Source organism: Stegostoma tigrinum, chromosome 21, assembly GCF_030684315.1.
Source record: "Stegostoma tigrinum isolate sSteTig4 chromosome 21, sSteTig4.hap1, whole genome shotgun sequence".
In the NCBI taxonomy this organism is placed as follows: Eukaryota; Metazoa; Chordata; class Chondrichthyes; order Orectolobiformes; family Stegostomatidae; genus Stegostoma; species Stegostoma tigrinum.
The window spans coordinates 12147893-12292071 of NC_081374.1; the positions used below are offsets into that span (position 1 = coordinate 12147893).

Genomic DNA, 144179 nt, shown 5'->3' on the forward strand with positions numbered 1-144179 from the left:
ACAGATAGGGGATGGGGCAGTTGTCACCTTTGACAGTTACGTATCAAGTGGTCCGGGATGTTCAGTCCTTTTCTGGGGCAGATGTTTTGGTGGTAGTTTGGCAGCACCTTCTTGAGTTTGAGAGACAGTAGGAACTGCCGATGCTGGAGAATCTGAGATAACAAGGTGTAGAGCTGGATGAACACAGCAGGCCAAGCGGCATCAAAGGAGCAGGAAAGCTGACGTTTCGGGCCTAGACCCTTCTCTGCAATACCATGCACAAGTTGCATCCTACAGTTATTTCAGCGGTCATCAATTTTCCTGATTGAACATTGTGACACATGGGAGGGGCTCAGGAGAATGGGAGCTTCCACAGAGGTTCAATAGTAACAAGGATATGAATCAGTGGTGAGGGTGAATGGGGCAGAGAGGGTTAAAGGCCATGATGGAGCAGAAAAGGGATCCAAGGGAGGAGAGGGGTTGAAGTTAGGGGATGGGGTATGGCATGCCTTATATCCCTACAGGACTGGGGTGAATCAACTGCACTCATTAAAATCTGTAGGATCAACCAGTTCCATTTGCCAATCACAAAAGTTTTCGCTCTTTGAGCCTGCAGGTGAAGTATCACACAGACCAGCCCTTGTTTCACAGGGAGTCCCTCAAAACCATTACTTCCTGAAACTCACAGATCTCAGAACCTTGTGAGGACCCTGGCCAGTTCAAACCTGGCCTACAAGAGGTTTACCATAGCAAACATGGTTGATAACATCAGTCAGGCATCCCTGGGGAGCAGCTAAGGAGTGATTCCAGGTCATTTTCCAAATAGATTCATTATTAATGTTGCCATTGTCACATAAAAAATGAGCTTTCACTTCCTTGATCGCTTTGGAAGGGCTCTGCAGACCCTAACACAGAGGGGATCCCAAATCGCTGAGTTCTGCTATGTACTGCATGGTCCACCATGCAATTGGGACACCTTACAACAGGGCAAGCATACAGAACTCCACTCCTGCTCAGATGAGGCTGAATTGTATGGACCTGAGGCGGAGGCCACGAAAGTGAATGAACCAGGGTCACGGACAAATGTACTGGAATATCTGTGTCAATGTTATATTGGCATGATTTGCTCAAGAGTTCAGGCCTGAAGAAGGGTCAGTGGACCTGAGAAGTTAACTCTGCTTTCTCTCCACAGATGTTGGCCGACCTGCTGAGTTTTCTGGCTATTTTTGATTTTTTTTAACCCTTGTATTTTCATGGATTTGGCAGTTGCCAATTGCAACTCTTTACACTGGCTCTGCCAAAGTTTAACAGATCAAACTTGAGAAAGTCTTCATCTTCATTGTCTGAAGCATGAATATATCCATCTAGAGGAATATCTTGGGCTTTACCTGGGTAAGTTTTAATTCGATTAGGGTTAGAAACAGGGTTTCTGACTCTGATCAGAATATTTGGGCTAATGTGTTATAGTTGTTATTGGCTAACACAGTTGGCAGGAGTTCTGAAACAATAGTTGTCTTGCAAACAAGACACACTTAGACCTTTCCATGATGGATTCAGTTTGAGAATCACCATTCTGGAGTCATGGCATGACATAAGGCAAGATTTTGTTGATGGGGCCTGCCAGGGGAATCAAAGGCTCGTTAGCAAACATTTTTCCACAGAAAATCAATCATGATTTAGTTGGGACTGAACTGCTTTATTTGTACCCATATCCAATGAATGTAAAATGCATTTTATAGAATAGGTTACACAATTTAAACGATTTTACAAGGATTGTTGAGGTTGTATGGTTTTAACAAAGCTTGCAACAGTAACCCTATTACTAACAATTAAATAGTTGATCCAATTCTTCAAACAACACTAAGTAGGAAAACAATTAGGCTTTTATATAGCATCAGAGTGTTGTACCATGAATGTGTTGGTACTTATTTATTCAAACGAAACATTCTGTAAGGCCTGAGGGTGTCGTAACTGAAAACTGTCCTTTCAGTCCTCATATGTGGTAATTCTAAGCTCACAGTGTTAAAGGGAAGGAAATGACTAGTTAGAGACTGCATTCCAGTAGCAGGGCCGCTGAAGTAAAGACCTGAGTGTGGAACGTGGAGCCGTTAGAACAATGAGTATCACCTTCCTCTTGCCCATTGTTTTCCTATCAGGTAAGAAACTAATGGTGTTTGGAATTTTGGGAGGTTTGGAATTGTCTTGCTGCATCAGTCTCCCAGAAATGTCATCAGCTGAAGTCCATGTGACATTGAGACAGCCGTTAAGAAATGTATTTATGCTATCAAAGTGGTTCCCTTTTAAGATCAATAAATGAGTGTTTTTAAAGAAAAAGTTTAAAATGTCTCCTATTTTGTGTACAAACATTACAATGGAATCTTATTTTCACAAACTTAAATCTCCTGCTTTGTGACTTAATTACTTTTAGTTTTTGTTAGTGTGCAACCAGAACTTTAAAACAGGATGAGGCGAATTTTCTGGGCAGACAGATTATTTTACTGCTTGCGCTGAATTTGTAATAATGCGTTTCAACACAGGATTTAATTTCCGGGTTTGAAGCAATTTATATTGACTGATTTGTGCAATTGGTCATAAGGTTTTAGTTCGTATGAGAGATACCAACTAAATTTGAATTTGACTTTAGTGCAAAGAGTTGTTTGACATCAAAGTCAATGTAGGGGAGAAAAAACTAAGATGCGTTGTATTCATCATTTGAACGTCTCAAGTCCTGTGACATTCATCAAAAACAAATCAAAGCAACAAAATATCTTGCTGTATTTTTGAATGTCAGCTAATGACATTGAGATTTTATCCTGAAACCTTTGAATAAACTTGCTTGGTGACAACGTCTAACATGGAAGCAAATCAGTGACTTTGGCAATTTGCATGAATGTCTACTTCACAAACTACTAAAACAGCTTTGTATTCATATTAACTAAAAGTCTATACTTTGTGCACTAAATCAGTAGAATCATACAACTAATTGTTTGCATAAATTGCAAATCTCTGACTTTATAATCTGTAGCTGCTGTCGATTTATTTAGCAGCTTTTTTTTATAAAATGCAATTGATAGTAGGCCGCATTTGTTCACACTTTTTACCACTAGTAAATAGATTATTCATTTTGGTTCCATTTACATTGTCTTTCTGACTAGGGAAAAATTCTATATTCTTCCACTTCTAACCTAAACCCCCAACAAAACCTTGCTGAACCCAATCGTTCCAAGGTAATATTCCAAGGCTTCTGTCACACATAGAATTCTTACATTTGCAAAACAAAACACTTACGAGACATCTTGAGCTGATTGCTTTCTCTGCACACCTTCGTAAACAAGTTAGGAAGCCTCCCCCACCAGAAGATATTAGATGCAATTCTGGTTTTTTAAGGAATGGTGCTCAGATTTATTGTGTCATCATAATCCTTTCTCCATTATTCCTAGTAATTTCATGTCAATGTAAATGGGATCAATTCTACTGTGCTCAAAGAACTAGGGCTCTACAGAACCAATGTAAGTAAGGCTGGGACCATTTCAAGGGCCTGCAAAAAAGAGCTTTGCATCAAAATATGTAGAAATGCAATTCTGTGCTTTGGTTGTAGAAGTTATAACAACATGAACAAGACGTTCTCATCCTAGAATCCCAACAGTGTGGGGACAGGCCCTTTGGCCCAACTAGTCTACACCAACTCTCAAAGCAGCCACCCAGACCCATCCCCCATAACCCACCTAATCTCCACATCCCTGAACACCACAGACAATTTAGCATGGCCAATCCAACTACCCTGCACATCTTTGGACTATGGGAGGAAACTGGAGCACCTGGAGGAAACCCACATAGACACGGGGAGAATGTGCAAACGCCACACTGTCACCCAAGACTGGAATTGAACCCAGGTCCCTGGTGCTGTGAGGCAGCAGTGCTAGCCACTGAGCCACCGGGCCGCCCCACTTTTAGCTAATGTGAATACACAGCTGTTTTATTAATTCTTAAGGTAAGACATTCACACAAATCCCCAAAGTCACTGATTTGCTTCAATGTTAGACATTGTCACCAAGCAAGTTTATTCAAAGATTGCAGGATAAAATCTCAATGTCATTAGCAGACATTCAAAAATATAACAAGATATTTTGTTTCTTTGATTTGTTTTTGATGAAAACCTGGGACATTATTCAAAATGTTGAATAAATTATTATTGTTACGTAAGAACCTGAAGTTCTTTTATTATAAACAGTCTTTGAATTACTGTAAACCAAAACAGCTGATAATATGTACAAATGTCAAAACTGGTTACACAGGCAACTTCAATTCCTGTTTCTTGAACACAATAAGAGGAACTATGAGGATGATTAAGAAGGAACAAACCGCTCTGCAGACACACCACAATCTCATTCCTGTTCTTTTAAACTATGTCGAGTCCTTATGTCAGGCAAAGTGCTCCAGGTGCAAAGCATGTCTAGACTGTTACCAACTCTATCTGTCCCAGCTCTGAGTCTCTTCCCTCCCCGAAACTAATTCACTCAGTTTAGAACAAAAACAGAAGTTGCTAGAAAAGCTCAACAGGTCTGGCAGCACCTGTGAAGAAAATCAAAGTTAATGTTTTGGGTCCAGTGATGCTTCCTCAGGACCTGAAGCATTATCTCTGATTTTTCTTCGCAGATGTTGCCAGACCCGCTGAGCTTTTCCAGCATCTTCTGTTTTAGTTCGTGATTTACGGCATCCACAGTTCTTTCAGTTATATTCACTCATTCTCGGTGTCTCTATTCCATCTCTTCCACCAAATTCTGCATCCACTGTTCAGTGCCACTTCCTTCTTCACAGTAAGATGACTTCAGTTCTACTCTTCTACTTATCTGAAGCTTTTCTGCTGCTACAACATACCTTCTTATTTACATCTCAGCCGCACATCAGCCTGCCTGTGAAGATAAGGCCCATGAAAGGCAAGACAGTTTGGCAACATAGGTATTGCATAGTTGAGTGACATTGTACACAGCAGTGCGACTGGTGAACTGTCACTTCTCAGGCTGCAGGCAATTAAACACCAGGGTTCCTCATTGCTACGCACTAGGATCACTGCCGTTCTTGATCCATGTTAATGATCTAGTCATGGACATACAGGGCACAATTTCAAAATGTGCGGATGACACAATATATTCAGAATTGTGAAAAGGATAGTGATAGGCATCAAGAAGGCATTCGCAATGGAATGAGCAGACAGGTGGTATCTAAAATTTAATGCAGAAAGTGTGAAGAGATTTGTTTTGGTATGAAAACTGCAGAGACAATTGTTGACTATGTCAGGATAACTTGTGGAACTGATTAGTAGATGTTTCAGAATCCTTGGCTTTATAAATATAATAAAGAGTATACTAAAAGGAAGGAAACGCTAGTGAACCATTTATAAAACATTAGTTGAGAATCAATTGGAGCATCATCTACAATTCTTAGGAAGGTTGCAAAGATGTTAGATACAGTGCAGAGAAAATGCACAAAAATAACTGTAATTTAGACATGTTGGTGTTATTCTCTTTCAACGAGTTTGAGAAGAGATTAGATAGAGATATTCAAGATCATGAAGGATGATAACGCTATAGACACAGAGAAACTGTACACATTGGCACAAGCATTGAGAACCATAAAGCATCAATTTAATAAGAATGGCAAAAGAACCAAAGGTAGACTTGATGTAAAACAGCTCAAGTAGTCAGAACCTGGAGCGCACTGCAAGAGAACATAGAACTGGAGGATTCGTTCATAGCATTTCCAAAGATCATTACCCAAAAAGAAATAAATTGCTAGGCTATGAGGCAAGTGCAAGGGAGTAAGAGCGGAGCTGCATGGGCCCAGCAGGGAAGTAATGAGCCAAATGGCCTTCTTTTGAGCAATGCACTCTATGATTTAGTGAAGATACCACAACCTCACATTGTAAGTCTCATGTGGCAGTGGATTGGAGATAAAGATTTGGAAGGTGAAGAGGATGAACTCATTATATTTTGGAGCCATTTGGTTTGCTGCTGCCGGTACATCTCAAAACTTTAGGAAAGTAACGGCAGGATCAATACTAAAGGAGGAGGACAGCTTTTCTCACAAACATGTGCTCCATTTTAGCTCTCACATTGAGGAGCCACCATGCACGCAATGATACACCCATTTCACTCAGAATTTTTCTCTATCACAATAACTCTTCCTTTCACCCTGCAGACAAACTTTGTGCTCTCGACAATTTTCCGATGTCTGTCCCATTCTCAAAATACATGGGTTTACTGTAATACAGTCAAGCGTCACACTCCTGTGCCCAAATTTATGTTCCCTGTTTAGGTGTCACCCACCTATGTTGTGTATGTCTGTGTGGGGCATGTTCACAAATCTAGACCCATCAACTTCAATTGGTCTTAGAGCATGATATTGGATGTCATAATCAAAACTGTCCTCATAAATTCTGACTTGGCTCTTAACCCAGTTTCTAAGAAATCCATGTGCAAGTTAGAACCTTTCTGGAAGTTTTCCTTCCCAGCCTGGTGTTTTCTACCTGCCCCAAATCCATTTGTTAATCTTGGTCATTTTTGTTTCTTGCAGCGCATTTGTCACTTAAAATACAAAAGTAACAAACTCAGTGTATTGCCAGCAGTCATACGGATACATTAGGAAATATTGTAACAAGAGGGGAGCCAGTGAACAAAAAGAACATTGAAGCAGAGAGTTAGAGGAAGGACAAAGAGGAGGGCAACCACTAAGAATTAAGGAGAGGAAAGCTGACAACGTGGAAGAGGTCACAGAAAAATAGTGTGGAACACAAGAGAGAAGAGAACATCAATGTTAATGTCCTTTTGTCTCTGAAACATAAAATATTATGTTTTAAAGTTTACTGTGTTTTTTTATTTACAGCTACACACGCTTCAATTAGTGGACCAGAAGAAAAAACTGCACAAATGGGAGGATCAGTCGAAATCAAATGCAGATATGACACATATTTTAGAGATTATCAGAAATACTGGTGCAAAGGCTACTACAGGAAACACTGTACTGTTTTAGTACAAACTAATGGCCCTGAAAGGAAAAGTCATGACAACAGAATAAAAATTACAGCTGATAATGCAAAAGGACAACTTACAGTACATATGAACCAGATAACAGCAAACGATAAGGGATGGTACTGGTGTGGAATAGATAGACCTCATCTTCTGGATCCAATGTCTCCCGTACAACTTAAAGTTTATGAAAGTAAGGCATAAATATATGTTTATTTGCTGCATTTTCAGTGATATTTTCATGTTCAATGCAGATTCACATAATTTGTGTATATATATTTGTTACGTGTTTGCAAAATCTCTGGGATCCTGCTTTCTCAGTAAAGTATTAGAATTATAATTTTGTTAAGAGTCAAACAGGGCAACATTATAAAAACCATGTACTGCATTTTGATTGTTCTAATCAAAATTTCATTCATTGTACCTTGTACATGTACCTTGACACAGTTAACATGAGGCTAATGAATGATCAAATAATATTTCCATACATCATTTTGAACAGGTCGAAAGGGTTATACTAAGGACAAGGAAAGACTAAGGTAAATGACCAATTTATTTGAGCAATGCACATTGCAGATGGTACAAACAAAAATCACCTCTGTACAGAAAGCACAGTCAATGCTCAGTCCTGAAATTTTAGCTCTATTTTCTGTCCATAGATGCTGCCAGAGCAACTGAGTTTCTCCAGCAATTTCTGTTTTTCATTGTTTCAGACCTCCAGCATCCACAGTTCTTTAGTATGTTGTAGATGGTGCAACCTGCTGCCAGTATGTGCCAGTGGTGGAGGGATCATTTTGGGTTGTGAATGGGGTGCCAACATGCAAGCTGTTTTCTCCCAGATGTGTCGAGATACCGATGTGTTATATATGTGAGCTCCACCAATCTAGACAAATGAATGAAATACCATCATACTCCTGATTTGTGCCTTGTACAGTTTAGATTCTGATCAATGGTAACACCCAGGCTGGTGATAAAATTTGATGATACACAGATAAAAGTGGCCCTATTTCCCATTGGACCACATACAGCTTCATCAAGGATAAAACAATTTTTCTTTCATACAATATCTCTGTCCAGTATGTTACATACAGCAATAATACCTAAATAAATACATAAGCTTGAATTTATTTGGTTTTGAGTCCAGTGTTGGTATCAGTAGCAATATATGTGTGAACTAGTTTAACTACTTTTTCTAGTCTGTCTTCCATTATGAATGGAGTGTAGCAAAGATAACTAGAAAGCGAAATTAATGTCTCTTTTTCTGTCATAATTTTAAGATCATTTCTGCTTCTGAGTTTAGATCAAGTTGTAGAAGGTGACAGATGTGGCACAATATAGATGAAGGCCAGTTGGCCTATTGTCTTCATGGTGCTGACGACTGGCCTTTTATCTAGCAATCTATATTGTTGTCTCTTTACTATTCTGCAGGCCTGGTTAAAACAAAATTGCATATGTTGGAAATTAAAATTATAAGTTGGAATAGAGTGTGCAGTGCCAACCCAAGTTTTCAATATGTGCTTCAAGTAGGTGAAGCTGTTTGCCAGGAGCATGAAGTAGTTATAACTTTCCCCATTACTACCAGTAACCCAGGAGAGAAGTAAAGTCACCATAGCCTACTCTGTCATTAGAGAGAGACATCTAGTGGTGGTTTATCCTGAGGGATACCTTCCTTCCCACAAGGGCAGATATTGAGAAGGACAGTCCTTCATGGCCTCCTCAGAAATTGAACCCATGCTGTTGGCATCTCTGCAATTGGAAAAAAATCATCTGTCCAGTCAACTGATCTAAACCAAATACTATTCAACAGGATTAACAAGCAATATGATTTAACCCATCACAGTGTCCTCAAATGAGCATCACTACATTAAAATGAGTTTGCATTTAAATAGAACCTCTAATGTAACAAAGTATCCAAACATGCTTTGTACCAACGTTATCAAATTAAATGTGACTCTGAGTTGTACAAGAAGGGATTAGTGCATGGGACCAGGAGTTTAGTAAGAGAGATAAGTTTTAAGAGAAAAGCGAGGTAGCAAGGTGGAAAACTCTACAGAGGGAATTCCTGGGCATCTGAAGGCATGGTCATCAATACAGGAACAATTGAAATCAGAGACACTCAGCAGCCAGATTATAAAGAATGCTATTATCTTAAGTTGCAGGGCAGGAGAGTATTACAGAGATGTGGAGGTTTGATACCATAGAAAGATTTGAAAAGAAGGATGAGTATTTAAAAAACCCAGCAAAATAACTTCCACAATTACATCAGAGATAATGGGAACTGCAGATGCTGAAGAATCCGAGATAACAAAGTGTGGAGAAGGATGAACACAGCAGGCCAAACAGCATCTTAGGAGCACAAAAGCTGATGTTTCGGGCCTAGACCCTTCTAGGCCTGAAACGTCAGCTTTTGTGCTCTGAAGATGCTGCTTAGCCCACTGTGTTCATCCAGCTCCACACTTTGTTATCCACAATTACAATGTTAACGTATATATGCTACTAGTTTAATTATGAGATTTAAGAAAGTGTAGCCTTCACACAATACTTGTAGTTCAGTATTTTAGAAGTTAGCCACCCTCTAGAACCAAAGAAAAGTGTAATATTCACCGTAACTCTCCCTAAAAACACATCAACTCAGTTTGAAATGGGAAGACAATTTTGTGATTTAACAGCTATGTGCTGATTTAGTGTATTCCCCTGGGTTGCCGAGTGATCTAATACTTATGTGATGAATGCTTTCCTCTGCATGGTTCAGGAATAACCAAGTGTGCCTGCCAACTGCAATTCATTGCAGTTCTGCACTTACAATGGTTAAGCGACAAAGTAAATTGATTTAAAGCTCTTAGTTGTCTTACAGATGCGGAAGAAAGTCTATACTGGGACGTGCCTGATACTTACCAGAATTGATTAAGTAACCGTTTAGTCATGCACAGTCAGTTTAAATCATATTAATCAGAAAGTCATGTTATGTAGTCTGATGTTGAGTTTAAGGCCATGGGGATTGCTAGGCAAAAGAAACAGCAAGATTCACCACTCTCTATCATCTTGACAATCATGCACAGTGATGATAATGGAGTTACTGACCTATTCTAATATTCAATCACCATCAGTTACCAATGGACATGATGAGCAGCAAATCCCAAATAGAGAAAAATATGAGAATGTCTAACCCCTCCTTTTAAATCAATGTTAGAAAAGCATGTTGAGAGCTGCTTGGTAATACAGCATTTTCCAGTCATTTTTGAAATCCAACCATTTGTAAAATACAGAGATATCTTTTCATTGATATAAATCAGATTTGTACCTACTGAATGGTGGGACCAAAAACACTCATAAGTTTTGGTAAATTAAAGATTATTTTTAGAAGGGAGTTACCCTGTTTCTCTGGTGTTTCCTCTGTTCACTTACTAAGGGAACAGACTGGCAGGAGTTTAAATTCATAAGGCATCGGAAAATAATGCAACATAATTAGAATGTTAAAAATAGGAGCCAGAGGGAAGTAGCAGAAAAACTTAGGGTAGGAAGGTTTAACAGGGAAAAATAGTAGTTTAATGGTTTATGCGATTTGGCTTTCATAAAAACAACATTTTGTATTGATATAGCACCTTCAATGTAGTAAAGTTGCCATAGTTCAGGAAGACCAGAAGTCTGTTCTTTCATTAGAGATGACTGATGGTGGTGATTAACCTGAGAGGTCAACATGCCTCAGGCAAGGGCAGGGATTGAGAGTGAGGAACTTTCATGGTTCTTCGTCTGGTATGTATAATGTTTCCAGGCATTTAAGAGGAGTATTGTCAGATAAAATATGGCACAGCCATATTATGAGATATGAGGCATTATTCATTCATGTTATTCACTTATGGGATGTGGGCACTGCTGTCTAGACCAGAGTTTATTGCCCATCCCTAGGTGCTCTTAAGAAGGTGGTGGTCAGCTCCCTTCTTAAACCACTACAGCCCTTGTGTTGTATGAGCCCTAAAATGCCCTTAAGGAGGGAATTCCAGAACTTTGCCCCAGCAACAGTGAAGGAGCAACAATATATTTCCAAGTAAGGATGATGAGTGCTTCAGAGGGGAACTATGAAATATGGTTCACAACTTAGAGGTGAAGAGCCGTAGAGATACAGAGAATTTTAATATTAATGCTAAGATCAATGTTATAATACCAAATTTAGTTCTAGTAACAATTGTAATTTAGATATTTATTTCACCATCACAGCATAAATTAATACTAAGTATTAAACAATGACAAAATTGAAACAGAAAATGCTGGGAAACACTCAGCAGGTCAGGCAACATCTATGGAAAGAGAAACAGCATTAACCTTTCAGGTGAATAACTTTTCGTCAATTGATGAACAACAATTTGTTGTGAAAACTGTAGTAGTTGGACCATTAATTCAGTAGCATTTAGTAATAGTCCACTTGATTACCCTATGATATCATCAGAAATGTTTGTTTTATTTCCTTTATTCATTCACGGGATGAGGGTATCGCTGGCCAGGCAGCCTCTATTGCCCATCCCTAATTGCCCAGAGGGCAGTAAATAGTCAATCACATTACTGTGGGTCTGGAGTCACATGTAGATCAGACAAGGTAAGGATGGCGGTTTCCTTCCCCAGAGGCCTTTAGTGAACCAGATGGATTTTTCCCAACAATTGGCATTGGACTCATGGTCATCATTAGACTCTTAATTCCAGATATTTATTGAATTCAAATTCCACTATCTGCCAATGCAGGATTTGAACCCCAGTCCCCAGAACATTATCTGGTCTCTGAATTGACAGTCTAGCAAACCACAAGGCCATCGCCTCCCGTTTTGGTAGGTATTACAAAGTGTTGCACTATTGTACATCATTATATGTTATGGTACATATGTGGATGATTACATTTCTCCTCAAACTCATACCATTTCTCTCTGCTTTTATGCAAACCACCAAGACTTTTCCTAACGCTCGGAATAATCTTTGGAATTCTGATGGTGATGTTTCTCGGGCTTGTGATACTAGTTGTCAAAAAAATAAGAAAGCACAAAGATGATGGTAAGGTCTAAAGTAAAAAAAATTATATCTCTCAAACAAAAGTCTCTTGACTTGGAACATGCTTTAATGATTGTGTCTTGATTTACTACTGAGATTGTACCTACATCTGCATTTCAACAGAACATACATTTTGTTAGGACAGAAATCGCCTTGTATTTACACTTCAACCTGGCACCAAGTTCAGTGAAGCACTGAGCCAAAAATGACGGTACTTCCTTTATCTCTTTGGAAGAATAGGAACTCTGTTGCAATACCCATTCAGTACAATATAATGGTGACAGGATTGCCAGTAACATTGTGGCAATTTGTGTGTAGTGCATAGCAACATGTTTTGTTTCTTGCTCATGATTCTAAAATGTTTGGGAGTCATTTTAGCAACACAAAAGGTGATTTTATTTCTTAATTAAAAGGACCACTTGTTTGCACTTTCTTTATTTGTTGTGTACTGGGAAGCAAAACCACGGTCCAGTTTGGTACTGGATAAAGACTGAAACAATTATAATTTCTCAAACAAGTATGAAAAGGCAGATGTCTGAATGAGCTATCAAATGACCCTTTTGTAAATGGAATTATCATTATTTAGTCAGCTGATAGGTAATCACATGCAGAATTGAAATTAATTTACCCAATTGTTACAGCATCAAGTTCGATTCGTTTAAAATAATTGAATAAGGTAGATATTCCTCAATCTCAAAGATGTATAGAAAACAAAAAGAAGTTCTGTTTCTAAAACTTCCTCAGAGCATCCTGAGATACTTCCCAACCATTGAATTACTTATAAAATGTTGTTCTTATGGTTAAGTAGGGCCAGGTATGCAGCAAAGTCCTGCAAACTGCAAATGAAACAAATAACCAGGTAATGGTGATACTTATTAAAGAAATCAGAGCACAAGTGTAAATCATGCCATAATGGTAATCTGTTGATGACACAAAGTGCTGGAATAATTCAGCAGATCTGGAAGTATCTGTGGAGGGAAAAAAAAGTAAATAATTTGATACCAACATTACTCTTCATCAGAACTGAAACTGTTACGAAGAAAATTCATTCTAGACTCAAAATAGTAACTCTGTTTCTATCTCCATAGATACTTCTAGACCTCCTGAGTCTGCCCAGCACATTCTGATGACAGTTCAGATCTGTAGCATCCGTAGTATTTAGCTTTTATGTTAGTGTATTGATAGCACTAGCTCAGCTTTTGAGTTTAATTATTTAAAGCTCCAGGTGAAGATTTTGATTGGTGCAAGGTGAAATTTAGAGATTTGCAGTTGATTAAGGACATTATATTATGTCAAATTTTCTTCAAACCATTGGAAAGGCGTTAACAAAAACAGCATCTTAACCCATCAATTGTAATTACCAAGGAAACAGCTGAGACAAGATTGAAACATGTTATAAAATGTCAAAATAAGTAATCAAATTAAACTACAAATAAGTGATAGCTCAGCTTACACTGATTTCTTATTCTGGCTATTAAAATGAAGGTGAGATTGTATTAAGGTCGTCATAAGATGGCTACAACTGATTTAGATCAGCTTTGTAGCATGCCTGAGAGAAGCTGGTAGAAGGTCATAAAATGAAGACTGCAGTTTAATTTATGATGAGCTTGTGTGTTGTAAGGTCTGTATTTAAGTCTGTCAGTTTTTTCTTAGGAGTTTGAAGTCTATAAGTAGCCTTTTCAGATAATGCCAGTCAGTTTTATCTTGGTTCATTGCATTTTGTGCGAGCTGTCCAAGGGTTCAAATGAATGGCCAACTCCCCAGTGTAATTCAATAGGGGCAATAGTGAAGTACTGAGTGAGGTCTGAAAATCATTCTTTTCAGATGTGAAAAGAAACATCTACTTTCCCAATGAGAGGGACATAAAGCAAAGCATTAGAAGCAGGCAGAATGACAGCATGATAATTGTTTAGACATGTCTTATGTCGATTATACTAACTGCACATTGAAATAGAACAAAATAGGATAGAATAGAATAGTCTTTTTGTCATATCAGACCAGACTATATCAGGCTGTGGCTGTCTATACATGCGCAATCCATGAGCCTGTTTGCTCCTTAATACTAAGGAAGGGTCTTCAATTCCTTGTGTACTATAACACCCCTTTTTTATGTCTGCATATACTAGGATCTCAAATACACCTCTCTATTGTAGTGCTTAGGTCTCTCTCTTCACATACTCATTCTAGCCCTGGTGCCTTCAATCTCACTATTTCTCAACTCCCCAAGTTTCTCTACTTGATCTATTTTATTCCAGTGGTTTAGTTTTTAGTTATTTACATTGCCTTTGCAATCATCAACATTATTAATCATTTTCACTGTAACCACATCTCTCCCACCGTCTCAAGGTCCAAATATCGCAGGACAAAACAATCTAGAACTCTCAGTAGAGATCCCAATCTTCTCTTCCTGAGTTCAACACTAGGGTGATGGCGCTGGACCATGTCTGTAATGGTTTTACCAGTCTGTACCCTCTCTGAGGCAGAGGCGAATGTTCCACAGCTTGGAATAACTACACTCTATCTCAATTCTTTGCTCAAGTAAAATCAATGTGTACCTGTTCCTCCTAATTATACAGGAATTTGTTTCTGAAGAAAGGTCACTGGAGTCAAAATGTTAACTCTATTTTCTCTCCACAGATACTGCCAGACTTGCTGATTTTCTCCTGCAATTTTTGTTATCATACATTATTTCTCTGATGACAATGCCTTCTGACATCCTTTTCTTTAATCAGAATTTTTGACTTGGCTTTAGGGCTGATTGAATGGGTTTTCACCATGTTTCCCTTTGCTGTGGTTTCCTCCAGTTGGTTAACTTCCTGTACTCTTCAAGAGGTTATATTTGGCTTTGATTCTGTTCTAAAGTTAGTGCAGTTTTAACTGCTCTCCAATAACAATTCCAGTAGCAAATAACTAATGTTCAGTAGATAGCTTCTTGATCTGTAAGGATGGCAAGGGTTCCGGGACAGGACAAGAAAAAGGATGTTAGGATGATGCATCATATTGAATGGTGGAGCAGTCTTGCGGGGCCAAATGGCCTATTTTTATTTCTTGCAGTTTTACAGCCTTAGTGGTGTTGCTATCTTGTTGAGTAGAGCTCATTTTCAATCTAGGTTCTTGTATATGATTGACTTCAGTCTTGACTGATCTTTCTGCCCCTCCCTTTGATGAAGGACAGAGTAGAGAACTTGTCAGCTGGTTGATGTCTGTCTCCAAAGTGAGCCTCCAAATCAAGGCCCATTGTCGAATACAGGTTGTTCTAATAAACCACGCATCATAAAGATATTAATTGAGGTTTCTTGTCTTCCTTGGACCACGATAGTGTCTTCTTCTTGGATAATGTGTCCTAGAAATGTAAATAATCTTGCATGCAATTGAAATTTTTCATTTACAGTGGTCAATTTAACACATCCCTAACCCTCTGGGCTTGTCTATTCTTCATGTCAACATACTCTAGGATGTCATCCAGGTGGTAAATGGTTCTTTGTTTCTCCTCCATGATCCTAGACTTCTGTCTTTGGAAAATCTTTGCTGCAGAGGAGATCCCAAACAATAGATGTTTGAAGCAATACCATGAGAATGATGTAACAAGAACAATTTTGACTCTTGTTGTCACCTAGTTTTGTGAATTTTTTTGCTCCCAATTTTACTCAGCTGTCACTGGCAGGCCATGTAGGATAACTTTCCCTCTAACCTCCTTTGTTTAACTGGGTGTGATTGATGCACAATCTTAATTCTCCATTTATCTTAAGAATAACTATTAGGCCTGCGCGCCATTGTGTCAGTTTTGTCACTGCCAATGTGACCCCACTTTCAATCATGCTGTCAAATTGAGATCCCACTTCTTCGATCAGAGAATGAGGAATGCTCCTGAAAGAGTACAGGGTAAAGTGAATAGCTTTGGAAATTCTGAAGTTCTCTCCCTTCTTCATTCTGAAGTAATGCATCCACTGTAAAAGACAGAGACAAATACATGCAATTTTACTCAATAATGGGGTATTCTGGTTCATCAGTGTATATTTAGGGTATATAGAGGGTTCATTGAGATTTTATTCTCTGTGATTAAGCTTCATGCTGACTTGCTCATTCACCTGAAAATCTAAGATTCCTGGACCTTGGATGTTTTATACCTGTTGGTCTGATTTGTATAGGCTTCAACCATAGCAAGCTGTCTGCCAGTATTGACATGGCTGCTCCCGTGTAAAGTTTAGTTTCATTTTTAAACATGTCCAACCTTACACTGATGGACCAGAATAAGTTTTGATTCTCTCTTTAACTTCCCCTTGAATATTGTCTTCAACTTTTGATCTACACTTTTAACTTCTTGAACCTTTGTTGCATGACTTCCATTTTTCTGGAAATGTTTCTTATTGCAGGACGCTTACTTTGAGTTTGATGTGGTGAGGGTGATGTTAATTGTTACCAAATTGGTTTTCCGAATACCCTACTGGAATTCATTGCACGTGTGAATCTGTTTAGAGTCACATCTTGAGCACCCTGTCGTGGTCAATGACATTGATTCCTACTCTTGATATTTTGACACAATCTTCCACATAATATGAATCAATATGCACAATATTAGATAATTTTGGGACTTAATTTCTGCCTGCTTCTGGATTGTTTGTTAGAACCTTAAATCTTTCTTGAATTAAAGAAGCTCTGATAATTTCTCATCCCTGACACCAACTACTGTATAAAAACTACGGATGCTGTAAATCAAGAACAAAAACGGAAGTTGCTGCAAAAGCTCACCAGGTCTGGCAGCATCTGTGAAGAAAAAAATCAGAGTTAACCTGTCGGATCCAGTGACCTTTCCTCTGGGGTCTGATTAACTCTGTCTTTTTCTTCACAGATGCCGCCAGACCCATTGAGCTTTTCCAGCAACTTCTGCTTTTGTTACCAACTACTATATGGTGTCCAATTAATCTATCTTACAAATTTCTGCATGCACAATATCTTTCCAAAATGTATAAATGTGTTTAAAAAGCTCCTATTGATTTTCCCAAACACTGAAATCACTGATTAAATTTCACCAACTACATCATATTTTTGTGTAGCAAAAGTACACACAAAATGTTTTAATCAAGGCATCAAATTGGGTAGTGCTTTGTCTTCCAAAGCATCGTCAGTGATTGGTCCTATGTCATATAAAAATGCACTAGTTTGTTTGCACTGTCCCTTTGTGTGTAATCCTGAAGCTATTCTATAGCATAGAAATTGCTGCTTCATGAGGACCCAATTGAGGCATGTGTGTCTTCCACATCACCAAATAGATGAGGTAACGGAAAGCTCTCTACCAGAGCTGTCAGCTCTATCCACTAGCATGGCTAATTGATCTGGGTGAACACTTGGAATTTTCCTCATTAATGTGAAGAATTCTAATTCTATGGTTTAGCACTTCAAAGTACTGCCAGTTCATAAATAGGCTTTGAGATCCTCCAAATTGATTTTTATTGCTCTTTGGAGTCTTCCCACATTGTTGCCCTATAATTGAGTCCTCTGAGGTCTCTTCGCTGCCTTCAGACTCTTCGATTTTCTGTTGCATCTCTTGGAAACTGTCTTAACTTTGGATCCTGGCTCTGGATGCCTATTCTCCTGCTGTCACTTTGCCTTATGGTGGGATTTCAAGTGAATACAGTTACTTGCACATTGAGATACTGTTCTGGAGTATCTAAGGCTGTGGATGTCTGCACATTTGCAATCTCTGAGCGACAAACGACTGCACGTCCGAGTCACAAATCACTTCAACTCTGTCTCCCACTCCTTGGATGACATGTCCATCCTGAACCTCCACCAGTGCCACAATGATACCACCCAAAGGTTGCAGGAACAGCACCTCATATTTTGTTTGGGAACCCTGCAGCCCAATGGTATCAATGTGGACTTCACAAGCTTCAAAATCTCCCCTCCCCCAACCCGCAGTCCAAAACCAGCCCAGCTCGTCCCCGCCTCCCTACCTGTCCGTCCTTTCTCCCACCTATCCACACCTCCCACCTCAAGCCCCACCCCTGCCCCCTACTTACCAACTTCATCCCCACCCCCTTGACCTGTCCATCTTCCCTGGGCTGACCAACCCCATCCCTAACTCCCCACCTACACTCTCATTTACTGGCTCCAACCCCACCTCCTTGACCTCTCCTCTCCACCTATTTGCTCCTTTATCCATCTTCCATCCACCTCCCCCACTCTCTATTTATTTCAGAATTCGCCTCCCCTCCCCCCCTTTCTGAAGAAGGGCCCAGCCCCGAAACGTCAGCTTTCCTGTTCCTCTGATGCTGCTTGGCCTGCTGTGTTCATCTAGCTTCACACTGTGTTATCTGCAGTCTCTGAGGTTGTCTGATCTTATCTCTACTCAAGGCTCTGCAACTCTTTATTTTCTGTCATACTCCTTTGTTTATGTCTTGATAACATGGCATGTTCTCAAATATAGCTCTCTTTACATGCTTATTCATCATTCTTACTGATGTCAGAGTCATTTGATCAGTGATGTCATCTTAATTTACACATGTCTCAAGATGCTAAAACAACAGTGAGGGCAGAATGTGAGACAGCCTCACGGTGAGAGGCAAAGGACACAAAGCAAACAAAATGACAATGGAGCAACCGAAATAATAAAGACAGTGGAAAACATTACACTTGTGCAAGAATCGTTTCTTTCAATGGCACAATACTTGTATACGATTTATGCACAATTGTGTTAACAATGAACAAAGCTATGCAGTAACATCCAGCCTGCTGCACAGCCCCATACATGATTTTAGAGGTAACATGCACTACAGAAAAACAGTTCTACTCACCAACCATATGTAGCAAGTAGTGATGCAGAGTTGTCATCCATTTCAGAGATCATGTACTTTCTATTTCCGTTGATTCCAGTGGAGTTGGAAATTGGTTAATTTCAATAACAGAACTAATCTTTCCAATGGGAATGTTTTAAATCTAGCCTTGGAAAATGAGCTGAGGCAAGCTGATAGAAAAAAACTAATATTTAAGAGAAATATAACATGTTAATGCAATCAGAAAAAAATTAAACACTTTAGCAAGAGCTAAATAGAAAATGAATTGTATTCAATTTTATATTAATTGAAAGTGATTGAACAGTGAAGCAATATCAGGATGTACAATAAGATTCAATACACGTGCCTGACATAGCTTGGAAATGTTTCACCTAACAACTAAATTTTCCAGTTTTCTTACGAAATTAATTATGAGATGATGTTTTCATGATTTCTTTCTGCAGCTTATGAAGTACTTAAGTTGCTTTTACAAAATTGCCTCAATACACTTATTTATCTCAGTGTTTCATCTAATGTTGAATTGGGAAATCAGCACATGCAATTTAGTTTTAAGAAGCAGCTACTTTTATAAATTGAAAATGGTACTTCCTTCCATTTTATTCATGAACCTTTATGTTTGCATTTTCTTTTAGATGGCAGAGAGAAGGAATCAACAATAGAAAATTCTATCCCAAAGTCAAACTCTGTGGTAAGGCTGCAACTTGTTGACAATGCTGTGTGTTTCAATACTTGTGGAACCCACCAGCCTAAGAAGTAGTGCGTGCACACGATAGATACGCATGTTTTGTGCATTCATCTGAAGATCCTTCGAGCCAGGTCTTTCAGAAGTCATGTTTAGAAATGTTGTTGGGGGAAATTTGGAAATCTCAGCCTGTGGTGATTAATGTTAGTTCAACTGATTTGTTGCTATGTTTTTGTTGATCAAAGGAATAGTAGGAGCGACAGCAATGTTGAGTGCACAGGGAAAGGTTTCAGATCTAGGGCTGAACTTTACACTCCTCAGCCAATGGGTTTTAGTGTACAGGGGTGTAGCCCTTGCCCCCACCATGGTTTACCAGTCAGAGGGAAGGCATCTCACAAGTTGCCAGCCCAGCAGCTGTTCCCTTATTAAATGAAAGATATGGTTTCATTAGAGGCAATTGAGAAAAGGTTCACTAGGATGATACCTGGTATGGAGTGATTTTCACGTGAGCAAAGGCTAAATAAATTATGACTCTACTTACTGGTGATCTCATTGAAACATATAGGATTCTAAGGGGCTTGACAGGGTTAATGCTGAGATGTTTCCCCTCATCATAGACTCTCTACTGAGGTGGTAGAGGCAAATTGGCCCATCAAGTCTGTACTGGCCATCCAAAGAGCATCCCACTCAGGCTAACACCACCCACGCTATCCCAGTACTCCATATTTGCCATGGCTCTTCCACCTAGCCTGCAAATCCCTGGACACTATGGACAATTTAGCATGGCCAAACCACCCTAACCTGCATATCTTTGGGCTGTGGGAGGAGACTGGAACAGCCGGTGGAAACCCACGTAGGTGCAAGAGAACATGTAAACTCCACACACTTAACCAAGCCTGGTGTTGCAGCCAGGTTTATAGCTCTGTGAGGAAACAGTGAAAAGCACTGTGCTACTACCAAGGGGCATAGTCTCAGAATAAAGGGGTGACAATTTAAAACTGAATGGGAAGGAATTTCTTCTAGAGGATTCTGAGTCTTTGGAATTCCTTGGCACAGAGATCAGTGGGGGCATTGTCCTTGTGCATATTTAAGGCTGAAGTAGATTCTAGATGAGTCGGGAATCAAGGGTTATGGGAAAATGGCAGGAAAGTGGACATGAGGAATGTTAAATCAACCATGATCCTATCGAATGTTGAAACAGGTTTGAATGGCCTGTTCCTATTCCTCATGGTCGTAATAGAGGACTTTAAATGCACAACTAGTAAAATTATGGTGCAAGCAAAGCAGGAGGCTCGAGAGAGAAAAAAGCAGTTAAAACAATTAATGCTGTCTGGATTTAACTGAGTGGGAGGGCGCACACCAGTGACCAGCTGGCATTTTACCCCTGGCTAGGTGGTAGCAAAAAAAAAGTGAAATGCTTCAGATGCCAGGAATCTGAAACAAACAGAGAATGCTGGACAAACTTAGCAGGTCTGGGAGCAACTGTGGAGGGAGAATAGAGTGGATGGTTCAAGGTGGCATGGCTCCTCCTCAGTAGTGGGCATCCCTCCTAGTGCTGCTTCAGGCCTTTCTCTGATACTTCTCTGGGTCACAAGCTGCTGAAACCTCCTGGACATTTATTGGCAAATATTAAGAGGATAATATAACCACTGCTTGTCAACTTACTCCGTTGACATTGAGAGTCCTGTAGGTGGAATGGTGGTTCATAATAATGGCGGAAAACTCTCTCTCTCTCTTCCCTACCTTCCACATTTAGGAGAGCTCTCAGCTTCAAGATTCCTCCCTTTATTTCTGATTCCACTATCTGTTGTGGAAGTTTTCAAGCTCAGCCTGATCTAAGTTTTGAAGCCTAGGCTCTTCTTAGTTGGAAACAACGTTGAAGCTAAGATATATGCCCTGTAGCACATGCAACCAGGTTAATCCCTAAGATTTGTTAATGGAGTCAAACTAAAATGAGGCCTTTCAAACCATCGAGTTCTCATATCTTAAACTGTGAAGGAAGTTGTGCCAATTACTGTCATTTTAATGAAATCTTTGGAGCATGTGAGTCAGGACGGCAGAAACAGGACATAAGATAGCTTTGGCAAGTAGAGTTAAGGAGAATCTAAAGAGATTCTAGAACAGCATTAGGAGCAAAAGTGTAACTAGAGAGAGAATAGAGCCCCATCAATATGGCCTTCTATAGGTGGAGCCACAGGTGGTGGGTGAGACTCTAAACAAATATTGTGCTTCAGTGTAATAAAATGTGAGGCTGGATGAACACAGCAGGCCAAGCAGCATCTCAGGAGCACAAAAGCTGACGTTTCGGGCCTAGACCCTTCATCAGAGAGGGGGATGGGGGGAGGGAACTGGAATAAATAGGGAGAGAGGGGGAGGCGGACCAAAGATGGAGAGTAAAGAAGATAGGTGGAGAGAGTGTAGGTGGGGAGGTAGGGAGGGGATAGGTCAGTCCAGGGAAGACGGACAGGTCAAGGAGGTGGGATGAGGTTAGTAGGTAGATGGGGGTGCGGCTTGGGGTGGGAGGAAGGGATGGGTGAGAGGAAGAACCGGTTAGGGAGGCCTCCTGAGATGCTGCTTGGCCTGCTGTGTTCATCCAGCCTCACATTTTATTATCTTGGAATCTCCAGCATCTGCAGTTCCCATTATCTCTTGTGCTTCAGTGTGTAGTGTGGAGCAGCAGATGGAAGTTACAGAACTTGGAGAAATAAAGAGAGATGTCTTGAAAAGAGTTCATCTTACAGAAGAGGTCCTGGATGTCTTAAAGTGCATAAAAGTCAATAAATCCCCATGAACTGATCAGTTCTAGAACTTTGTGAGAAGCTAGAGAAGAGATTGTTGGGTCCCTTGTTGTATCAGCGATACACAGGGGTGAGGTACCGGAAGTCTCAAGGTTGGCAAATGCAGTTCTATTGTTTGAGAAAGGCTGGAAGGAAAAGCCAGAGAACAATAGACTGGTGAGCTTGACATCAGTGGTGGGTAAGTTGTTGAGGCAATTCTGAGGGACAGGATTTATATGCATTTGGAAAGACAAGAACTGATTAGGGATAATTATTGTGTTTTGGTTGTGGGAAATCATGTCTCATTGACTTGATTGACTTTATCAGAGAGATGGCAAAGAAATTGAAGAAGACCAAGCAATAGATGTTGCCTACATGGACATCAGTAAATGTTCAACAAGGCATGGTAGACTGGTTAGCAAGGTTAGATCGCATGGGATCCTGGAGGTACTAACCAATTGGATGCAAAATTGGCCTGAAATTAGGAGACCAAGGGTGGTGATGGAGGGTGGCTTTTGGACTGGAGGCTTGTGACTATTAGGGAGCCATAGGGATCATTGCTGGATCCACTGATTTTTGTCATTAATGTATTTGATTTGAATGAGAATATCAGAGATATGGTTCGTAGATTTGCAGATGATACTAAAATAGGTTGTACAGTAGACAATAGAACATAGAACATAGAACAGTACAGCACAGAACAGGCCCTTCAGCCCACAATGTTGTGCCGACCATTGATCCTCATGTATGCACCCTCAAATCTCTGTGACCATATGCATGTCCAGCAGCCTCTTAAATGTCCCCAATGACATTGCTTCCACAACTGCTGCTGGCAACGCATTCCATGCTCTCACAACTCTCTGTGTAAAGAACCTGCCTCTGACATCCCCTCTATACTTTCCTCCAACCAGCTTAAAACTATGACCCCTCGTGTTAGCCTTTTCTGCCCTGGGAAATAGTCTCTGGCTATCAACTCTATCTATGCCTCTCATTATCTTGTATACCTCAATTAGGTCTCCTCTCCTCCTCCTTTTCTCCAATGAAAAAAGTCCGAGCTCAGTCATCCTCTCTTCATAAGATAAGCCCTCCAGTCCAGGCAGCATCCTGGTAAACCTCCTCTGAACCCTCTCCAAAGCATCCACATCTTTCCTGTAATAGGGCGGCCAGAACTAGACGCAGTATTCCAAGTGCGGTCTAACCAAAGTGTTATAGAGCTGCAACAAGATCTCACGACTCTTAAACTTAATCCCCCCGCTAATGAAAGCCAAAACACCATATGCTTTCTTAACAACCCTGTCCACTTGGGTGGCCATTTTAAGGGATCTATGTATCTGCACACCAAGATCCCTCTGTTCCTCCACACTGCCAAGAATCCTATCCTTAATCCTGTACTCAGCTTTCAAATTCAACCTTCCAAAATGCATCACCTCGCATTTATCCAGGTTGAACTCCATCTGCCACCTCTCAGCCCATCTCTGCATCCTGTCAATGTCCCGCTGCAGCCTACAACAGCCCTCTATACAGTCAACGACACCAACCTTTGTGTCGTCTGCAAACTTGCTGACCCATCCTTCAATCCCCTCATCCAAGTCATTAATAAAAATTACAAACAGTAGAGGCCCAAGGACAGAGCCCTGTGGAACACCACTCACCACTGACTTCCAGGCAGAATATTCTCCTTCTACTACCACTCGCTGTCTTCTGTTGGCCAGCCAATTCTGTATCCAGACAGCTAAGTTCCCCTGTATCCCATTCCTCCTGACCTTCTGAATGAGCCTACCATGGGAAACCTTATCAAATGCCTTACTGAAGTCCATATACACCACATCCACAGCTCGACCCTCATCGACTTTTCTAGTCACATCTAGTCACAATGAAAAAGGCTATCTCAGAGTACAATTGGGACCTTGATCAGACAGGCCAATAAGCTGAGGAGTGGCAGATGAAGCTTAATTTAGATAAATATGAGGCATTGCATTTTGATAAGGCAACCCTAGGCAGTAATTATACAGTCAACAGGTAGGGACCTGGTAGTGTTGCCAAACAAAGAGACCTAGGAATGCAGGTGCATTGTTCCTTGAAAGTGGTGATGAAGCAATTGTTTGGTACATTGGTCATATCATTGTGTAGAGGAGTTGGGATATAATTTTGCGGCTATACAGAACATTCATTTTTTGAATATCTCATACAATTCTGGTTGCCTTTGGGAAGATGTTGTTAAACTTGTAAGGGTGCAAAAAGGGTTTGCAAGGAAGTTGTCAGGACTGGAGGGTTTGAGTTATAGGGAGAGGCTGAATAGGCTAGGGCTATTTTCGCTGGAGTATCAGAAGCTGAGGGGCGACCTTATAGAGATTTATAGAATCATGAGGGGCATGGATAGGGCAATTAGCTGAGGTCTTTTTCCCAGGGTGGGGAGTCCAAACATAGAGGACATAAGTTTAAGGTGAGAAAGGAAAAGATTTAAAAAGGACCTAAGGGGTAACATTTCCATGCAGAGGGTGATGCATGTATGGAACAAGCTGTCAGAGGAAGTACACCTACAATATTTAAATTGTATCTGGATGAGTATGCGAATAGGAAGGGCTGAGAGGGATATGGGCTAAATGCTGGCAAATGGGACTAGATCAGATTGAAATGCTTGGTTGGCACCAACAAGTTGAACCAAAGCGTGGGTTCTTTATCCATTTTGTACAATTCTATGACTCTATACCCAGAGGCTGGGTACTAACAATGTATCCCCAGATCCCAATGAAGGAGAGTAACCCATCCTTTACCCGTACGTGGATGTCCAAGTTTTAACATGGTTTCTGACCAGTCTTTGAACCGGGGACCCTCCACGTGCAGATTGAACACACCTTGCCCAGGATCCCTTGAGTATTAACACTGAAATGGAATACTTTTCCCAGAAACAAAGTTAATAATTAACACAAGGAGCAGTTTCCCTGCTTAGTTACTGAGAGTTTTTTACAGCGAGCATATTATCTAAAATAGAAGAGGTCACTTTACACCTGACCTTTCCATTCATGTGCTTTTATAATGAATTGACTCATCCCTTTGTTTTCCTCAACCACATAATAAACTGTTTATCTTCAGTTGTCAAAGGAGTTGGAAGAAGGAGTTACCTATGCCAGTGTGACGATTCAGCCCAATAATCATCCTCAGGACGAATCTGCTGCCCTCGAAAAGCTGAAAACCTCCAACAGTCAGGACGCAATCAAGCCAGCTGTTGCCGAGCCTCCTGCTTCAGAACCAACAGAGTATTCAACAGTTGTATTCAAAAAGTAATGTTCTTCCATCAGAGCATCTGCAAGCTACCTTCCACCCATTTTCTGAAGAGTGATATTCCTGTAAATTGTAAATTGTTCCAATAGGGTATGAGTATAAGTTGCCTCCTTACATCCAGCTAGTGCATATTGGAAAAACCCCATGCAGTATTCCTGAATTTTTCTGATATTTGCCAATGGTGTGAATCCTTGTTGTCAGGTGTCCTTTTTTTGTCTCGCTGTCTACCCTATTTCCTCAAGTCAGAGGGACGGTTGGGAACAGGTCTTTTTTTTAGGGGGGGAGCGGTGTGGGAAGCCAGCTAGTAGGTGAGTTGTTGGCCAGGGCAAGGAAGCAGAATATTAAATTTAGAATTGGGAATTTCTGAGCAAATGTTTTTGATTTAGCTCTTTTCTTTAGTTACTTTTCAATGAATCAGTTATTTAAATGAAGTGGTGAGTGGGGTGGAAATATGGAATTATATCTTCCAAAAGGTATTGAGGTAGAGGTTAATCTAAACACTCACAATTGAGATTCACAATTTTTTTTATGCGGAACAATTATAAAGTTTGAATTCTACCCTGACTTATAAGTAGGCAAATGAATATTCTTTGAAATGTTTAACAATTTAGTTTAAGAAACATTGTTGTGAACTGGCAATGAACATGGTGAATCAGGTTAGTTCCTTATGCTGTTTTAATCAAAGAAAGAATGGGAAGTTGCTGGAGCTAAGAGTCATCAGCCATGATTCAATTGAACGGCACAGCCGGTTAGGGAGGTGAATGGCCTCTCATGTTTCCCTGAACGTATAACCTGCAACATTATACTCAGCATTACTGCCTACTGAACTTGCCAGCAATGTTCCCTCTAAAGTGTTCAAGCACATGGCTGCAGAGAAATGTCAAAGGGCTGCAAGCAACATTGAAAAATTAGAGAGAGCATTGATATGCAGTTATCCTCACTCTGGTAAAATGCTGGCCATTTTATCAAAGCCAGGAGAAAACTAAAAGGGCAAGTCTGCTTTTATCAGTGATGGATGGATGGGTGAACCACAGATGTTGATGGGCAAATCTTATATTCTTCTGTCCTGTGACTGTGATATTCAGACATTTACAGCACCAGAACAAGACAGGACAATGCATACAACTGTAATTCCTTCCTTTCTATTCACTATTCTTGGGTGAAATACTGCAAAGGTAGCCTTTAAAATTTTTTAAAATTCTGTGTGAAGTAGCAATAATTCTTTCTGTACAATTCATACAGAATTATTGCTGTCAAACAGCATTGCTTACAATAATGCTTTATCGCTTACCACCATTGAAACTACTGCTGTTTTGTCTGATTTTATTTAACACTGATAGCATGTAACAAATAGAATCCTGTTGTCAAGGTTACATTCTTTTTTAAAGACACCCAGAGTATTGAGCATAATGGAGCAATGATCAATTGCGCACGGCCCTTGTTCCACTCTATAATATTGTGTGACTAGGAGCAGTGCTAATGATTTCCAAGAATATTACAATTGGAACTGACTGATGTTAACTTCACTCTAGAATAGTGCAATTGGGACTGACTGGTGTTGAAACCAATCTAGAGTATTGTAATTGTGACTGTAAATCCACATTTGAACAGGAGAAGATGGAATAATTTATATTTTGAGCATAATAGGCATCTGCAAATAAAAACTTGAACATTTATGAGCTATTGAATGGTGAGAATATGAAATTTGTTAGCACATTAAGTGACTCAGATGAATTGCATGGATGTTTTTAAGGAGGTGCTAGTTAAATGAATGAACAGAAGGCTTGTTGATAGGATGCAATGCAAGTAAACAGAGTGGGACAAGATTCACATGGAGTGAAACTGCCTGTTTTGTTTCCTAAACCCCATGCAGTACTCACAGGTTTGTTGGCAAAAACAATATCCTAGTTTGCACCTGATTATTTTTACATTAAACAACATCTTCCAGATTAGTTTTAAGGTGTAAACCCTGCAAAATGTAACAATGTTAGATTTTCTTAATATATTTAGGGTAGAAAAGAATTTCCCCACGACTCAGCATCATGTCGTGTAGATACATTTGTCCAGCAACCATGAAGGATGAACCAGTTTAGGATTACCTTCGTGTAAGGTTAGTGATTAATCCAGATAACAATTGATGAGGATGCTTATGGTTTGAATTTTGCAGTAGTAATGTTGACAAATCTGTCAGCTTTCTTCATTGTTACTGCATTGAAACTTACAACAAATTTTGGAGTCCACGCAGGTAGAGGGCAACACGGAAATCCAGAAATCATTGTTAACGATTCTATGCTTCTCCATGAAGTGAGCTGCTCAGCTGCCCAGTGTATAATCCCAAAGCAAATGGTCAAATGAACAGCTTCACTTTTGAGATGTTGGGCTCTCTGTGAAAACCGAATAAAATTACATAACATCCGAAAGAACTGCAGATGCTGTAAATCAGCAACATCCACACTTTGTTCCTGACAAAATTACATTTTGGTTGGTGAGATGGGTTTTAAACAACCATACAAACTTTGTACTTCTTACTAAATACCATCAATCACCGGCCCTTTAAAGCCAATTTTAAATTTGTGGAATTACAAATTTTCAACAGAAAAAAAAACATAAGTTTTATAATAGTGACATTTAAACGTCTATCAAAATTCAATAATAATCATTTATTCCGCTGTCTAAACATTTGAAATTTTAAAAAATAGTTTCAGCAAAGATCTGTAGCTCGGGTTGTGGGTGAGGTTGCTGATTTGCTCGCTGAGCTGGCTTGTTTTCATTCAGATATTTCATCACCATACTGGGTGACATCATCAGTGAGTCCTCCAATGAAACGATGTTATTCTACTCTGCTTGGAATTTATTCTCTCAGGTCCGTTATGGTGCCATATACAAACCCATACAGAACAAAAACCAGAAATGACAATAGTCACCATAACAGACCCGACATACAAATTCCAAGAGGTGTAGAACAACATCGCTTCAGTGGAGGCCTCACTGATGATGTCCCCTCTCATGGTAATGAAATATCTGAACGAAAACAAGCCAGCTCGACGAGCAAGTCAACAGCCTTATTTGAAATAAAAGTTAAGCGGCTGAGTGCTTTTAAATTCCTGGGGGGTTTTTTTGTGTGAGAATACACCTAAAGGATTGGGTGCCTCCTCTGTTTCTGACACTGCTGCTGCATTCTTGGAGAACCCTTTGACCTGACATCGTGTTTAAATTGCCTTTGGAAAAAGGAAAACCCACAATATAAAGAGTGGGATAATAAAATGTGAGGCTGGATGAACACAGCAGGCCAAGCAGCATCTCAGGAGCACAAAAGCTGACGTTTCGGGCCTAGACCCTTCATCAGAGAGGGGGATGGGGGGAGGGAACTGGAATAAATAGGGAGAGAGGGGGAGGCGGACCGAAGATGGAGAGTAAAGAAGATAGGTGGAGAGGGTGTAGGTGGGGAGGTAGGGAGGGGATAGGTCAGTCCAGGGAAGACGGACAGGTCAAGGAGGTGGGATGAGGTTAGTAGGTAGCTGGGGGTGCGGCTTGGGGTGGGAGGAAGGGATGGGTGAGAGGAAGAACCGGTTAGGGAGGCAGAGACAGGTTGGACTGGTTTTGGGATGCAGTGGGTGGGGGGGAAGAGCTGGGCTGGTTGTGTGGTGCAGTGGGGGGAGGGGATGAACTGGGCTGGTTTAGGGATGCAGTGGGGGAAGGGGAGATTTTGAAACTGGTGAAGTCCACATTGATACCATATGGCTGCAGGGTTCCCAGGCGGAATATGAGTTGCTGTTCCTGCAACCTTCGGGTGGCATCATTGTGGCAGTGCAGGAGGCCCATGATGGACATGTCATCAAGAGAATGGGAGGGGGAGTGGAAATGGTTTGCGACTGGGAGGTGCAGTTGTTTGTTGCGAACTGAGCGGAGGTGTTCTGCAAAGCGGTCCCCAAGCCTCCGCTTGGTTTCCCCAATGTAGAGAAAGCCGCATCGGGTACAGTATAAAGAGTGGGAATTTGTTTCTTAGTGGTTAACCAATGTCTGGTTGCATGACTTTACACTGAATGCAAAATCTAGCTCAATGTCGTTAACACAATGAAAGCAATTGGCATAATTGGAGTGTGCCAACATTCAAGGATTCACAGCCTATTGGCATCTCTGTAAATCACTACTAAGTAGAATTTGCTTTACATTATGATCTTGGTCCTTGTTGTCAACAACCCTTCGCCCAACTGGTCAATAATTACTGAGCTGAACTTATTTCAAACCTTAAATGTGACTGTAGTACTGTGAAAAAGAAACAAGTACAGTGTCAAATACACAATCAACCAGAGGCTGAGAATTTATAATTTATAAATCTATAATTTATTATCCAGCAATACTAAGGCTGAACATATTCTTCACCTTTAACTCTGATCAATTTAACCGGATGGAAGACAGTAAAATGATGTGAAATTTTAGAGAAATGCTATGGGAGATAATGAAGTATGTGCTATAAACTTCAACTGAGTTGAAGTAATGAATAATTATTCCCAGACACTTAAACAAAATTACAGACTGCAACTGTATAAATGAAAGTTTGGAATCCTATTTGTTCTGCCAATCTTGAAGTAAAACTGTACAAATTCAAACGATTTGTTTAGAAATGTCTTGTATAACAATTTCTGACTTTTGAAGTAGGATGGTTAAATTCAACAAACTTAGTAAAGTATAAACAATTTAGCAGATGTGTTTACTGAGGTACTAATAGTATGCTAATACATTTTTTTTTATTTAAATATGTGGTTGGTGAAGGATTGCTAACTCCCAGATATCTGTTTCTTTATCATATTTGTGCGACGACTTTATTTCTTGTTGAAATTACTGCATTTTTTTTCTTTATTAAATTAAACCTTTACAAACACCCGCTCAGAATACGTGACTTTTAATTTTACTTTCCAAACGTGCTGAGATGTAACAGTGATTCAAATTATGCATGAACTTGAAGGCAGGTACTGGTTGTGATTGGGTCAGCAAAACACGGATATCAGATGTAAACGAGCAAATTTTAGAATATCACCTGATATGACAAAGTCTGAAATCACTAAAAACATGGCATGACATTTACAGCATTACCTTGTGTAATAGATAACCTCGCAAGCGCTTTTGCGCAACCTATGGCAAACATTTCATTATTGCTAAGTCCATGAATTCTGTCTTTCAGACAGGAAGGAGACCACAGATTCAGAGTAAAACCAGACCGCACATAAGGCATTCTGTCCACAATATTGGCCAGACCCTTTTAATCATGAAAGTAATTGAATTTATTATCATCCTCATTGCAGTTTCATTATCGGGTAAGCAAACAAGTGGACTGAATCCAAATTCGAGAGATTACTTTTTTATGTTTCTCTTCAGGCATTTGTTAAAAAAAGGTTCTGTTTTAAACGCTACTTGTATTTGACAGAATGTGCAATGTTTTATTGTGAATAGCTATATAGAGATGTGCTCTGAAAGCTTGATGCTTTCCGTAAAGTTTGATTTTCACAACGCCAGAAGATAATTAGTGTATATTCAATAGACGGGAGAATATTATTCATATAATCAGTTTGCAATTGAAGAAATTACAACAACATTGGACGGTTAATGATTAAGACATAATGAGTGTCTTCATTCAGCCAGTGGTGTTATGCGTTTGTTAAAATAACTATGAGAATGTGGTCAGCATTTGCCTGTTGCAAGTCAAAGATTCATGTCACAGGATCACAGAATTGTTACAGTACTGATGGGCTTTTTTTTCTGGCTTTCAAGCCAAGGATTTCTTGGCCTTTTATTTGTCAGCTTTATTCTGCATGTCACTTAGATTTTCTATGAAAAATCTGATTAACGTGATCATTACGAACTTTCTTAATCAGCTGCTATTAAATCAAAAAGCCTTCTCATTGTAATTTTTTAAATACTTTCTGCTTTTCAAGATTCCGCTGGTTCTTCCAGTTTCAAGAGACGTTTTGGAGGTTTTGTTTGCAGAAGTTGATATGTTCCCATGGTTTTTGGCTGCTACTGGAGCAGGCACAGTTGTAATTTGTGCCAGATTCATCATCTTCCAACGTTTGTTGCATCAGAGGGATGTCCAAACAAAGGGTCACTGGACCCCAAAATGTTAACTCTGACTTCTCTTCACAGATCCTGCCAGGCCTGCTGAGCTTTTCCAACAATTTCTGTTTCTCTTTAAGCAGCATGTTGAAGTTGTCAGGAGGGACTGCGGGTTGGGCAAATCCTGTGCCTGACCCTTCAAAGTGGGCCATCTCAGGTGAAGATGTTATTGGGGACATGAATACTCCTTTTACAGCATCTTCTAAACCCATGACCTCCACTATTTGGAGGGCAAGAGCAGTGGAGGCATGGGACACTACTACCTTTAAGTTCCTCTCCAAGCCACACATCATTCTGACTTGGAACATATCACTGTTCCTTCAGGTTTCTGGGTCAAATCCTGGAAGTCCCTTCCTATGTATCAGAGATAATAAGAACTGCAGATGCTGGAGAATCTGAGAAAACAAAATGTGGGGCTGGATGAACACAGCAGGCAAAGCAGCATCTTAGGAGCACAAAAGCTGCCGATTTAGGCCTAGGCCCTCCATCACAATTGGGGGAGGGGGAGAGGCTGCTGAAATAAATAGGAAGTGAGGGGGAGGCGGATCGAAAATGGATAGAGGAGAAGATAGGTGGAGAGGAGACAGACAAGTTAAAGAGGTGGGGATGGAGCTGGTAGAGGTGAGTATAGATGGGGAGGTAGGGAGGGGATAGGTCAGTCCGGGGAGGATGGACAGGTCAAGGGGGCAGGATGAGTTTAGTAGGAAGGAAATAGGGGTGCCATTTGAGGCGGGAGGAGGAGATAAGTGAGAAGAAGAATAGGTTAGGGAGGTGGGGATGAACTGGGCTGGTTTGAGGATGCATTTGGGAGAGGGGAGATTTTGAAGCTTGTGAAATCCACATTGATACCATTAGGCTGCAGGGTTCCCAAGCGGAATATGAGTTGCTGCTCCTGCAACCTTCGGGTGGCATTGTTGTGACACTGCAGGAGGCCCAGGATGGACATGTTGTATAAGGAATGGGAGGGGGAGTTAAAACGGTTCGCGACTGGGAGGTGCAGTTGTTTACTGCGAACCGAGCGTAGGTGTTCTGCAAAGTGGTCCCCAAGCCTCCGCTTGGTTTCCCCAATGTAGAGGAAGCCACAACAGGTAAAGTGGATGCAGTGTACCACATTGGCAGATGTGCAGGTGAATATCTGCTTGACATGGAAAGTCTTCTTGGGGCCTGGGATATGGGTGAGGGAGGAGGTGTGGGGACAAGTGTAGCACTTCCTGCAGTTGCAGGGGAAAGTGCCAGGTGTGGTGGGGTTGGAGGGGAGTGTGGAGCGGACAAGGGAGTCCCGGAGAGAGTGGTCCCTCCGGAAGGAGTCCTCTACACTTGGGAAAGCCAGCACAGTCTCCCCCCGTCCCTATTTATTTCAGAACCGTCTTCCCCTCCCCCATTTGTGATGGAGGGTCTAGGCTCGAAACATCAGCTTTTGTGCTCCTAAGATGCTGCTTGGCCTGCTGTGTTCATCCAGCTTCACACTTTGTTATCTTAGTCCCTTCCCTATGTGCTGTGTAGGCATACCAACTCCTGTGGACTGAAGCAGTTCAGGAAGGCAATTCAACACCACCAACTCAACAACAATTAGGCACAAGCAAGAAATGCTGCTCCAGCGAGCTACACCTACATCCAATCAAAGAATAATATAAAGAACTGACTACCTGGCACTGCAATATATTTTTTTGAAGCAGAGCTATTCATCTGGAGGGTAGGCAAGAGAGCCCTCAGTTGACTAAAGCTGTAGCAAGTAAGAATTTTTTTTAAACCTCCTTTCTGGGACCAGGAATGTACTCTGCAGATCAACAACAATGTCACAGTTTGCAGACTTGTGTCCAACAAGATACCTCAGTTGGTTTGATATAGACGCAGCACCTAACCTTTCTGAGTAGTGTTGCCGGCCCATGGAATTCCAATGGGATCAAATGTATCACTACAGGCTATTATACAGTGGAGAAATGAACCTACGTCTTTTCAGACCCAGCGATCTGGTACGCCGGGAAAATAAATAGTGCGGCACGGTGGCTCGGTGGTTAGCACTGCTGCCTCACAGCGCCAGGGCCCTGGGTTTGATTCCAGCCTCCAGTGACTGTCTATGTGGATATTGCACATTCTTCCCGTGTCTACATGGCTTTCCTCCAAGTACTCTGGTTTCCTTCCGCAGTCCAAAACTGTGCTGGTTAGGCAGATTGGCCAAGCTAAATTGTCCTAGTGTTCAGGGATGTGTAGATTAGGTGGGTTATGCAGAGATAGGTCTGGGTGGAATGCTGTGAGGGTTGGTGTGGACTTGTTGGGCTGAAGGACCTGTTTCCACAACATAGGGATTCTATGAAATTTGATGAAACTAACAACAGAGTATTGATAAATTTGCATATGTTAAGCAATCAATAATTTGCAATCTGAATCTGAATTGATCATATACTTGGATAGCACAGACAGAAATTGTTACAACCCACTTTCACAAAAAATTGTTCAATTAAGTGCCCATTGTCCACAAGGGACATAGACATCTCTTTCCATTGGACAGAGACAATTGGTTATACATAGCTAGAGCAGAGGAGACTGAAGGGAGACATAATTGAGATTTATAAAATTATTAGGGACATAGATGGAGTCAACAGGAAGGAATATTTCCCCTTGGTAGAGGAATCTGGGGCAAGGGGCTCAAAGTGAATGTGAGGAAAGTTTTTTCATACAGATCATGGTAGGAATCTCAACTCATTGCCTTTAAAGATAAAAGCAAAACCCTCATAACATTTAAGAAGAATTTAGACATGCACTTATGATGCCAAGGCATGGGAAATGGGGTTAGAATAGTTTGTGACTTGTGCAGACTCAATGGGCTGAAGCAAAATCAGAAAATGCTAGAAAATCTCAGCAGGCTTTGCAGCTTCTGTGGAGAGAGCAGAGTTAATGTTTTGGCTCCACTGACCCTTCTTCAGAACTGCAGAGGATCTGAAGAAGGGTCACTTGACCTGAAATGTTGTCTCTACTTTCTCTCCGCTGATGCTGCCCAATTTGCTGAGTTTTTCCAGCAATTTCTGATTTTGCGTCTCACTCCCAGATTCCACCGCTCCATGTTTTTGTTTCTTGTTTAATGGGCTAAAAGGTCTTTTCCTGTGCTGTAGACCTCTATGACTCTATAAAGTGAGGAGGAAGCAGGGCTGCTTGAACTGTGCAGCCATTACAAGGATTGAACATGCGCCATTGACATTGTACTGGACCACTTTATAGACATATGGCCAACTGAGCTAACTAACATCTCCGTCCTATCACCTACCACCTCCAGCCCCTGCAACTATAACTGAATCTATAACTGAAACCTATAACTGAATCTTCCATGCTTAGTGCAACAAACAGCAGGGAAAGTAGCAGGACTCCTTCCTGATGATATTTTTGCCTGTACATTTTGATAAATTATTTGTTTCAGGATGTTGACAACATCATAAATTTTGGATTCATCATCCAAGTGTAGGTGCCTTGAGAAATTTTCCTTGAATCTGGCAGAATTCATAGTAATCATCCTCCCACAGTGGTGGGGTGTAGGACGTTCAAGTTATTATCAATGTATGACCAAATGTCCAAGGCAAGGTGGTGCATGGTCTGTTGTTTCCATGAATTTTCTTGTAGTTGTTATGGTGCAAAGAGGTATTATCAAACTCACTTGGTGAGCTGTTACAGAACAAGCTGCAAATAGTGCCTGTGTTACTGGTAGAAAATATGGATATTGAACTTAGTGATAGAGAAAGGCAAAGTCACTATAATCCCAGCAGCAAAGTCACTATAATCAAAGCAGCAGCAACGTAGCAGCAAGATCTGCAATAATTAGCCTCTGATTAGCACAACTATTTTCTTGTGCCAGAATTAATTTTGGTCATCAGAGAATGTTTCTTTTTACCATCATTGAGCTGAGTTTTCTAGTGAGCCCTTGGTACTATATTCACCATAATGCAGCCCTGACGCCAAGGACAGCTCCCTGAGTATTTAGCTCTTCTGTTGATGTTTAGTGTCTGGCAGTCACAAAGTCAAGAGCTATATATTCAAGTGGCATTGTGGACAGCCTTGTTACAGCTAACTTGTGAATACACTCCAACTTTAAAGTAAAAAGGGCCAATGAGTTAAAGAATTCACATGAAATTGGATGCTGTTTGTTGGATTTTGTCAAGTGAGAGTTGGACCAGTTTCTGTCTGGAGATACCTCCTTGGAAAGACTAAGTTCTGTTTGCAATAGCAAAAACAGAAGTTGCAGTAAAAGCTCAGCAGTTCTGGCAGCATCTTGTGAAGGAAAAAATCAGTGACCATTTCGGCTTCCTCAGAACCATCCCGAGGAAGGGTGACCGGACCCTAGGTGTTAATTCTGACTTTGTTCTCAATAGACGTTGCCAGACCTGCTGAACCTTTGCAGCAATTTCTGTTTTTGTTCCTGATTTACAGCATCCGCAGTTCTTTTGGTTTTTATTCTATATGGAGGAATTTGCTCAGAGCAGCTTGTGGACTAGATTTGATCAGCAAAGAGGTTTGCAGACAATTGTGGCTTTGAGTGTTAAGCAGGAAGTATAAATTGTAAAACATAATTGTAAAAATAATTGTAATTAGTATAGATGGTAAATTATTGATCGTCTGGGACTGATGCTTGTGGCACTCCATTAATGACATCTTTCCAAACGGAACAAGTTCCTTAATCCCAACTCTATTAACAGAAATGTTAGAATTCAAAAAGATGGTACTAAAACTAGCTTAAAGGCACCTGAAAGTTACCTGAATGCTCGTAGCATTCAAAACAAGGTAGATTAGTCAACGGCACAAATCATCGCGAATGAGTATGATTTGATAGCTATTATGGAGACCTGGTTGCAAGATGGTCATAACTGGGAATTAAATATCCAGGAATATCAGATTATTCAGAAGGACAGACAGGAAGGTAAGGGAAGTAGTGTAGCTCTGATATTTAAGGATGACATCAGGGCAGTAGTGAGAGATGATATGGGTTCTATGAGAATAAGGTTGAATCTGTTTCGGTGTAAATTAGAAATTCTAAGGAGAAGAGGTCACTGATAGGCATAGGCTATAGGCCACCAAATAATAACATCACATTGGGGTGGGCATTAAACAAAGAAATAACTAATGCCTACAAAACTGGCATGGCAATTACCATGGGGGATTCTAATTTACATGTCAATTGGTCAAACCAGGTCAGTGGAAGAGTTAACTGAATGTAATCACGATCATTGTCTTGAACAGTATGGAATGGAACTGATGAGGGAGCAATCTGCCGTACACCTGGTGTACTGGGACAGGAATCATTTATGATCTCATAGTCAGGGATCTTCTTGGAAGGAGCAATCACAGTACGGTTGTTTCTTTACCAGGGTTCTATCCTTAAACAAAGGAGACCACAATAGGATGAGGGAGGAGTTGGCTGAAGTAGGCTGGAAGCAAAAACTTTACGACGGGACAGTTCAGAAACAGTGGAGGACTTTCAAAGCAATTTTTCAAAGTGCTCAGCAGAAGTATATACCAGTGAAAAGGAAGGAATGTCGGAAAAGGGGCAATCAGCCACGGATGAGTAACAAAATAAGGCAGGCTATCAAATTGAAAGGCAAGGCATACAAAATGGCAAAGGCCAGTGGGACAGTGGAAGATTGGGAAAACTGTCAACATCAACAGAAAAAAAACTATGAAGAAAAGTAAGTAGGTTATGAGAGTAAAATAGCTCAGAATATAAAGAGAGATAGCAAAAGTTTCTATAAATATGTAAAATGAAAAGAAATGGTTAAGGTAAACATTGGTCCTTTAGAGGGTGTGAAGGGGGATTTAATAAGGGGAATGAGGAAATAGCTGAGGCATTGGACAGGTTTTTTGTGTCAGTCTTCACCATGGAGGGCACAAATAATTTGCCAGTAATTGATGACAAAGATACTAAGGTAGGTGAGGACTGAGACACGATCATTATCCTAAAAGAGGTAGTGTTGGGCAGGCCAATGGAGCTAAAGCTAGACAAGTCTCCCGGACCTGATGGAATGCATCCCAGGCAAGGAGATGGTGAGAGTAATAGCAAAGGCACTTGTGCTAATTTTCAAAAATTCACTGGGCTCTGGGGCAGTTCCAGCATATTGAAAAACAGCCAATGTGACGCTGCTGTTCAAAAGAGGAGGCAGACAAACGATAGAGAATTATAAACCAGTTAGCTTAACTTTTGTAGTGGGGAGAATATTTGAATCTATCATCAAGGAAGAAATAGCAAGACATCTCAGTATAAATTGTCCCATTTGGGCGGACGCAGCATAGGTTCATGAAAGGCAGGTCGTGTTTAACTAGCTTACTGGAATTCTGTGGAGACATTATGAGCACAGTGGACAACAGGGATCCAGTAGCTGTGGTGTATCTAGATTTCCAAAAGGAATTCAGCAAGGTGCCACACAAAAGGCTGCTGTATAAGATGAAGGTGCTCTGTGTTACATGCAATGTATTAGCATGAATGGCGTCTTCTACATTGGGGAAACCAAGCAGGGTCTTGGGGACCGCTTTGCAGAACACCTCCGCTCGGTTCACAATAAACAACTGCACCTCCCAGTCATGAGCCATTTCAACTCCACCTCGCATTCCTTAGACAACATACCCATCCTGGGCCTCCTGCAGTGCCACAACGATGCCACCCGAAGGTTGCAGGAACAGTAACTCATATTCCACTTGGGAACTCTGCAGCCCAATGGTATCAATGTGGATTTCACAAGCTTCAAAATCTCCCCTTCCCCCACTGCATTTCAAAACCAGCCCAGCTCGTTCCCACCTCCCTACCCTGTTCTTCCTCTCAACTATCCCCTCCTCCCACCTCAAGCCGCACCTTCATTTCCTACCCACTAACCTTATCCCGCCACCATGACCTGTCCATCCTCCTTGGACTGGCCTATCCCCTCCCTACCTCCCCACCTATACTCTCCTCTACAGTCTCCATCCCCGCCTCTTTAACTTGTCTGTCTCCTCTCCACCTATCTTCTCCTCTAACCATCTTGGATCCACCTCCCATCTCTCCTTATTTATTTCAGAACCCTCTCCCCATTCCCCCTTTTCTGATGAAGGGTCTAGGCCCGAAGCGTTAGCTTTGGTGCTCCTAAGATGCTGCTTGGCCTGCTGTGTTCATCCAGCTCCACACCTGGCTTTCTCGGATTCTCCAGCATCTGCAGTTCCTATTATCTCTGTGAACTCCTCTTCTATCTCTCGAGATGCTGCCCAACCCATCACGAGTTTCCAGCGTTTTCTGATTTTAATTCAGACCTTCAGAATCCACAATATCCACTTTTAAATCATTTGCTAAAATGTTGGCATTATTTATTACAACGGAATTGTGTGGAGGATGCAAGTTAAGGTACTTCATTTTAAAAAGCCTTAGAATTCACTTGCAGCATTCAATCTAACAGCTATGGCCACTCATGAGGTAAGGTGTGTGTTGTATTGTTGCATATGTTTTATTTGTTGCAATGGTTGGTATTCACCAGCAGCAAAAAGACAAGAGAAAGATGCAAGATACTTTAGTTTAGAAAAACAGGTTAGAAGCTGAGAAAGACTCCAGTGAGCATCCAGCTGGTAGGAAGAAAACAGAAATGTTAGTTTGCAACTTAACTGCTTTCAGAAACTCTGGCTCAAAAAGCTCAAAGACGTAGCTGTGAATGAGAAATCAGTTGTAAGTGCTTTTATTTTTTCCAGAATGTGGACTGGGCCTGCATGCTGCAAGAACCATAAGTGGGCTGAGGCCAATACAGTTCAACACCTAAAAACAGGCCATAGTCAGTGGCCTGTAGATAATACAACTGCTTTGAGCTTAAGCCATTGCACAAAGGACATATTTAAATACGAGTTGTTCTTACTCAATTTATTCGATGATTTTCCATGACACAAGCAAAATTAGATCTTTTTTTAAACCTATAACATACTGAAAAGAGTAGTCAGGGAACCAACATTTTGAAGAGCGGGCAGATCCAGGCTATTTGTTATCAAATGGAACTTAATAAAAGTCAATGAACTTTGTGGCTTGTTTAATGTTCTGATTCATGGCCAGGAAATGGTCTGCCCGGAATGCACTCTGAATGATTTGCACAACAATAACTCACACTCTGCAAACAAACAAGCTATTTATTAAATCAGTTTTGGGTATAGAATGTAAATACATTGCTTTAGAGTATTTCATTTCTAAGAGCATTTTAGAACAAACTTTTTCCCACAGAACTTGCAGCATTATTTTCAAAACCCTAAACTTGTAATTTTATTAATTTCGTTTTTTGATATTTCATGAGTGGCAGACTTTCAAAGCGTACTGAAAGTTGCTTAGTGGGGAGAAGGAGAACCCTGCAGCCCAATGGTCTCAATGCGGACTTCACAAGCTTCAAAATCTCCCCACCCCCGACCTCATCCCAAGACCAGCCAGCTTGTCCCCGCCTCCTTGACCTGTCTGTCTTTTCTCCCACCAAGCCGCTCCTCCCACCTCACCGACAAACCCCCACTTCCACTTCTTACCTACTAGCCTCATCCCTCCCTCCTTGACCTGTCCATATTCTCTCCCATCTCCACCCCCGCAACCGACCACCTCCCATCCCAAATCCCTACCTACACTCACCTTTACTGGCTCCATTCCCACCTCTTTGACCTGTCCATCTGCTCTTCTTTCCTCCTTCCATCATCGCCTCTCCCTCTCTCTGTTTATTTGAGTCCCTTCCCTTTACCCATTTCTGAAGAAGGGACCTGACCCAAAACATCAGCTTTCTTGCTCCTCTAGTATTGCCTGGCCTGCTGTGTTCACCCAGCTCTACACCTTGTTATCTCAGACTCCAGCATCGGAAGTTCCTACTATCTCTAAGTGGCAGTTGCAGTTCTGAAGAAGCGTCAGTGGGCTTGAAATGTTAACTCTGTTTCTCTTCACAGATGCTGCTAAATCTGCTGAGTTTCTCCAGCGATTTCTGTTTTTGTTTCAGTTTTTTATTGATAACTGATAGGTAATAGTGTCTGCCAATGGATTGGGATGTCAGAATAGATTAGATTAGATTAGATTCCCTACAGTGTGGAAACAGGCCCTTTGGCCCAACAAGTCCACACCGCCCCTTGAAGCATCCCACCCAGGCCCATCCCCTTATAACCCACACACTCCTGAGCACTATGGGCAATTTAGCATGGCCAATCCACCTAGCCTGCACATCTTTGGACTGTGGGAGGAAACCAGAGCACCCGGACGAAACCCACGCAGACATGGGGAGAATGTGCAAACTCCACGCAAACAGTTACCCGAGGCTGGAATCGAACCCGGGTCCATGGCGCTATGAGGCTGCAGTGCTAACCACTGAGCCACTTTGCCACCCATCATTCAGCTGGCTAGAATGTGATGCAGAATAACAATGGTGTGGAATCAATCCCTGTACTGACAGTGGTAACTCATGGAATGGAGTTACGTCCCTCAAACCAGACGTAAACAGTATGCCCGTCTAATGGTTAAAAATGCCTATGCTCCTTTGTGGAATATAGTTAATTACAAGATATAAAAATGTTTAGGCAATGTCAGAATTATTTTTCCTTATTTTTCCAGTATGTTCACTTCTAGCTCTTTATTCAATAGGAAAGGGTTATGGAGACAGCGATCTGTGATGGATTCCCAATGCAATGCCTTGACAAATTAATTTATTATCGGCCATGTGGAGGTGCTGGTGTTGGCCTGTTGTCTACAATGTCAGAAGTCACATAACACCCGAAACATCAGCTTGCCTGCTCCTCTGATGCTGCTTGGCCTGCCGTGTTCATCCAGCTCTACACCATGTTATACCATGCTACAGTCCAAAAGGTTTATTTGAAATCACAAGCTTTTGAAACGCTGCCCCTTCATCACCTGACAATGGGGCAGTGCTAAAAAAGCTTGTGATTTCAAATAAACCTGTTGGACTGTTGTGTGACGTCTGATCTTGTCATCAGCTAAGATTAACAATTAACAGTTCCTGTCCCTCCATGCCAACCATGACCCAAGCAATCAACACCCACTCTCTTACTGTGTAAAGTATCACCCCCTTTCAAGATTTGCAAACTTACATTCCAGTCCTTCAATTTCGAGTCTCCAATGTTTCACTTCTAAACTACCAAGCAATTACTTGTATAATGCTTAATGTTTACTAATGATTTTGAAGACACTAATTTGAGAAGAGTAAAGTATCTAACAGCTTGGACAATCAGCTCCATAACAAATGATCAATAAGCTCACATGAATAATAACGTTCATTAAGCTTGATGTTAATTTACCATCAAATTCAGCAAGGCAGTCAAGCATATCACTGTAATGTATATGACAAGTAAACTTAGTATTCAAAGTGGCAAATAATTGTCAAATAATGCGTAGAATCCTTTGTTTCATTCTTGTCGGTGCGCTGTCATCCATTAGAATCACAAAATCCCTACAATATGGAAGCAGGCCATTCAGCCCATCACATCCACACCAACCCTCTGAAGAGAATCCCACTTAGACCCATCCCCCTGCCCTATCCCTGTAGCCTTGCATTTCCCATGGCTAATCCACCTAGCCTGCACATCCCTAGACACTATGGGTGATTTAGCAATCCACCTAACAGGCACATCTTTGCACTGTGGGAGGAAACCAGAGCACCCAGAGGAAACTCACACAGACACAGGGAGAATGTGCAAACTACACACAGACAGTTGTCCAAGGGTGGGTCAAACCCAGGTCTCTGTCGCTGTGAGGCAGCAGTGCTAACCACGGAACCACCTTGCTGCTTTATTTGAATGAGCCTCATCTATTTTTCATTCTGCTTCTATTCTTCTTTGGTTTTACCCATTTTTGTTTATTTCTCATTGTTGATCACATGAAAATTCCTTTATACCACTTATCTATTTTAGCTTTGATGAAGATTCCGCATCCAAAAATATTCAGCAGTGTTTTTATTGTCCATAGATGCTAATGAACTGGTTGATTATTTCCAGCATTTTCCCTTTAATTTCATTTTTTGTGAACTCTCGTTTCCTCAAAAGTCTAGCACTTTGCATCATCATTGCTGAGCCAATGTTATAACCAAACTTTCATAACAAGCAAATTAGCACTTTCAAATGATGGAGTCACATGTAAAATTTGCTGTCTGTCAGTTTAAGTTTCAGTTCACTTGTGCAACAAAGTAGATTCTTTATTGGTTGATTTCCCTGGGCAGGATGTAGGGGAGAGGTGGGTGGGAGTTGGGGAAAGGAATATTGTCTCCTGTCTGATGGAATTGGTCCAAAGCTTAGTGCATTTCTCGTGACTTCTCATGTGTTTTGAGCAGGTCATTGATGAGCAGGGTCAGGAGGCTTGACATCTCTATTGTAGAGCGCAGCCTGGTGGAGGTTATTTATACAGTGAAGGGCGGCTGGTTGGATCACTGAAGAATGTCAGCCAAGGAAGTGGTGGGTAAGAATTTGACAGACCTTTTTGACAGGGCTTTAATTCTCTACTTCATCTGAAAAGCAACATTTCAAATCCCCTTTCTCATTACTTTGAGTGGGTTGCATCATAAGACCATAAGACATAGGAGGGAAGTGGGCTGTTCGGCCCATCGAGTTTTCTCTGCAATGAGATTACAGCTGATTTGATAATCCCTGACTCCATTTTCCTGTCTTTTCCCTGTAATGCTTGATTCCATTACTGATTAACAACCTGTCTCTGTCTTGAATGTACTTAATGAACCCGGCTCTACAGCAAAGAATACCAAAGAGTCACTCCCCTTTGAAAGAAGAAATTTCGCCTCATCTCTCTCTTATGTGGGCCAATTCTTACTCTGAGATTATGCCATCTGGTCCTGGATTTGCCTAAAAGGAGAAGCAGACTCATGTCATCTATCCGATCAAGGGTGCAAAGAATAAAATTGCTGGAAAAACTCAGCAGCTCTGGGAGCACCTGTGAAGGAAAAAACAGTTAATGTTTCGGGTCCGGTGCCCTTTCATTTTTTTCCTTCCTTTTTTCATTCACAGATGCCGCCAGACCTGCTGAGCTTTTCCAGCAACTTTGTTTTTGCTCCTGATTTACAGCATCCGCAGTTCGTTCGGTTTTTATCATGTGTGCTAAGAACCTTGCATGTTTCAATACTGTCACTTTTCATTCTCCTCAACTCCAACACTATAGTATAAGCAAGGCCTACTCAATGTTTCCCCTTCTATACCTGGCATCAACCGAAGCCTCTTATCTGGACTATCTCCAATGCCAGAATATCTTTCTTTAGTTTAGTCCCTTTAAGAAGTGGTGGATGTGGGTACAATTACAACATTTAAAAGACATTTGGATAAGACCATGAATGGGAGAGGTTTGGCTGGATATAGGTCAGGAGTAGACAGGGGGACCAGTTTAGTTTGGGATGATGGTTGGCATGGACTGGTTGGATTGAAGGGTCTGTTTTCGTGCTGTATGACTCTATGATTACTCAATACCAAGTTCCAAACCAAAGAGGTAATTATGTGACAATTGTGCCACCCATTGGAAGTCTACAATTGCATTAGGGCCTTAGTGATATCAAGTTTCTGGCAGTCCATTTCAGAGCCTCAGGGAACACGGTGAAGACCCACTTGTCAATGGGAATGAGGCACAAAATTTTAATCCAGTCACTGCCTTTTTCACACCCAAAACAAATGAAAATTAGTTTGACAGAATACTCACCTATTCACATGTCTTTCCTCTACAAAACAAAATAGCTATTGAGTTCAATAGTAGAGTAAGATGTTGCTTGGCCTGCTGTGTTCATCCACCTCCACATTTTGTTATATCGAGCAAAGGCATGAGTCAATTTTAAAAAATAATTTGGCTTTCAATTTTCCATGTATATGGGAACAGAGCGTCTGGCTGAATGTAACCAAATTAATAAAGCTTTCAAATTGAATACTGCACCAAAAGAAAAACAAGTGAAACTTACAAATGATGCATACTGATCTGTGTTCCTCTGAATAATACAAACAATGCATTCACTTCAAGGTAAGAAATAAGCTGACTTAGAAATTCAACATGTAACAGGACCATTTCAGCAAGGCCAGTCAGGGAATTTCCACCATAGCCATTTAGAGATCTTGTCAAGCTCACCATAAATCAGATTATAAAAATGCAGTTGTGAATCAATCTGCTGGTACATGTGACAATACACCCCAGCAACAGGTGGGACATTTATTCACTGACAGGTTTTGGGCATTTCTGGCTAGAGCAGCATTTATTGCCCATTCCTAAGTGCCCAGAGGGCAGTTAAGTGTCAACCACCGTGATGCAGGTCTGGAGTCACATGAAGGCCAGACTAGGCAAGGATGATAGAGTTCCCTCCCTGAATGACGTTAATGAACCAGACAAGTGCTTTTTTTCCCCTGACAATAGTTTCATGGTCAACCTTATACATCTAGATTCATTACTGAATTCAATTCCACCATCTGCCATAAAGGAATTTGAACCCAGGTCCTTGGAAAATTAGCTGAGTTTCTGGATTAACAGTCTCATGATAATACCACTAGGCTATTGGCTCTGTGTTAACTTCAATATGGATCTCCCAGCACAGCGATAGGAACGTTACCATTGCTTCACAAGAGCCTCTGAGCTACATGACCAATGGTTGTGACATTCCATGAGCCATGCATTTTTCAAATTTTAGTGCAGCGTATTTCTTTCTGCCCTGTCAGGATCGCATGGACTCACGGCACCCAGCGAGGTGAACGGAAGGTTAGGAGGGACCATCACTGTGAACTGCCAGTACAACATAGCAAGTAACTGGAATTCTGAGAAGTATTGGTGTAAAGGAAATATGCGTATTTCATGCACCGTGTTGGCATCCACTACAGAAGTACAGCAGGAAAGATCCAGTAGACTGTTCATTATGGACAATCAAACCATTGGAATATTTTCAGTAAAAATGCAGCAATTAACACTGGAAGACGCAGGATGGTATTGGTGTGGGATAACAAGGGTGGGCAAAGATGAAATGACTTGTGTTAAATTGAATGTTCTCACAGGTAAGCTGGGTTATTAATCTCCATTTATTGACTTCAAGCACAATGTAAGAATTCCAATAAATGAACAATTCACTGTTGTAGCAACCTGTTTAAACAGAAAAAGTTCTCAGATTTGATGAATTTATAAAAAATGTTTAAAACAAACATGGAGAACGCTGGAGAAACTCAGCAGGTCTGGTAGCATCTGTGGAGAGAGAAACAGATTCTTCTTCAGAAAATAAAGATTTATTGGACCGAAATTATGTATGGAAGATAAATCAACACCCCACATATTTGACTGGTGGTGCTACATGATTAGAAAGCAGATATACAGTCAGGGTCTGTGCAGAGGAAACAGATAACGTTTTAGGTAGAACCTTCCACAGAATTGAACTTTGAAAGGTAAACAGGGAACAGTGTTATTGTTGCATGAAGAAAGACCAGGGTGAGAAAAGAACACAAAAATAGCAATGTACATAAAGGTTTACAGGATAGTTACGATAGAAAGAGGCTATTCAGCCCACCATAAATACACTGAATCTCTGAATGAGCAATTCATGTAGTACCATTCCCTTGCACCTTTTCTGTAATCCAGCACATTCTTCCTTTTTCAGATAATAATCCAATTCCCTCCTAAAAGCCTCAATTAAATCTGGATCCAACACACTTTCAGGCATCGCACTCCTGTTCTTTCATACTCATTGTGTGTGAAGATTCCTGTCCTTGTCCCCCATTGCATCTTTTCCCAATTACCTTGAACATGTGCCCCCTCATTCTCAATCCTGCCATGAGTGGGAACCATTTTTCTTTATCTACTCTGTCCAGAGCCCTTGTAATTGTGAACGCTTCTCTCAAATCTCCTCTCACTTTCTAGTCTCCAAGAATGACAGTGCCAATTTCTCACCTTTATCTCCATGCTAAAATGTTCATTCCTGAAGTCCATTTCATGAATTTTTTCTGCACGCTGTGTAATAAATTCACATAACGGTGGAAGAAGGATATTTATGGTTTGATGTGGGAGGTGGAGTCAGTCAGGCAAATGCAATAGAAATGATAAAAGCTGGAAAAAAGGGATGAAGCTCCTTCAGAAACTAAGAAGGGAAGTAACATACTTTAGACAGTTGCTGACATCTGCAAAAAGTCCATCAGAGAGAAAGAAATAGAGGAAAGAACATGATCAGGAAAGAATCACAAAATTGAAGGTGAGAGAAAATGGAATTATCGTCAAATTCTCAAATTCAACAAGAGAAAGAACAGAAAAAGAAGTAAAACTTGCAAACAATATATATTGGTCTGACTTGTACTGTGGACCTCAAAATGGAGTTCCAGTATATCCCGTACATTCATTTCCAGGTATTTACTCTTGTTTCCCTCTGGGAGAATACAGCAATAGTGTTGAGGTAGAATAAGTCTGGAGAAGGAAGATCAAAGTAGAAGAAAACCATATCATTCAAATGGCCAGGCAAAGCTGATCGTCATGCATGTCCCAAAGAAGAGAATGGACTTCATACTGAAGTTGAAAGAGGAGAACTATTTCAGGCAAACTTCCATTTACCAAGAGGGGTGGGTCATTTATTTGCCCTGGGTGGTGAAGATTTAAATCTACTCTGTCATTTTAAGGCTTTGTAATTGGAATGGGTGATAATGTAAAAAGATAATAAAAACATCAAACGCTGAAAGGAACGTCAAAATGCTGAAATAATTAAAATTGCTGAAGCAAAACAGAATGTGCTGGAGAAACTCAGCAGGTCTGCCTTCACCTGAGGAGAGAGAAACAGAATTAACATTTCAAGTCTGATAGAACTTTTCTTCAGGAGTGAGCTGGCCTGTCTGAAGAAGAGTGATCTCAGACTCGAAAGGTTAATTCTGCTTCTTTGATTTGATTTGATTGATTTATTGTCGCATGGACCAAAATAGAGTGAAAAGCTTTGTTAACAAGTGGTACAGACAGATCACAGCTAGCAAAGGATGTACAGATCAAAAAGGCTTTGAGGCATACAGGTTACATTGCAGGTTACATTATTTGAAGCTAGAGTCCGTTCAACAGTCTGATAATGGCCGGAAAGAAGCTGTTCCTGAAACTGCTTGTGCATGTGTTCAGTCTTCTGTATCTTCTGCCTGAAGGATGTTGTAGGCGATCATTACTGGGGTGCGATGGATCTTTGACAATTTTAAATGTCTTTCCACAGCAGCGAGTGTATAAATAGTCCATAGATGGAAGGTTGGCTTCTGCGATGGTCTGGGCTGTGCACACCACCTTCTGTAGTTTCTAAAGGTCCTGGGCAGAGAAATTGCCATACTAAGCCATTATGCGCCTAGACAGTATGCATTCATTTTTGTGTCAGTAGCAGTTGGTGAGGGACCTTATGGACATGCCAAATTTCCTGAGCTGCCTGAAGAAGAAGAGGCATTATTGTACCTTCTTAACTGTTGCATTTACATGGGAAGTCCAGGGCAGGTCGTCACTCTGAGGAACTTGATGGTCTTCATCCTCTCAACCTCAGTTCCATTGATGTAGATGGGGGCTTGTTCATCTCCTTTCTTTCTGAAGTTGATGATCAGTTCTTTAGTCTTTCTCCACAGGTGCTAGGCCTGCTGAGTTTCGTTGCCATTTTTCTGCTTTTATTTCAAATTGTCAGCATAAAGTTGGCGATTTAGTTTTAAAGTGGTGTTCAGTGGGGAATTTCTGTTGGAAAATGCTCACACAAACAAAAAGACTTTCAGCTATTGATCCACTCTTTAACTCTGTCCGTAGCTGCTCTCTGTGTGGACAGGTTTATGTTGACAACCTTCAGACCACATGGGGAAGCTGATATTTCTTGTGAAGGACAGATCAGCTGATACAGGTTCAATGAGCTGGCAGTTGTTGTGCTGCAAAGTTTTTAAAGCACAAAATATAAATAGATGGTACTAATAAAAAAAACAGACTAAAATAGAAATAATACACAAATGTTCTATGTTTCATTGTTCGAGAAGCTACAAGATGTGTGTGTATGTCTGAGTTAGCTTAGACCTGACATTTTGTGATTTTGACTTTATCACAATTCTTCTTTCCTCTTGCACTGATTTACCTGCTGCAGATTTTTGTGACATTTTGTTTGGTTACAAATGAAGCAAGAGATGGCCAAGATGTTTCAGTGTTCAAAGCTGAAGTGGAACATGGAATTGATTCGCTAACTGTCCAGAAATGGAAACAGGAGTTGGCCACTTGAACCCTCAAGTTTGTTCTGTCATTGAATAGGATCGTGGCTGATCTGATATTCATCACATTCACTTTCCTACTTTTTCCCTGCAACCCTCGATTCCCTTTTGAACCAAGAAACCTTCTACCTCAACTTTAAATGTGCACAAGTACTCTGCTCCCATGGGTCCCTGTGCCAAGGAATTTCAAAGACTCACAACCTTCTGAGAGAAGAAATTCTTCGCATCTCAGTCTCAAATTGGTGCCCACTTATGCTGAGACAATTCTGTCTGGTCCTAGACTCCCCCATGAGGAGAAGCATCTTCTCAGCATTTACCCTGTCAAGTCCTTTAAGAATTCTATATGTTTCAGGAGATCACCTCTCATTCTTCTAAATTCTAATGAATAGAATCCTAACCTGTTTAGCCTCTGCTCATAAGATAGTCCCTCCATACCAGGGATCATCCCAGTGAATCTTCTCTGATCTCCATTCAATGAAGTAATATCTTTCCTTAAAATCAGGAGACCAAAAGTGCTCAGAATGCTCCATATGTGGTCTCATCAGCACCTTGTACAATTGCAGTAAGGCTTCATTACTCTTATACTCCTCATATATTCTTTCTGCTGAGGTGAATTAAAAAGGGAAATACTGTTGATTCTAGAAATGTGGAATAAAAACTGAAAAAGTGATAATAGTCACAGCTCTGGCAACATCTGCAGAAGGTGAAATAAAGTTAACGTTTCAGATCTGCAGGCTTTCTTAATTCTGATGGTCATTAATCTGAAACATTATTCACTTGACTTCCATATGCTGTTGCCTGCTGACCATTTCTAGGATTCTCTGATTTCAGGAAAGAAGTGAACTGTTTTGAACAGAAGCGAAATAAATTATCTAATACAGTCAGTGTATAAGATCTTTGTTAACCGGTAAAGCAGTAAGAACCTGAGCATACTTGGAAAAAAAGAATGAATTAAAGGGGAAAATTTACTTTCAGATAACCAGAATGGAAATGATGGGCCAAATTAAACCATTTCTGTGCTATAAAATTCCTAGATTCTGCAATACTTGTCACTGTTTTACTATCGTGTATTTTGCTTGATGTTAAGCAGTTATATGTTGTTCTTTATTCTTGAAGCTGGATTAACTGGGCTAAGGCAAGTGCATGGGACCTTAGGAGACACTGTCACTGTACAATGTCAGTATCCAGTGTCATATTACAAGAACCATGAAAAATACCTGTGTAAGGGATCAGACCGCAAATCGTGTATTGTGATAACTGGAATGCAAAAACAGAATCCAAACAGCAGTGGAAGGATAATTGCTATGGATAACCAAACCACTGGGATGTTTGCAGTGACCATCACCCAACTATCTATGGAGGATGAGGGAATTTACTGGTGTGGAGTAACAACCTTTGGATATGACAGAATGGACCCTTTACAACTGATCATTTTTGAATGTAAGACAGATTTTACTTTCTTCTTCTTCTTAAGTAGCTTCGACATATTTAAATAAAATGCTAAATGTCCTGTTAAGAAGAACTGTTGGGACAGATATTATTTGTTTGCAATTCATCTGATTTGTTGGGATTTTGAGGCGAGTAAATGAATCTACTGAGGTCCATCTCAATCACTAGGAACTGCTACATGCTGTCTCGTGAGTCAGGCACTATACAGAAGCAGGGAAAGATTTATGGCAATGGAAGAAGCTAATGTTCTTCTCCCCACTCCAAAGGTTAGAGTGGGGAGAAGATGCTTTACACATCAGAAAAAGCTAGGCAGATTGTCTGGAATGTGTAAAAAAGCTTCTCCAGAAATTGCATTAGCTACATCTCCACAGAGGTCAGATGTTAATACAATTTTGAGTCCTATAATGCAGTGACCGATGGGTAAAGTGCTCCGGTGGTACCAAAAATCAAAAGGAGAACAGTAGGCCAAACAAATGTATTTATTTATTTATTCATGGCTTGTGGGCATCATTGGCAAGGTCAGCATTTACTACCCATCTAAAATTGCCCTGCTAGCGATTAGCCTCCCTGCACTGCGACAATCCAAGTGATGTAGGTGCACACACAGTGTCATTAGGGAGGGAATTCCAAAGGTTTGACTCAGTCACAGTCAAGGAATTGTGACCTACTTTCAAGTCAGGATGATGCGTGCCGGCAGTTAAGACTCAACCACTTTGTTGCAGGTCTGGACTCATATGTAGGCCAGACCAAATACACTCGGCAGATTTCCTTCCCTGAAGGAGGTTAGTGAACCCAACATGGCTACCATTATACCAGCATCCTGGCTTGGAAATATATCATCATTCCTTCACCGTCACTAGGTCAAATTCTGGGACTCCTTTCCTAATGGCATTGTGGGTCAACCTACAGCATATGGACTGTAGCAGTTCAAGGAAGCAGCTCACGTTCTCAAGAGCAAAAGGGATGGGGCAATATGTGCTGGTCAGCCAGTGGCACTCACACCCCACAAGTGAAAAAATGACTTTAAAAGAATACAGATAACACCTGCCATTATGGGATTATAAACTCATATCTCCAGAACATTAGATTTGGTTTCTGAACTATTAACCCAGCAATATTAGCACCTCTCCAATATCACAATAATTGATTATCTTAAAGATAGAAAAAGTGTCCCAAAGCTGTACAGAGGAACATAAACATAGAAACGTGGGTGGAATACAGACACTAGTCTGTATTGTTGACACAACTAAAGCAGAAGCAGATTTTGACATAAAACCCTATATTGTTCCATTAGAGTAAGTGGCCACAGGTTTGGTCAAAGAAGCAGATTTGAAGGAGCATCTTAAAGGAAGAGAGGAAAGTAGAGAAGTGGAGGTATTTATGGGTGGGATTTTAGGAGCGTAGGCTCTTGGCAGTTGAGGACACCATCACCAAAGGTGGAGTGGGAATAGTTCTCAGAGATTTTAGGAAAGGTTGAGGCATAATTATCCTACAGATGTTCTCTTAGGGCCACTGTTCAGATAGCTTGTTAGTACAGATGTGAACTAGGTTTACCCTGTTTCTTATGTTGATTTGGAAATGCTTGAAACCAAGATATTTGACAAGAGGGAGAGAGACGTAAAATTTCCACAATGGTTCGCTGTAGTTAGAAGTGTCTCTGCTGATGTAAACAAACTGGCAGGTGACATTATTTCTCAGACAGGCTTAATTGCAATTTCAGACAATCTCATTTTCTCAATTTATCTTCCTCAAAATTATATTGAAATGGCACAATGGTCACTTCTCTTGTTAGTTTGTGATAAATTCATTTGGTATGAATTTTGCTAACATGTATGTGTCATATTTAGTATCTAACATCATTGGGTTCTTACCCCTGTGCCAGAATGCAGCAGAGTGGGATGCAGGGTGACAATATCTGGATAATGATGTTTCTCCTAAATACTTTATTGTGTTTTTTTTCTGTCACCCTTAGGTTAATGGCCCTTATTTTTGGACTTTTCCACAAATGGAAACATTTTCTCCACATCTGTCTGATCAAACACTTTTGCAGTTTGAAAGAAAAGTTTAAATTGAGCAAATGCTTATATGGAAAATAGAATAGTCTGGGGATTTTTTTGATATTGTAAAGTTAGTACTTAAATTGAATTTATTCATTTCATTAATTTCAAGGTTCAAGCAAACTGTCTTAGCCATTCTGTTATTACAATCAGATGTACGATAATGTACAATTTACATCAGGATGTAGACATTATCAGATCCTCATGGGATCCATATCATTTCAGTATGAATTCTGCACAGACAGTTATCACAATCAAATCTGCAATGATTTACGGCTAAATTGTTAATTAATTTGGCTTCATTGATAATTGTCACTGTTACTCTTCAACTGGTTTTTATTTGAGCAATCCAATAAAGTGTACATGGTACATGGTTTCTTCAGTTTTCCTGAAGACAACATGATAAGGCAAAATTCAACTTAAATTAAAATTCAGGCACAACACTGCTACAAGCTAGATCAAGTAAGATTGACTTTTTCTCTAGCTTCTTGCTGGTAAGCACCACCATCAATGCAAAAATGGTTTTCAGAATGGCTTTCTCCTGCGTAATATATTTGGACTTAACCACCACCTTCTCAAGAGTAATTAAGGATTGGCAACAGCAAAGCCCAACAAAGAATAAATAAAAATGAATAGTTTCTCTACCCAAAATGTTTTGCTATTAGTTAAAAAAAAGACGTATAAACTATGGGAGAGATCAACAACTAGAGAAGGCAAACATGGAAGGGTTTAGCCTGAGGAGCATCACTGTGAATCACTAAGTCAGTGGGGCTGCTTTATTGCCCTCTTTGCATTCACAGGACATGGATGTCCCTGGCTAGATCAGCATTTGTTGCCCATCCCTAATTGCCCAAATGGCATTTAACAGTCAACCACATTGTTGTGTGTCTGGAGTCACATGTAGGCCAGACCAGGCGAGGATGATGATTCCCTTCACTAATGGACATTTGTGAACCAGATGTGCTTCCCCCCGACAATTGATTCACAGTCATCATGAGCTTCTTAATTCCAGATATTTATTGAAATATATTCAAATTCCACCATCTGCTGTGGTGGGATTCGAACCCGGTCCCCAGAATGTTATGTGCGTCTCTGGATTAACAGTCCATCAATAGTATCGCTGGGCCATTGCCTTCACCAGTGCTAACACATTGACATTCTGGCAGCTATGTTTGAAATACCAAAGAGAACCAAAAACTCGTTTTCGTGATTTGCTATGTGACAGGAAGGAGAAACAGATATATAACCAGCAATAACAGTTACATAAAACCTTTTAAACCAGGGCTGTAAAAGCACTTAAAAAGGCAATCTAATTTGATCTTATCAAAGCATAAAAGCAATGGAATACAATAAGCACTTAGAATGACAATTGACCTAATTTCAATCAATCCACTTGGTCATATAAACAGTTTACATGGTACTTACACTTGGGTCAGAAGACGAATGCAAACCACAACCACCATATACCACATGTTAGGAGGTCAATTTAGAGCAGTTGGCCAGACGGTTGGTTTGCAAAGCAGTGCGATGCACTCAGTATGGGTTCAATCCCCACACTAACTGAGATTACCACGAAAGGCTCTCCATCTGAACGCCTCCCCTTGCCTCAGGTCAAATCACCACCAGTTGTCTCTCCAATGGAAGAGCAGCCCTACAGTCAGGTAAGACTATGGTGACGTGACTTGATACCAAACAGGAACACCCAAAAAGGTGCCAACTAACAGGGCATTAATATGGAGACAGTAGGAACTGCTGATGCTGGAGAATCTGAGATAACAAGGTGTAGAGCTGGATGAACACAGCAGGCCAAGCAGCATCAGAGGAGCAGGAAGGCTGACGTTTCGGGCCTACATCCAGCACTACCCTTTGCTGCCTCAAAGCATTGATATGCCTTTGTCTGGAGGGAGAACAGTACTGGGGGGAACAAATGTATGTGCTAGAATTGAATGGGAATGATTTGAAAAGGACCTGAGGGGTAACTTTTTCACACAGATGTTGGTGTGTGTATGGAACAAGCTGCCAGAAGAAGTGGTAGAGGAGGGAGCAAATACAACATTTAAAAGGCATCTGGATGAGTACATAAATAGGAAGGGTTTAAAGGGATATTAAACAAATTCTGGCAATTGGGACAAGGTAAGATTGGAATGTCTGGTTGGTGTAGATGAGCTGAACTGAAGGGTCTAATTCCATGCTGTATGACTCTATAAAAGATTGTGACTCTGCAGGGTATCATGCACTTAAGCTCTAAAAGTCTGAGTTCTCTGTAACACTTGCTTTTCCCAAGATGAAGACTTCAAATATTGCAGCTATATGGCTCCTTTCTGGTCTGTTGAAGAATGGAGTCTAGAGGTTTTAGGAAGACTATTTCACTGTGGTACATTGCTTGGAGTAGCTGTTTTCTCTTGCTCCATTCCTATTGAGGGACAGCTACAGCAAATGTCTGTTTCAGTTCTTCAATAAAGGGTGATAAATATTCTTTCTCTTTTGAAGCTGAGAAATTTTTAATGCATTCTTTAGCTCTGAATAATAAAAAATTGAAGTCCATCACTCAGAGATGACGATCAAATATGTGGACTCCAACTCTACGAAATTCCATTTGTTTCGTGCCTGCACAAGCAGAGAGATATTTAAAAAGCTGATATCATTACTGTGGTGCGTAATAAATCTGACACAGACTTAAAATCCCAAAAGCTTCTTCATCAGTTACACCAAACTAGGACAACATTTCAAAATTTTAGCCACTTTGAAAAGGAAGATGGGGGACAGATTTACTCTGAAACGCAATTATTTCACTTCTTATCTGTTTCAGGCATTAACCATATTGCAGCAGGGCTAAGCTTTCTTTGTCTTAACTTACTGCAATGTAAAATTTGAATCTACACTTTCAGAATACATTGAAACAAGGGTACAAAGGAAAATCTGTAGTTACAAAGCTGTCTCTTTTATATCATGATCTGAAAATGACGTCAATTTTTCAGTTTCAACCTTGACCTAACGGAAACCACAGAACACTAAATCATCAAAAGGAAATTGACATTGGGGAAACCACTGAAATCATTGAGTACGTTAGGTTTGATGCGATATCTGTTACTTACTTACAAAGTGCTTCTATGACAGAAAGGATGGATGTAGATAAGATTTTTCCCTGGTTGATGGGTCTAAAACTAGGGACATAATCTCAGGTCAACAGACAGGCTATTTAACACTGAGATGAGGAAGAATTTCTTCACTTTGAGGACATTGAATCATTGGAATTCTCAACCTTGATGCGCTCAGTCAATGAGAATGTTCGAGATAAAAAGCAATAACATTCTGGAAACTAAGACATGAATGGAAAGGGAGATAATGCATGAAGGGGTCATTGGCGTAGATGATCAGCCATGATCTAATTGAAAGGTGGAGCAGTGTTGGCAGATTGAATAACCACTCCTGTCATTGTGTTAGCAACTTAGATTGTGCAATGTAAGACAGCAGGATACTGAGCAAGCTCAGTGCATTTTAATTGCAAATCCCAGGCAATTTCTGCTTTTGTTTCTACCAGTTTTGTGATGCTTATTGCCTGCTTCCCTTGCCAATTCTGGCATTCCTTGATCACATTTCGGCTCTGTTTTGAGGGTGCCAGGAGTGTCCCAGTGATAATGGGAACTGCAGATGCTGGAGAATCCAAGATAACTAAGTGTGGAGCTGGATGAACACAGCAGGCCAAGCAGCATCTCTTTTGTGCTCCTGAGATGCTGCTTGGCCTGCTGTGTTCATCCAGCTCCACACTTTGTTATCCAGGAGTGTCCCTTTGGGTCTAGACCCAAAACATCAGCCTTCCTGCTCCTCTGACGCTACTTGGCCTGCTGTGCTCATCCAGCTCTACACTTTGTTGTCTCAGGGCATTGATATGCCTTTGTTTGGAGAGAGAACAGCACTGAGGAGAACAAATGTAGGTGCTAGAATTCACAGAAGCTTGTAACTGATGAAGAAGCCTCTGGGATTTTAAGCCTGTGTCAGTTTTATTATGCACCACAATAACGAAATCATCTTTATCACCTATCAAAAAACAATAGGCATCCAACAAGCTAATTCTCTTCTGTCTGTGACAGGCGGCACAGTGGTTCAGTGGTTAGCACTGCAGCCTCACAGCGCCAGGGACCCAGGTTCGATTCCAGCCTTGGTTAACTGTCTGTGTGGAGTTTGCACATTCTCCCCGTGTCTGCGTGGATTTCCTCCGGGTGCTCCGGTTTCCTCCCACAGTCCAAAAATGTGCAGGCTAGGTGGATAGGCCATGGTAAATTGCTTGTAGCATTCAGGGGTGTGTGGGTTATAGGGGGATGAGGATGACCCTGCGTGGGATCTTCCAAGGGGCGGTGTGGACTTGTTGGGCCAAAGTGCCTGGTTCCACACTGTAGGGAATCTAATCTTGTCGTTAGGTTAAAAAACCTATGATGGGTAATGGGGATCAAGCTTCTTTAAAATGCAAAGCCCAGAGACACACGGGTTGGACTAAAGGATGTTTATGGGAAATATGTAGCTGAAGATCTGATATTCCAATGTTAATATTTGTTGTCGCTATTTTTACAGCTCCTACAACAACAGTACCGCCTGCTGAATCTCAGAGAACAATCACCTTCAAAAGTGAAAGGTATATTTATTAATCAATTAATAAACAAATTAAATTAATATTATTTCAAGGTTTACAGAAGAGTCTCGACCCTCTATGCTGATGAAAAGTTGCCTGTTCTAACATAAATGCAACAACTGGCTATTCTGTTTTCACACGGGTCGGGTCTGCACAGAAAGCACCTCTTGATTTTGTGACACCCTCAAAACAGAGCCGAAATGTGATTGAGAGATGCCAGAATTGGCAGGGGAAGCAGGCAATAAGCATCACAAAACTGGTAGAAACAAAAGCAGAAATTGCCTGGGATTTGCAATTAAAATGCACTGAGCTTGCTCAGTATCCTGCTGTCTTACATTGCACAATCTAAGTTGCTAACACAATGACAGGAATGGTTATTCAATCTGCCAACACTGCTCCACCTTTCAATTAGATCATGGCTGATCATCTACGCCAATGACCCCTTCATGCATTATCTCCCTTTCCATTCATGTCTTAGTTTCCAGAATGTTATCGCTTTTTATCTCATTGATTGAGCACATCAAGGTTGAGAATTCCAATGATTCAATGTCCTCAAAGTGAAGAAATTCTTCCTCATCTCAGTGTTAAATAGCCTGTCTGTTGACCTGAGATTATGTCCCTAATTTTAGACCCATCAACCAGGGAAAAATCTTATCTACATCCATCCTTTCTGTCATAGAAGCACTTTGTAAGTAAGTAACAGATATCGCATCAAACTTAACGTACTCAATGATTTCAGTGGTTTCCCCAATGTCAATTTCCTTTTGATGATTTAGTGTTCTGTGGTTTCCGTTAGGTCAAGGTTGAAACTGAAAAATTGACGTCATTTTCAGATCATGATATAAAAGAGACAGCTTTGTAACCACAGATTTTCCTTTGTACCCTTGTTTCAATGTATTCTGAAAGTGTAGATTCAAATTTTACATTGCAGTAAGTTAAGACAAAGAAAGCTTAGCCCTGCTGCAATATGGTTAATGCCTGAAACAGATAAGAAGTGAAATAATTGCGTCTCAGAGTAAATCTGTCCCCCATCTTCCTTTTCAAAGTGGCTAAAATTTTGAAATGTTGTCCTAGTTTGGTGTAACTGATGAAGAAGCTTTTGGGATTTTAAGTCTGTGTCAGATTTATTATACACCACAGTAATGATATCAGCTTTTTAAATATCTCTCTGCTTGTGCAGGCACGTAACAAATGGAATTTCGTAGAGTTGGAGTCCACATATTTGATCGTCATCTCTGAGTGATGGACTTCAATTTTTTATTATTCAGAGCTAAAGAATGCATTAAAAATTTAGCTGTTGGTTATGCTTCAACCAGAGGGAAATTGGCTCCCTTTTTAACAAACTCACTGGAAGATAATCTTATTGAACAATTATAAATAGCTCAACGGACAGCTTGGTAGCTCAGTGGTTAGCATTGCTGCCTCACAACACCAGGGACTGGGGTTCAATTCCAGCCTCAGGTAACTGTCTGTGTGGAGTTTGCACATTCTCTCCGTGTCTGCGTGATTTTCCTCCCACACTCTAAAGATGTACGGGCTTGGTGGACATTGGGAGGCAATGGCCTGTACAAATTATCACTGGATTGTTAATCCAGAACACCAACTAATGTTCTGGGGCTCCAGGTTTGAATCCTGACGCAGCAGATGGTAGATAACAGAGTGTGGGGCTGGATGAACCAAGCAAGCCAAGCAGCATCTTAGGAGCACAGAAGCTGATGTTTCTGGCCTAGACCCCATTTCAGATGAAGGGTCTAGGCCTGAAACGTCAGCTTTTGTGCTCCTAAGATGCTGCTTGGCTTGCTGTGTTCATCCAGCTCCACACTTTGTTATCTTGGATTCTCCAGCATCTGCAGTTCCCAATATCTCTGATCATAGCAGATGGTAGAATTTGAATTCTAATTAAAAACAAATCTGGAATTAAGAGTCTAATGAATCCATTGCCAATTGTTGAAAAGGCTCTTCAGAGAGTTGATGTGGACCTGTTAGGCCAAATGGCCTGTTTCCATACTGTCGGAATTCTACGAATAAAAGTCTGTACTACAAACAGGGGAGATGATAGCACGGATTTCCCCATTGCCACTTCTCAACTGAAGAAGACAGATGCGTTTTAAAACACAACGTATGATTTTTTTTACCCTGAGTACTGTTGCCAGCAAAAACTGTGATGGGTTTTCTTTGAAAAAGATAAATGTTTGTTACACAACACCTGAATACTTTTGCAAAAATACCCATCTCTCACTTCTACATAAATAGGCATTCATTCAAGAAAACCCTCCAAACCTGATCAGGAGTTCTCCAGAAATTTGTGGGAAGCTAGAGAAGAAATTACTGGGCTCCTTGCTGAAATATTTGTGTCATTGATAGCCACAGGTGAGGTATCAGAAGACTGGAGGTTGGCTAATGTTGTGCCATTATTTAAGAAAGATGGTAAGGAAATGTCAGAGAACTATAGACCTGAGAGCCTGACGTAATTGGTGGGTAATTTGCTGAAAGAGTTTCAGAAGGATAGAATTTACATGCATTTGGAAAGGCAAGGGCCAATTAAAGATAGTCAGCATGGATTTGTGTACGGGAAATCATGTCTCAGTAACTTGATTGAGTTGTTTGAAGAGATAACAAAGAAGATTGATGAAGGCAGAGCAGTAGACATTGTCTACATGGACTTCAGCACGTAGGTTCCATTCAACAAGGTTCCATAGGGTAGACTGGATAGTAAGGTTAGGTCACAAGGGATCCAGAGGGAGCCAGCCAATTGGATCAAAATTGACTTGAAGGTAGGAGACAGAAGTTGGTGACAAAGGGTTTTTGGACTGGAGGCCTGTGACCAGTGGTGTGCCACAGGGATCTGTGCTGGCTCCACTGCTTTTCATCGTTTGTCTAAATGATTTGGATGTGAATACAGGAGGTACAATTAATGAGTTTGCAGATGACACCAAAATAGTTGGTGCAATGGACAGTGAAGATGATCATCCCAGAGTACAACCAGACCTTGATGAGATGGGCTAATAGGCTGAGATGTAGCAAATGGAGTTTAATTTAGATAAATGTGAGGTGTTTATACTTTGGTAAGAGAAATCAGGGCAGGACTTATACAGTTAATGGTAGGGCCCTGGAGAGCGTTGCCAAACAAAGAGACCTAGAGGCCTAGACCCAAAACGTCAGCTTTTCTGCTCCTGAGATGCTGCTTGGCCTGCTGTGTTCATCCAGCTTCACACTTTGTTATCTTGGATTCTCCAGCATCTGCAATTCCCATTATCTCTGATCACAAAAGAGACCTAGGGATGCAGGTTCATAGTTCCTTGAAAGTGGATTCATCGTTAGACAGTGGAGCAGGTGTTTGACATGCTTGCCTTCACTGGTCAGAACAGTGAGTATAGGAGATCAGGTATCATATTGCAACTGTACTGGGCTTTGGTGAGGCTCCTTTTGGAATGCTGGAATACAGTTCTGGTCACCCTTCAATAGGAAGAATGTTATTAAACTTGAGATGGTGCAGAAAAGATATACAAGGGTGTTGCCAGGACTGGACAGTTTGAGTTATAGGGATAGGCTGTGTAGGCTGAGGCTTCTTTCCCTAGGGCATCAGAGACTTGAGGGATGACATTATAGAGGTTTATAAAATCATGTGGGGCATGGATAGGGTAGATAGACAAGGTCTTTTTCCTGGGGTGGGGGAGTCCAAAACTGGAGGGCATAGATTTAAGATGAGAGGGAATGATTTGAAAAGGACCTGAGGGGTAACTTTTTCACACAGACGTTGGTGTGTGTATGGAACAAGCTGCGAGAGGAAGTGGTGGAGGAGGGAGCAATTACAACATTTAAAAGGCATCTGGGTGAGTACATGAATAGGAAGGGTTCAGAGGGATATGGACCAAATTCTGGCAAATGGGACAAGGTCAGATTGGAATGTCTGGTTGGTGTAGATGAGCTGAACTGAAGGGTCTAATTCCATGTTGTATGACTCTATAAAAGATTGTGACTCTGCAGGGTATCATGCACTTAAGCCCTAAAAGTCTGAGTTCTCTGTAACGCTTGCTTTTCCCAAGATGAAGACTTCAAATATTGCAGCTATATGGCTTCCTTCTGGTCTGTTGAAGAAGGGAGTCAAGAGGTTTTAGGAAGATTAATTCACTGTGGTATATTGCTTACAGTAGCTGTTTTTCTTGCTCCATTCCTATTGAGCTACAACTGCAGCAAATGTCTGTTTCAGTTCTTCAATAAAGGACGATAAATATTCTCTTTCCCTTGAACGATCTTAGGTAGGATCCTGTTCCTTCCCCGGTCTGAGTCTGTCTCCTTCATCATTCATGAAAATGTGCCTCCTTAAATGTCCTTACCAAAAGCATCAGAGATAATGGGAACTGCAGGTGCTAGAGAATCTGGATAATAAAGCGTGGATCTGGATGAACACAGCAGGCCAAGCAGCATCTTAGGAGCACAGAAGCTGACTTTTCAGGCCTAGACCCTTCGTCAGAAAAGTGGTTGGGCAAAGAGTTCTGAAATAAATAGGGAGAGAGAAGGAGGCAGATCTAAGGTGGATAGAGGAGAGGATAGGTGGAGAGGAGACAGACAAGTTAAAGGGGCTGGGATAGAGCCTGTAGAGGAGAGTGTAGGTGGGGAGGTAGGGAGGAGATAGGTCAGTCCAGGGAGGACAGACAGGTCAAGGAGGCGGGATGAGGTTAGTAGGTAGGGAATGGAGGTGCAGCTCGAGGTGGGAGGAGGGGATAGGTGAGAGGAAGAACAGGTTAGGGAGGTGGGGACAAGCTGGACAGGTTTCTCTCCCTATTTATTTCAGAACCCTCTCCACATCCCCCTCTCTGATGAAGGGTCTAGGCCCAAAACATCAGCTATTGTGCTCCTGAGATGCTGCTTGGCCTGCTGTGTTCATCCAGCTCCACACTTTGTTGTCTTACCAAAAGCATAGTTTTTGTCCAGTGACCTGTTCATTTCCCTCACCTGATCTCTCAGCTTTGTTTTCGAACAGTCAATTTCATAGTCCTACTCCATATGCCCAAACGATACTTCAACTGCTGTGAAGTCTCATACCATAAGGGGGTGTTAAAAAAGAAGGCTGTGGTACTGCTAAGAAAACAAAAATAAGTTTCTGTTTGAGAAAATGAACTTTTGACCGTTTTCTTTCACAGCGCTTCAAATTTTTCCATCATAGCGATACCTGCGCTTGGAATTATGGTTGCACTGTCCCTTGTTGTCGCTGTCTTTGCCACAAGATACAGAAAGAAGACTGCAGTTGGTAAGTTAGAGAATTCAGAACCTTCCAATTTCAAATCAAAATGCAAACCTCTCAGCTTCTACTTGGACAAGGAGCAATGCTGAACATTTCCTCAGAGCTGGGCCCACTAAACTGGCCGAAACTTTGTCAAAAGAGGGAATCTTCAGGTCGGGGGGTTTCTGAGATAAACAGCCTTAGAATCTGAGAATCATACAGTGCAGAAGGCACTCTCGGCCAATTTAGTCTGCACCAAATTGAAGGAAACTCATAGTCTAACCAATGGTTACAAATTTTACTGAGGTAGTCTTCACCATGCCTTCCAGGTCAAAGCACAACCTCAAGGGAAGCTATTTTTTTTCTCTGTCTGCTTTAAGCGTATAAAATAAACAAAGTACACCCATTTAGTTTGTCACAGGCTCTTGAACAGCCTCAATGCTAGGGTCAATGGCTGTGAGGAACAGAGATTAATCCTAATACCAGATACAAAGAAAAAGAAAGAGTTAACATTTGTATAGCACCGTCTAGTTCTGAACATTCCAAAGTGCTTTACAGCTAATTGTCATAAATGTAGGAAATGTAACAAGGTCCAAAGAAAAACAGCTTCTCGTGAAGTTGTTTGAGGAAATGTTATTTGGCAGGATACTAGGAAACATTTACTCACTCATCTTGGGAATAGGTGAGCCTTAAAGGCAGACAGAGGTCTCAAATTTTCATCTCATCCAGAATGCAAATATCAAATGATGTTCCCCCACCCCCGCCTTAGTGGTGTATTGGAGTATCAGACTAGGCCTTTGTGCTTGACTTTATAAAGTGGGACTCGAATCTACAACCTACTGCCACAGAATGTTACCAACTGAGCCACAGCTGACACCTGCAGGAATCTCCACAGCAGTCACAGTAAAGCTGAACAATGAATAATAATATGCCTTGACCCCACAGATTTAAATAAAGCCTCAGAAAGAGAACAATATACAATGCAGCATGTACAAGAACCAAGTGTGCAAACAGCTAGTGCAAATATCATCTTCCAAACAGATGTGGGTGGAAACTTAAATGTGATGATAAGAATGAAATTCAAATACAGCATTTAATCATTACAGACATTACATTCAATGTTTTATTAACTAAATCAGTGAAATCGGTGTCATGAGTTCAAATCTCATTGCAATCAACAGTTTAATAGATAAGCTATTCCAAATGAAGTAGTTTCAGATTGTCGCCGGTTATATAATCTTTTAATTTGACTCCACTGGCATTAGGAGGAAATGAGTTAACTCAGTTGATTAGGCCAGTAGCTTACAATGCAGAGTGATACTAACAACAAGTAATAATAGCCACACCAATCAAGGTTAGTGTGAAGGAATATCCTTCTTAACCTTTCCCTTTGTCGAAGGTTTGTTGACTCTCAGGTTAAACTACAGCTGGTTGTATTTCTTTAATGGGAAAGTAGGATCCTGCTGACTTTGCCTCCATTGGAATTATCTAAGGATCTACTTTTATAAAACACAGTGGATCGGCTTACATAGAATGTTGCGATGACATAAATGTTCCTTGAGTGTTTAAAACAAGAGGGTTATAGGTTTCTCAAAATAACACACAGAGAAGTGCCATACACTGGTCTCAGTTTGTGTATACTGTCACTAAATATTGCAGAGAACAATTTCTGAACTTATGTGTCTGATTCGGTTTTTCCAATTTGACTCTTTATAGCAGGATATTTCATTTTAGTGAAAGTGTCTGCTACAAATACAAAACCATCAGGCAGATAATTAAAATATATAGGGATGGATTTTATAATACTTAATTCTTCAATCTATACCGTTCTTAGGTGAAAAAGAATTAAAACCTACCAAGGAAGATTCTAACCCCGTTTATACTGATCTGGTAAGAATTTCATACAGCACTTTATCTGACATTTCACATTTACTTATCCGCATTTCAAATGCCAGTTTATTTATGGATAGAAAACTAAATAAGATAATCCTCTAGATAGAAACCTAATTATTGTTCCTGCTGGCACTATAAAATAAAGAGAGAAAGTCCTTGAAATATTCAGCAGGTCTGGCAGTATCAGTTACAAAGAATCAGATTTTATAGACAGATTTATATTGTAGTCTAAGTGAGATGGCTGACAGTGAGATTCATGGGAGAATTAGACAACAAGGCCCATTTCATCATCAGGAATATCTTGCCCCATCTTGCATGCTTCTGAAAAGTTGACACAACAAGTTTCTCACCAGGCAGTGGTGAATTGCTAGTTAGACGGGATTATTGCTTATTGAACACTATGTTAGCAGTCTAATTAATAGCCTCAGAAACATTTGGCTTCCTATCTTGTCTAATGCTCCAAACAAGCTAGACTTTGAGAATTCTCCACATGAAGGCACCTGGTGACTTCAGCTTAACATTCGCTCCATTTTGAACACTGGGCACTGCCTCTTGAGCATATTCCATGGAGTCCAGTCTCACATATCCCTTTCTCCACAGACATTGGCATCCGATAAGTGCCAGTCTTCAGAACCCTCTTGGCAAATCGCTGATACGCTGACAGGTATTTCTTGCAGTTCAATGCTGTACCATGGGCTGTACCACCAACCATCATTGCAATGCTACAGCAAGGAAACTGTACTCTCAAGGATACGCAGCCAGCTCAGAGACTACACCAGGCTGCATCTCCAGGCTCTTCACTTGCTCCCATAATGCACACTCACTCTGAGCCAAACTGGATGCTCACACTTTGCATTGCTGTATCTTGTCTTTTTACATGCTACCCCGTCAGCCAGAGCTACCAGGCTCATCTTACTTCTGTCTTGCCGTACCATTGAGCACAGAAACAAAAGCAAGAGGTTTGTCATGATTGTCAAGTCAAGAGAGATAGCCTTTGGTCAGGGCTGTCCTGGCACAGTAAATCAAGTCCAGCTTCCGGTGCTAGTCCAGAGGCTTGGGTGCAGTCAGTCTCCTGCTCGGACGGTCAGAGCCAGGATCTTCTCCACATGGAGGGGTGAGGAGCTAAATGTCAAAAAGCTCACCAGTTTCCCTGCTGGATTGCGAGCTCTTTTCCTCCTGGAATGAGAAAGAGCCAGTTAAAGAAAACAAAAGGGGATAGCACAGTTACTACTTCAGCTGCTGGAGGGTAAGAATCTTTACTGAGTGATTGGGTCATGCAGAGGGTTACTGTTTGGGGGTTGAGATCGGTGAAAGCTAGTGAGGGAAGCTGTTGCAGACGGTATCTAACCTTGGCCTCCAGTGGCCCCTGATATCCCTGCTGCCTTCCTCTTGTCCCTTCCTCATTCATGTTTTGTTCTCAGTCACACTGACCCAGCCTTCTTCTGCCAACTTGTCACTCCACTATCTCTATGACCCACTGGTGCTTGAGCTGAACTAGGATTTACATTCTGACATAGCAGTTTGTAATGCCACAACCCCCAAAACAAGCTAACAGCTGCCGTGGGTAGAAGGCTTATAAAGAATGTGGATGAGTAGCTGAAGTGTCATAATATTCATGGCTATGGGTCAAGTGCTGAAAAATGAGACAAGTATACATATGTCAGTGCAGGCTCGAAGGGCTGAAGGGCCTCTTCTGTGCTGTATGATTGCATAGCTCAAAGATTGTAAAGCTGAGATCTTCTTAAGAGGTGTGAGGATGAGAAGCATTCAAAGGACAAAGGACAAACACTGAATGGACTTCAACATCCGATACCCCTGATATCATCTGTTCAGAAATTGAGTTCATGTCTTGGATGGGTTTCCAAACGTGACTTGACCCAAGCTTTCCACTTTCTTAAATTTCCAATCGAGATGTGATGGTTGCCTTCGAGCTTATTGTGTGAAGTGCTTCTTGGTTGTAACTGATTCCCTAATCCCAATGTGAGTGACAGCATCAATGGTTAGCATGGAGTAAAGTTAGAAAGCAGGTTTGACTGTCACATTCACACACTTCTACAGAAATAAGAAGCAGAGGGCTAACTGCTGTGACATTTTGGCTAAGTGCCAATTTTGTTGGGTTTCATGGAGGATTTCTATCCAGGATGGCTATGGAGTTCTCTCATGCTATCACATCAAACTTACCTCTTTAATTACCTGCTCCATGTCTATGGTCCCCTCTCATCCAATACTAGCCCAACTCCACCACTCACTGTAGCAATACTGACTGGCTACTACCTAGACATCCCACGAATGAACTGCCATCCCTGGTGTCAAGTGGTATTTCTGAAAAGATGCTGTGCATCTGGGCAAGTACAGCCTAGAGCTACCTTGCTTTGTCCACAACATTCAACCTGACATAGTAGATATGGAGAATTTGCTTCCCTACTTCACAGGGACTTAGAGATCCTAGGTGATAGGATACCATGGGAGAAGGGAGCCCTCTTTCCCCAAGACTGGTAGGCCATGGCACAACTCCAGAGCCTACCAACCTAGTCCCAGCTTACCACCCACCTCCCTGTAGGGACAAGATCAATGACATTCTCCACACTGTTAGGGTAAGTGCCACTATCTTCCCTCTGCCACCTCATCCCTCTGTCTCAGTTATCAGACCCACCTTCCACCAAGGCTCATACATTACCAAACTCACTATTGCATATAGCATCTTTCCTCATTCACTCTTATCCAGCCCAGTTCCCCCACACAACTAGCCCTGTATGCCTTTGAACTAACTACTCACGCACTCAGGACACCTTTCCCTCATTGCACCAGCACTACAGCGGTACCATCCAATTTCATCTCACTCAATCCTTCTCTTTTTCTCATTTCATGAGGGAACAGCTCAGAAGAGGTGTGAAAAAGGCAAGATGGTTGGGGGGGAGTTGCTTGACATTTGGCTTCTCAACCCCTATGAGGAGAGGAGTCTGGTTATAATTGCCCCAAGGGATGAACTGATCCTGCCCAAACCCTGGACTGACATTGGAAGCTGCCCATCTCTTACTGTGCCAAGACCCACTGACGAAACAGGGTCAACCTTGACATGACTGAGAACTACTCCCTTCTGATGTGGAGATATGGCCATGTAATTGAAACACTGTGGTAACTATGTTTGCTGTGTAGGCTGCTGGCACATAATGCAGGTATGAAATAGCATGGTGCCATACAGCAACATGTCCACTCACTTGTCTGATGACTCCTAACAACCATGACAAGTTGCCTGGCTTTGCGTCTGCACTAAAAGCCAAGGCAGGATATGGATGCTGTCAGTATCCAGGTAGGCTCAAAGTGCATGAGCACTAGGACAGCAAGTGAGAAACCGTGCAATTCAGCCTGCTCAAATCTTTAAGCTCCCTTCTGGTTCCATAGTGCAAAGTATCCTTGTGATAGCATTTCAATAATAGTTACCAGTGCACCGTAAAGTGCAGCATGACAGAGCAGCAGGGTACCTTAAGTTCGCCACAGAAGGTATGGTGAGGCTGACAGTTGTCAAATTCCAGTGTCTGTGGATGTGAGGTGCATGCGGTTGATGGACTGAAGAGTGTCCTTAGGCATTGATGCCAGGTGTCCACTGGGCTGTAGGGGCAAGCGACGAGCTTGAGTTGCCAGGCACTCACTCTGACTTCCTTGTCGGGAATTCTTGATCTCCAGTTTCCAACTGCAGGTGGCAGGATAGGATCCTGCGTAATAAGAGATGGAACTTGCAGTTAATGAGGGAATGAAAGATAAAATAATCCCCATTCGTAGGCTCATGCCACTCCTTAATGAGAATTTCGTTTCAATGTTTTGAAGTCTGCTGGAGAATGTGAGTTAGAATGATCCTGTACCAAAGAGGCATTTTGGCCCATTGAGTCCATACCAACAAAGCTACACTAAATCTACACTAGTCCTACTTTACAGTATTAAGCCCATAGCCTTGGTTGCTCTCAACATGATGGAGGGCTCATTCGATTTCTCTCAAGATTCCTTTAGATATCTCTTTGTAGCCCATGCCATTCAGGGCTGTATAAAATTCCACCCTCAGCTCACTTTTCCTATGTTTCAGTTTGCTAACCTTTCATTGAGGTTTAACAGGTCTTACTACAGAAAGCTCTTATTCACTCACCTAATTATTCCAAATTCTCATTAAATTATGGAAGAGGATAAAACACAAAGAAGTGTATAATTTAATAATTCTTTATCAATCACAAGTTTTGCATTTTGTTCTGTTTGAAATCAGGTCTGACAATGACAATTTTTTCATTTCTTAAAAGTCTTTCAGAGATTATGGTGAAGATATCACCTATGACATAGAAACAAGCAAATCCCTCAGTTGGACACAAGACTTTCCTACTTATATTTGTGAAAAGCAAAACTATGATCAGAAGGAGGCCATCTAATTAACAAGTACAGCTAATTCAGGAGAATGGGTTCAATGATCTACACTTGGATTTCAATATTGCTTGTCTTATCAATACTTTATGTTCTCATAACTAGCATCATAAAGACAGTCTGAAGGTTTCATTCTAATCAATGTTTTCATCCTCATCTACAGTTTCAGTTCTGTTGCCTGGGGGGGTCTGCAAGAAATGCTGAGATTGTTGCAGTCATTAACAGACTGTTGCCTCGCAGTCCTTTGTCTATTACTAGTAAATCCTTAATAAAATAGACTAAAGTCTATGCTCAAATTCCAGACAGAGAAATACCACATGGACAAATTGTATACTCATCCAGTGATACCCCTGACAGTGATTTCTATGTAAATTGTCTCCTCCTGCCTTTATAAATTCATTTTTATAAAACCATTGTGTTATGTCATCTTTATCGGATGTATCATGCCATTGATTATGTCTATTATATCAATTGTACACACGTCAGGTTAATTGCACATCCACAAATATAGTGTTAGGATGAGACGGAATGTCAACCTGTTAGATATTTTACCAATAAACTGTCACCTAAACATTGCAAGGTCAGATATTTGGTGACAATCTTTACGTGAATGTACATTGAATATACAGCGATGAAATGATACTCGGAAGGCATGTCAACTAATATGTTTTACATAGTCAGTTTTTATGGAAAGTTACTGTCTTAAAATGGACAATCATTGGGGTAAAGTCACAAAGTACTTGCAATTAGTATGATCACAGCTGATGTTGTAGCTGAACAAGTCAGATATCAGGTTGAAACCTGGCTTGCTAAATCATATTTAAGGTTTTTGTTTTGGTTCTAACAAGGTGGTCTTTCACTGGAGCAAGAACGTGCAATTCTGAAGATTTGATTTTAACAATAAAACAACTTTTTATGGACAGAATTGAAGATAAAATAAAATTGAACATAGTATTTAGATTTAACATGTGTTTAAAGATTTCAAAACACATGGCACAGCACAGTCTCATTTATCCCAACAGTACTCCCTTACAGCACTCAAACACCAGAGAGAATTCCTCTCTATTATACATACAGTTTAACTTATCTGTGGTCACTAACCCCAGTGTTGATGATTTGATAGCTTCTTCCTTGATTCTTCAAACAAATGAGCTTAGACTTTCTCAGCTTCATGTAAACCCTTCGGGGTTTTACTTGAACACTTCTGATCGGGAACTGTTAAACTCCTAACACTGAAGTAACCTATTTATTAACAATTCTAAAGCATCTTACGTTCTGAGGAGTAACTGTTTCATACATCCAGTTCCAGCCAAGACATTTGAAAACTGAAAAATCTGAAGCCCAATGGCTTTTTTCAAGCTATCAGCCTTTCCCCTAATCAAAAGAAAAAATAGTTGCCACAACTCAATAGGGCAAGTGTGCTGATACTTGAACCCCACTATTCCCAGAGTTGTCACAAAAATTAAAAGTTTAACCAAATAGACTCAGATTCACTGAAAACACTGATCAGGCCTCTCTACTTAACAAGAACTAAAATTTATTGCTAGTAAGTCAATTCCAAACATGGGCAAATAAAATTATTAATTACCAACATATAAATCTTACTAGCTAAAATTCTAACCCTGTATTTAATCCTTAAACACATATCCAGACAGACTCAATAAGCAAACAGGCAGAGAAGTTAAAGGTAGAGGAAAGAAATCTGGGAAAAAGCAGATCAATCCCAGGATTGAATGGGATATCCGTTTTGCTTCTTCCAAGTCCTTCAGTTCTCTGAATACTTTACCTCCATATCCTTTCAATTTTTGATGATGACGCAGAGCATTTAGCACATGAATTTTTCAGTCACTGCTTGGAGGCAACAGCTTTCAGTAACTGGTAGGAGAGAATAGCTAGCACTCTTTCAGGTTTTAGTTATTTCACTGCAAGTTGCTCACCTGCTTTGCAGCCAATCAGCGAATTAATGGCCTGCTGATAGTATCATGCCCCTGCAATGGGTCCCGATTGCAAAAATGAAGCTTACACCAATCTCCCAAAGCCATGGCATTCTAGGCTTCTACCTCCACTGCTTGAACAAAGCAACAGTGTAAACACAACTCAAAATGAATTCCAGTAAGAGACATTGGGAACTGCAGATGCTGGAGAATCCAAGATAATAAAGTGTGAAGCTGGATGAACTCAGCAGGCCAAGCAGCATCTCAGGAGCACAAAAGCTGACATTTTAGGCCTAGACCCATCTGAAGAAGGGTCTAGGCCCGAAACTTCAGCTTTTGTGCTCCTAAGATGCTGCTTGGCTTGCTGTGTTCACCCAGCTTCACACTTTGTTATCTCAAAATGAATTCCAGTAACTTGTTTTTAAAAGTGGAGCAGCTCCTTCTGCCAATTTTGTTTTAGAGAAGAATTTTCTTTTTGCTATTTTGGTCCTTAATCACAAATAAAGAAACAGAAAAAGATATGGTTTTTATATCAATATCTGACTGACTAAATTGAAAGCCCAATGTACACCTGTTTCCTTTGTCCTGTCACAGAAACTTCCCTAATGGAAACAAAAGCTCATTGCACAGCTCACTCTCTCTCTCTCTCTCTCTCTCTCTCTATCTCTATCTCCTGCTGCTGCTTTTAAAAGAAATCACCGAATCACCGAAGAAATCACAGAAATGCTGGCACTTTAATTCTTAAACCTCAGGCACACAGAAAACACATATTCCACAGGTTCAGAATCCAGACTCAAACATAAATTATTACAATATAGATAAATAACACATCTCATAATGCACAAGGTGTAATATAAGATGGTCCTGTAAACAGCCGCACTGAACAATGAAAGTACTCTATGACGGTAGAAGCACCCACCTTAATATTCACAATGGAGCTTTAAAGGAATTTTTTTTAACTTTACAGTTCCTCCACTATAGAAATAGTAGAACTCATGGTGAAAATTTTTAGCCTTCTGTAACAAACAACTTGTTGGTTCAAATTTTTTTTTGATTTCATGTGCTGTCGATCAGGTGGCCTTGTGGTGTTGGGCCAGAAACTCAGGGTTCAAGTCCGATGTCGGGAATTGTTAACTATAAAAGATGCAATTGTTACATGCCCATATGGGTTGATAGTCTTCCTGGAAATCCTTCCAATATGCCATTGGCAGCATTGCCTGGTTAACCATCCTGCAGAAGGCAATGCCAAACCACTGATGTATTTTGCCCATAAACATGGATCAATGCAACAAAAATCCCTGGCCCAAACTTTAGAAAATTGAGGACAAAAGAAAAGACAGCTCTTTGATCAAACAATATTTATCATGTGTGGTACGTATCTATTTGATCTGTAACTAGTATCGAGATGACTGTGGTACCCAATGATCAGCTCTGATAAACCTGACATAATTAAGGCTGATTATGAGCGCAGAGAAAGAAATTACCATCCTATACCCAACTATGTTCACATTTCCTCTATTAATGAAGTAGGCCATGCCAATCGACAACAAGATCTGAACGACAACCATTTGGTAACGTTAACACTACATAACCCTCATTCAATGAGGTAACCACACATAGCATGTCTTCCATGGTACTAACACTGCTAAATCCCCATCATCATAAATCAGTAGATTAACTACTTTTACAATCGAAGGCCATATGTTCAGCGTGGGTGAAAAGTTGATTATTCCTGAGCCTTGATGCTCCATTAAGCAGCTATAAATTTCAGCCTACAGGATACTCACAGCTTGTTCAGGCAAACAAAACTGCAACAAATACTAAAGAGGCTCAATGGACTCCAAATCAGAGCAGACTTTTTGATCAGTGCCTTGGTTACTTCAAAACCTTTTTTCTTTATACAGAAGATTTGGAACTTGATTTATGAGATAAATCTCAGCATTATATCTTAACAGAAAGCCACTTTGGCTAAGTTTAAACAGTTACAGATTTCAACCACCAAAGCAAACAGATCAACTCTTAATTGGATCAAGTACCAAAGACCTGCAATAAAGTTTGATGGGTCAAGTCACAAGGTGTGGTCACTCACAATCTGTGCCTGAGACAGTGAGAGTTTTTTGACCAGTTCAAGGTTAACTCGTTCTACCCTTGACTGATACTCATTTGGGAAGAGCAGAAAGTGGTTTTGAGATTATGAGAGAGGGAGAAGGACGCAAGATCAGACGGCCTGCGGGAGTCGGAGTGCATATTCATAAATTCCTTCATGTGGCAGGGCAAGGTAACAAGACAGCTATGAGATCCTTGAGTTGGCAAATTGGAGCATTAAATACAAAACACAGAGTTATACTGAAGCTTTACTAATCACTGATTCGGTTTCCAATTAAAGGGAGGAACTGGAATAGTGATATCATTGCTAGTTTATTAATTCAGAACTTAAATAATGTTCTAGAGTACCAGGCTTTGAACCTTGGCCATGGTGGCATTTGAATCCAAAATCTGGACTTAAGTGTCGAATGATGATCGTTAGCTGACCAGCTCTGATGAACAGTTACCCCGACTTGAAACGTTAGCTTGCTCTCTCTCTCTTTAGATGCCGCCTGACCCACCATGATTTACAGCTTTTTTGTTTTCAGTAATATTTCCGGTGGAGTTTTAAGCCTGTTAATTTCAATGTCTTGGATGTCAGTTTACTTGTATGGCATTTCGCTGCCCCCCCACCCCAACCCCACACCCCGCCTTCATTACAGTATGTAAGTATGATGTACAGCTCTACCTTCTACCTCTGACAAACAGTACGAAGAACAACAAATTGACACTGATGCAGCAGGAGCAACAGTTGCATTTGCCTTTTTCTCTACCGTAAGATACCTGATCAAGCAAAAGAGATAACAGAGAGGTCCAGCTCCGTGAGGGCAGGAGCTCAAACCATGGTCTACAGGCAGAGGATCATTGTCTCAATGCGTCAGAGCACTAATGCCTAAGGGAGTTCAGATTATCTCAGCATGCCATTGCTGTCATTCACAGCCGCCTGCAACAATCCCTTCTTCCCATTGGGCCAGATGGGCTGTTAAAATGGATCTCACTGAAGGAAAAGCACTCCCTAGCCACCACCTCACTCAGTTCTCTATCTGTCCCCGAACTTGTGGCTTCCTTTCTCCTGCAAAATTAGAGATAAATGAGGGCTAGGAATACTGGGTGTGAATAAGAGAGACGCTGGCAGAGAATCACAGTGAAGCATAAGTGCAAAAAGTTGTAGGATAGTTGGGGTGTTCAGGTGTGGAGATGAGATATCCAAACAAAGAGAAATGTATGATGCTGTAAACTGTGCTCTCCTGCAGAGGACAGCACAGGGAGTCCTGAGAATGTCAAGATGTGGCACTTGGCAATTGAAAGTGTTAGTCAAAGCAAATGACATTTAGGAAGGACAGAAAGCTGGGAAGAGTGGAGGAGTAGATCAGTTAATTAAGGGTGATTTTTGTGGAGTAAATGCATGGCCTTAAGGTCTGGAGATCAGGATGTAGGATCAGTTTTGACAGAGATGAGAAATAGTAAACACAAGGAATTTCATATGATAAAGGAGTAGCACTCTAACAGATCGTGAATTTCAATAAACCTGTTGGACTAAAACTTGCTGTTGTGTGATTTCTGAATAAAGATAAGAGGTTATTTTGGACAATAGTTTATAGGCCCCTGACTGTAACCATGCTCCAGGATGGAGTATACAGGATAAACATTATAGGTTCTGGAGAAGAAGATATGACAATAACTGTGACAATCACTTACTATGGATACCATAAATGACTTGTCTGAAGGGACTGACTGTAAAGATTTGTAGGAAAGTAATTACTAAGAGGACATAAGGAGTATGGAGAGAGAGCTAGGGATCAGTTCAGTGAGTGGGAAAACGTTTGGCAAATGGACTAACATGTGGAATAATGTGTACATATTCACTTTGCAAGGAACATTAGAAAAGCAGCGTCACATTCCAATGGAGAGAGCTCACAAGACTCTCAGGTACAGATGGATTGGGGATGTCCTGAGATATGAATGAGAAAAGGTTGGAATATGGATCCAGCAAGTGGTTATGAATTGAATGTTTTGATTTTTTCAAAGGGAAGCGGAATATCAAGGCAGGGATGGTTTGCCTTAGTTGTAAAGAATATAGCTGAGACCATGCCTGCAATATTGTGTTCAGTTTTTTTCTCTCTATTTAGTAAAGGATACGGATGTGCGACAAGCAGTTCAGAGAAAGCTCACTCAACTGATACCTGACATGTGGAAGTGTGGTTATCTTATGGGGAAATGCAGGACAGTTGGGATTCCAAACAGAAACAGACAGCTCACAGTATTGCCCCTCTCCTTCCAAAGAGCTCATGGATCTTTCAGCTCAGACAGTACAATTGAAAGGACCGATCTCTGGGTTTTGTTCAATTTACTAACTGTGAGAGATATTTCCCATGTTCTATTGTGTGTACAATGCTCAATAACTCTCAATCTGACCACAAAGTAAACAATCACACTATGCTCACACAACTCACATGAATTCAATACTTAGTTGGATGATTTTTTTGGAGAGGAGTAGAGTTCATTAAGCCCGGTATGACTATAATTTAAATTTATTCATTAGCTTCAAGTATAAATAATTTGGTACTGAATTAATTATAGTTCCTTGTTTAATCAGATACTTTCTAATGAGGGAATGAGCTATAATCCGTTAGCTGCTCTTTGCTGATCTGGCTGACCTCTGTATCAGTCACGTGCTACACTCGGTTTCAGGCCCAATCATTTAAACCTTTCTTTCATATGCTTACAAATATTTCACGTCAGTCCAAAAGCTCAAGGACTTTGCAAGTCGCCCAGAAAAGCAGCAACTAACCCACCCCAAAATGAAATGACTTACTCATAAACTGTTACTGAAAGAACCACTGGTGCCATTCCAGTGTGAGAACATTGGCTTTTGGGCTTCAGTTTATACTTGTCAACAGAATAGTTGGTTGGCCTGAAGATTTTTGGTTTAAATTGGAAATCTATGATTGGATGAATCAAATACTCAGTTCATGCAAAATATTTATATTCATTTAACAGTTATTTTATAACCTCATCCACAACTAAATTCACATGGGATTCGGGGAAGGCTGACTTGATGGATAAAAAAAACTGGCTTGGTCACAGAAAACAGAGGGTATCGATGGAATGGTGTTTTTCAGAATGGAGACCGGTAACTAGTGTTATTCCTCAGGTATAAGACTTAGGTCCTCTGTTGTTTGTAGTATGTATAAATGATCTGGAGGAAAATGTGAGTGGTATAATTAGTAAGTTTTCAGATAACCTGAAGATTGTTAGAGTTACTGAATTGTAAAAGGATATAACTGGATATGGATAGATTGGCAACTTGGGGACAGAAGTGAGAGATGGAGTTTAATCCAGACAAATGTGAGGTGATGAACTTTGGAGGATCAAATTTAGGTGTGCATAGTACTGTTAATGGCAGAACCCTTAGGAATATTAACATACAGACGGATCTGAGTGTATAGGCCAACATCCCTAAAATTGGCAACACAGATGGCCAAGGTGATTAAGAAGGCATATGGCTTCATTGGCTAGGACATGGGGTATAAGAGTTGCCAAACCATGTTACTGCTATATAAAACCGTTGGTAGGCTGCTTTTGGAGTATTGCATGCAGTTTTGGTTGTCACATTACCAGAAGGATGTGGAAGCTTTGGAGAGATGCAGAGAAGGTTCACCTGGATGTTGCCTGGTCTCGAGGGCACTGGCATTGAGGAAAGGTTAAAAAGACTAGGATTGTTTTCACTGGAAATATGACAGCTGAGAGGACACATGGTAGAGGTCTACATAATTATGAGAGGCATAGATAGGGTTGATAGTCAGTGCCATTATTTTAGAGATGAAGTTTCAATGACAAGGGGGCACAGGTTGAAAGTGAGTGGGCAAAAGTTTAAGGCAGATGTGCGAGGGAAGTTTTTTACACAGACAGTGGTAGGACTCTAGAATGCACTGCCAGAGGAGGTGGTGGATGCTGGCACATTAGCAACATTTAAGAGGCATCTGGATGGTTACATGAATAGGGAGGGAACAGAGGGATACAGACTGAATAAAGTCGGAAGGCTAGCTTTTTAGTTTAGTCAGGGCATGATGATCGGCACAGGCTTGGAGGGCCGAAGGGCCTGTTCCCATGCCGTACTTCTCTTCTGTTTCCAAATGTCACATTGAACTGAGGTGTGGGAGGTGGCACCTAAAAGTGTCTGAGCTTAGCCAAAGTGTGTTGTATTGTACAATCTGAAGCATTAGACCTGTTGACTTGGATGTACACGCGTGAAATTGAATCTCCCCTGAATCTAGGAACATGAAACAATTTGAGAGAAGCCAAAATCTCACCATTTAAACCAGGCTAACTCCACCCATCCACACAGATGTGGGTTTTTGACAAGTATCTCTTGAAGTGCCTCACCTTTGAAGGACGCTCAATTCATTCATCCTCATCGGTTCCAGTGCTTTAGATTCATTTCTAAATCTGTTCTCCAGCCAAATAAGGGAAGGATCAACTGGATACTTTGGACACAGAATGGAAATGAAGCCAATTTCCACGTTAAGATGGGTCAGAAGATTCATTAAGTCATGCAAGAAAGTCCAAAATATTTCACCTTGTATTTAGAAGTTATTTCACGATATTTTACGATTTCACATTTTAATACAATCTGAAAGGCTTTGTAAACTCTCCATTAGAGTCACTTCTCAATATTTTTACAACTGAGGTTGGAGAGGTCACAGTCACTCTCGTCCTAATACTGCACAACTCACAGGACAAAATAAAAATAAATTTTCCAGTTCCCATGACATCTAGTTATCCATATCAGTCAAAGATCAATCAAGTTTCTTAATAAACACAATCGTTGATCTTTTGTGAAATGAAACTTATTCAACAATGATGCAATAATTGGTTAACATTCACAGTCAGTACAACAGATATACATGCTTAACTCTCTAAATATCCCCTAACTACAGACACAACATACTCACACTCATACAGATACACTCACACTCTGGAAAATAGAAAATAAAACAGATTTCTCTGCGAGGGATTGGTTCACTGAAAACTAAACACTTTGGCCAAAGGATTATTCGAAGGGAAAAGCTCAGGATGCTTCAGAGTCTGTTGTTCTGATATTCTGGCAAGTGTGCTCATGTCATTAATCACATATAATTGTAACAGAGATAATGGGAACTGCAGATGCTGGAGAATCCAAGATAATAAAGTGTGGAGCTGGATGAACACAGCAGCCCAAGCAGCATCTCAGGAGCACGTCAGCTTTTTGGCTCCTGAGATGCTGCTTGGGCTGCTGTGTTCATCCAGCTTCACACTTTATTATCATTAATCACATATGGTTGTCTCAGGGTCCTTGCAGCAACTGCATGCCCAAGAAATACAATGTTCAGATGATTTTTTTTAAATCGTTCTTTCAAAAGTACAATCATGCTACATCATGATCTGAAATAGAGATTTGTTATTCAGAAATTAGAGTCGTCAAGTCTTACTGCATGGAACCAGACTCTTCAGTCCAACTAGCCCATGTCAACCATGTTCCAAAACTAAGCTAGACCCACCTGCCTGTATATGGTCCATATCCCCCCAAACCTTTCCTCTTCATTTATTTTCCAAGCTTCTTTTAAATGTTGTAACTACAGCTGCATCCAGCATTTCCTCTAGCAGTTAATTCCACGCACTAGACATGTCTGTGAAAAACATTTGCCCCTCATGTCCTTTTTAAATCTTCTTCCTCTCACCTGAAAAATACACCACCAAGTTTTGATCTCACCATCTCACTACCAATGGATGTTTGCTATTCATCTTATCGATGCCACTCATGATTTCATAAATCTTTTTCTGGTCACCCCTCAAACTCTTATGCTCCAGTGAAAAAAGTGCCAGCCTATTTTTATAAATCAAACCATCCATTCCTGGCAACATCATGTTAAATCTCTTCTGTACCACCTCCAGGTTAATTATATCTTTCCCATATCAGGCTGACCAGAACTGCGCGCAATATTCTCCAGAACAGGCCTCACCAATGTCTTGTACAACCACAACATTATGTCCCAAATTCTATATTCAAAGGTCTGAGCAATGAAGGTGGGGAGACCAGCTGGGCTGCTTTATCTTTGTAAGCTTTCCTCCAAACTAGCTGGTTCTCATCAAGCTTCCCATCATGTCGATTTGCTTTTTTGCAGGCTTCTCTCTAATTAAGCCAGATAAAATAAGCATCTCTCCTAGTCAGTCACTGATCAAAACAGCCCAGCAGGGTAAACTGCAATGCACACCATTATCAACAGTCTTGTTATTACTTGGGAGCCTTATTGAAAGAAATCTCCAATGTCAAGTGTGCTATCCATGTCCTATTTTCCAGAAGCCACTTTCAAGTGAGACCACAAAACTTAAAATAAGTTACATTTTCACAATACTCGAAAATTTTGAACATCTGAATAAGCCTAAATATAAAGCAACTTCATGACAATAAGATGATACCTTATTCTTTTTTACAATTTGAAAATATTAGTAATGTTTCCAAAAATTGTATCAATTATTTCTGTAACAAAAGGTAATTAGCTTTTACTTGTATATTCAGGAGCAAGTTGTATTCTTTGCAATTGTCACAAATTACACAATTCAAGAAAATAACTCAATCCTAGTTTGCATTAACCAGCAATAACTCCTGTAAAAATATGTTTCATTCTGCTTTTGAAATATAATATAGTAATTGGGTTAATTCCCATAAATATGTGGAGGCGGGTTCGGGTGCATGTGGAAAGTTCCATCATGGAAATTCCAAATCACAGCCACATTCTGCCTACCAACAACTGTCACCGGGACTGATTGCCTGTGAACTGGGAACTGTCACGCAGCTATCTGATGAGTCATGTAAATTTTCAACTTGACAATTAAATTTTGTTCCAATGAATGATTCAGCTTTTAAGCACCAGCCGACCTATTTCCTAGATTGTGTGGAGGCTGCGGCCCTCACGCAGGTATGTGCACAAAACATCTTCAGTGAACTTAACAGGCTGGGAAACCTTCGAAAATGGAACAGAAGTCATGGCCAGGTAAGAAACTACTGTTCACAGCACTGCATATCACAGAGGGTCTCAGTGAATGACAGATGATTACCAACACCTTTGAAAGAACCGACTTCCTGTATGATCATAGGGCTTAAAATTAGCCCATTTGGTTTTCGGCATGGAGAACTTCATGAATGCTTGTATCTTTGCTGTTTTTCTCAGTGCTTCGCCTTATCCTACTGCATACCTGAGGTAGGTTACTCAAACCTTTGCATATTCACATTATGGTGGTAACCACCAAATCAACTGAATGTAGTCTCCTGAACAACATTTCCAGTTGTTACAAGTAGTCCTCCCAAGTATCATGGTACACTACCTGGCTATTGCCTGGTTCATCATCCTCTAGAAAGTTGCTGAAGGATTTTTTTTTGACAGAACGACGTCAATCAGCATTGGAAAAGGCCATCTCGAATGTTAAAAGCTAATATTGTTTAGTACTGGCTGTTAAATATAGTTACTGGTATCACCTGAGCAAATCTGTTTTTGTCGGAAATTTGGCATGGTCAACCCTATCAATACTATCTGCCAAGTGAGGAATTGGGTGGAACTGTATTTTCAGAATCCCTACAGTGTGGAAACAGGCCCTTCAGCCCAACAACCCCACACCAACCCTTGGAGCATCCCAACCAGACCCATCGCCCTATAACCCACCTGAGCTACACATCCGTGAACACTCTGGGCAATTTAGCATTGCAAGTCCACCCAGCCTGCACATCTTTGGACTGTGGGAGGAAACCAGAGCACCCAAAGGAAACCCACACAGACACAGGGAGAACGTGCAAACTCCACACAGACAGTCACCTGAGGGTGGAATCAAACCCGGGTTCCTGGCGCTGTGAGGCAGCAGTGTTAACCACTGAGCCACCGTGCCGCCACAACTGTGCCTTTGTTACTGCATTGGCCTTTGCATATTTGATATAAATCTGTTGAACAATCAGCATTAGGTACTAACGGTACAGATGCTTTGACTGGATTCAGTTGGATTCTGTGATTATAGAAACATACCAAGCATCATGAAAAGAACTGTTTGAACAGGCAGTAATTGATGTTCAGGTTGCAGATGATTGAGAGCTCAGGGTGTGTCCTGATACAGCTTTTGTTGGCAACAAGAAGTTGATTGGTCTATTGTGACGATCCTGTCACTTTGAAAAGATTATTTTGTCCTGGGTGTTTTTGAAGAGAAGTTGTAAAGGCAGAGGTGTCAAAGCGGTTAGGAAGCGATACAATGGAAGGGAATAGTCAGTTCTCCCAGTTCAAGCTTCCTAGCTTTTCTTTTGGCTATAGCAGTCACAAGATGTTTAAGTACTACAGGGTTGCCAGCTTCAGTAAAGGATTCCTAACTGACTTCCTCGGAGATCTCTCTGGATGTTGTTCCTTCCTGCCTGTAAGAATCTGTTTGAATTCACTCCCTTCCCAAGGGGTGTGTTAATGGGATGTTACAATATTGGAAAAGTTAATTAGTTAATTATTTGGTTAAGTTTTGCAATAGTTACGCTATTCTAAATTCTGTTTTATTTTGCTCATATTCCAGCTGTAGTGTTTAAATAAATTCTGTTTTGCTTAAAGCTGAGTATTTTGGCCAGTTGCATCACACCTGGAGCAGCTACTTCGCATCAACCTTTAAAAATAAAACAAAAGTTAGTGTCTGGACTATCTTCTTAGAGTCATAGAGTCACAGAGATATACAGCACAGAAACTGACCCTTCGGTCCAACTTGCCCATGCCGACCAGATACCTTACATAAATCTAGTCCCACTTGCTAGCATTTGGCCCATATCCCTCTAAACCCTTTCTATTTAAGTACCCATCCAGATGCCTTTTAAATGTTGTAATTGTGCCAGCCACCCCACTTCCTCTGGCAGCCCATTCCATACACACACTACCCTCTCCATGAAAACCTTAACCCTTAGACACATTTTAAATATTTCCTCTCTCAACATTAACCTGTGCCCTATAGTTTTGGACTCCCCCACCCTGTGTAAAAAGCCCTTGTCTATTTACCTTAACCAAGCCTCTTATGAATTTATAAACTTCTATAAAGTCACCCCTCAGCTTCTGATGCTGCAGGGAAAATAGCCCCAGCCTATTCAGACTCTCCCTATAACTCAAACCCTCCACCCCTGGAAACATCCTTGTAAATCTTTTCTAAACCCTTTCTAGTTTCACAACATCCTTCTTGAGAGCAGGGGTCCAGAATTGCATGCAATACTCCAAAAATGGCTGAGCCATGTCTTTCCAACTCCTATGTTTGTATATTTGATATAAATCTATTGAACAATCAGCATTAGGTACTAATGGTACAATGGAAGTACAGATATTTTGACTGGATTCAGTTGGATTCTGTGATTAAAGAAACATACCAAGCGTCATGAAAAGATGCTGACCAGTAAAGACAAGTGTGCCAAAAATATTTTGAGGAGATCTGACCTGACCCATAACATTATGGGCTAGTGACCAATTGCCAGTAACACAGGTTGTTTTGACCTGCCAACAATTGTTAGATTGGTTTTCAAGTTGCTCATTAGCTTGAGGCTGTGAACAGTTACAGAGAGAAACAGGAGTAGTCAATTCTTCCCCAGCTTGAGAGGGGTCTCTCTGTACTCTTCAGTCAAATCTCATTGCATACCAGAAGAAAATCAGCTCTTGTTTTTTTTGCCAGTCATTGGCACAAGCTGAAACTTTTAACCGATAGAGATATTTTGAGAATGAACAGACCACCTTGTGCGTCTTATCAACCAATGGTATCAATGAGAGAACTGAAGCAACATGCTGGCCAGGAGAAGAGTCATAAACATCATCTTGATGACAAAACTCAGGTTAAAAACTATGGATAATAAAATGTGAGGCTGGATGAACACAGCAGGTCAAGCAGCATCTCAGGAGCACAAAAGCTGACGTTTCAGGCCAAGACCCTTCATCAGAGAGGGGGATGGGGTGAGGGAACTGGAATAAATAGGGAGAGAGGGGGAGGCGGACCGAAGATGGAGAGAAAAGATGATAGGTGGAGAGGAGAGTATAGGTGGGGAGGTAGGGAGGGGATGGGTCAGTCCAGGGAAGACGGACAGGTCAAGGAGGTGGGATGAGGTTAGTAGGTAGGAGATGGAGGTGCGTCTTGGGGTGGGAGGAAGGGATGGGTGAGAGGAAGAACAGGTTAGGGAGGCAGAGACAGGTTGGACTGGTTTTGGGATGCAGTGGGTGGAGGGGATGAACTGGGCTGGCTTTGGGATGCAGTGGCGGAAGGGGAGATTTTGAAGCTGGTGAAGTCCACATTGATGCCATTGGGCTGCAGGGTTCCCAAGTGGAATATGAGTTGCTGTTCCTGCAACCTTCGGGTGGCATCATTGTGGCACTGCAGGAGGCCCATGATGGACATGTCATCTAAAGAATGGGAGGGGTAGTGGAAATGGTTTATGACTGGGAGGTGCAGTTGCTTATTGCGAACCGAGCGGAGGTGTTCTGCAAAACGGTCCCCAAGCCTCCGCTTGGTTTCCCCAATGTAGAGGAAGCCACACCGGGTACAATGGATGCAGTATACCACATTGGCAGATGTGCAGGTGAACCTCTGCTTAAAATGGAAAGTCATCCTGGGGCCTGGGATAGGGGTGAGGGAGGAGGTGTGGGGGCAAGTGTAGCATTTCCTGCGATTGCAGGGGAAGGTGCCGGGTGCGGTGGCGTTGGAGGGCAGCGTGGAGCGGACAAGGGAGTCACGGAGAGAGTGGTCTCTCCGGAAAGCTGACAAGGGTGGGGATGGAAAAATGTCTTGGGTGGTGGGGTTGGATTGTAGATGGCGGAAGTGTCGGAGGATGATGCGTTGTGTCCAGAGGTTGATGGGGTGGTATGTGAGGACTAAGGGGATTCTCTTAGGGTGGTTATTGAGGGGGCGGGGTGTGAGGGATGAGATGCGGGAAATGTGGGAGACACGGTCAAGGGCGTTCTCGACCACTGCAGGGGGGAAGTTGTGGTCCTTGAAGAACGTGGACATCTGGGATGTGCAAGAGTGGAATGCCTCTTCCTGGGAGCAGATGCGACGGAGGCAAAGGTATTGGGAATAGAGAATGGAATTTTTGCAGGGGGGTGGGTGGGAGGAGGCGTATTCGAGGCAGCTGTGGGGGTCAGTGGGCTTGAAGTGGACATCGGTTTCTCGGCAGTAGCCTAAAATGGAGACAGAGATGTCTACTGTGGTTGAGATCAGCCACACTTCACTTCACTGTTGTCGTGACGACGAATTCAGTATGTGATTTGTGATCTAATAATGACTGAGGAAGCACCTACAAACATAATGAGGAACGCTGTAGATGACCAATGAATCCTTCCAGATTGCCAAAGAGGAACTGGTGAACCTTAGTTTGAAGCAGGAAATGATAGTTATAAATGGGTCTCAACTGATTCAAACACAGCCTTCCTGGCAGACAATATCGGGACAGCGAAATTTCACCCAACAGAAACATCCGAAGCATTGACAGCAATTGTGTTTTTCATTCTTATCTCTGTATCATGTAAGTTTTCATTAAGACCACAACCTTTACTATGATGAAAATGTACTTTGGTAATCAGAGCTGAGAAAGGCCAGAAATGGTTCCTGACACAGTCATCAGTCGGATTGTTGAGATGAATTAATGCAAAATCACCGACAAATTCTTTAGAAAGTTGTTACTGTGGTTGAGATCAGCCTGCTTCTCCAGCACCGCCAGCCTGGTTTTGCCTGGTTTGCTTCTTTCTGTGGGACCCCATTGCACCCGAATGTTTCTGTCCTGTCTGAAAGGAGAGTTCTTTGTCAGTGCAAACACAGGAAAACACACTGCACGCTGTTTTAGAGACAAAATAAGCTCCAGATGCTGGAATCCAAGGTACACAAAGAGGAAGCTGGAAGAACCCACAGGCCAGGTAGCATCTGGAGGAAAGGAGCAATAAATGTTTCAGATATTACTCTTCAGGGGGATCCAATTGTGTTTGTCACTGAAATAAACAATTTGTAGCGTGGGTTAATCCCAAAAGGTTGACTGCACCTTTCACCTAGATGCTGTCTGTCCTGCTGTGTTCTTCCAGCCTGCTCTTTCTCTACCTTGAACTGCAAGCTTTTCTTTGAAGTAGCACCTAAAACCACCCAAAGTGCTTCAGAGAAGGGAGGGCTAGAGTGCAACAGTGTTATTCTTCAGTGTGCTATCCAAAGGCTCAGGCTCAAACCCCACAATGGTGGATGGAGTCATTTGAACTTTACAAATCTGAATATCTATCACACCCTTCAGGGAAGGAAATCTGCCAGCCGATATGTGATTCCAGACCTACAGCAATCCAGTTGATGCACGATTGCTTTAGAAACTCTCAATGTACTCAGCTCAGGAATAGTTACAGAGGAGCAACATGGGTGTCAGTGGGGGGTGCATTCCTGGAAAGAATTTATGAAATAATATTTCAAAATGTAAAATTTGGCACAGGATCCATTCCATCCAATATCATGCCTTATTCAAAATTAGGCACCATGACATGATGCCTAATTGTATTCTCAGAGACAAGGATTGATTTGAAATAAGCAGCATGGTTTTGTGGTGGGAAATTCTGTTTCATGAACTTGATTTGAGTTTTTTTAGTGGAAGAAACATAGAAGATTAAGGGCAGAGTAATAGACATTTTTTATATGGACTTCAGTAAAGCTTTTGATAAAGATTTGCACAGTTGGCTAGTTAGCAAAGTTGGACCACAAGAAATGGGGCTGGGGGGAGATTGCCAATTTCACATGGAATTGGCTTTATTGGAAGAAACAGAGTCAGTGGTAGAAGGTTGTTTTTCAGACTGGAGGCCTGTGAACAATGATATTCCACACGGATCTGTACTGGGTCCACTTCTGTTTGTCATTTCTGCAAAAAATTTGGATTTACATACTGGAACATGGTTAGTAAGCTTACGGATGACACCAAGATTGGTGGTATAGTCGTCAGTGAAAAATGTTAACTAAGAATTCAATCTTGATCAATCAGGTCACTCAGCTGGGCAGTGGCAGATGGAGTTTCATTTGGATAAATGCAACTTATTGCATTTTGGGAAAACAAACAAGGGCTGGACTCATACAATTAATGGTAGAGCCTTGGGTAGTGTTGTGGAACGGAAAGACTGAGGGGTTCCGGAACATAATTCTTTGAAATTTGCACCATACGTATACAGGGTGGTTAAGAGGATGCTTCGCAAGCAAGTCTCCATTGCGCAGACTTTGGAATACAACAGTTGGGATGTCATGTTCAGGTACACAGGATGTTGGTGAGGCCTCTTCTGGAATACTGTGTGCACTTTAGGTCACCCTGGTATAGGAAGAATATTATGAAAATGGAGAAGTTTCACAAAAAATTCACAGGATGTTGCCGGAAATGGTGGGTTTGAGTTATGGATATCAGCTGGATATACTGGAACTCTTTTCCACTGGAAAGTAAAAGGTTGAGGGGTGACCTTATCAAGATATATAAAATCATGAAAGCCATAGAGAAGATGAATAACAATGACCATTTCCCTCAGTTGGGGGCATTCAAATCTCAGGGGGCCATATTTTTAAAGTGAGAGGTGAACGATTTACAAAGTACATGAGGGGTAAAATCTTTACACTGAGAGTGGTCGTGTGTGGAATGATTTACCGGAGAAAGTGTGGTGTATGCAGGGTCAGCTATGACACTTAAAAGACATTTGGATGAGCACATGACTAGGAAAGGTTTGGAGAGTAATGAGAAAAATACAGGCAACTGGCATTAATTTAGTTTGGCTGCATGGTCGGTGTGGAAATGTTGGAATGAAGGATCTGTCACATGCTGAATAATGCTACGACTCAAGGAAACTAAAAAGCAACTTCAATCAAAGTCACTGATTACCTCCACGTAAACAAACTACTCAATGTTAGTAAGGATAGAATACCAGAGTATGGCCCATCAATCCACAGTCTCACTTGCTCAGGAAATGTGACAACAGGCTCCAACAAGGTCAACTGTCTGTCTTCTTTCACAAGGAATAATTGATTGGAGGAACAATTAAACATGTCAATATTTTTGTGAAAGCCATTGACAAGCCAGGGGCTGTGTTTTCCTTTGGCACCTTGAGTGAGTGCTCAGGGGATCCAGCAAACAGAACGCATGTGTGTCCAGAAACCTCTGTTTGCCAGGCCCACCCTAACACCCACAATTCTCTGTGCACTTAGAAATGGGCAGACTGAGAGACGAGTGAGAAGGAATGGAGGAATTCACCTCGAGTGAGCTTCGTTCATCTTCTCAATACCAAGGATCAGTGTAAATGGAGAAGATAAATCAATCATATCATCAACAATCTTCCCATAAAGCACTGACATGGAGAATCTGGAACAAAAGATAATCACTTGCTCGTTTTTCACACTGTTGGTTTAAAACTTGGATTTACACAGTAATGTAGGTGACAGTTTCGGTGAATGTCACTCACTATGAGGAAAACTCAGTATTGAAAAGGCGATGTTTCTTCAGAAGGCAAGAAGAAGGGTCCCGAACCAAAAGGTCAGCTGTCCTGTTCCTCTGACGCTGCCTGGTCTGCTGTGTTCATCCAGCTCCACACTGTGTTGCCTCTGATTCCAGTGTTGTCAGTCCTTACTATCTCTGTGTTGAAAATCTAGTTTGACATCTAAATATAAGGGAGGGTGCTACAACAACGAAACAGGAGTTCTTGTTTTATTAAATATTCTGTTTCCTGACTCTCTGACAGGTATTAATAATCGTTCATTGTTATATCACAATAGGTTCACATCAATTAACTGGGCCCGGGGATGTTCATGGAGAAGTAGGAGGATCAGTCACTGCTGAGTGCAAATATCATCAGAGCTACAAGGGAGATGTGAAATACTGGTGTAAAGGTTATCATTACATCCATTGTTCTATTATTGTTTCAACTGATAACCCACAAAGTGGAAGAGTATCAATGACCGATGACAAAAAGCACAACATATTGTCCATAACCATGGACAACCTGATGAAGAGTGATGAAGGATGATACTGGTGTGTTATAGAAAGATTTTTCTCAAATGAGAGGGTTTCGTTCGAATTAGAAGTTTTTGAAGGTAAGATGAATCTGTATTTCTAATTTGTCTGCTTTGCCCAAAATGGAACATTTGAAATCAGAGATACCCTCAACTCTGCACTGGGAGTGACCCCCTGTGACAAGTCCTGAGCTCCCCACAGAGGTGGACACTCATATACTCAAATGTCCAAATCCTGGGAATACTGACGTCTCACAGCAGGATCCTCCCACTCCATTGGGAAAGAAAGACAGGAAATAGATTGGGAAAACCTTTCACACATGGGAGCTTAAGCAGGCAGCTGTTCTGTTCATGGCCAAAATGTTCTCACCTCATGTTTTTGACCAGCTGCCAGGACTGAAGCAGGGCCGTACCCCAAGGCTATCAGCTGGAGACCTCTCCAATGGGACGGACACTCAGAGAAAGTCAGACTATGTACTACACAGCCCCTAATCCCCTGTCGCTCATCAGCCTTTACCCTCATTTCTCCCGCATTCCCGTGGTCGCAATGTGGAGACCGGCTCAGACATTACCCTTGTAACAGTTCGGCACGACCTTGGGTGGCATTTTGCCTTAGAAGGCCTTTTACTTGCCTGTCACTGGGGTCATTGTCTAATTGAGAAGGACAGTACCATGGATAGAGATGGCCATTGGTGAGGCTACAAGGAGGTTTGGAATATACAATCCAAGCCTGAAGCATTCTCAACAGCAAGGTCAACTATTGCTGCTGAGATGTAGTGGGGGCTGCAGGAGCCTCATGTGTCTCAAATTGACTGTAATGGAGTGTCCACTGAAGGCTCAGGTGTTTATCTTGATGGGTTCTCATCTCAACAGTTCACCCTCCCGATGTCATTTGATTTCATACAGATTGTAATATCCCAAATCTGGGCAAGTTATTGGTTTAGTTATCTATTGGCTGCTCAGGGTCCTGCTGCTGGCGTTATCCCAAGGCATTTAGTTTGTCAATAAAATTCTACTTTATACTTTCAACCAATTCTGAACCATTATGTGCAGATGTGCTATGAGTACTGTACAAAAGCTGTTGCTTCTATTTTCAACAGGAAATTCTTGGAATTCACGGTGTTAGGCTTTTGCTGTATGCTTTAACATCTTTGTATTATAAGCCAATAGTTTTGTTTGATCTACTTTATCTTCATTTAGTTTGTTAATAACATTCTACTTAACAGTTAAAACAAATCTGCTACATTGTGTGCATCTGTTTCAGTTAATGAATGCATTGTTACACTCAAACAGAACAAAATATGATCCATGAAGCCAGATTTCTGTCTGGGATCTGACCTGAGCTTTAAAAACATGAAGAGGATTCATAACACTGCCCCATTGCCAGTCAATTACTGTGTGAGCAAATTGTTAACTCACTCACGCAGGAATGGCTGAAACATTGATGCATCTCGTGCTGTAATGTCTCACCTCACACTCAGTTTGTGTCTATTTTGTTGCAGTTGCTTCTGAATTTACCCAACTGTATAATCGTCTAATACTGGTAATGCAATCATTTCATTTAACTCCAGAATGATCTAGTCATTTTCAACAAAAGCAAGATAATGTGGAAATGTAATGTTGAAGGAATGATTAACTATGACTTTTAAGTGGTTCCATTGAGGGGAGTCAACTCAGTGGGGAACATAATTTCAACCATTTTCAACAAGTTGCTCCTTTATAGTGCCTACATGGAGCTCGACAATGGGACCAACCAGCAGCATCGCAGGAACTACTCAGTCTCATGTTACAATGGATCTGACCACATCCTCCGCCATCATCAGCTCAAACAGGTTCGTCTCTGAAACGATGAAATCTATGAAGTACATCTTTACCATGATATGAACATATCGTCTTTAAAATGCTCAGGGAGAGGCAAATACAATCAATAGTTAAGTTCAGGTCATCAAGCACGCACTAGAATAAAGTGGGGCTGGAAAATCAAAAACACAGAAAAGCCAGTGGTTAGTGATTGAGCTGGAAGAGAGACGGTGCGGCCAGGTTTTATCACTGGTTGTAAATATTCCAAATAAACGCACCAATGTCATGACAGACTGACATCCTCAATGCAGAAATCCAGTTAGAACAAAGAGTGGAATCTTCCAGACCTGCAGGCGCTGAGAGGAACAGTGAGAGGCGAGAGTCAAAACTTCAGATTCTTTCTGGCAGGGGAAAGTTTAGGGAGTAAATTGTCTAACAGCAAGAAACACAGGGTCAATTTCCCAACTACAGGCATCAGGAAGCCTATCATCATCCATCAGCATCTCAGTCAAAGCTCAACTCATGGAAATTAAGTGCTCCTTTCCAGTTAACTGTATTGGTTATTAGCAAGAGCTCGAGAGGTGAACTGAAGTCAGGTTCAACTCTGAACAGGCTAATTGGGAAAATTGACAACAGGAAAAGTGTCTATTCCCTTAGTGTGCAGTTCATTCACTAAGTTTCCAAATGAGAGACTGACAGAAAAAAATACAAGCCCATGGGATCCAGGCAAATTTGGGAAATTGGATCCATGGTTGCCGGGCGCGAGTTAACACAGGATGATGCTGGAGAGCTGTTTTTCTGACTGACTGGAACTCTGTATCCCATGAAGTCTCAGAAGCGACAAGTGTTGCAGCATTTACTCTTTGTGGTTTGTATCAAAGATATTGGCTTGCATATAGGAAGGTGGATCCGTAAGCTGTTCAGGTATTATAAAAATTGGTGAGCTGGGGAATAGTGAGAACAGAGATAATGGGAACTGCAGATGCTATAGCTTTAAACTAGAAGAAGATATCGACGGCCTGGGCAAATTGGCTGTTTACTAGCAAATCGAAAAATAGGAAGTGATGGAACTGCACAGGACACAATGCAACAAGAGAGTACATGATGAACAGTAAAACCTTGGGAAGCACCAAGAATCAGAGAAACCTTGGGATGTATGTACACTGTTCCCTTAAGATAGGAGTATAGGCGGGTAAAGTGGGTGAGAAAGTATGTGTGATGCTTGCATATAACAGCCTAGGCATAGAGATTCAGAGCCTATGAAACTCTATGGCAAAAAATGTTGATTAGGCCGCAGCTAGAGTATCGTGTGCATCTCTGGAAATCCAATGATTGAACGGATATGATTACTCTTAAGATGGCACAGAAGAGATTTACCAGGATGTTGCCTGAGCTCATGAGTTTCAGTTCTAACGAGGCTGAGCAGGCTAGGATTGTTTTCATTGGAGCAGAGGAGATCGACAGGGGTTATCATTGAGACATATAAAGCCATGGGGCGGGGTGCGGGGCGACATAGACTGGACTGACAGGAGGAACTTTTCCCTTTGGAGGGATCATTGATATAGAAACATAGAAAACACATGCAGGAGTTTTCCATTCATCACTTCAATGCATTCAATATGATCATGCCTGGTCATGCAATTTCAGTTTCCCACTCCCACTTTCTCTCTGTATACATTGATCGCTTGAGCTGTGAGGGTCACAACCATCTTCCTCTTGAATGTGTCGAACATACTGGCCCAAACAGCTGCCAGAGATTTCCACAGGCTCATAAATGTCAGAGTGAAGAACTTCTTCCTCATCTCAGTCCTGAATGGCTTACCCCTGTTTCTTAGACTGTGATCCCTCAGACTAGACTGACTTCGGGGACATTCGTCCTGCATCTAGCCTGTCCAGTATTATCAGGACTCTATGATTCTGTGACATTCCTGACACCCCCTCATTCCTCTAAATTCCAATGAGTACAAGCCCAGTCAATCCAATCTTTCCTCATTTGCCAGTCCTATGATCCAAGGAATCAGTCTGGTGAATCTTCACTGCACTCCCTCAATCATAAGAATGTCCTTCCTCAGACTAGGAGAACAAAACTGCACACAGTGCTCAAGGTGTGACTTCATCAAGGCCCAGTATAACTGCAGTAAGATGTCCTACTCCTAAACTCCATTCATCTCGCAGTGAAGGCCAGCATGCTGTTAATTTTCCACACTGCCTGCTGCACCTGCACACCAAACTGCACGACTGTTCCGAGAGAATGCCCAGATCTCATTGCACCTCACCTTTTCCTAAGCTGCCACCACTTACGCAAATTGCTTTCCTGTTTTCATCACCAAAGCAAATAACTGAGAGGGCACAGGTTTTAAATAAGTGCAGGAGGCTTACAGGAGATGAGAGCAGAACATCTTCCACCCAAAGGGTAGTGTGGATCTGGAACTCACAACCTGGAAGGGTGCGAGAGGCAGAAACCCTCATCACATTTAAGACATATTTAGAAGTGCACTTGCAATGCCAAGGTATGGAAAACTAATGGCCATGTGCTGGAATGTGGGATTGGAATACTTCCATGTTGTTTTTCCCCTGTGCAAATATGATGGGCCAAAGGGCCTGTTTCTTTGCAACATGTTTCGATGACTCTGTGACTCCTTTTGTGACAGTTCAGACCAAAAGCTCCAGCTGTTCCCACAACACCAAGGAATCTGTCACAGCTGTGACGTTCTGCAGCATTCACACAAATCTGCACTTTGTAATGGCCATCACAGAAGCTAGGACTGACTCTTGGAGGACAAGGACTCATTCTCAACAACAGGCTGATGGCACCTGCCACAAATCCTCACATTGCTGATGGGGAACAGAAGTCTGTGAGGCTAAGATGAGCCAGAAAGTCCCTCACAGACAGGAACAAACTGGGGAAATGATTCCCAAGTCGGTCGGGTCTTTTGCATGGTGGAGACACAACAGTGGATGACTTCCATCCTTCACTCACGCCTAGAGAGGTCCCCTAGCATCACTGCCTCTCATTTCCCTCTCTGTCTGCACTCCTGTAACATGTTGTTGTTAGCCAATTACACAAGTATGTCATGCACATGGAGCTCAGCAGGGGAGTGATCTCCAGAAATCATCCGGTGTCAAAGATCCTGCAACAGCTGCAGTCCAGTGTCGGTCATGTGCCCAGCAGTGTGTGACACCCCTCCCTATCTATTGTCGTCAGCACAGGCACCAGGGTGAATGTCTCTCTGATGCTGGGAGATACAGAGCCCAGTGTAGACAGACGTGTGACACAGCTGCATGTCTGAGAACAGTGTGATCCAGGTTTCCTGTCTGGCTCTTTGTGATATTCCAGTCTCCCTTTCAGGCTTCAAACTACACTAAATTGTGTGGATGAAGGATCAAAATTAAAACATTCTGATAAGTTATGTTGAAAACTTAAGGCAAGATAGCAATGTAGCAATAATTGAAACGATGCTCACCCCAAGTGACACAAACGAACAGACTGGACAGGTCTAAGAGTGCACAAACAGATAAGACTAGTGCTTACAACAATAGCATGAAGACCGAACTGAAGGCTCTGTATCTGAATGTGCATATCATTCATAACAAAGCAGACGATTTGATAGCACTAAATACCATAAATAGATAGAACATTGTTGATAGTTCACAGATGTGGCAATAAGATGGCAAAAGCAAGGACTTGAATGGTCAAAGCAAATGTCCTTCATGAAGAACAGAAGGCTAGGATAAGTAGAGGTGTCGCTCCGTTAATTAAGGGTGATTTTCGTAGAATAGGTACATGGCCTTAAGGTCTGGAGATTAGGATGTTTTTGACAGAGATGAGAAATTGTAAAGGTGAGGTCATTTGTAGCACTATATTATAAGTCCAGAACTGTAAGCACGCTGCAGAGTGGAGTATACAGGACAAACGTAATGGGTGCTGGTGAAGCATAACTGTAGTGATCATGACATAAAAGATCTGTGGGAAGGTATTTTCTAAGAGGACATAAGGAGTATGGATAGGGAGATAGGGATCAGTTCAGTGACTGGGAAAATGTTTGGCAAAGGGACTATCATGTGGAATAATGTGTAAGTTTCACTCGGAAATGGTACAACAGAAAAGCAGCATCGTATTCCAATGGATACAGCTTGTCAGGCTCTCAAGTGCAGAGGGATTGGGGATGTCCTTGGATATGAATCAGAAAAAGTTGCAATATTGATCCAACAACTGATCATAGATTGAAGGTTTTTACTTGTTGCAAGGGAATGTAAAAGTAGTGATGGTTTGCCTCAGTTGTAAAGAGTATTGCTGAGAACACATCTGGTTCATTCGATACTATTTACATCTCTCCAGTAAAGGATACAAATGTGTGACCAGCAGTTCAGACAAAGCTCACCTGACTGATGCCTGACATGGGGAAGTGTGGTTATCTTATGGGGAAATGCAGGGCAGTTGGGTTTCCAAACAGAAACATACAGCTTTATAGTATTGCCCCTGCTGCCCCTCTCCTTCCAAACGCATGGATCTCATGGATCCTTTGGCTCAGACACTACATTCGAAAGGACTGATTTCTGGATTTTAATCAATTTACTAACTGTGAGAGAGATTTCCCATCTTCTATTGTGTGTTCAAAGCTCAATAACTCTCGGGCTGACCACACACTAAACAACCACACAGCACTGACACATCTCGCTCATGAATTCAATGTTTTGTTGCAACATTTCAGGAGGTGTGGAGGATCATGAAGTCCGGCATGGCAGTAATTTAATTTTTTTTATTAGCTTCAAGTATAACTAATTTGGTACTGTAATAATTTTAGTTCCTTGTTTAATCAGAGACGTTCTAATGAGGGAATGGACGATAATCCGTTGGCTGCTCTGTGCTGCTCTGGTTGTTTGCTCTGTCTCAATCACGTGCTACACTCGGTTTCAGACCTTCCAGGTACAATCATTACAACCTTTCTTCCTAACATCGCAACGGTCTCACCTCAGCCCAAAAGCTCAAGCACTTCTAAGGTTGCCTCTAAAGGCAGCAAATAATCCACAAAGAAATGATTCACACATAAACTGTTCCTGAATGAATCACTGTCACCATTCCAGTGTCAATACAATGGCTTTGGAGTTCCAGTTTAAACTTATCAGCAAAACGGTTGATTTGTCTGCAGATTTTAGTTTTCAATTTGAAATCTGAGTTTGGGTCAATCAAATAAACAATTCATACAAAACAATTCTTTGACTTGAATTGTTATTTTATAATCTTGTCAACATACAAGTGCGACTGAGGGGTGCAAAACAGCATCTAAAATGTATCCAAACTCAGCCTTAATGTTAATAAAATGTGAGGCTGGACGAACACAGCAGGCCAAGCAGCATCTCAGGAGCACATTATCTTGGAATCTCCAGCATCTGCAGTTCCCATTATCTCAGCCTTAATGTTTCCCATTCTATCAGCTGGAACATCAGACGTATTGAGATGGACATGTACCTGTGAAATAGAATCTCCCCTGGGCCAGTCAGTAGAAATACGGCAGACAAAACTTCACCACTTAAACCAGGCCCTCTCCACCCAGCCTTGCAGCTCTGGACTTTTCACCAGTATCTGTTGAAGGGTCACACCTATGAATGAGGCTCAATTCATTCATATTCGTCAGTTCCAGTGCTTTAAGTTATTTCTTATTCTGTTCTCCAGCCAAATAAGAGAAGGATCAACTGGAAACATCAGCCACAGAATGCAAATGAAACAGAACTCCACTTGAAGATGGATCAGAAGATATATTGATTCATGCAAGAATGTCCACAATATGTTGTTCTTGTATTTAGAAGTTAGTTTGCAGTATTCCGATATTTCACACTTTAATTCGATCTGAAAGGCTTTGTAAACTCACCATGAAAGAAAGTACTTCTCGATATGTTTACAATTGAACCAGGAGAGAGCGTAGTCATTCAGGTCTTAACACTGCACAGCTCAAAGCGCAAAGTCAAAATACATCTTCCAGTTTCCATGACAACCAATTACCCATATCAATCGAAGATCAATACAGTTTCTTGTGAATCAGGTCATTGGTTTGTGATGAAAAGAAACTTATTCAACACATAATCAGTAATTGGCTAGCACGCACAATTAGTCAGATAGGAGAGTATAGATTACCAGCTTCTGACAATGACTCCAGGCCTTCAACAGCTGCCAGCCTCAGTGCAAGCACCATGAGGGCCCTCCCGAACTGGTATGGCAGCACCCGTGGCATCGCAACCTCTCAGCCTAGCATTGGTGGTCTGGAGCAAACTCCAAGCCGCATGAACCTCAAGGTGAAGCCTGCTACAGTCTGAAGCCAAGGCGGGCTGGAGGCTTGCTGCCAGCTCAGTATGGGTTTGAGGACCAGTGTTCTGGGTTTTATTTTCGTGATGCTTGACATTTCATTTCTCGATTTTCTGAGACTGTACAACTGAAGAAGCTGTACCCAGGTACATTGGACCCATGATGGCACTGTAACTGGCGATGTAGCAATTTTTCAGTGTACTTATTCAGTATAAGTGACAATAAAGCTAGCTCTAATTCTAAGAAGTGTTAACGTTTAACACAGCAAATATCCCCTGACTACACATACAAACATATTCACATACATACACATACACTCACATTCTGCAAAATAGAAAACAAAGCAGATTCCTTTGCAGGGACTGAGTCGCTCACATACAAGCACTTTGGCCAGTGGGTTGTTCAAAGGGAAAAGTATAGGATGCTTCAGAGTCCATTGTTCTGATGTTCTGGCAAGTGTGGTCAAGTAACTAATCACATACTGGCGTCCTCTCAGGAGTCTTGTACCAGCAGGATGCTCAAGAAATACAATGTTCAGAAGGTCTTTTCATCATTCTTTCAAAAGCACAGTCATGTCTCATCATGTACTGACGTTAAGGTTTGATGTTCAGAAATTATACTGTCACAGTCACGCAACATGGGGAAAGGCCCTTCAATCCAAACGGTTTACACTGTCTACCTTCCCAACTAAACAGTGCCACCTGGTGGCATTTGGCCCATATCCCTCCATACTTTTTCTCTTCATGTCCTTACCCAAATCTCTTTTAAATGTTGTAACTGTACCTGCATCTACCTCTTTCTCTCGTAGTTCATTCCACACAAAAAACTCTCCGGGTAAAAATCGTGCTCCTCATCCCTTTCGCCATCATTCTCCACCCTCCTTAAAAATATACCCCCTAGTTTTGAACTTCCCCATGACAGGGAAAAAACCTTTGCTATTTACCTAAAGTGTGCCTGTTGTGATTTTATAAACTTCTCTAAAGTCACCACTCACCCTGCTATGCTCCAGTGGGAAAGAATTACCAGCATATCCAAGCTACTTTTATAACTCAGACCCTGCTTTGTTGTTAATTAAAAGGCATTTCAGCCCTTGTTTGGTCATTATGGACAATTAAGTTGAGAAAAGAAATTAGAAAAAGGATACATTGTCAAACCCAGGCCTATGCTTAGCGCAATCTTGACCAAACAAATCACCCTCACAGTCAGCAAATAGAGAACAATCATCTTCACTTTCGTATGGAGTTACATGCTGGGAATTAGGGGAGTAATGGACAAAGATCTGTGGGAGTTTTAATTTTGTGGTTATATTCCTGTTTTTGTAAAGTATTTCCCTGGTTGAAAGAACATTACAGCAGAAGGACAGGTCCTTCGGCCCACCAAGACTGCACTGACATGTGACACCTTCTAAGCTACAAACCTTTCGCAGCTTTATGGTTCATATCCCTCTCATCCCTGCCTAATGATAGATCTGTGAAGATGTTTCTTAAACATTGCTATTGTACCCATTTCTACCATCTCCTCTGGCAGCGCAATCCACATGCTTCTCTAAAATACTTGCATCTCATATCTCCTTAAATCTTTCCCACTTGTACTTTAAATCAAAGTCCCCTCATAACTAATATTTCTACTTGGGGGAAGAAACTCTGAAGATCCATTTGGTCCGAGCGTTTCAAATTTTGGAAACTTCTATCAGGTCTCCCCTTAGCCTCCAACACTGAAGTGAAAGCAAATTGCATGTCTCAAATCTCTCCTCATAGCTAATTCCCTCCAAACCAGACAACATCCTGCACATTCTCCAAACGCACCACATCCTTCTGGTCATGTGCCAATCAGAACTGTACACAATATTCCAAATTTGCCTCCACTGAAACCCTATACATCCGAAACATATCTTCCCAAATTTTTTACTTTAGGCTCCAACAAAAAAAGACAAGCATGTCATACGCATTCTTAATCACCTGATCCACTTCCATTGCCATTTTCAGGGAATTCTGGTCCTGTATGCCGAGATACCTCTGTACGTTAATGCTTCTAAGAGTTCAGCGATTTACTGTGTTCTTCCCCATTGCAGTCGACCTTCCAAAATGCATCACAGCACGTTTGTTCAGATTGACATCCATCAGCTATTTCTCCAACCGAGTCTCCAGACTATCTACGTCCTCTTGGCAATCTTCTTCACCTGTTGCCCCTTCGTGATCTTTCTGTCATCTGCATGTCACTTAATCAGAAGCCCTCCATCCTCCACCAATCACTTATATACAGACTACAAGCAACATCGATCCTTGCAGTACACCACTGGTCACAGATCTCCAGTCAGACATGGTGGAACGATACCTGCATCAGTGCAGTTGTTTCAATTATGAAAGCAACGCAAACTGAAGGTAACAGAAAGACAATCACCTGATCACTACGCACCAATCAGGGGCTTTCTGTCCAACATGTCCCTTTGCAACATGTGATGTGACAAAGTGCAGCTTCCAGCTCAGCAGCATTCACCTCACTGTTGTCGTGACGATGAATTCAGTATGTGATTTGTGATCTAATAATGACTGAGGAAGCACCTACAAACATAATGAGGAACGCTGTAGTTGACCAATGAATCCTTCCAGATTGCCAAATAGGAACTGGTGAAACTCAATTTTAAGCAGGAAATGACAGTTTTAAATGGGTGTCAACTGATTCAAACACAGACTTCCTGGCAGACAATATCGGGACAGCGAAAATTCACCCAACAGAAACATCCGAAGCAATGACAGCAATTGTGTTTTTCATTCTTATCTCTATATCATGTAAGTTTTCATTAAGACCAGAATCTTTATTATGATTAAAATGTACTTTGGTAATCAGAGCTGAGAAAGGCCAGAAATGGTTCCTGACACAGTCATCAGTCGGATTGTTGAGATGAATTAATGCAAAATCACCGACAAGTTCTTTAGAAAGTTGTTACTGTGGTTGAGATCAGCCTGCTTCTCCAGCACCGCCAGCCTGGTTTTGCCTGGTTTGCTTCTTTCTGTGGGACCCCATTGCACCCGAATGTTTCTGTCCTGTCTGAAAGGAGAGTTCTTTGTCAGTGCAAACACAGGAAAACACACTGCACGCTGTTTTAGAGACAAAATAAGATCCAGAATGTGGAATCCAAGGTACACAAAGAGGAAGCTGGAAGAACCCACAGGCCAGGTAGCATCTGGAGGAAAGGAGCAATAAATGTTTCAGATATTACTCTTCAGGGGGATCCAATTGTGTTTGTCACTAAAATAAACAATTTGTAGCGTGGGTTAATCCCAAAAGGTTGACTGCACCTTTCACCCAGATGCTGTCTGTCCTGCTGTGCTCTTCCAGCCTGCTCTTTCTCTACCTTAAACTGCAAGCTTTTCTTTGAAGTAGCACCTAATGCCACGCAAAGTGCTTCAGAGAAGGGAGGGCTAGAGTGCAATGGTGTTCTTCTTCAGTGTGCTATGCAAAGGCTCAGGCTCAAACCCCACAATGGTGGATGGAGTCATTTGAACTTTACAAATCTGAATATCTATCACACCCTTCAGGGAAGGAAATCTGCCAGCCGATATGTGATTCCAGACCTACAGCAATCCAGTTGATGCACAATTGCTTTAGAAACTCTCAACGTACTCAGCCCAGGGATAATTACAGAGGAACAACATGGGTGTCAGTGAGGGCTGCATTCCTGGAAAGAATTTATGAAATATTTCAAAATGTAAAATTTGGCACAGGATCCATTCCATCCAATATCATGCCTTATTCAAAATTAGGCACCATGACATGATGCCTAACTGTATTCTCAGGGACAAGGATTGATTTGAAATAAGCAGCATGGATTTGTGGTGGGAAATTCTGTTTCATGAACTTGATTGAGTTTTTTTAGTGGAAGAAACATAGAAGATTGAGGGCAGAGTAATAGACATTGTTTATATGGACTTCAGTAAAGCTTTTGACAAAGATTTGCACAGTTGGCTAATTAGCAAAGTTGGACCACAAGAAACGGGGCTGGGGGGAGATTGCCAATTTCACATGGAATTGGCTTTATTGGAAGAAACAGAGTGCGGTGGTAGAAGGTTGTTTTTCAGACTGGAGGCCTGTGAACAATGATATTCCACACGGATCTGTACTGGGTCCACTTCTGTTTGTCATTTCTGCAAAAAATTTGGATTTACATACTGGAACGTGGTTAGCAAGCTTACGGATGACACCAAGATTGGTGGTATAGTCGTCAGTGAAAAGGGTTAACTAAGAATTCAATCTTGATCAATCAGGTCACTCAGCTGGGCAGTGGCAGATGGAGTTTCATTTGGATAAACGCAACTTATTGCATTTTGGGAAAACAAACAAGGGCTGGACTCATACAATTAATGGTAGAGCCTTGGGTAGTGTTGTGGAACGGAAAGACTGAGGGGTTCCGGAACATAATTCTTTGAAATTTGCGCCATACGTAGACAGGGTGGTTAAGAGGATGTTTCGCAAGCAAGTCTTCATTGCGCAGACTTTGGAATACAACAGTTGGGATGTCATGTTCAGGTATACAGGATGTTGGTGAGGCCTCTTCTGGAATACTGTGTGCAGTTTGGGTCCCCCTGTTGTAGGAAGAATATTATGAAAATGGAGGAGGTTTAGAAAAAATTCACAGGATGTTGCCGGAAATGGTGGGTTTGTGTTATGGATGCAAATTGGATATACTGGGACTCTTTCCCACTGGAAAGTAAGAGGTTAAGGGGTGACCTTCAATTCATGAAAGGCATAGATAAGATGAATAGCAATGGCCATTTCTGTTGGGTGAGGTCATTCAAAACTATGGGGACAATATTTTTAAGGTGAGAGGTAAAACATTTAAAAAGAACGTGAGGGATCAGTTTTTTCAACAGAGAATGGTCCGTGTGTGGAATGATTCCCCAGAGAAAAAGTGGTGTATGCAGGGTCAGTTATTTCTCTTAAAAGACATTTGGATGAGCACATGACTAGGAAAGGTTTGGAAGAATATGAGCTAAATACAGGCAACTGGCATTAATTTAGTTTGGCTGCATGGCCGGTGTGGAAATGTTGGAATGAAGGATCTGTCACATGCTGAATAATGCTACGACTCAAGGAAACTAAAAAGCAACTTCAATCAAAGTCACTGATTACCTCCACATAAACAAACTACTCAATGTTAGTAAGGATAGAATACCAGAGTATGGCCCATCAGTCCACAGTCTCACTTGCTCAGGAAATGTGACAACAGGCTCCAACAAGGTCAACTGTCTGTCTTCTTTCACAAGGAATAATTGATTGGAGGAACAATTAAACATGTCAATATTTTTGTGAAAGCCATTGACAAGCCAGGGGCTGTGTTTTCCATTGGCACCTTGAGTGAGTGTTCAGGGGATCCAGCAAACAGAACGCATGTGTGTCCAGAAACCTCTGTTTGCCAGGCCCACCCTAACACCCACAATTCTCTGTGCACTTAGAAATGGGCAGACTGAGAGACGAGTGAGAAGGAATGGAGGAATTCACCTCGAGTGAGCTTCGTTCATCTTCTCAATACCAAGGATCAGTGTAAATGGAGAAGATAAATCAATCATATCATCAACAATCTTCCCATAAAGCACTGACATGGAGAATCTGGCACAAAAGATAATCACTTGCTCGTTTTTCACACTGTTGGTTTACAACTTGGATTTACACAGTAATGTAGGTGACAGTTTCGGTGAATGTCACTCACTATGAGGAAAACTCAGTATTGAAAAGGCGATGTTTCTTCAGAAGGCATGAAGAAGGGTCCCGAACCAAAAGGTCAACTGTCCTGTTCCTCTGACGCTGCCTGGTCTGCTGTGTTCATCCAGCACTACCCTGTATTATCTCTGATTCCAGTGTTGTCAGTCCTTACTATCTCTGTGTTGAAAATCTAGTTTGACATCTAAATATAAGGGAGGGTGCTACAACAATGAAACAGGAGTTCTTATTTTATTAAATATTCTGTTTCCTGACTCTCTGACAGGTATTAATAATCGTTCATTGTTATATCACAATAGGTTCACATCAATTAACTGGCCCCGGGGATGTTCATGGAGAAGTAGGAGGATCAGTCACTGCTGAGTGCAAATATCATCAGAGCTGCAAGGAAAATGTGAAATACTGGTGTAAAGGTTATCATTACATCCGTTGTTCTATTATTGTTTCAACTGATAACCCACAAAGTGGAAGAGTATCAATGACCGATGACAAAAAGCACAACATATTGTCCATAACCATGGACAACCTGATGAAGAGTGATGAAGGACGATACTGGTGTGTTATAGAAAGATTTTTCCCAAATGAGAGGGTTTCGTTCAAATTAGAAGTTTTTGAAGGTAAGATGAATCTGTATTTCTACTTTGTCTGCTTTGCCCAAAATGGAACATTTGAAATCAGAGATACCCTCAACTCTGCACTGGGAGTGATCCCCTGTGACAAGTCCTGAGCTCCCCACGGGGTTGGACTCTCATATACTCAAATGTCCAAATCCTGGGAATACTGACGTCTCACAGCAAGATCCACCCACTCCATTGGGAAAGAAAGAGGGGAAATAGATTGGGAAAACCTTTCGCAAATGGGAAGCTTAAGCAGGCAGCTGTTCTGTTCATGGCCAAAATGTTCTCACCTCATGTTTTTGACCAGCTGCCAGGACTGAAGCAGGGCCGTACCCCAAGGTTATCAGCTGGAGACCTCTCCAACGGGATGGAAACCAGGAAAAAGTCAGACTATGTGCTACACAGCCCCTAATCCCCTGTCGCTCATCAGCCTTTACCCTCATTTCTCCCGCATTCCCGTGGTCGCAATGTGGAGACCGGCTCAGACATTACCCTTGTAACAGTTCGGCACGACCTTAGGTGCATTTTGCCTTAGAAGGCCTTTTACTTGCCTGTCATTGGGGTCATTGTCTAATTGAGAAGGACAGTACCATGGATAGAGATGGCCATTGGTGAGGCTACAAGGAGGGTTGGAATATACAATCCAAGCCTGAAGCATTCTCAACATCAAGGTCAACCATTGCTGCTGAGATGTAGTGGGGGCTGCGGGAGCCCCAAGTGTCTCGGACTGACTGGAATGGAGTGTCCACTGAAGGCTCAGGTGTTTATCTTGATGGGTTCCCAATTCACCAGTTCACCCTCCTGATGTCATCTGATTTCATATGGATTGTAATATCCCAAATCTGAGCAAGTTATTGGTTTAGTTATCTATTGGCTGCTCAGGGTCCTGCTGCTGGCGTTATCCCTAAGCAATGGGAAATTCCATACCGTCACCTTGCCTGTGATTTTCCAAACTCTCCACCTCCCAGCCCAACTCCAGAAGACTGGTAACATCAAACCCATTGTTACTGTGCAACTTCCTGTCATATTACTGTCTGATTCATTTATATTTTTCATATCATTGATTTTAAGTTTGAGTTTTGCTTTTACTTTGACTTTTGGGCAGCCCTGGGAGGGTCTTCCAGGAAGTTGGTTGTGTAGACCAATGCTCCTGAAAGGCAAGGATGCAGTGAAACTAGATTGTCTCAGAGTAAAGAGTTGATGTTTGCCGCAGACCAGTAGCATGAAGCGAAAACCCTCAAGAGGTTATGTAAAGCTGGGTGCTTTTGAACTCCCGTATCTAATAGCTCCAAGAAGAATCTATCTGCGTAGAGATAGTGACTGTAGCAGGAGTACTGTATTTGTTGTTAGATAATAAAATGTGAGGCTGGATGAACACAGCAGGCCAAGCAGCATCTCGCCTGCTGTGTTCATCCAGCCTCACATTTTATTATCTTGGAATTCTCCAGCATCTGCAGTTCCCATTATCACTGTATTTGTTGTGTTTTGATGACTGAACTAGATGTGCTTTTACACTGGAAGAGAGCTGTTACTTTCCTTTCCAATTTGAAACAAATGTTGTTCTACTGTTACTGCGTGCGGTAATATGTTTCCATTTGTTTTGTAAGCTGATAGTTTGGATTATTCTACTTTCTCTTCATTTGGTTTGTTAATAAAATTCTACTTTATAGTTTCAACCAATTCTGCAACATTATGTGCAGATGTGCTTTGAGTACTGCACAAAAGCTGTTGTTTCTATTTCCAATTTAAACAGGAAATTCTTGGAATTCATGGTGTTAAACTTTTGCTGCATGCTTTAATATCTTTGTATTATAAGCCGATATTTGTTTAATCTACTTTATCTTCATTTAGTTTGTTAATAACGTTCTACTTTATAGTTAAAACAAGATCTGCTGCATTGTGTATATCTGTTTCAGTTATTGAATACGTCGTTACACTCAAACAGAACAAAATATGATCCATGAAGCCAGATTTCGGTCTGGGATCTGAGCTGTGCTTTCAAAACATGAAGAGGATTCATAACACTGCCCCATTGCCAGTCAATTACTGTGTGAGCAAATTGTTAACTCACTCACGCAGGAATGGCTGAAACATTGATGCATCTCGTGCTGTAATGTCTCACCTCACACTCAGTTTGTGTCTATTTTGTTGCAGTTGCTTCTGAATTTACCCAACTGTATAATCGTCTAATACTGGTAATGCAATCATTTCATTTAACTCCAGAATGATCTAGTCATTTGCAACAAAAGCAAGATAATGTGGAAATGTAATGTTGAAGGAATGATTAACTATGACTTTTAAGTGGTTCCATTGAGGGGAGTCAACTCAGTGGGGAACATAATTTCAACCATTTTCAACAAGTTGCTCCTTTATAGTGCCTACATGGAGCTCGACAATGGGACCAACCAGCAGCATCGCAGGAACTACTCAGTCTCATGTTACAATGGATCTGACCACATCCTCTGCCACCATCAGCTCAACCAGGTTCGTCTGTGAAACGATGAAATCTATGAAGTACATCTTTACCATGATATGAACGTATCATGGTTAAAATGCTCAGGGAGAGCCCAACACAATCTATAGTAAATCTCAGGTCATCAAGCACGCACTAGAATAAAGTGGGGCTGGAAAATCAAAAACACAGAAAAGCCAGTGGTTAGTGATTGAGCTGGAGGGGAGGCGGGTTGACATAGGTATCCTTATTATCCTGCTGTCATAAGATTGAAAACTGCCTGCTGGGCCACTTCATGAGTTATCACTTTATTTTATTCAACCCAGAAATTTGTGGAAAATTAGGGAAAAAATTGCAGGGCCCCTTGCAGTAATACTTGCATCGTCTGTAGCTATGAGTGAGATGCCTGAGGACTGAGAGTGGCTAATCTTATGCCCTTGTTTAAGAAAGGATGTAAGGAGCAACCTGGGAACCACAGATCTATGAGCCTAAGTTGTTGGAAGCGATTCTGAAAGATAGCATTTGTATGCATTTGGGGAGCCAAGGAATGATTAGGCATAAACAACACAGTTTTGTGCAAGGAAAATGGTGTCTTAAAAACTTGATTGAAATTTTTGAGTAAGTACCAAAAAAGACTGAAGGGTAGAGCAGTAGACATTGTTTATTTGGACTTTAATAAAGCCTTTGCCAAGGTTCCACATGGCAGGCTAACGAGTAAAGTTAGATCATATGGGTTTCAGGGTGAACTTGCCAATTGGACACAAAATTGGCTTAACAGCAGGAGACAGAGTGATAGTGGAGGGTTTTTTTTGGAGGCCTGTTACCAACGGTGTTCCAAAAGGATCAGTGCTGTGACCCCTTTTATTTATCATTTATATAAAAGATTTCGATGAGAGTATATGAGGCATGTTTAGTAAGCTTGTGGTTGACACGAAGATTAGTCGCATGGTGGGCAGTGAGGAAGGTAATCACAGATTACAGAGAGATCTTCATCAATTAGGTAAATGGGCTGAAGAGTGACAGGTGGATTTTAGTTCCAATAAGTGCAAGATCTTGCATTTTGTAAAACAAATAAGGGCAGTGCTTATACAATTAAAAGCAAGGCCTTGGGTAGTTGTAGAACAGAGAGACCAAGGGATTCAGGCACATAATTCTTTGAAGTTTGCATCACATTTGGATAGGGTAGTTAATAAGTATTTAGTATGCTTGCCTTCTTTGCTCAGATCTTTGAATATAAGACTTAGACTGTTATGTTGATGCTTCACAGGACGTTGGTGAGGCATTTTCTGGTGTGTTATATCCAGTTCTGGTCTCTCTGTTATAGGAAGGACATTATTAAGCTGGAAAAGTTTCAGAAGACATTTACCAGATTATTACTGGGAATGGAAGATTTGACTTGTAAGTAGAGGCTGGATAGACTGGGATGTTTTCACTGAAGCATAGGAGGTTGAGGGGTGACGTTGTAGAGGTTTATAAAATCATGAGGAGTATAGAGAAAGTGAATAGCAGGTATCCTTTCCACAAGGCAGGGCATTTCAAGACCAGAGGGAATATTTTTAAGGTGAGAAGAAAGATTTTAAAAAGACACCTTGGGCTACTTTTTTACGCAGAGTGTGGTTTGTGTGTGTAGTAAGCTTCCAGAGGAAGTGATGGATATGGGTACAGTTACAAAGTTTAAAAGAACCTCTTGTTAAGTGCATGAATAAGAAATGTTTTGAGGGATATGAGCCAGGAGCAGGCAGGTGGGGTTTGTTCAGTTTGGATTATGGTCAGCATGGATTGGCTGGACTGAAGTGACTGTTTCCACGCTGTATGACTCGATGGCTCAATAATATGTTGTTACCAATATACATTGAGCCTATGGAGTCATACAGACTGGCTGAAACTCCAGCTCGGTTCAGCTGCTCAGGGCCATATAGTAAAGCCGTATGTGTTTTTTAATGATCAACAGATCACCCACATATTGGGTCACTGTACCGTCTCTTAAACATTATGTAAATTTCCCATTTTGAAATAGTAATTGTATCAAGGTATATATTAATAGAACATAGAACATAGAACAGTACAGCACAGAACAGGCCCTTCAGCCCACAATGTTGTGCCGACCATTGATCCTCATGTATGCACCCTCAAATTTCTGTGACCATATACATGTCCAGCAGTCTCTTAAATGACCCCAATGACCTTGCTTCCACAACTGCTGCTGGCAACGCATTCCATGCTCTCACAACTCTCTGCGTAAAGAACCTGCCTCTGACATCCCCTCTATACTTTCCTCCAACCAGCTTAAAACTATGACCCCTCGTGCTAGCCATTTCTGCCCTGGGAAATAGTCTCTGGCTATCAACTCTATCTATGCCTCTCATTATCTTGTATACCTCAATTAGGTCCCCTCTCCTCCTCCTTTTCTCCAATGAAAAGAGACCGAGCTCAGTCAACCTCTCTTCATAAGATAAGCCCTCCAGTCCAGGCAGCATCCTGGTAAACCTCCTCTGAACCCTCTCCAAAGCATCCACATCTTTCCTATAATAGGGCGCCCAGAACTGGACGCAGTATTCCAAGTGCGGTCTAACCAAAGTTTTATAGAGCTGCAACAAGATCTCACGACTCTTAAACTCAATCCCCCTGTTAATGAAAGCCAAAACACCATATGCTTTCTTAACAACCCTGTCCACTTGGGTGGCCATTTTAAGGGATCTATGTATCTGCACACCACGCTGCCAAGAATCCTATCCTTAATCCTGTACTCAGCTTTCAATTTCAACCTTCCAAAATGCATCACCTCGCATTTATCCAGGTTGAACTCCATCTGCCACCTCTCAGCCCATCTCTGCATCCTGTCAATGTCCCGCTGCAGCCTACAACAGCCCTCTACATTGTCAACGACACCTCCGACCTTTGTGTCGTCTGCAAACTTGCTGACCCATCCTTCAATCCCAACATCCAAGTCATTAATAAAAATTACAAACAGTAGAGGCCCAAGGACAGAGCCTTGTGGAACCCCACTCACCACTGACTTCCAGGCAGAATATTTTCCTTCTACTACCACTCGCTGTCTTCTGTTGGCCAGCCAATTCTGTATCCAAGCCGCTAAGTTCCCCTGTATCCCATTCCTCCTGACCTTCTGAATGAGCCTACCATGGGGAACCTTATCAAATGCCTTACTGAAGTCCATATACACCACATCCACAGCTCAACCCTAATCAACTCTTCTAGTCACATCCTCAAAAAACTCGATAAGGTTTGTAAGGCATGACCTACCCCTCACAAAGCCGTGTTGACTGTATTTGATCAAGCCATGCTCTTCCAGATGGTCATAAATCTTAACCCTCAGAATCCTTTCTAACACCTTGCAGATGACAGACGTGAGACTTACCGGTCTATAATTGCCGGGGATTTCCCTATTTCCTTTCTTGAAGAGAGGAATTACATTTGCCTCTCTCCAGTCCTCAGGTACGACTCCAGTGGAGAGCGAGGATGCAAAGATCTTCGCAAGTGGCGAAGCAATTGCATTTCTCGCTTCCCAAAGCAGCCGAGGACAAATCTGGTCCGGGCCTGGCGACTTGTCAATCTTAATGTTTGACAAAATTTTCAGCACATCAGCTTCCTCTATCTCTATCCATTCCAGCATGCACACCTGCTCTTCAAAGGTTTCATTCACTACAAAGTTCGTTTCTTTCGTAAAGACAGAAGCAAGAAACTCATTTAGGGCTTCCCCTACCTCCTCAGGCTCCACACACAAGTTCCCTTTGCTATCCCTGATCGGCCCTACTCTTTCTTTGATCATTCTCTTATTCCTCACGTAAGTGTAAAATGCCTTTGTGTTTTCCCGGATTCCTTCTGCCAAGCCTTTCTCGTGCCCCCTCCTGGCTCTCCTCAGACCATATTTGAGCTCCTTCCTTGCCTGCATGTAATCCTCTCTAGCTGAACTTGACCCTAGCTTCCTCCACCTTATGTAAGCTACCTTCTTCCTTTTCACTAGAAGCTCCACCGCTCTCGTCATCCAAGGTTCCTTAATCTTACCCCTTCTTGCCTGTCTCAGAGGGACATATTTACTCATCACTCCCAACAACTGTTCCTTAAACCGTCTCCACATGTCTATAGTTCCCTTACCATGGAACAACTGCTCCCAGTCCATGCTTCCTAACTCATGTCTAATCGCGTCATAGTTTCCTCTTCCCCAATTAAATATCCTCCCATTCTGCCTAATCCTCTCCTTCTCCATAGCTATGTAGAATGTGAGGCAGTTATGGTCACTATCACCAAAATGCTCTCCCACCACAAGATCTGATACCTGCCCCGGCTTGTTTCCGAGCACCAAGTCTAGAATGGCCTCTCCCCTCGTCGGCCTGTCAACGTACTGCGTTAGGAAACCCTCCTGAACACACCTTACAAATACAGCTCCATTCAAATCTTCTGCTCGAAGGAGGTTCCAATCAATATTAGGAAAGTTAAAGTCACCCATTACAACAACCCTACTGCGTGCACACTTTTCCAAAATCTGTCGACCTATGCTTTCTTCAATCTCCCTGCTGCTATTGGGGAGCCTGTAGTAAACCCCTAACGAGGTGACTACTCCCTTGCTGTTCCTAATTTCCACCCACACTGACTCGGTAGGCAGATCTTCCTCGACAATGGAAGCTTCTGTAGCTGTGATACCCTCTCTGATTAGTAGTGCTACACCCCCTCCTCTTTTTCCCCCCTCCCTATTCTTTTTAAATGTTCTAAACCCTGGAACATCCAGCAACCATTCCTGCCCATGAGAAACCCATGTCTCTGTTATGGCCACAACATCATAGCACCAGGTACTGATCCATGCTCTAAGTTCATCACTTTTATTCCTGAGACTTATTGACTTATCATCCTAAATTTAGAAACAATTATTCCCAGACTTGGTGGATTGAAAGGGTGTTTTTAATATCAGAGACACAAGCCTTTGATTGCAGTCAAATGGTCTGCTGGTTCAACACCAGGCCTCTGAAAGGCAAGGCCGTTAATCCAAATTTAATGCCTGTACATTTCTAAAGCCACACATATAGCAATATTGAAGGCATATGTTGAAATTGAAAGAGGTAGTAAGAACTGCAAATGCAGGAGTCAGAGATAACTCAGCAGGCCAGGAAGCATCAGAGGAGCAGTGAAGTTGATGTTTCGGATTGAGATCCAACGTGAAACATCAGCTTTCCCGCTCCTCTGATGCTACCTGGCCTGCTCTGTTCTTCCAGTTCCACATTGTGTCATATGTGGTGAAATTAAAAGGCAAGCTGACAGCAGAAACAGTTATTTCTCTGTCTCTGAAGGAGGAAGGGCCAAAGTCACCATTTGAGGTCATCTCATAATTATGTGCAGTTTGTTTAAAGGAAGTCTTGAAATCTCCCCCTGTAAGTTCAAGCTGATTCCTTCAATTCTTATTGTCCTTTCTTTGACTTTATTTAAACATTCCAATTTTCTTAAAAATGTTTCTGGTTTTTTTTGTAAAACCAACTTCAGAAACAATTAATGCATACGACAAGATTCTGAGTTCGAACTGCACATTTGTAAATTGGAAGAGGGGATTGTTTAATGAGACCCAATTGTCCTCGTGCACCAGTCACTGAAAGTAAACACACCAGTGCAACAGGCAATAGAGAATGCAAACAGTATGATGGCCTTCATAGTGAGGGGATTCAAGAACAGGAACAATAATGCCTTGCTACAATTATACAGGGCATTGGTGAGGCCACACCTGGAATATTGTGTGCCATTTTGGTCTCCTTATCTGAGGGAGGATGTTCTTCTACGACAGAGTTCAGGTATGATATAGCAACTCGAATTCTGGAATGGCAGGACTGACGTATGATGAGAAATTAAAATCAGTTAGATTGTGTTCACTGAAGTTCAGAAGAAATAGGGAGTGGATCTCGTGGAAACCTGTAAATTTCTAAAAAGACTAGACAGATTAAATACAGAAAGGCTGTTCCCAATGGTGGGGGAGTCCAGAGCCAAGTATTATAGTTTAAAGATAAGGGGTAAACCTTTCAGACCGAGATGTGAAGAACCTCCTTCACCCTCAAAGGGTTGAGCCTGTGGAATTCATTACCAATGAAAGTGGTTGAAGCCAAACCTTTGTGTTTTCATGAAGGAGATAGATAGAGCTCTTGTCACTCAAGGTGGGATGAGGGTTTTGAGCTTGAAGATCAGCCACAATCGTATTAAATGGTGGGGCAGGTTCGAGGGGTTGAAAGAGACAAAAAAACTGCTGGAATCTAAGGTAGACAAACAGGAGGCTAGAAGAACACAGCTGGCCAGGCAGCATCTGGAGGAAAGGAGCAGTCAACATTTCAGGTATTACCCTTCTTCCGTACTGGGTGTGGGGGCAGGGGAAGCTGCAGATAAAAAGAGGCGGGGAAAGGGGGAGGTGGAATGGTGGTGATAAGTGGACGCTGGTGGTAGGTATGGCCTGGTTGGTCGGTGGGAGGGATGAATCCAGTTGGTGGCTGGAAGGGATGGTCAGAGGTGGAATGGATGGGATGAGGTGAGGCTGGAAGGGGAGCCAGAGGATGGATGGAAAGGTTATTTGAAATTGAAGAACTCAATGTTGAGTCCTCCAGGCTGTAGAGTGCCCAGGCAGAAGATGAGGTGTTGTTCTTCAAATTTGCGGTCCAACATACTGCAACACTGGAGGAGGCCGAGGATGGACGTGTTGGAGGGGGAGTGGGGAGGGGAGGTGAAATTGTCAGTGATTGGGAGGTTAAGTTGCCCATAATGAGCCAGGCAGAGATGCTCGGTGAAACAATCACTAGTCCATGTTAGGCCTCACAGACGTAGACCAGACAACATCTGGAGCACCGGATGTAATTGACTAGGTTGGAGGAGATGCAGATGAAGCTCTGTCTCACCTGGAAGGACTGTTTACAGCCTTGAATGGAGGTGGTCTGCGGGCAGCTGTTGCATCTTTTACGGTTCCAGGGCAAGGCACTGGACGGGTTGGAGTGGTCGGTGGGGAATGTGGCGCGAACTAAGGAGTGGTGAAGGGAATGGTCCTTGCAGAATGTAGAGAGGGGTGGGGAGTAGAAGATGTTCCAGGTGGTGGGGTCTGATTGGAGTTGGCAGAAGTGTTTGAGGATGATATGTTGGACGCAGAGGCTGGTGGAGAGGAAAGTGAAGGCAAGGGGTGCCTATCTTTATTAAGTTTATTAACCTTCATTAAGGTTGCCCGTGGGCATTCGCACTGCCCCCAGCTAAGCCTGCCTGTTTGTAAGTTATGTCGAACAGTCCCTCTTCAGTACATATACCAGTACTGCTCCCCAGCTCTTCCACCGATACATCAATGACTGCATCGGAGCTGCATCTCCGTTTCCATTTCTGGTGACAGCTTGCATACCAACATTTACTATAAACCCACAGACACCCATAGCTACCTAGACCACACCTCTTCCCACCCTGTATCCTTCAAATACTCCATCCCGTTTTCCCAATTCCTCCATTTCCATTGCATCTGCTCTGACGAGGAGATGTTCCACTCTCAAGCATCCCAGATGTCTGCCTTTTTCAAACAACACTCTTTACCCCCATCTGTAATCTAGACAGTCCTCCACCACACCTCTTCCATTTCCCACTCCACAGATCTTAACCACAGACACTCACCCCTCACGTTCACTTTCCACCCCACCAACCTCCACATCCAACATATCATCCACAAACACTTCTGCCAACTCCAATTAGACCCCGCCACCTAGAACATCTACCACCCCTAGCCCTCTCTGCCAACCACGAGAACCATTCCCTTCGCCACTCCTTAGTTTGCACCCATCTCCAACCCGCCCAGTACCTTCCCCTGTAACCGTACAATCTGCAACACCCACCCACAGACCACCTCCCTCACCTCCATTCAAGGCCCTAAACGGCCCTTCCAGGTGAGTCAGAGCTTCACCTGCATGTCCTCCAACCCTAATCTATTGCATCCGGTGCTCCTGATGTGGTCTTCTCTACATGGGTGGGATCAAATGTACACTAGATGATCATTTTGCTGAGCCTGGCCTGCAAAAGCTGACTTAACCTCCCGGTCACCACCTATTTCAGCTCCCTGTCCCACTCGCCATCTGACAGTTCCATTCTTGGCCTCCTCTAGTGTCGCAGTGACTCAATGCAAATTTGAAGAACAAGACATTATCTTCTGCCTGGGTACCCTACAGCTTGAAGGACTCAATATTGAATTCTCCAATTTCAAATAGACTTCCCACTCATCTCGTGCCTCCCCTTCCAGCCCCACCTCCTCCCTTCCATTCCACTTACTGACCCTCCCTTCCAGCCACCAACTGGAGTCATCCCTCCCACAGACCAACCACCAGTGTCCATTTATCACCATCATTCTACCTCCACCCTTTCCCCTTCTCTCTTTATCTGTAGCTTCCCCTACCCCCACCTCCAGTCCTAAAGAAGGGTAATACCTGAAACATTGACTGCCTGGCCTGTTGTGTTCTTGCACCCTCCTGTTTGTCGATCAAGGGTTGTAACGGCCTACTCCTGCTACTATCTTCTATGTTCCTACAGTCTATGTCAGCTAAGCTTCAGCTCATCTGTCAGTTTTTGGAATAATTTGAGTTTCTCACAGCATAGAAAGCTTGTTTTTAAGTTAAAACTGAAAAATAAAGTTAACACCATTCGCAAACATTTTAACTTCCTGTTTTACTTGAGAATTACTCAACACATCCAAAACTATGTCTCTCAACTTCTCAAAGTCAAACCCAGCAGACAGGAAACATGTGAATACGATTTCAAGCCTTACCAAAACTGCTTCCTCATAGAATTATAGAACCCCTACACTGCAGAAAGAGGCCAATCAGCCCATCGAGTCTGCAAACAGCCTTCCAAGGAGCATCCCACCCAAACCCAGCCCCAACCTTATCCCCGTAACTCCACATTTGCTATGGCTAGTCCACCCAGCCTGCACATCCCTAAATGCCATGAACAATTTAGCATGAACAATCCACCTCGTGCACATTTTTGGACTGTGGGAGTAAACCCAGCAGAAGCCCACAGAGACACGGTGTAAACATGCAAACTCCACACAGATAGTCACCCAAGGCTAGAAGCAATGAGTTGAACAAACTGCCCCTTTTTTTAAATGCTATGAGATCATTGATTCATTATTGTCAGTGGGCATCACTCTTAGAACTTCTGGGAGGCCACAGCACTCTATCTACAATGACGCTTGAATTTACAAGCTGCTACCTCAAAGATATTATCAACTATACCTGGATATTCACTTGGACTGTGGTCATCCCAAGATCAAATTTCCTGAATCCACTGTGTGTGCTGGTTAACAAGAATTTAACCTGTTTATGTGAAATTCCTATTTTAACAAAAGTATGCATTTGCTTTTGCAAAACATTTGTTCACAAGACAGGCAAAGATATTTAGTGGGAACATGCTAACTGCTCATGTAATCATTCTTGCATCATATAATAAATGTCATAGCATTCCCTTAAATGCTGTAATAACGAATAGATGCTTACTCCTTATTCTATTTAGGGCTGCAGATGTGGTAATGTTAAAATGTGTTTCTCATTATGCTCCATGTATCTTGATTGTATTTTGCAGTGAAGAAAATCTCCCATTGGATCTTATGGCGTCATGGCAAGTTATTCTAGTCGTTGTGGTACTGATCATCATCGTTCTGCTCGCTGCTGCTGTTATTCTTTACGTAAAATTAAAACAGCAGAAGAAAAGTGGTATGTTCAGTCTGGCAGAAAATCTAAAAGATTTGTTTAAAACATCCATGAAAATGAATTTGCATTTCTTTATTTAAAAGCAGCAAAGTTACAGTTTGAGGCCAGAGATTGCTGCTTCCTGACAGACCTGTGCTATTCCCTGCATCACCATTTAAACTAAATTGTTCATGGTGTTTAGGGATGTGCAGTTAAACTGTATAAACACAAGGGAATGAAACTCAAAGGTCAGGCAACATAGACAATTAGCATTATTAGCTAAATGCCTGTTTCACAAATAGAAGCCAGACTTGGACCCCCAAAATTATTTATAAAGTTTGTAAAGTTTGGAGTATAGACAGATGAGGGAGGATCGAATTGAAACTTTTAGAATACTGAATGGCCTGGACAGAGTGGATGTTGGGAAGATGCTTCCATTGGTAGGAGAGTCTAAGGCCCGAGGGCACAGCTTTAGAGTAAACGGAAGACGTTTTAGAACAGAGATAAGGAGAAATTTCTTCAGCCAGTTAGTGGTGAATCCATGGGATTCACTGCCACAGAAGGTTGTGGAGGCCAGGTCATTGAGTACAGTGAAGACTGAAATAGATAAATAGGCTCTGGATTATTAAAGGGATTAAGGGTTGCTGGGAGAAAGCAGGAGAATGGGGTTGAGGAACTTATCAGCCATGATTGAATGGCAGAGCAGACTCAATGGGCCGAATAGCCTAATTTCTGCTCCTGTGTCTTATGGACTTAAAGTGGGGAAATCAAATGACTTATCACTGTAATCTCGGCTAATATAGGTGTTCTTGTCTGGAGCAGCAAATTGATCTCAATGGTTTAAGGATATTACAAGGAAAGCATACGTTGGCAAGGTAGCAGATGATAGGATTGGGCCTTCAGTTCTGAGGAAGGGTCACCGGACCCAAAACATTAACACTGATTTTTTACTTCACAGATGCTGCCAGACCTGCTGAGCTTTTCCAGCAACTTTGTTTCTGGTCCTTACTCTGATGCCTTCAACAACTGAATTACTTGATTTGATTTGATTTTTTTGAATTATTGTAGTAACATGTACCTAAGTACAGTGAAAAGCTTTGTTTTGCAAGAAGTATAGGCAGATCATAGCAAACAAGGACGTACAGAGCATAGGATGCTTAAACAGAGAGAGGCGTACAAGGTTATGGTTACATAGGAGGAGCAAAAAGCAAGATCAACATTAGCAAGATCGACTATTATTCGAAGTTACAGAAGTCTATTCAACAGTCTAATAACAGCAGGGCAAAGCTGTTCTTGAACCTGTTGGTACATGTGTTCAAGCTTTTGTATCTTCTGCCTGACAGAAGAGGTTGCAGGAGAGCATTACCGGGATGGGATGGGTCTTTGATGATGTTGGCAGCCTTTCCACAACAACAAGAAGTGTAAATGGAGTCCATGGATGGGAAGTCAGCAAACTGTACATTCAGTGCCAGAAACTGAGTATTTGAGCCAGATATTGAAGGCAGCTGGGAAAAGAGAAGTGGCATGTCAGCAATAGCCAACAATCGACAGAAGACAAGGGAGATTGGCGAGCAAATTAACAAATGAGAATGTCTGCCTAACAGGAGAAGGAAAATCAGCTATGCACAAATAAAAATAGTTGGGCTACTTCCAACAACATTTTACCTTTGACTGATACCAGCGAGGAAACCATAGCATTTGTTTTACATTGTTTTAATTCAAAAGATGATCTGGATTTTGTAGACAGTAGTGAAGTGATGATATCACTGCTGACATTCAAAAAAGCTGCCCGGATCTCATTATCTCATTGCTAATTTCATTCTGATACCAACTCTTCAGGTAATCCAATATCTGGTATGCATAATTCTATCACAGCAGCACGGTGGCTCAGTGGTTAGCACTGCAGCCTCACAGCGCCAGGGACCCTGGTTCGATTCCAGCCTCGGGCAACTGTCTGCGTGGGTTTCCTCCGGGTGCTCCGGTTTCCTCCCACAGTCCAAAGATGTGCAGGCTAGGTGGATTGGCCATGCTAAATTGCCCATAGTGTTCAGGGGTGTGTGGGTTATTGGGGGATGGGTCGGGGTGGGAGGCTTCAAGGGGTGGTCTGGACTTGTTGGGCCGAAGGGCCTGTTTCCACACTGTAGGGAATCTTATCAGACAGCCTAAAAAATTTAAAGGTTTCTCATAGATGGCAAAAAATGTATTTTATCATTTACTTTCTATAATTTTATAGAAAAAAAATACTTGGACATGTGCATGTGATTAAGTCAGAACCTGAAAATTGATAAAATGTTGTATTTTAAAAATCTATGGACTCTTTAAAATAGAATGCAGAAAGTTCACATGCCATAAATATAAAATTGTTCTTTCAGGGCTAGAAAGATTGATCAACAATAGTTATTTAATGTGCTGTTAAAAATTCTTCTTTCATAAAGGCATAATTTTTCAAGATACTTATTGTAATTAATTGTATGAGATATGAAAATTGGCATCAATCAGTGTTGTCTAATTGATTTCCATTTATCAGGGCCTCAATAGCGCACCCTGTGGAAGAACAGATCATAAGCGGCATGGTGCCTCACAGCTTCAGGGACCCGGTTTCGATTCTACCCTCAGGCAACTGTCTGTGTGGAGTTTGCACATTCTCCTCATGTCTGCATGGGTTTCCTCTGTGTGCTCTGGTTTCCTCCCACAGTCCAAAAATGTGCAGGGTAGGTGGATTGGTCATGCTAAATTTTTGCCCATAGTGCCCAGGGATGTTTAGGTTAGATTGGTTAGACATGGGAAATTAGGGGAATGGGCCTGGGGGGGATGCTCTTCAGAGGGACAGTGTGGATTTGTTGGGTTAAATGGCCTGTTTCCACACTGTAGGGATTCTTTGATCTTCTATGATTATCACTACGAGCAACTCTATAAATTTCCACGTTTAACACATTTGTTCAGATAATAGAGGCTGCTGTCATTTTCACACAGCAATGTTGATGCCTTCACTGAAATAACAACTGAATACTGTAGGCCCGTACAAGGAGCTTCAAAGCTGACGGAGAAGCAGGGAGAGAGGGAGATGGACAATGATATTTTGCACGAGTATTACTAATATCTCACAAGTGACTAATTAATGAATCAATTACAATACATTTGAAACCAATGAATTCTGTAACTGAACACAGCCTCCGGATGGCATGATAAGAAACTATAATTCTTTAAGCTATCTTACAGAGGAATAAAATCTCTGCGGAGCCCGGTAGCTGGTGAAGCATAAATTCAGTGAATTAACAAACTGGAATTGAAACATGGATTGTTGTAAAAATGTATCTAGTCACTGATGTCCTTTGGGCCTGGTCAATATGTGCCCTCCAGAGTGGCCAGGTAAACCATACAGTTCAATGCATTGTCAGCAACACCCACATCTAGAGAGGAAAAAAAATGTAAAATGCTCCTATTATAATTTTATTTTTCAGTCACAGTTGAACGGAATGCAGCTGGCTTTGGTAGTCTTGCTTCCTCCGTCACGGTAAGAAGATTCTATGTCAAGCTCACATGATGACAAAAGGTCCAAGGCAACATTTGATAACTCTGATTGGATACAGCATGGCATGACAATCTGACTACATGACACTCGCACACGTGACCACTGATCACATGATGCTTAATTGCAAACATTAGTGCATTTACTTCAAAAAGGTCAGGTCACCTAGAGTTGCTCCTGGATGAGCCACTGTCTCACAGAGAGAACTGAAAGGTCACAAGTGCACTGATGGTAAGGAAACATAGGGGTCAAAGATGAAGAAGCAATTTGTGGAGGGGAATCCAAATGGGAGGACCTGTTGTTTCAACATTAGCTAGAAGCGAATCATTGGAGAAGTGTTGGTAACTCATATTAATGTTCTGATGAAGAGTCATCTGGACTCGAAACTTAGCTTGCTTTCTCCCCATGGCCCACTGTCATTTCCGGTAACAAGGTGTAGCGCTGGATGAACACAGCAGGCCACGCAGCATCAGAGGAGCAGAAAAGCTGACGTTTCGGGCCTAGAGCCTTCTGAAAAAGTGATCTCCAGCATTTTTTTCTGTTCTCAGTTAATGCTAGTAACATTCAGGTTCCCCTTGTAAGTGAAAGCCATAAAATAATCATTGATAGTCCTAAAATAATTGGCATTATTAGGTGTGACACCATAATATCTTGGCTATGACTAGTCATAATCCTCAACCCACCAATATTCACCCTGAAACCACAGATGGATTCCTGTTGTTGAAAAAGATGCAGCCAGGCTCCCGCTTTTAACAGACATGCTCTGTCCCATAGGAACATAGAAACACTGGAACAGGAGTGGCCTATTCAGCTACCATTCAATACAATCATGGCTGATTAATTTTTTAATATCTTGTCTGTATAACCCTACATGTTGTTGGTAAGCAGAAATCTGTCAATCTCTACCTTAAACATTAGACAATAGACAATACGTGCAGGAGTAGGCCATTCTGCTCTTTGAGCTAGCACCACCATTCGTTACGATCATGGCTGATTATCCACAATCAGTATCCTGTTCAAATATTGTCAAATATTGAACTCCCACAGTCCCATGTTGTAGAGAATTCCAAAGGGTAAAAACCCTCTGAGTAAACCCTTCACCCAGAGATTTGTGAGCGTATGGAATAGTTTACCAGTGGTAGTCGTGGAAGTGGAGTCATTAGTGACACTTAAGCGACTGCTGGACAAGCACATGGACTGCAGTGAATTGAGGGGAATGTAGGTGAGGTTATTTTATTTTTGGATTAGGATTATTCCATGGCACAACATCATGGGCCGAAGGGCCTGTACTGTGCTGTACTTTTCTATGTTCTAAAATCATTTCTCCTTGTATTGGACCTAAATGTATTTCTCCTTATTTTTAATTTGTTTCCTTTGGTTTTGGACCGCCAGGCCAGAGGAAACATTTGACCTGCATCTACTCAGTCTATCCATTCAAGTATTTTATCAGTTTCAAAGAGATCATATCTCATTCTTTGAAACTTTTGGGAATATGGGCACAGTATGCCCAATCTCTCTTCATAGGATATTCCTGCCATCCCAGAAGCAAATCCAGTGAACTGTCACTGCACTCCCTTTATAGAGTTAAGGAGAGGGAAATGACACAAAGTACTCTGGGTGTACTTAACCAAGTTCCCATACAATTGAATTAAGACTTTACTACTCCCGTGCTCAAATCCTCTTGCAATAAAGGCTAACATTTGATTAGCCTTTCTAATAAATTGCTGTAGTCTTCTTAGAACTTGGTTCAATTTTTCTAGCTCCTTGTCAAGGAATTAAGAATGAGCTGTATACATCAGTCAGAGCTGACCTTTAGTTAGGCTTCACATAACAAAACCAACCATATCAAATTCACCTGAAGTGAGCAGAGAGATTGCAAATGGGAAAAGGAGGTTAACACAATCCTCACAGGATGGCCAAATTATCAGGTTTATTCAAGAGGTTCCATAAATGCACAGGGAAAAGCTAGAGCATCTGCGCAGCCCCCAGCCATCTGCATTGCCACACACTCCCAGGGCTGGGTTTGAGCAATTAGCTGTCATGAAGGAGCGAGTGACTTCTGAGTTTACTTATTTGGAATCTTAGAATTTTGCAATATAGAGGGAGGTCATTGGGCCCATTGTGTCTGTACCAGCTCCTGGAAGAGCTATCCAGCTAGTCCGAATTTCCAGCCCTATCCCTGCAGCCCTCTGAATTCATCACTTTCAAATATATATCCAGTATATGTAGTGAGTGCACATTCCTGGGAGCCAATAAATGGCATCCTTATTGGCTGAGTTTAAGGTGATTAGTCTGTCACTTAGTCTGTAGAGGGACACCCCTCGATAAGGTACAGCCTTGTTAATTTTTCTGTCCACAAGCGCATGCAGGGTTTCTTCTGAGGGCCCAATGGTGGAGATTGACTGGCTGTCCAGGGCCTCATCTTCTCCTGAACCTGTTGAACAAGGATCATGGTGACGTTAATAGTTCAAAGCCTACCATGTGATTGATGTAGTGAAAGACACAGGGGCCATGAAGAATGGATGCTTGAAACAGGGTTGTAAGAAGTGAAGACCATCATTGATTTGGTGCAGGAGTCTGAGTCCAGGAGGGGAGGGAGTTTGGGGTGCATGTGTCAGTTTACAATAAAATCTGAGTGGAATTTATCCCTGTTCTGTGGTGAGTTTGATGGTGGGGGGGGCACTTAACCATGAAGGAGAGAGGGAGGTGGGGACTGCCATTTTCCTGCCTCCCCTCCTTGATGAAATGCATGGTAGTCAGTCCCAAGGTTGACGCCATCACCAGGCAATGTCACTCTCAGGGTTTAAGCCAACAATGGGCCATGCATGGCTCTCTCAGGCCCCCAGAGAGGGCCCTCAGTTAAAGACAATCAGTGTCTTTGAGGACCTGATACAGGCAGTGGTGGAAGGGCAGCTGTGACCCACTGCACACCCACACTCTGCACTGCACCCCTTCCTCGCCATAGCTCCAAGCCCCGTTCTCCATGAACCTTCGCTCTCTAGTTGCCTGGGTGCAAAGACCTTACTGGACCTGGTGTGTCATACCACCACCTCCCAGCCGACGCTGCTGCTCACAGGAGCTGCCAGTCCACGATGACCCCCCAAAGTAAGTACCTGAGTGGTACTTAATGATTTTTCTGAAGAAGGGTCTTGACCCGAAACGTCAGCTTTCCTGCTCCTCTAATGCTGCTTTGCCTGCTGTGTTTATCCATGTTATCTCAGATTCTCCAGCATCGGCAGTTCCTACCATCTCAGTACTTAATGCAGCTGGCTTTGCCTAAAAGACAGGTGGAGGGGGCACTCTTGTGGCACAGTGGTAATGCCCCTACCCCTAGACCAGAAGGCTAAGTCCCCAACCTGCCCCAGAGTTGTGTAATAACATCTCTGAGCACAGAGATAGAAACACAGATTAAATAGGGGGTGGCCTAGCTGGCTAATTAGCCTTTGGGCAAGACCACTGTCCCCACATTTAAATACCCCTCTAGGATCTGATTAACATTGTTCCATTATTGCATTAACAGTTTCCCTTTTGTCTTGGTTTCCTCAGGAGGATACAACTGTGATGTATTCCACTGTGAAAGTGGTACCCAAAGCTGACTTGGAAAGTACTTACATTAACCTGCAGGATCTTCAATGTCAAGGAACAGCTAAAGACCAAAGTTCTTCAGACTCTGTAGAATATTCCACGATTGTCTTCAGATCACAACGAAATAATCCAAAAGAGGAGCCACGTGTGCTTTCTCCAGGCAATGTCAACAATATGTCGTAACTTCGAATTCAAACGAACCCCACTATACAATTTCTCAATAAGTTCGTACATATGAACTTACTGTTGTTTTAAAGCTATTTTTTGATAGATCTATTGAGTCATTCTGTTGAAAGATTACAGCATTGGCCCTCAACACAGACTTGACTTCATTATTTCCCTTTTGAAATTTGCCATTATCATCTAAAATAAATACATCGTGCAGCCATAAAACACAAACATTCTCTTGCAAAGAGTCAGCCTGACTTGAGGCTTTGTTTGAAGTATACTTAGCCATGTCAGTTAAGAGGCTGTAGATATTCTAACGCTGGTTTCTTATGTTACTGAAGACTTTCCCTGTCTATTCCAGAAGTGCTCTCATTTCCTTATACTTTTGTTAACTTTGATGCTTGAAGTGTGGCAGCTAGCAAACAGAAACATTTAAAGACATGAGACATATAGTTTTATTCTTTTATCAGTTGTAACTTTGGTGGAAATTATTTGACCACATCTGTTTTGTTTCATGGATGTGTAAATAAGTTGTCTATAGAATTAAAATAAATACCGATACTGACTGCAAATGTGAAACCAGATATAAAGTATTGACACAAAAATAATTGTCTACTTCTGTGCACATCATTTGGGAGGTATTTCCCATTAACCTCTTCAAACATGTTATTGAATAACTCTGGAACAGACGTGACTTGAACCTGAACCTTCTGGTTCAAAGGTATAGGCATTACAATTTTGCTACAAGAATCTCCATACTTACAGATCTCAGCTCCAACAGATGAGCTATCGACGGGGAGTCACCACAAGTCCACTTTAGTGTTGGGTCTTCTACAATATTAAATAAGAAACTGACCCAATAGCCTTTATTGCCACATGCACTCGAGTGAATGCAGTGAAATGTTTGTAATGCCACCTATTTGGCGCTATCTTACACACACGGTTCCTAGGTACAGATAGCTTAATGTTGTTAGAGTTGAAAGAGTAAAAGAAAGACTGGCACGGGAATACAAAATTTAAGAAGTCCGCAATGGGAATAAAAGGTATCTTTGAAATACTCAATTTATTCTCCTTCTCACTGACGCTGTCTACACCAGGCTTCACTGCCTTCACGTGCCGTCCTTCCTCCCGGACTCGTCTCCCCCACCGGCCTGGGCTCAATCTGCTCCCTATCGGGCCCCAATCCCCAACTCGGATCCCAGCTGAGCCCGTGCTCCGGCCGCAACTCGCTCCCAGGACTCGCCTCCCTAGTGCGCCCAGGCTTGGTCTGCTCCCACTCCGGGCTCTGGCTGTGACTCACTTGCCATGCTGGCCTGGTCTCGGACTTGACTCCCACTCTGGGCTGGACTCAGACTCGCGACCAACCTCCATTCCCGCCAGGTAAGGTCGTTTAAGAAGTTAAAATTTGTTGGGGGAGGTCGAGGAGAAAAACTGCAGTAAATGACAAGAAAAGGAATTGGCAGGTAGAGGAGTTCCAGCTGATGTGTTTTACTCTGCTCCTGATGAGAACAGTCCCACTTTTTCCAAAAAAGTATTTCTGTATAACTTTGCATTCATATTTCTAACGTCTTATAGACAGCACATTATTCCTTGGGTAAAGATAATGAACTGTGCACTGAGTGCCAATCACACTATGAAAACATAGATAATAAAATGTGAGGCTGGATGAACACAGCAGGCCAAGCAGCATCTCAGGAGCACAAAAACTGACGTTTCGGGCCTAGACCCTTCATCAGAGAGGGGGATGGGGGGAGGGAACTGGAATAAATAGGGAGAGAGGGGGAGGCAGACCGAAGATGGAGAGTAAAGAAGATAGGTGGAGAGAGTGTAGGTGGGGAGGTAGGGAGGGGATAGGTCAGTCCAGGGAAGACGGACAGGTCAAGGTGGTGGGATGAGGTTAGTACGTAGATGGGGGTGCGGCTTGGGGTGGGAGGAAGGGATGGGTGAGAGGAAGAACCGGTTAGGGAGGCAGAGACAGGTCGGACTGGTTTTGGGATGCAGTGGGTGGGGTGGAAGAGCTGGGCTGGTTGTGTGGTGCAGTGGGGGGAGGGGACGAACTGGGCTGGTTTAGGGATGCAGTAGGGGAAGGGGAGATTTTGAAACTGGTGAAGTCCACATTGATACCATTGGGCTGCAGGGTTCCCAGGCGGAATATGAGTTGCTGATCCTGCAACCTTCGGGTGGCATCATTGTGGCAGTGCAGGAGGCCCATGATGGACATGTCATCTAAAGAATGGGAGGGGGAGTGGAAATGGTTTGCGACTGGGAGGTGCAGTTGTGTGTTGTGAACTGAGCGGAGGTGTTCTGCAAAGTGGCCCCCAAGCCTCCGCTTGGTTTCCCCAATGTAGAGGAAGCCGCACCGGGTACAGTGGATGCAGTATACCACATTGGCAGATGTGCAGGTGAACCTCTGCTTAATGTGGAATGTCATCTTGGGGCCTGGGATAGGGGTGAGGGAGGAGGTGTGGGGGCAAGTGTAGCATTTCCTGCGGTTGCAGGGGAAGGTGCCGGGTGTGGTGGGGTTGGAGGGCAGTGTGGAGCGAACAAGGGAGTCACGGAGAGAGTGGTCTCTCCGGAAAGCAGACCGGGGTGGGGATGGAAAAATGTCTTGGGTGGTGGGGTCGGATTGTAAATGGCGGAAGTGTCGGAGGATGATGCGTTGTATCCGGAGGTTAGTAGGGTGGTGTGTGAGAACGAGGGGGATCCTCTTAGGGCGGTTGTGGCGGGGGCGGGGTGTGAGGGATGTGTTGCGGGAAATGCGGGAAACAATGTGTTTAACAAGGGGATAGGAGCAGCAGATTGATAATCTCTGCCCATCTTCTGATGGGAATATGCACACCATACCATTAGTTATTTTCGTATTTCTGTTCCTTTCTGGAATTGGATATCCAGATACAACAATCTTAACTGTGGCCTAACCCCACTGTCTGTGAGAACGGTCACTGTAACAGTTTCCATCAGAGACTCCCTTGTCCGCTCCACACTGCCCTCCAACCCCACCACACCCAGCACCTTCCCCTGCAACCGCAGGAAGTGCTACACTTGTCCCCACACCTCCTCCCTCACCCCCATCCCAGCCCCAAGATGACATTCCACATTAAGCAGAGGTTCACCTGCACATCTGCCAATGTGGTATACTGCATCCACTGTACCCGGTGCGGCTTCCTCTACATTGGGGAAACCAAGCGGAGGCTTGGGGACTGCTTTGTAGAACACCTCCACTCGGTTCACAACAAACAACTGCACCTCCCAGTCGCAAATCATTTCCACTCCCCCTCGCATTCCTTAGACGTCATGTCCATCCTGGGTCTCCTGCAGTGCCACAATGATGCCACCTGAAAGTTGCAGGAACAGCAACTCATATTCCACTTGGGAACTCTGCAGCCCAATGGTATCAATGTGGATTTCACAAACTTCAAAATCTCCCCTTTCCCCACTGCATCCCAAAACCAGCCCAGCTCGTTCCTGACTCCCTAATCTGTTCTTCCTCCCTCCTCAAGCTGCACATCCATTTCCTACCTACTAACCTCAACCTGCACCCATGACCTGTCTATCGTCCCTGGACTGACCTATCCCCTCCGTACCTCTCCACCTACACTCACCTCTACAGGCTCCATCCCCGCCCCTTTAACTTGTTTGTCTCTCTCCACCTATTTTCTCCTCTATCTACCTTCGATCCGCCTCCCCCTCTCTCACTATTTATTTCAGAACCCTCTCGTCATCCCCCTTTTCTGATGAAGGGTCTAAGCCCGAAACGTCAGCTTTTGTACTCCTAAGATGTTGCTTGGCCTGCTGTGGTCATCCAGCTCCACACCTTCTTATCTCCATCAATAGAACTTTTTTTGTGGTCCATTGTGCCATCTAGTGATTATTTGAGAAACTGTCCAAAAAGCATGTCTTGAATGCTTTGACAACTTTAACATGTAAGTTTCTGATTAGAAAAGATTAAAGCATTTAATTGCTGAACAGGTCTCTGAAAAATATTATCTTATTTTTTAATAACAATGATTCAGACTCACACTTCCTCCATCTTTATTTTGTATCCCACATGAACAGACCTCTAAAGGGGAGAGGATGGCCAAAGATGTACAGGGTCTCCCTTCATCTAACAGTTACTTACCAGCTCAGTGGGTAAGAAACCTGAATCTCACTCGGTCAGTTAAGCACTTTAGTTACTATTAATGTTTTTTTAGGATTAATTTTCCAAGATCGAAGCAAGTTAACTGCAGAAGGCCATCAGGAGCTGATTTCCCAGCATTACATTAACTCATTAGGGTACGAGTCCATAGCTCCCTGAGAGTAGCCACGCAAGTAGATAGGGGGGGTAAAAAGGATGTACGGCTTCTTGCCCTTATTGGTCGGGGATTTGAGTACAAGAGTCAGGATGTAATGTTGCTTTATAAAAGTTTGGTTAGGCCACACGTAAAGTATTGCATTCAATTCTGATTGCCACATTACAGGAAGGATGTGGAGGTTTGGGAGAAGGTGCAGAAAAGGTTTATCAGGATGTTGCCTGGATTAGAGGGTATGAGCTATAAGGAGAGGCCAGGAAATCTCACAATGTTTTCTCTTGAGTGGCAGAGGCTGGGAGGAGACTTTGAAGAAGTTTAAAAAATGGAGATACATAGGCACAGTTGATGATTGGAATCTTCTTCCCAGGGCTGAAGACGTCTAATACGCGTGCATTTAGACTGTGAGGGGAAAGTTCAAATGAGACATGGGGGCAATTTCTTTTACCACAGAGCGTGGTAGAAGTTTGAAACGTGCTGCCAGGGGACGATGGTGGAGGCAGGCACAATAGGGGCGTTTAAGGGACTTTTAAATAAGCACACGAATATGCAAGGAATGGACGGATATTGACCAATGGCAGGCAAAAGGGATTAGTTTCATTTGATATCATGTTTGGCACAATATCGTGGGACAAAGGGCCTGTTTCTGTGCTGTACTCTTCTAAGTTCTGTGACCAGATCACCCCAACACAGTTGTTTTCCTTCAGGCTGTAAGCAGTTTTGGAGAGTGTACTTTATTTTAATAATAAATTGCTTGATGCTTATGAACATGCACCAATAAAATTTAACGATGCATCTTCTCATTTGGAGCAACAGAGGAATTGAACCGATTAAAAATTAGTTCAAGTTCCACGTAGAATGCCCTCTCCAGCATGATAAATCATAGATCTGTATGTAATAAATGAACAACATGGTTTACTGATTTCAATAAAAAGCTAATCAATGGAGGGTCTTGCAGTGTAGTGATAGTGTACCTACCTCTGAGCCAGGAGGCCCTGGCTAAAGCCCCATCTGTACCTGAGATGTTTAACTACATCTCTGAGCAGGTGCTTTAAAAGTATGTAAAATGTTGAACATCTAATACAGCACCAGAATAAGTGGCACCTGTGGAGACAACTAAAAGTCAACATTTCGACAAATCTGATGTCATGCTGCAACTGTACAAAACGCTAGTGCGGCCTCATTTGGAATATTGCGTGCAGTTCTGGACGCCCCATTACAGGAAGGATGTGGAAGCATTGGAAAAGGTGCAGAGGAGATTTACCAGGATGTTGCCTGGTCTGGAGCGCAGGCCCTATGCAGAAAGGCTGAGGGACCTGGGTCTGTTCTCATTGGAGAGAAGGAGGCTAAGAGGGGATCTAATCGACACATTCAAGATGACCAGAGGATTAGAAAGGGTGGACAATGAGAGTCTTTTTCTAAGGATGATGACTTCAGCTTGTACAAGGGGGCATAGCTACAAATTGAAGGGTGATAGATTTAAGACAGATGTCAGAGGCAGGTTCTTTACTCAGAGAGTGGTAACGGCATGGAACGCCCTGCCTGCCAATGTAGTTAACTCAGCCACGTGAGGGGCATTTAAACAGTCCTTGGATAAGCATATAGATAATGATGGGATAGTGTAGGGGGAGGGGCTTAGATTAGTTCACAGGCCGGTGCAACGTCGAGGGCCGAAGGGCCTGTTCTGCGCTGTATTGTTCTATGTTCTATGTGCTAAATCATTAATATACTCGAACAGTTGTAGATTCTCCTACAAGAGGAAACATCCTTTCCACGCCAACCCTCTCTGGATCTTGTAAGGTTCTATCAAGTCACCTCTTAGTTTTCTATACTGCAGCAAATCCAAGCCTGGCCACTCAAACCTTGCCTCATGAAACAACCTATCTGTGCTGGGATTAGTCTTGTAGACCTTCTGATTTCGCCAGTCTTCGTGTGGATTAAAATTCCCATGGCCGGGATATCGCTGCTTTAGACAAGACAGAGGAGGAAGCAAATGGGGTGAAGATGTCACATTAGGTTAGGGAACATACCACTGCTACATTGAGGGAGGATTCCTTGGAATGATGTTGCAGCAAGGAATTATGGTTACAGCTCAGGAATAGGAAGGGTGCAATCACAATGCTGGGATTGTATTACAGATTTCCCAGCCGCCAACAGGAGATGGAGGGAGAGGTATGTAGTCAGATTCTGGAAAGATATGAAAATACCAAGGTAACTTCCCCCCCTATTTACAGGAACTCCTTTAGTACTGCGGGTTTGGAAGTATGTTAGCGAGGTGTATCCAGGAGAGTTTTCTGAAACATTATGTGGATAGTAGCTACAGGACCTGGTACTGGAAAATTAGCTGGGCCAAGTGATCAAAGTTTCAGTGGGGGAGCATTGTGGGAACAATGACAATAATTCCATAGAAGTTTTCAAATACTTATGTATAAGGACAAGAGTGGACCTCGGTTGATGCTGTTGAATAGGGAAGGCTAACTAAGGTAATTACTCAAGAACTGAGCATGGGAGTGGCTGTTTGAGCATAAATCCTCATCTGACGTATGGGAGTCTTTTAAGGACCAGTGGACTAGAGTGCAAGGCAGGCATATTCCTGCAAAAATGAAGAATGGGAATGGCAAGATTCAGGAACCTGGGATGATAGGGGAAATTGTCAGGTTAGTCAAAAAGAAAAGCAAGCATTTCTAAGGTCTAGGCAACTAAAAACAGAAGTCTTTGAAGAAAACAGTGAAAGTATGAAGGAGCTAAAATGGGGAGTTAGAAGGGCTAAAAGGGGCTATGAAATATCCTTGGCCAGCAGGGTTAAGGAAAATCCAAAGGCATTTTATACATCTATTAGGAACAAAAGAATAGCTAGGGAAAGAATAAGTCCATTCAAAGATAAAGGACGGAAGTTATATGTGGAGCCAGAGGAAATGGCTGAGATCCTTAATGAGCACTTTACATGTGTACTCACCAAAAAGAGGGATGTGAGAGATATTGGCGTTAGAGGAATTGGCATGAATACTCTCAGGCAGGTCAACATAATGAAGGAGGAAGTGTTGGGTGTTTTGAAATATGCTAAAGTGGGCAAGACCCCAGGGCCAGATAGGATCTGTTCAAGGAGGCAAGGGAGGAAATAAAAGATTTGAAATCTGATTAACTCAAGACACTGGATCCAACAAACCTAAAACACCTCAGTTTGAGATGCTATGCAAACAGCTAAGTGAGAGTGCCCCTCCAACACTCTCTCAAAAGCAATTGCCAATGAACCTATCCCTCAAATTGAATTAGTGTTCATGATCAAAAAAAATCCGTCTGAATTGCTTTTCTACATTTACTTATTTTTTGCACATGACAGAGGAAAGAAGCTACCAAAGTTCGGAATTTAAAAAACAACTTCCTCAAACTGGAACTGTTTACATCAAAATTGGGAAACAGTCTGTTTTATTGACTCTTAGCCTGCGCATACAAGGAAAATATTTGCAATTCTATAAGGAAGTAAATGATTCAGCACAGACCATTAAAGAGACACAGAGATACATGTATAACACAGAAAACTGTGGATAACTTCACTGGAACCATGAAGTTCACTGCACTGCTGGTCCTCAGTCTGATATCAAGTAAGATTTTTCTCTTCTATATTTGGAATCACTGCTCTCATTTATGTAGTGTCTTCATCTTAGAAAATTGGCTCAAACTTCTTAACAAAGAAGGAAAAGAAACATTTTTTTCTGTGTGAAAGGGGAAATTGGGTGTTCTGATCACTAGCTTTGTTGAAGAGACAGCTTTAAATAGAACCCCTCCCTGCAGTGTGGAAATAGGTTGCTAATCAGAGAAGGAGTTGATGAGGGCAAGGGTTTTAACTGTGGAGTTCCAGAAAGTTGGACCTAATTGAAAACAGACCTATTAATGGCACAGTGGGAGCGGACGAAGCTAGATTCGGAGAAGTAGAATTCCCTCAGGGAAGGGAACAGTAGTGTATTGTAGGACATCACAGGAATTTGAGGAGATTGGTACAAGCTATTAAGGAATGTACTAGCCAGAATTGTAACAGAGGAAAGTTCAATTGAAGCATCAAAGAAGGCACTGGATGGTTATTTGTACAAAAGTCATGTGCAAGAATATGGAGAAAAACAGGAGATTTGGCACAAGGTAATGATTCTCATTTGAAGAGTTAGTTCAAGTACAGTGAGTGAATAATACTGTTGTATCAGTGATAATGGGAACTGCAGATGCTGTAGAATCCAAGATAACAAAGTGTGGAGCTGGATGAACACAGCAGGCCAAGCAGCTCCTGCGATGCTACTTGGCCTACTGTGTTCATCCAGCTCTACACTTTGTTATCTAGAATAATACTGTTATTCTGTTGTGTAATCAAAAGGACCACTGAACAAAACACATATCCTGCCTTCCAGGGGAAGAACCATTTGAATAATTGTAGTAACCAGAACAGTCAATGTTAAAACCAAGCAGAAGCTTCCTTCATCACTTGAAGTCATCATGATAGCTCTATAGATCAATCTCATAATCATTTATAGGCAGTACCTCTATGGATTTGGAGTGATGCACTAAATTGCACAAAGCCCTTATTGACTGGCTTCTGATCCTTGCTAGATTCATCCCAGATGGGTTCCATGTCTCATTTCTCAAGCCGCATTAGCCTTGTTGCTCTTAGAACTGATTTTTGGGTTCCTGATGTCCAAAGAACAAAAACAGAGGACTAATGGGCATTTCTTTGTTATTAGGTGCAAGGGATAGACACATGGCAGATGCAATATACTGTAGATAAGTGTGAATTAATGCACTTGGAGAGAAGAACAATACCAATGAGGAGGAACACAATAACCTGAATAGAACTACTGAGGGGGTGGGGGTGTGCATGACCTAAGGATCCTGGGGGGGTGCCCATTCATTCAGGCAGCAGAGCAAGTTGACAAAGCAGTTAGGGATTCTTGGATGTGTAAATAGTCACACTGAACAGAAAAAGAGAAAACCATGCTAAACCTTTACTGGGCAGATGATATGCTTCAGCTGAAGAACTGTGTTAAATTCTGGGACCACACTTTAGGAGCGTCAAGGAGCGGACCAAGGCACAGACATTCACCAGGTTGATATCAGGGGTGATGGTGGTTGTTTATGTGAAGAGATTAGAGAAGCTTGTCTTCTGTAGAGAGGTTGAGCAATTTAAGCCTGCCCCGTCTGGAGTTTAGAATAATGAGAGGAGATCTAGTTAGCAAAGTAGACAGAGAAAGGATTTTTCATTTGGGCAATGTAGAATGAGGGGTCATTTTTTTAAGATAGAGAGTAGCAAATTTAAAACAGAAGTGAGGAAAAATTATTCCTCTCAAATGGTTGTGAACCTGTGGCCGAACCCAAAGCAAGGTGGATCCCCGAGCATTGAATAAATTTAAGGAGAATGACAGAGTTTTAATTAGTAACGAGTTGAAGTCTCATGGAGAGCAAGCCAGAAAGTAGATCCGAGGCCAAGATGAGATCAGCCATGATCGTGTTCAATGGCGTTTCAGGCCCAAGGGGCTGAATGGTCTATTCCTGCTCCAAGTTCTTACGTTCTTAAATTCGATTGTTGTTCTTTAGTGCAGGTTAGGGGAAACTGATCCAGGTACTGAAAACTAGAAAGGATTTTGATGCAGCAAGTAGGGAAAAATATGTCATTTGGCAAGTAGATTTGTAACCAGTGATTTAAAATTATCAGTTTAAACATTAGTGGAGAAATGAGGAGGAATTATTTCGTAGAGAAGATTGTTGGGATCTGGATTGCATTTCCTGAAGTAGTAAGGAAGTCAGATTCCACAGAAATGTTCAAAAGGCATTTGGATACCTATTTGAAGATGAGGGTTATAGAGGAATCCAGGCGTGGATTAATTTGACCAGCTCTTTAAGGAGTTGCCGTACACACAAAAGGCCAAATGACCCCTGCTTTGCTCTAAGATTTGATGATTCCATTCTCTTCCAGCACCTTTACTTCTTCCCCTTGGTGAAATGTTTGCTGTTGTTTTTTGTGACTTTTAAAAACAATTGTCTAAAATTGATTGTTGTAATACAATTCTCACTTATTTGTAACATTTCATACAATAGCTTCATGGACAGAAATCACATGGACAGTGTTGAAAGCTGCAGCAGGGAAAAATATCACTGTCAAATTCCCGTGGAAATGGAATCAAAGAGATGTTGCAATCTGGTGTAAAACATATTCGGAAACTCGCTGCAATGTTATAGCAAGCTTTAAGAAGGGTATGAACAAAAGTTTTCAAAGTAAAACATCCATCTCTGAAGCACATGGGTCAATTTTTATTACCATGCAACCTCTTTGGAAGAATGATACAGGAACATACTGGTGGGGAGCAGCAGATCAACAGTCCATCATTGTTTCAGATGGTACATTATTGAAGGTTTTTACAGGTAAGAGTATTTCAGAAGATTATAAGGCTGCTAATGTCATCTGGCTGCAGTAACACTAGGCCTACTAAACTTCAGGGTGGTGCTATCAAGTCAAGGCTGATCCCCTCAGAACTAAAACCGTAAGACTCAAAGAAGAGCACTTTGCCCTATGACCTGTAAAAGGGAGTGTGAGGTGTAACTACCTCTTAGCAACTTCTAGCGGTTAAATAAAACAAATCCCAGGCACCCACTTTAAAATCAACAAGTCGCAATATATTTACCAACTCTAACACTGAACAATTTAACTAAACTATTAACAAATTGAATAAATCCTTTCTGGTACTAACTATTCCTGAATAAAATGAGATTCTAATGGTGTGCTGTTCCAATAAATTTAAGTCCTACTTATATCAAAAAAAAATTAGGATTTAGTCTCTCAAAGTTACAGCCAGGTTACGGAATGTTCTGTGCCTTCTCCATTGATTCTTTTATCAGGAACATTAACCAGTTGTGCCATTGGTACTTTTGTCATTTAGATGGTGCTTTCCCGAAGATATAGAAGGGGCTGTGAGGGCCAGCAATTCTCTCTTCGGAGCTGAGGGCTGTTAGCTGTGGCAGGTAGTAGCTAGCACTGCTGTCTTTGTCCACTGCCCCCTCCTTTTTATACCCTTGATGACATATCAATATTCCTTACAATAAGGTTGGTCCTATGTTGTCAAAACCAAGAGATTTAAATTTGAGATAACAAAGTGTGGAGCTGGATGAACACAGCAGGCCAAGCAGCATCTTAGGAGCACCAAAGCTGACGTTTCGGGCCTAGACCCTTCATCAGAAAAGGGTCTAGGCCCGAAACGTCAGCTTCTGTGCTCCTAAGATGCTGCTTGGCCTGCTGTGTTCATCCAGCTCCACACTTTGTTCTCTGTATACTTGCAAACCTTTGAGCTGCTGTACACAGACATCTACTTTAAATTTCTAAGTACAGAAAAAACACATGATCTTGTAAAGAGATCATGCAATGCTTCCAACCCCCACCATTCACCTAGCATTTTACAAACATCAAATTCTAACTACATGCCTCCCAATTCACAAGTACTTTATCCAACTTCACAACACTGATGTGCTACAGAATATGAAAAGATCAACACAGGTCCCTGTATCCAAACGTTTCTGCAAAATTGTGTGACTAAACAACTTTGAGTAGGTGACCATCTCACTGATGTTGGCGTAAGACACTGCTACCATAGGATTCATACATGAAGGGTTTTGGTCAAAGATATGTTCAATTTTGTTGAACAACAAGTAGGTTTATTACATATTGCTTAATAGCTAGTTACATTGCATCTATGATACCTGATGGTCTCCTGTGAGAAATTAGCCTCAACTTGAGAGTGAGCACACTTTACTGCCACTGAAACATTCTGGTACACAACTTAAAATAAGTGATCGACTCCATATCTGGTGTGGTAACCTAAAACAAGAACTAGCCTGCTCCTCCCAGAAACAGTCCTTTAAGCATTTTCATTGGAGTTATGGAGAACAAGAAGGAATTACCAAACTTGGACAAACATATCTCCTAGGTATAGTGGAAAATATACACAATTAAAAATGTAACATGAACAACAAAGAACACAAGAGCTTTCAATGCTCACACTGGGCTCTATGTCTCTAAAATTCTGTTTGTATTTCGAAACAGAAAACATTTTTAACATTCTCAAAAGTTACCTCATTTATTTTAGTTTTTTTGTAATTAAAAATATTCAGCTTTTCTTCATTCTTTAGTTTTAATGACTTTCTTTTTCACATTTACCAACAGATTCAGAGGAATCCATCCCAACAGAGATCAATAATGTAATGGAAAATACCACAACTGTTTCGTGTCTGTACACACAACAGGAGGAGATAGACTATAAGAAATTCTTTTGTAAAGTAACCTCTGTAAATAAGTGCACTGTTATCGCCGATTCAAACAAAAATATAGGAAACGAGTATAAAGGGAGAGTTTCAATCATGACAAACAAGTCTCAAAATTTTACAATCACCATGAGTAATACAAGTAAAGCAGATGAAGGACAGTACTGGTGTGGATCAGTAAAAATAGATGACGTAAAGATCACACAGGTTAAAAACCTGACAATTGCTAGTGGTAAGAATCAACTTGTAATTATTATAATTCAGTTGGTCATCCATAGCACTTGACAGAATAGACACACTTGGTCACTACCAGTGTTCATGCTTCACAAGCACCTTCTCCAGCCCCATGTCATTTCACCCTTACAACACGTCCTTCTATTACTCCACTATATCTCAATGTGTTTCCTTCACTACCCGTTCTTGCCTCAAGGACGTCCTGTATGAATAAGTTCAGTATTTTGCAACTTCCACATTCTGATCATTCTCCAGGTAAAGAATATTCTGCCTGAAGTTCTTATTGAATATTTAGTGACTATTTTAGATTAAAGACGTCCAGATTTTGCCTCCACTGTAAATGTGGACATCCCTGCTTTTCTCGTTCACAGGGACATGGGTAAGGCCAGGTTTTATTGTCCATCCCAAATCACTCTTGAGAAGGTGATGTTGCTATCTTCTTGACCACTGCTGTCACATGAGGTAGGAACACCTCCTCAAAGGGTGGAGTTGTTAGGGACAGAGTTCTTGGATCTTAATCAGTGACAGTCAAGGGTGTAACCCTAAATCTTGATAGGATGCTAAACATTCACGTACCCTAGACTTCAGTTAAATTATTATTTGCTGTAATATATAACACATAGCAAATGAATCAGTATCTGAAATTAGATATAAAACAGACATTGTAATTACTTTCAAATAATACCCGTTCAGGACGAGCAATCCATGTCCCTGGTTAATTACTCTTTCTTCCAGTTCTTGGCCCAGTGCCGTATATCACTCCAGTCATGGAAGAAGGAGGGAAAAGATATTGAGGCAGATTTGTGGTAAATTCACCCACATTTTTGAATGGATCCTCAAGTGCCACACTGGACAGTGAGGTGTACTGTCGCATTTCCATGCACAAGAGGCAAAGTTTGCAGAGGGTGTGGTCATGGCCAGGTGATTTCAGCCACTCTGGGTGGGATCTTCCCTGCTCTGCATGGTGGTGATTGGGGTGGTAGGGGAGGGGCATGCAGAGAGCTTTGGTTCAAGTCACCTCTGACTGCTGTCCCACCTTCTGGATGAATTTCCCTGGGCAGGACCCCATAGGAATCATCTACCCACTTCCGTGGGGCTATAAATAATAATGAAGCCAACTAGGAGTTGACAGAGCAGGTATTTTCAAAAGCCAGTGGCATTTTTCTTGGTGCTGGACCATCCCATTCTCCATGAACCAGTGAGGCACAGGTCCAGCAACTATGTGCAGTTGATCTCCAAATGACAGGCCTTGAGGCTATGACAGTCTCCACCCAATCCCTAATTCATGGAAACAAATAGATATAAGAGCCACTTTTACAGCACTAATTCCCCTCCCCTCTGAGGGCCCTGACAGATGTAGACTTCCTTTATTTTTAAATTCCCCCAAGGGCTGCTAGGAACTTCTCCATTTCACACTGCCCTAACATTACCCGCTGCCTTTCCTCCCACTGGCTCTCCCTCAAATCCAACTCTCCATCATTTCCTTTTCACAAGATTTCATGACCCTATAAAGACAAAGACATTCATTCAACCAATTCTTGTTTACCATCCTGAATTTGAGCAATTGCCTTAAGAAATCTTAAACAGCTGGTGTTCAGAATTACTGAATATATTCCCCCTCCACCAATTGCCTTCAGGAATCTTAAACAGCTAGTGTTCAGAATTACTGAATATATTCCCCCTCCACCAGTGAACCTCCCATACCACTCAACATACCCCCCTCCCTCCACTTCATCCTCACCAGTCATCATTCCCCTTCCTCTCCTCCTGTATCCCTCCAAAACAGAACCCTTCCATTCACCTGCACCAGTCACTACCCTCCTCTGCTTCATTCCCAAAACCAAATAAACCGCTCCCTCTTGCCACACAACTGCCAAACATCCCCCCCTCCCATCCACCCCCAATCAACCTCTACGGTGCTTTCTTTGGTCGTGTTAGAAGGAGCAAAGTTATGCTTGTATTGTTGATGGTTTTCTGTTATTCATCCAGTTATTCATTCATGTTTCTTTGCAACAGAGGGGATTCCAGCAGTTTCCATTGACACCCCAAGGTAACATTTTAATAGTTTTCTTAGAATAATCATTTTTGGGTCATTCTGATTGAAGTTGATGTATACTTCCGGTCTCTTGACCATACACAGCGATGTTAGGTAATAAAAACGGGCTCTTACCCTTTTTGGTGCCATATCTTTCCTCACGATACTGCTCCTAATTGTTTTTCCTTAATTAATACCACTGTCAAAGGCAGGTAGCAAAGTTTACATAGGTCATGGCAGCAATCATTCAACTGATAATAAGCTTTGTATTCCCCCTTATTTCTCATTTCTGTTCACTGTGAGAAAGCTGCACTTCACCCTAGTGCATTATTCGTTCACAAGCTGTGGGCATCATGGACAAGGCCAGCATTTATTTCCCAGCCTTCACTGACCTTGAGAAGGTAGCAGTGAGCCACACTCTTGAGCTGTTGCAGCCCACATGGTGTCAGTACTTCCCACAATTTTATTATGGAAGGGAGCTCCAGGATTTTGAAGGAATATAATTCAGTGTCAAGATGGTGCATGTCATGGAGGGAAAGAGGCAGATGGTGGTGCTGCCTTTATCTTTAGAAGGGGTAGACGTTATGGGTTTGGAAGGTACTGCTAAAGAAATTTTTACAGGTTGCTGCAGTGCATCTTCATGAGAGAGGTAGAGGCACAGGAATGTAACGCATCTTCCAATTCAGAGATAATTAGGTTTAAAACCAATTCCTCTATCTAGTTTACATCCAAAAAGTGTTTGTACATTTTTGCATTGTTCTATTGAGTCCTCAAAGCTTTAATTTTATCAGTTCTGCTTCATTTTCTTTTAGCAATATCACTCCGCAAAAATGGTACATCATCCTTGCTGTTTTGTTGGGACTGTTAATCTTATCGCTGCTGATTCTGTTTACGTGGAAAAGAAAAGTGACAAAACGAGCAGGAAATGAGGGTATGTAGCCAAGGAAATATTTTTCTGCAATAAATCAGCATGTAAAATCAGAAACTGATTCCTGAACAGACAATAGTAAAATGTTGATATAATATTGAAAATACTTACAATCCAATCAGAAACAAATAGGGCAAAATTGTCACTGTTCTACACAAGTGATTTGGGAAGTAGGACCAGGAGCAAAGGTACAAAGTAGTGTGTAGGTTTGGCTACCAGAATCCTACCCGCCTCAGAGTGCTCTTGCACAAGGTGGGTTAATGTGGCAGAAGCTATCACCACATACGTAACTTATACTCAAGTAGGACCATTAGAGTGACAACCTGGCAAGTCTAACTTAAGTATATTTTTGACCTAGGTCCAAGAGCAACAGGTTACTGAAGAACAGCTCCTGGAGCTAATGCTGAGGGCCATCGATACCTCCAGTCATTTAACCCACTGGGATGTTTGGACTCAGTTTGTGCTATTTGCTTACAACGACAATTAAATGGCGAAATTACTTCTCCAAAGTCTGACCTGTTGCAATCATTTATTAGGCTTCTTGTGCATAATGTGTCCAACTTCTTGGCCAGGAGGCTTGGGTTCAAAGATGCATACTAACATCTTTCATCATCATTGTATCAAAATTCTGGAACTCCCTTCCTTTCAGCTCTGTGGAGTACGTACTCTAAATGAGTTGCAGTAAGTCAAGAAGACGCGTTCTCCAGGCACACAGGGATGCTCATGGAATGTTGGCCTCACATCCCATGAACAAATATTCTCAGACAACAGTGACATGGTGCCAAATCAGGATGCCGTTGTAGGTTGGAGGGTAACTTGAAGGTGGTACTATTCTGGTGCAAGACCACCTTTGTCCTTGTGAATGGTAGAGGTTATGGATTTGGAAGGTGCTGTTAACGGTGATGTGGAATAGCTTGTCAGTGCAACTTATAGCTGATACACAGTTTGCTGGAAAAGATGGGAGTGAACATTTAAAGCTTCAAATGTTTTTACAGTATATAATCTCAGAATTATTTCAAAATCCATCATCCACTATCTTTGTTAAACATTTTATAAAGAATGAAATGAGTAAAATCAAAACATCTAGAGTAAACTGATGATCGTATATACACTTTAGAAAAACATCTGAAGTAATTTAATTGATTGAAGGCTGAGATTTGGTCTTGCTGATTTGGATTAAACTCTAGCATGCCTCCATAATTTACAATATAATTTGAATTTCTATCTTGTAAGATATGCATTGCATTGGAAGCAGTGAAGTGCTTGCATGCCTCAGAGTTGTCACACAATGTTTTCAGAAACAGGTTACCAACATTAGCAGATGAAATTAGCGGAGTTGAAATTATCAAGTTGAAAGACAGAGCAAACCAAAAATTTTCCTTAACATCTTGAAGGAAGTGGTTTACCATCATACAGCTCGGAAATAGCAAGTAATTGGGGCTTCCTGTAGTAGGTTAGAAGAACGTGGTTGGCTTGATGCGAGTGGCTGAGCGTAAGTGTGAAAGAGAGTGAGAGATTGAGGTTTTTGTAGTGGTTTATATTTCAAACTGGAATAAATCAAAACTATTGTGGCAAGAATGAATGAAAGTAACCTTGTTGGAAGTGAATCATTTCTTATTTACTTTGCAGCTAAAAATGAAAATCCAGAAATCCCAGACATGACTAGAAAGGTAAGAATAGAAGGTATCTAAAACTATGGCTATTGTTCCACTTATCTCACAATTACGCTCTGAAGCATTACATTTATTGGGTGTTGAAAACCGCCATCTCCAATTCCCCTCCAAATCATACACCATCCTGATGTGCAACTATATTGCTGCTTATTCACTGCTACTGGATTAAACCTAGAAACTCACTTCCTAACTGCACTGTGGATGTATCCACGTCTGAAAGACTGCAGCAATTCAAATCAATCAGCTCACCATTATATTCTCAAGGGCAATAAAAGATAGGCAATAAATGCTGGTCTAAGCATCTGATGACAGAATAGAAATTGAATTTTGACAAGATACTCCAGTGATAGACTCTAATAAGGTTCAACGTCATGGGATTAAAGGAAAAATTGAAGTAAATGTGGAATTACTCTCATCCTCATAGACATACAGGCAAGCGTTGCAGCAAGAGGTTCTGCTCAGAGAAGTTGACTTGAATCTCGACAGTCTGTCTAGCATTGGTTCACCCTTAATTCAGTTAGGGAAGGAATTCGAGTATTTGTCCCAGTGCCAGTGAAGGGATATGTTCCAAAACAGGATGGTGTGAGCCTTGGAGGTGAACCTGCATCTGATGCAGTTTAATTTCTAGGTGGTAGGCTGCTGATTTGGAAGCAGCTATTAGACCATAAGACGTAGGAGTGGAAGTAAGGCCATTCGGCCCATCAAGTCCACTTCGCCATTTAAACCATGGCTGATGGGCATTTCAACTCCACTTCCCTGCACTCTCCCTGTAGCCCTTGATTCCTTCTGAGATCAAGAATTTGTTGATCTCTGCCTTGAAGGCATCCAACGTCCCGGCCTCCGCTGCATTCCGTGGCAATGAATTCCACAAGCCCACCACTCTCTGGCTGAAGAAATGTCGTCTCATTTCAGTTTTAAATTTACCCCCTCTAATTTTAAGGTTGTGCCCATGGATCCTAGTCTCCCCCCGCTAACGGAAACAACTTCCTAGCATCCACCCCTTCTAAACCATACATTATCTTGTAAGTTTCTATTAGATCTCCCCTCAACCTTACATGAGTACAATCCCAGGATCCTTAGCCATTCATCATACATTAAACCTACCATTCCAGGGATCATCCGTGTGAATCTCCGCTGGGCACGCTCCAGGGCTAGTATGTCCTTCCTGAGGTGTGGGGCCCAAAATTGGACACAGTATTCTAAATGGGGCCTAACTAGAGCTTTATAAAGCCTCAGAAGCACATCGCTGCTTTTATATTCTAACCCTCTTGAGATAAACGACAACATTACATTCGCTTTCTTAATTACGGACTCTACCTGCAAATTAACCTTTAGAGAATCCTGGACCAACACTCCCAGATCCCTTTGTACTTCTGCTTTGCGAATTTTCTCACCATTTAGAAAATAGTCCACGCCTGTATTCTTTTTTTCAAAGTGCAAAACCTCACATTTACTCACATTGAATTTCATCAGCCATTTCCTGGACCACTCTCCTGAACTGTCTAAAATCTTTCTGCAGCTTTCCTACCTCTTCAGTACTACCTGCCTGTCCACCTATCTTTGTATCATCAGCAAACTTCGCCAGAATGCCCCCAGTCCCTTCATCCAAGTCATTAATGTATAAGGTGAACAGCTGCAGCCCCAACACTGAACCCTGCAGGACACCACTTGTCACCGGTTGCCATTCCGAAAAGGAGCCTTTTATCCCAACTCTCTGCCTTTTGTCAGACAGCCAATCCTTAATCCAAGCCAGTAGCTCACCTCGAACACCATGGGCCCTCACCTTGCTCAGCAGCCTCCCGTGAGGCACTGTATCAAAGGCCTTTTGGAAGTCTAGATAGATAACATCTACTGGGTTTCCCTGGTCTAACATACTTGTTACCTCTTCAAAGAATTCTAACAGGTTTGTCAGGCACGACCTCCCCTTAGTAAATCCATACTGACTTGTTCTAATCTGACCCTGCACTTCCAGGAATTTAGAAATCTCGTCCTTGACAATGGATTCTAGAATTTTACCAACTACCGAGGTTAGGCTAATCGGCCTGTAATTTTCCATCTTTTGCCTTGATCCTTTCTTAAACAGGGGGAGTTACAACAGCAATTTTCCAATCATCTGGGACTTTCCCGGACTCCAGTGACTTTTGAAAGATCACGACCAAAGCCTCCGCTATTTCCTCAGCCACCTCCCTCAGAACTCTAGGATGTAGCCCATCAGGGCCAGGAGTTTTATCAATTTTTAGATCTTTTAGCTTTCTAGCACTTTCTCTTTTGTAATGCCTACCATACTCAACTCTGCCCCCGGCTTTCCCTAATTGTTGGCATACTACTCATGTCTTCCACTGTGAAGACTGACGCAAAGTACTTATTAAGTTCTTCAGCTATTTCCTTATCTCCCATCACTCGCCTTCCAGCATCAGTTTGGAGCGGCCCAATGTCTACTTTTGCCTCTCATTTGTTTCTTATGTATTGAAAGAAGCTTTTGCTATCATTTCTAATATAACTAGCTAGCCTACCTTCATATTTGATCCTCTCCTTCCTTATTGCTCTCTTTGTTATCCTCTATTTGTTTTTGTAAGCTTCCCAATCTTCTGATTTCCCAGTGCTCTTGGCCACCTTATAGGCTCTCTCTTTTTCTTTGATATATTTCCTGACTTCCTTTGTCAGCCATGGCTGTCTAAACCCACCCCGGATAATCTTTCTTTTCTTTGGGATGAGCCTCTGTACTGTGTCCTCAATTACACCCAGAAACTCCTGCCATTGTTGGTCTACTATCTTCCCCGCTAGGCTCTGCTTCCAGTCGATTTTCATCAATTCCTCTCTCATGCCCCTGTAATTATCTTTATTTAACTGTAATACCATTACATCCGATTTTGCCTTCTCTCTTTCAAACTGCAGACTGAACTCTACCATATTATGATCGCTGCCTAAGTGCTCCCTTACTTTAAAGGTCTTTTATAAAGTCTGACTCATTACATAGCACTAAGTCCAGAATAGCCTGCTCCATCACAAGCTGTTCCAAAAAGCCATTCTGCAAACATTCCATGAATTCCTTTTCTTTGGATCCACCGGCAACGTTATTCACCCAATCCACCTGCATATTGAAGTCCCCCATAATCACCATTGAATGTACTTTACTGACAATGCTCTCTCCAAGTTGAGTAGAGAGAGTCACTGGGACATTTTGTGCATCCTGTTCAATGTGCTGAAATGCAATGGCAAGAAAAGTGAGAAGAACTGTTTCTTAGCAAGTTGCTGCAGTGAATTTTAAAGGTGGTATACATTAACAGCTCTGTGTATCAGTGATGGAGCAAATATATGCTGAAGGTAACAAAAACAAGAAATGCTAGAGGTCAGCAGGATAGCACCATCGATAGCGATGGAAAAAATTGATCTACTGAGCTTCTCCAGCATTGTGTTTTTATTTCAGATCTCCAGCACCGCAGTATTCCATGTATTTGAATATTGAGGGTGTTTAATGGAGTGCCAAACATGTAGGTGTTTTGTCCTGGACAGTGCCACATTTCTTAAAATATTATTGAAGCTGCACTGAACAAACTAGGGGATGGGAGATATTCCAATATGATCACTCCTAACTTATGCCTTGTAGGCTGACAGGCAGCCAGAGTTTGGGAACTCTGTTTTGAGTAAGTGCAGTTTTGCATCCCCACTCTCCATCATCAAGGTCAGTTAGTTCAGTTGGCTGGACAGCTGGTTGCAAAGCAACAGCCACAGTGTCAGTTCACTTTTGATACCAGAAGCAGTCACCGACCTCAATCTCTCCCCTCACCCAAGTCATCATGACCCTCAGGTTAAAGACCTTCTAATAAACACACAGCAGTCTTTCCCTCTGCAACTATGGTGACATGTTTTTACTGAGAGCTGCAATAGCTGTAGGGTTGATTCAGTTCAGTTCCTTGACAATGGTAACTCCCAAATATTGATGGTGGGAGTTTCAGTGAGGATAATGTCATTCAATGTCAATTTTCATACTTTAGCACCATGTCTTTGTTACTGGTCCAAATGTGATTGAGATGTTTATTTTAGTCTGACAGGGAAATGGAAGACACTGTCATTCATTCCACTATGACCCTTCAATCATCTGCTCAAACAAAGGAAGATTCTGTAACTTATGCTAATTTAAAGGATTTGAAACAGCAAAAAGAGAACATCAACATCAATGCTTCAGAATCAGTGGAGTATGCAGCACTGCAATTCAAATCATAGAGTTATTACCTCCTGGACTAAAGATGATGTTCTATGAATGCCTTAAAATCTTTATTTAAAAAATATAGTCAGCAACAGGAATAGTCAGCAAGTCAAGCAGCACCACAAAGAGAAACCTTACATCCTCTGGGAGCAGATCGGCAGCCAGGGACGACTATGAAGTCTGGGGTCAAACCGATCACCATTGGTATTTTGCAAGCAAGGGGGTGGTGTCAGTCTTGAACCAAGTAAGGGCCAATAGTCAGAGTTTGCAGCATTGCATCCACATCACTCAAACATGTATCTAGCCCAAGAATTGAGTACTTGACTCATGGCTTTAGATGATCATTTTACACCACTGCATATAAATACATTTAGAATGGTGAGACAGCTCTCACCTCTATCATCCTTTCAGGCTCTGAATTTCCAGAGACCCACCACTGAGTAAACACGGTTTTCTTTTAGACCCACCTAAATCTCCTGCTCCTTATCACGGTCCCACACCCCCTGGTTATTGACCCCTCTTCTACTTTTTAATCTACTCTCAATTTTCTACAATCAGGTTCTTGCTCAGCCTTTTCTGGTCCAAGGAAAACAATGTCAGCCTATTTAGTTTTTCTTCATAGCTCCAGCGCAGGCAATATTGAGGTGATCCCACACACACGCACGCCCGCCCCCGCCCCCGCCCCCACCCCACCCTACACCTTGTCTAGCATCATCACAGCCTTCTAATACAGTGGTGACCCAAAACTGCATGCACTATTCCAGTTATAGCCTTACAACATTGTACACAGTTCCAAAATAACAGCCCTGCTCTGGTATTCTATGCCTTGATGATGGTCTCATGCATCTGCCCATTCCTTCAATTACTCTTCTATGGCAAATCCTGCAGGCCATGCAGTGGAGGTGGTGAGCACCGCTCCTTTACCAACAGCTTATTCTCAACAAAGCACTACTCTCCCCCCACCCCCCAATCGCCTCCAAGTCCTCCTGTGCAGTGCTAGTCCAGTCAAAACCCTCACTCACTTCTTCATGCTGACCCTTTGCTCCACAGGATTAGGAACTGCCTGCAATTTCTGCTACCTCTAGCAACCCAGCTTGGGCTAAAGAACTGCCAACTCTCCAACTGGC

General features: G+C 41.8%; 2 protein-coding genes across 2 annotated transcripts; both read left to right on the forward strand.

Moving 5' to 3' along the window:
- Window positions 1-1931: 1931 nt before the first annotated feature.
- LOC125462658 (polymeric immunoglobulin receptor-like) lies at window positions 1932-68899 on the forward strand. Its single transcript, XM_059653211.1, has 13 exons — window positions 1932-2135; window positions 6862-7197; window positions 7507-7543; window positions 11941-12041; window positions 19465-19520; window positions 25385-25573; window positions 30735-30888; window positions 45329-45658; window positions 49955-50278; window positions 56914-56974; window positions 62116-62222; window positions 64030-64085; window positions 68375-68899. Exons 1-13 carry the CDS (start codon window positions 2096-2098, stop codon window positions 68498-68500), a joined length of 1917 nt encoding a protein of 638 aa, XP_059509194.1. The 5' UTR covers window positions 1932-2095; the 3' UTR covers window positions 68501-68899.
- Window positions 68900-98315: 29416 nt separating this feature from the next.
- On the forward strand, window positions 98316-143605 carry LOC125462660 (uncharacterized). The gene is made up of 13 exons (XM_059653212.1): window positions 98316-98425; window positions 101654-101971; window positions 104347-104455; window positions 114006-114136; window positions 117574-117626; window positions 121188-121405; window positions 129167-129285; window positions 131762-132085; window positions 133878-134207; window positions 136226-136259; window positions 137057-137175; window positions 138802-138842; window positions 142890-143605. The coding sequence occupies exons 1-13, from the start codon at window positions 98386-98388 to the stop codon at window positions 143067-143069; spliced, it is 2016 nt and encodes a 671-aa protein (XP_059509195.1). The 5' UTR covers window positions 98316-98385; the 3' UTR covers window positions 143070-143605.
- Window positions 143606-144179: the final 574 nt, after the last annotated feature.

What these genes read in the sequence shown, in the direction of transcription:
- LOC125462658 (XM_059653211.1), top strand. Translation starts at nt 2,096, where the DNA reads ATGAGTATCACCTTCCTCTTGCCCATTGTTTTCCTATCAG. An exon ending in TCCCAAAGTCAAACTCTGTG is followed by an intron (nt 19,521 to 25,384) that starts GTAAGGCTGCAA and finishes GTTTATCTTCAG; the next exon opens with TTGTCAAAGGAGTTGGAAGA. An exon ending in CATTGCAGTTTCATTATCGG is followed by an intron (nt 30,889 to 45,328) that starts GTAAGCAAACAA and finishes CTGCCCTGTCAG; the next exon opens with GATCGCATGGACTCACGGCA.
- LOC125462660 (XM_059653212.1), top strand. Translation starts at nt 98,386, where the DNA reads ATGACAGCAATTGTGTTTTTCATTCTTATCTCTATATCAT. An exon ending in GGCAATGTCAACAATATGTC is followed by an intron (nt 121,406 to 129,166) that starts GTAACTTCGAAT and finishes TATAAGGAAGTA; the next exon opens with AATGATTCAGCACAGACCAT. An exon ending in ATTATTGAAGGTTTTTACAG is followed by an intron (nt 132,086 to 133,877) that starts GTAAGAGTATTT and finishes ATTTACCAACAG; the next exon opens with ATTCAGAGGAATCCATCCCA.